This window comes from Lynx rufus, unplaced genomic scaffold (assembly GCF_022079265.1).
Source record: "Lynx rufus isolate CCGP_SWC_20201006 ecotype Redwood Valley unplaced genomic scaffold, mLynRuf1.p SCAF_15, whole genome shotgun sequence".
Lineage (NCBI taxonomy): Eukaryota > Metazoa > Chordata > Mammalia > Carnivora > Felidae > Lynx > Lynx rufus.
This window is the reverse complement of record NW_025814829.1, coordinates 62,537,235-62,657,974: the sequence shown is the minus strand read 5'-3', so window position 1 is coordinate 62,657,974 and position 120,740 is coordinate 62,537,235. Positions and strand designations below refer to the sequence as shown.

General features: G+C 49.0%; 2 protein-coding genes and 3 long non-coding RNA genes across 8 annotated transcripts; 4 read left to right on the top strand and 1 right to left on the bottom strand.

The window, feature by feature from the left end:
- The first annotated feature begins 10,000 nt into the window (after window positions 1–10,000).
- On the top strand, window positions 10,001–25,314 carry CNIH4 (cornichon family AMPA receptor auxiliary protein 4). Of its 2 annotated transcripts, none has more exons than XM_047077169.1 (5): window positions 10,001–10,103; window positions 13,585–13,653; window positions 16,794–16,906; window positions 22,342–22,482; window positions 24,687–25,314. In XM_047077169.1, exons 1-5 carry the CDS (start codon window positions 10,035–10,037, stop codon window positions 24,712–24,714), a joined length of 420 nt encoding a protein of 139 aa, XP_046933125.1. In that variant the 5' UTR covers window positions 10,001–10,034; the 3' UTR covers window positions 24,715–25,314. The 2 variants fall into 2 exon arrangements, with proteins under 2 accessions (XP_046933125.1, XP_046933126.1); XM_047077170.1 differs by lacking the exons at window positions 10,001–10,103; window positions 13,585–13,653 and adding exons at window positions 14,695–15,748; window positions 16,100–16,189.
- A 91-nt stretch (window positions 25,315–25,405) lies between these two features.
- LOC124510314 (uncharacterized) lies at window positions 25,406–28,767 on the top strand. The gene is made up of 2 exons (XR_006961671.1): window positions 25,406–28,302; window positions 28,438–28,767. It is a non-coding gene; the product is annotated as an uncharacterized LOC124510314 (long non-coding RNA).
- A 1,910-nt stretch (window positions 28,768–30,677) lies between these two features.
- WDR26 (WD repeat domain 26) lies at window positions 30,678–70,852 on the bottom strand. Of its 2 annotated transcripts, none has more exons than XM_047077168.1 (14): window positions 70,056–70,852; window positions 68,353–68,452; window positions 68,147–68,251; window positions 61,754–61,890; window positions 58,373–58,470; window positions 56,868–57,024; window positions 51,063–51,201; window positions 46,509–46,649; window positions 43,563–43,682; window positions 41,448–41,593; window positions 41,072–41,150; window positions 40,619–40,748; window positions 37,224–37,409; window positions 30,678–34,944 (listed from the first exon to the last, which is right to left on the bottom strand). In XM_047077168.1, the coding sequence occupies exons 1-14, from the start codon at window positions 70,454–70,456 to the stop codon at window positions 34,919–34,921; spliced, it is 1,965 nt and encodes a 654-aa protein (XP_046933124.1). In that variant the 5' UTR covers window positions 70,457–70,852; the 3' UTR covers window positions 30,678–34,918. The 2 variants fall into 2 exon arrangements, with proteins under 2 accessions (XP_046933124.1, XP_046933122.1); XM_047077166.1 differs by having other exon boundaries at window positions 68,195–68,251; window positions 70,056–70,550.
- Window positions 70,853–81,909: 11,057 nt separating this feature from the next.
- LOC124510490 (uncharacterized) lies at window positions 81,910–99,318 on the top strand. The gene is made up of 3 exons (XR_006961708.1): window positions 81,910–82,078; window positions 87,392–87,574; window positions 99,284–99,318. It is a non-coding gene; the product is annotated as an uncharacterized LOC124510490 (long non-coding RNA).
- Window positions 99,319–99,421: 103 nt separating this feature from the next.
- LOC124510489 (uncharacterized) lies at window positions 99,422–112,217 on the top strand. Of its 2 annotated transcripts, none has more exons than XR_006961707.1 (3): window positions 99,422–99,460; window positions 102,214–102,407; window positions 111,335–112,217. It is a non-coding gene; the product is annotated as an uncharacterized LOC124510489 (long non-coding RNA). The 2 variants fall into 2 exon arrangements; XR_006961706.1 differs by lacking the exon at window positions 111,335–112,217 and adding an exon at window positions 107,596–107,636.
- Window positions 112,218–120,740: the final 8,523 nt, after the last annotated feature.

The window sequence follows — 120,740 nt, the reverse complement described above, 5'->3', positions numbered from 1 at the left end:
TAAAATTAATTTTTTTAACACTTATTTATTTTTGAGAGACAGAGCATGAGAGGGAGACACAGAATCCGAAGCAGGCTCCAGGCTCTGAGCTGTCAGCACAGAGCCCGATGTGGGGCTTGAACCCATGAACTGAGAGATCATGCCTTGAGCTAAAGTTGGGCACTCAACCGACTGAACCACCCACGCACCTTTCATGTCCCTAATTTTAAGTAAAATGAAAATAATACTTTGAGCTGACATTTTGTGTATTAAATCCACAAATGTTTGTCATCTACTCTCTGCTGGGTCTGTGCTATAGTGAGGATACAGTGACTGTCAAACAGATTATGGTCCTGAAGCTTAATGTTCCAGGGAGAGGGGCAGGCCCCAGACTGGCAAACGGTAAATGTATAGTTAGAATGATAAGAAATAGGGGCGCCTGGGTGGCTCAGCCAGTTAAGCGTCTAATTCTTGATTTCGGCTCAGGTCATGATCTCACGGTTCGTGGGCTCGAGCCCCACATCAGGCTCTGTGCTGACAGCGTGGAGCCTGCTTGGGATTCTCTCTCTGTCTCTCTCTCTGCCCTTTCCCTCTGCCCTTTGCGTGCTCACGCTCACGCAAAAGCTTGCTCTCTCTCAAGAAATAAACATTAAAAAAAATAATAATAATGGGAACTAGCAAGGCTTTCACAGCCCCTGGAATGGTCCCTTTGGAAGAAGCTGTTGGATGGATGATTGTCGGGAAAGTGAATGAACAGGCTGAAGTAATCAACAGTGTACTCGGGTGTCCACAGTAAGAGGGCACCTGCTTCTGTCCAAGCGGCCAGGGGAAAACTGTGAGAACGTTACAGTTAAGGACCTTTGGGAGGGCAGAGACTGGTTGTGTTGGAAGTTTCTGGTCGAGAGAGTGAGCATAGGTCCTAACACCTCTGCCTGTTCCAGGAACGGAGAGAAAAAGTACACTGACTTATTGCTTAAAGCACCGTTACTTGAAGTTTCTGTCAGTCAGAATCAACATGAATTTGAGACAATGTAGGTTATTCGGAGGAGTTTCCGAAGTTGAGTCCAAGATGAATATGGAGGGACAAATGGCCAGGAAGAGGCCATTTCCTGAAGGAGAACTCAGCACCTGCTCTCTCTTTTTTTTTTTAATTTTCAAAAAAATGTTTATTCATTTTTGAGAGAGAGACAGAGAGCATGAGCGGGGGAGGGGCACAGAGAGGGGGAGACACAGAAACCGAAGCAGGCTCCGGGCTCCGAGCTGTCAGCACCGAGCCCCACGCGGGGCTCAAACCCACAAACCGTGAGATCATGACCTGAGCCGAAGTCGGGCACTCAACCGACTGAGCCCCCCAGGCGCCCCCGCCTGCTCTTTTTTAAAAAACTCTATTGAGGGGTCACGTATGATGAATGCATCTGTTTTAAGTGCATAATTCCGTTATTTTCAAAACGGAGGTAAAATTTATATAACCTAAAATTCTCCATTGTAACTATCTTACGCTGTGAGATTCAGTGGCTTTAGGGCGTTTGCAGTGTTGTGCAACATCACCACTATGTAGCTCAAGAACGGTTTCCTCGGCCCAAAAAGAAGCCCCGGGCCGTGTCCCTCCCAATGGCTCCCTTTCCCCTCCCTGGAAAGCACCGAGCTTCTCTCTGTCTCTATGGATTTCCCTGTCCTGGACGTTCATTTCAATGGAGCCGCACGATACGTGACCTTTTGTGTCTGGCTTCTTCCTCTTAGCACAGTGTTTCCAAGGCTTATCCGGGTTGTAGCGAATGTTCGTCCTTCGCTCCTTATGGTTGAATAATATCCCACCGAGTGGACAGATCACATTTGATTTATCAGTTCATCAGTTGATTGACATTAGGATTAGTTCCTCTCTTTAGCTCTTAAGAATAATATGCTGGAACGTTTCTGTACAGGTTTTTCTGTGAATACCTCGTTTTAGTGCTTTCGGGTACATATCTAATGGGGATTGGTGGGTCATTGGTGATTGAATGTGTACCTTTTTGAACAGCGACCCAACCGTTCTCCACGGTAGCTGCACTGTTTTACATTCCCACCAGCACTGCATGAGGTTCTGGTTTCTCTGAATCCTCCCCAAAACTTGTTTTCTGTCTTTTTTGTTTTTTAGTGAGAGCCATTTATGAAATGATATTTCATTGTGATTAAAAAAATAATTTTTTAATGTTTATTTATTTTTGAGAGAGACAGAGCACGAGCAGGGGAGGGGCAGAGAGAGAGGGAGACACAGAATCCGAAGCAGGCTCCAGGCTCCGAGGTGTCAGCACAGAGCCCGACGCGGGGCTTGAACTACGAACCGTGAGATCATGACCGGAGCCAAAGTCAGATGCCTAACCAACTGAGCCACCCAGACGCCCCATACCGCATTGTAAATCCATTAATCCACTAGTGGACATTTGGATTGTTTCCTCTTCTGCTATCGTGAACAACACTGCAGTGAACATGGGTGTGCAAATATTTCTTTAAGATCTTGCTTTCAGTTCTTTTGAATATATTCCCAGAAGTGGGATTTCTGGATCACATGGTAATTCTACTTTTAAGTTTTTGAGGAACCTCCATACTGTTTTTCATAGAGGCTGCACCAATTTAAATTCCTATCAACAGCACACAAGGGTTCCAATTTCTTCACATCGTCACCAGCAGTTGTTATTTTCTGGGTTTTGGTGGGGTGTTTTTTTTTTTGTTTTTGTTTCTGTTTTTTTGATAGTGGCCAACCTTAGGGGTATGAGGTGATATCTCATTATGGTTTTGATTTCCTGAGTCTGATAATTAATGATGTTGAGCACACTTTTCATCTGTTTGTTAGCTGTTTGTATATATTCGGAAAAAAATGTTTGAATCCCTGCCAATTTTGTAATGGGGTTATTTTTGTTGTTGTTGAGTTGTAGGAATTCTTTATTCTTGTTAACTCCTTATCAGATACATGATTTCAAATAATCTCCTACTCTGTAGATTGCCTTTTTGCTCTCTCAGCAGTTTCCATGGATGCACAGTTTTTGTGTGTGTTTTTTTTTTTAATTTATGATGCACAGAAGTATTTTAAGTTTGATGTAGTTCTGTCCATTTTTGCTTTTGTTGTCTGTGCTTTTGGTGTTATATACAAGAAGTCATTGTCAGATCCAATGTCATGAAGTCTTTCTCTTAGACTATGTAATTTCAGTTAATGTATCTTCAAGTTTGCTGATTATTTTTCTGCCTGATCACACCTTCTAGTGAATTTTTCATTCTAACTCCTTACTTAAATTCTATTGGGTTCCTTCTGTTGAAATCAGTGTGTGTCCTTCAACTTTGATTTTTTTTTTTTCAGAATTGCCGTAGCTATTATAAGTTCTTTGTCTTACCATATAATTTTTATAATAAGCTTGACATTTCCTTTGAAGAAATCCTGCTGTGATCTTGATTGGTTTTGTGTCGAATCTGTAGATCCATTTTGGAAGAATTGACATTTTAACAACTTCGACTCTTCTAAGCCATGAACATGGTATATCTATTTTAGGTCTTCTTTGATATATTTCATTAGTGTTTAATAGTTATCACGTACAGATACTGGAGATATTTGATCAGATTTATCCCTAAATATTTCATGCCTTTTGGTGATACTGTAAGTATTACTATTTTAAAATTTTGATTTCTGTTAGTGGGTAATAGAAAAATGCAGTTGATTTTTGTGTATTGATTTTGTGTCCTCCAACCTGGTTATAAAGACAATCTATATGGACTGAATTGATTTCCTCTTTTCTAGTCCATATGTATTTTTTTCTTCTTTTGTGCTAAGCAGACAGCAGAGATGTACAACTGAACACAGCAAGATTAAGCGAGTGTCCTCACATGAAACCCCAGCTCCATTTCCTCATTTTTCCTTCTCAGAAATCTGGCAAGTTTGGCTTGTACTCTTCTAAGCAAGAGTTTGGATTCTTTTCTGGACTAACCAAAGGGCTCTAGGGAACAGACACACATTTGAGGAGGTGAGGGTCAACCACTGACCGAGTAGCTGACCACTGATCAACACACAGTGAAACCTTCTAGTCAACCAGCCCTGCCCATCCACACTGAGCTCCCAACCACCTTTTTTGCATTTTTATTTTTTATCTTATTTTTAATTTTTTTTTAATGTTTATTTATTTTTGGGAGAGAGAGCACAAGTTGGGGAGGGACAGAGAGAGAGGAAGACACAGAATCTGAAACAGGCTCCGGGCTCCGAGCTGTCCACACAGAGCCCAACGTGGGGCTCGAACTCACAAACCGTGAGATCATGACCTGAGCCTAAGTCAGAGGCTTAACCTACTGAGCCGCCCAGGTGCCCCTTGTTTGCATCGTTAAATTTAACATATGAACAGACAGACCATCAGGGATTAAAGTTAATCTCCAACATTGAAACTCAGACCAAAACAAATTAGTGGAAACAGAAATTAGAGGTGACAGAGGTAATGCTCAGAGCAGAATATGTCCGATACACCAAAATTTATATCCTCATGGAAATGAGAAGATACTGTATCACTGAAACAAGAAGAGGATAGTATAAAAAAAAAAACAAGACAAAAAGGATCTCTTATAAATTAAAGAGAAAACAGTAAATAAGCTTCATCAGAAGGTTTGTCAGGTAGAGTTGAGGAATTCCCACAGAAAGTAAAACAAAATACACAGGGATGGAAATAGAGGAACCATCCTGTGTCTAGGAAGTCCCAGTGTATTAATAAAAGTTGTTTTATGAAGCAACAAGGTACAAAACAGAAGTTTTACAAAACCTTAGCCACCCTGCAAACGTATGAGAACTGGAAGGCATGTGTTTCACATCCACAAGTCCACTGAGTGCCTAACACAGTGAAGAAGACGTGTCGTCATGGCACTTCAGAACGTCAGGGAAAAGGGAAGGTCCTAAGTCTTCCCGGAAGAACGGACAGAATACATCCGTAGGATCAGGAACTTTAGAACGCACAAAAATTTCAACTTAGGCACTAATACAAGCTAGAAGACAAGGGAGCAATGCTGCAAAAATTATTCCAGAAAATTTCCAACCTGTAATTCTACACTAATTCAAACTATCGATCAAGATGGGACTAGAACAAAGCTAACCCCAGACATGCTAGGTGTCAAAGATTTATATCCATGTATCTTTTATCTGGAATCCTCACCCAGCAAGTGAGGAATCCATTCAGTTTGAGAAGAGTATGTATTCTGTTGGGTGGAGTCATCCATTGATTCATCCATAGATGTGAATTACATCCTGTTGATTGATGTGATGCTGCACTTGATCTCAGCCAAAAGGCCGAGAAGCGATGATTGATGGTGTTGTTGAGTTCAGCTGTGTCCTTACTGATTTTCCGTCTGCTGTGTGTGTCCATTTCTGTCACAGAGTTGTTGAGGTCGCCAAGTCTAATGGCGGATTCATTTATTTCTCCTTGTAGTTCTGCCAATTACTGCCTCACATATTTTGACGCTCTGTTAGGCGCATACACATTAAGGATCGTTGTGTCTTCTCGGAGGCTTGGCCTTTTATCATTATGCAGTGCTCCTCCTATCCCTGATAATCTCTCTCACTTTGAAGTGTGCTTGGTCTGAAATTAATATAACTTCTCCTACTTTCTATTTTTAATGTTTATTATTTTGAGAGAGAGTGTGCCAGCAGGGGAAGGGCAGAGAGTGAAGAAGAGACCGAGAATCCCGAGCAGACGCTGCACTGTCAGCATGGAGCCCTGTGCTGAGCTCGAACTCAAAAACGGTGAGATCATGACCTGAGCTGAAATTGAGAGTCACATGCCTAGCCGACTGAGCCCCCCAGGTGCCCCTATGCCACCTTCTTTTGATTAGTGTTAGCATGGGATATCTTTCTGCATCCCTTTACTTTTTTTTCCCTCCGGCTTTATTGAGATCTAATTGCGTATAACAGTGCCTAAGTTGAAGGTGTACGGCATAATTATTCGCTGCATGTAAGTAAGATTAATGAATACTTCCTTTGCCTCACGTAATTACCATTTTGTTGTTGTTCTGGCGAGAATATTAAAGTTTTACTCTCATAGCAACCATCCCTTTACATTTAATTTATATGTGTCTTTATATTTAAAGTTTCTTCTAGACAGCATGTAGTTGGGTCTTGTTTTTTGATTCACTACGATAATCTCTGTCACATAATTTGTACGTTTAGACCATTAACATTTAGAGTGATTATTGGTACAGTTGTATTCACATCTACCATTATTTGTTACTGTTTTCTATTCATTGCCTTGGCGTTCTTGTCTTCTATTCCTTTTCTGCCGTTTGGGATTTTAATAGAGCATTTTATATGATTCCTTTTTCTCTTCTTTCTTAGCATATCAATATCACTTTTTTGGGTGTGCGTGTGGTTGCCCTAGAGTTTGCAATACATATTTATGATGACTCCATGTCTGCGTTTAAATAATATGATCCCGCTCTGGCATTTACAAATGGCCACTTTTGCCTTCCCCTGTTGGAAGATTTTTCTTCAGTCTTCACTAGGAAAACCTGAGAGAACTCCAGGATGTAAGATTCACACTAGTGTGGCTGCTCGAGTTTTCTATTCAGCCTCGTCCCACTGAGCCTCCGACTTTGTGTCACTGTTGAGGGTTTCCTGTCCCAGTGGAGATTTCTGCCCCGACAAGTCATGATTGCGACAGCCTGTCTCTCTCTCGTGTATTTGAAGCAGTGACCTCACTCCTCTGATAGATGTAAGAAATGTTGATTTTTCAGTTTATTTGGCTTTTTATTTGTTAGGACCTAGGGGTAATTTGCTAGCTCCTTACAAGCCAGACTGGAAACTTTAACAGTTCAGTTTATCCTTTTAACTTTTTTTAAGGTTACTTATTTATTTTGTAAGAGACAGAGCATGAGTGCTCAAGCAGGAGAGGGACAGAGAGAGAGAGAGAGAGAGAGAGAGAGAGAATCCCAAGCAGGCTGATGGTGTGGACCCCGACACAGGGCTCGAACTAACTGTGTTATCGTGACCTGAGCCGAAATCAAGGGTCAGATGCTTAATCGATTAAGCCACCCAGAGACCCCTCAATTTGTACTTTTAAAAGCATAATCCATATTTTATTTAAAAAAGTTTTTTTAAGTTTATTTTGAGTGAGAGAGAGAGCAGGAGCAGGGGAGGGACAGAGAGAGAGGTTGAGAGAGAGAATCCCAAGCAGGCTTGGCACTATCCGTGCAGAACCCAATGTGAGGCTTGGACCCATGAACCCTGAAATCACGACCTGAGATCGACTGAGCCACCCAGGTGCCCCAAGCTATATTTTAAACCCAAAGTCTTGATCTCTCTGTTTCTCTCTCTATTTCTCTCTATGTCGCACACAGATACACACTGTTTTTGAATCCTGATCAACATTGTTCTCTCAAATTTTGCCATTGCAACCATGTTTTGAATTTTCAAGTAGAATGAGGCAGAGACTGTCTTGATTGGAACTTGCAACTCTCGGGGCGCCTGGGTGGCGCAGTCGGTTAAGCGTCCGGCTTCAGCCAGGTCACGATCTCGCGGTCCGTGAGTTCGAGCCCCGCGTCTGGCTCTGGGCTGATGGCTCAGAGCCTGGAGCCTGTTTCCCATTCTGTGTCTCCCTCTCTCTCTGCCCCTCCCCCGTTCATGCTCTGTCTCTCTCTGTCCCAAAAATAAATAAACGTTGAAAAAAAAAAATTCAAAAAAAAAAAAAAAAGAACTTGCAACTCTCACTCTTGATTCTGGTCCCAGATTTTTTTTTTTTTTTTTTTACTCAGAATTAAACAGCACATAAAGAATATGGGATAGCCTGTTGTTTTCTGCTCCAACTTGAGAGGAACGTGAGATTAGGTTTATGTTTTTAATAAAATCTGGAATAATTTTATTTTATTTTTTATTTATTTTTTTTTATTTTATTTTTTTTTTCAACGTTTATTTATTTTTGGGACAGAGAGAGACAGAGCATGAACGGGGGAGGGGCAGAGAGAGAGGGAGACACAGAATCGGAAACAGGCTCCAGGCTCCGAGCCATCAGCCCAGAGCCCGACGCGGGGCTCGAACTCCCGGACCACGAGATCGTGACCTGGCTGAAGTCGGACGCTTAACCGACTGTGCCACCCAGGCGCCCCTGGAATAATTTTAATGAAATTTCTCCTTAGAGTCCGTATAGGTCATTCATTTAGCAAACATTTATTAAACACCAGCTATTTACAGGATGGAAGCTACGGGGGTGTACAAAAACTAATAACATCTGTTACTTTCAGTGTAATCTAGGGCACGGCTGGCTGGGCATGTGGAGCAGTTGATGTGATGAAGGCTCTGACAGTGGTGTGTGCAAGGGGTGGGGGGGTATAGTCCTAGCTGGTCTATCATCTGTTCCCTGTCTGGCATTAGCCTATGAACCATTGGTGATCTTGTGGATTTATGCCCTGTCCAGGAAATCCTGTTGGTTTGCGGTCACATGGGTTCCCTTATTCATCCTCTCCTACGTGGTTTCCTTGCAGACAAACCTGACCCCTTCCATACCTATAGTGCACCACACAGAAGGATGTTTTTATTAATTTTCTTAATTTTTTATTAAAAAAAAATTTTTTTTTGATGTTTCTTTATTTTTGAGAGAGACAGAGACAGAATGTGAGTGGGTTGGGGCAGAGAGAGAGGGAGGCACAGAATCTGAAGCAGGCTGCAGGCTCCGAGCTGTCAGCACAGAGCCCGACGCAGGATTTGAACCCACAGACGGTGAGATCATGACCTGAGCTGAAGTCGGACGCTCAACCGACTGAGCCACCCAGGCACCCGTGGAAGGATGTTTTTAGAATGTAAATCAGACCAAGGTACTTTTATACTTAAAACTGTCCTGTGGTTTATCATCATATGAGAATAAAGGTGAAACTTGTGTGTGGGGGGAGGGGGGGTGGGTCCACAAGGCCTGTGTGGCCTTTCCATGCCACCTCTGATGGCAGGTCAAAATTCTACCCCCTTGTTCATTGTAGTACGGCCACATGGTCCTTTTTTCCTGTTCCTTAAAGACGTCAAGTTTCTATGAGCAGTGGGGCCTTTGCAATCCTGATTCCCATCTTCTGAAACACGCTTTTGTTCAGAGTTTAAATTAGATGTTAGCTGGTCAGCCTGGCTTTGTTCAGTCTGCAACGTTTCACCTCCCTGTCTTCTTCCAGTTACTTACAACTGCCTGTCAGTAATAGATTTTTGTTGTTGCCCTCGGTCTCCCCCATTGTAATGGAAGCTACCGGAACTTAAGGACCTTCCCCGTCATTCTTCGTGTATCTGTAGGGCCCAGGAACTGGCACATATTAGCTGGCACCAGAAAATACTGGTGGGGGGATACCTGGCTGGGAGTTGCTTGGGCTTGTGACTCTTGATCCCAAGATCGTGAGTTTAAGCCCCAGGTTGCGTGTGCAGCCTACTTAAAAATAAAAATGAAATAAAAATAAAGTATTGGTTGAACAGATGTGTGAGTTTGATGGACTTTGCCTTCGAAATAAATGGCCTCTTCCCTGTGACTCCCGGCCTGCCTGGCTGGTTTTTGTGCCTGGGGTCAGAGCAGGTCTCAGCCTGCAGTGGGGGCAGGTGCGAGAATACTTGCTTAAGTGAACAAGACGACACACTGCGTCTTCAAAAATCCTAACGTCTGCAGCGGAGCGAGTGGGCGCTGCAACAGCTGAGGCAGGGAACGCTGAGGCCCGCCGACAACGCGGCATCAGGAGGGCGAGTCTCCAGCGGGGTTGTCGCTGTCGGACTTGGGCTTTGCGAGGAGAACCCCTTCCCGTGGCCAAGTCGGGTGCCCGGGGGACGCAAGCGTTCTGTGAATGCTCGCTGATTACTTCTGATCACCGTTTCCGGACCGGTCAGGATGAAGGTGGAACCCCGCCCTCGCCTCGCGTCCGCGTCGGGGCTCGCGAACTACACTTCCCAGCCTGCGTCGGGACGGCGGCGGCGGACTACAAGTCCCGGCATGCCGCGGCGCCGGGACTACGCGCCCCAGCGGCCCCGGCGAGGGCCTATCAGGGGCGGGCGGGCGCGCCGGGCGCCGGGGCCGGTTTGACGGAAGGAGCGGCGGCGGAGGAGGATGGAGGCGGTGGTGTTCGTCTTCTCTCTCCTCGACTGTTGCGCGCTCATCTTCCTCTCGGTGTACTTCGTATCCTTGGCTGAGGCGGGCGGAGGCCGGCCGGGCCCGGCGCCCGAGGGACGGGGCTGAGGCGGGGCCGGGCAGGTGCGGGGGAGTGGGGGGCCCGGGCCCCGAGCGCGGAGCCGGGCGGGAGGCCGGCCCCGCTGCCGCTCGCGCCCCCCCCCGCCCCGCCGTCCCCCTCGCCGTCCCCCTCGCCGCTGCCGCTGAGCCCTTCCCCTCCCCACCCACCCTTGCCGGGGGCGCGCGGGCCGGCGGGCGTCCCCTCGGGTCGCCGCGGAGCCCTGCGGGGGCCGTGGCGGCAAGCGGGCGTCGTGCGGACCGGGCTTGCGGGGCCCCTGCGGCGGCCGCCTTGGCGTCGGTGCCCGGCCGCGCCCGCACTTTGTGGTCGTGTGCTGTCGTCACGCGGTTTTCGGGGCTCCTGCGTGGATGTGGGACCCGCACCCGCCCGCAGGGAGCGTCCAGCCCCGGGCCAGTCAGAGGTCCTCAAACAGCGGGGAAGAATCCGCGCCAGGGTGCCCCTTGTCCTTCCTCGAGGATCACGGGGGCTGCTTCCTTTGTCATGTCTTCCTTTTGCTTTTTGTTTTAATGTTTATTTCTTGAGAGAGCGAGCGGGGAGAGGGGCAGAGAGGGAGAGAGAGGACCCCAAGCGGGCTCCTTGCTGTCAGCGCAGAGCCCTACGGGGCCTCCACCCCACACAGCCCGTGAGATCGTGGCCTGAGCCACCATGGAGAGTCGGAAGCCCCCTCGGGTTGCTTTCTGAGCGAATCAAACTTTCTTTTCTCCAGAGCACCCTGGCTTGGGGATAGGCGTGGCGTGGGTTTTCGGTGTGACCTCGAACTTTGTTAGGGACAGGCAGCCTGATCTGCAGGGAATGGACACGGTTTGCAGTGAGGACCCCAGTGCTCAGCCAGAGGCTCGCTGTGCGCAGTGTTGCACTTGCCTCAGTCTGTTCTGGGTGAAGTGGGAAGTGTTTACTTCCCAGGAAGGGGCGTGCGTGTGTGTGTGTGTGTGTGTGTGTGTGTGTGTGTGTAGTGAGAACACACGTTCGGCACCCAGCACGGTGCCCGCCCCGTGGCCACTGGGCTCTGCCCCACCCCAGCCCAGTTCAGCTGCAGTTTTTTCTTTAACAGATGAATTCTAACGAGAACTTCAGGTTGTTTTGTTTTTGCTTTAAAGATTTTTATTTTTTAATTAAAAAAAATTTTTTTTAATGTTTATTCAGACAGCATAAGTGGGGCGGGGTGGGGGGCAGGGAGAGGGAGACACAGAATCCAAAACAGGTTCCAGTCTCAAGCTGTCAGCACAGAGCCCGACGCGGGGCTCGAACACACAAACTGAGCCGAAGTCAGGTGCTTAACGGACTGAGCCACCCCAGCACCCCTCAAGATTTTATTTTTAAGTAATCTCTACACCCAACAGGGGGCTCAAATTCATGACCCCGGGCTCGAGAGTCGCAGGCTCCACCGACTGAGCCAGCCAGGCACCCAAGAACCTTCAGTTTTATTAGGCTTGGTGAAATGACTGAAAAAGCAGAATTACTGGCCTAAATTTTGGTGACCTATGTCCCTCTTGTGACATAAAGAACTGGGACTTAACAGAGAAATAAAACCTGGGTTTCTGGTTTTGATGTTTGGAAAGCTAGGCTCGATTTAAAATAGCCTTGGCTTCTAGCAAATTGTGTACAAAGGAAAGTGTTAGGTAGACATTAAGGTGCGTGTAGGGTGTGTTTCGCTGGGGTTCAGCACGTTACTGGCATTTTGGATAGTTGCCTGAGCTTCCTTCTGGAGGTAGAAATGGTCAGGATAGAAGTTCTGTAGGGATGGGAGTTTCCTGGACTTCGAACCCCGAAGAAAGCCTGTGCCGAAGGGGAGGGGTGGGTGTTCAGAATCAGACAAGAGCAAAGGTGCAGAGACAGGCATGTTTATGGCATTCCTGGGTGATGGGGTCAAGGCATAGAGCATCTGGAGCACCCGGTTGATTTTGGCCGGAGAAGGTCAAGGTTGGAAAGGCTGGATTAGATCAGACTTTGAAAGGTTTGCCTGTGAAGGTGGGGACAACTTGAGCCTTCACTTCTATCCTCGAGGCAGTAGGGAGCCATGGAATGTTCTTGACATTAACAAATGGTGTGTTAGGAAGATGAGTCTGTAGAGTGGGTTGGAAAGAGGAAAGACTGGAAGGTAAGAAACCATTGGGGAATGGGCCTGTGTGGGTTTGAAATAGGGTTCGAACCGTGGGCCGGTGGAAGGCAGGATTCTTGGGCACAGCAGGCTGGTGAAGGCTGCTTGTGGGGTGTGAACACGAAGGCAGCGATGACCCCCCGGGGTTTGAGCCTGGACAAGTGATGCTTGTGTCGGCGACAGAAACGAAACCCGCGTGGACGTGGAACAATTTGTGGAGACGGTGATGAGTTTGACTTTCGTTGTGTTGAGGTGATAGGGGAATATCCGTACAGAAATGTTTAGAATTTGGGTGAGAACACTTACTTTCACTTGTGTTATTGGACATTTCCAAACATTACAGTAGAGAGTGTAGCGTAATAAACCCCATGTTTCTGTCGCCTGCCGACAGTGATCTTCAGCATTTTGCTGTTTTCCTTTCTGCTTTGTCCCAGCTATCGGGGGGCAGGGGGTGGGGGTGGAGAATTTATTTGACAGTAGTTTTCAGGCCTTGTATCATTCAGTTGAGGCCGTTTCCTTCTGTGTCTGTCCTCACATTTTTGTGGGTTTATATTTTATGCTAAAACTCGTTTTTTGCTTAATTCTGCTAGAATGTGTGCTTACTGTGCAAAGTTTGGGAAAGAGAGAAAAATACTAGGAAAACAAATCCTCTATGAGGAGCCATAACCACTGCTCACCTGTGACCCCACTGTATCGATAGTTTGTGTCCTGTTTCCTTTTCGCACATCTTGAGTCTTCGAAGACATTTTGTGGGTCTGTCATGAATAAACACTATTTTTCTATTCAGGTTTTTCACATTTAAGTTGTTTTTATAGGTCTTATTTTCCAATTCTTATGGTCATTTTCACTTTTGAGGAACTCAGATTGGATGTTCTGGTATGGGTCACTTGAGAATTGAGCATACTAAGATTCTTTTGTGAAAATAATTTGTTGAAGGAACATAAATGAGAAAATTGAGTTGTCTAATGAGTGAACTTTAAGGAAATAACTAAAATTTTTTCAAGGCAAATCCAATTCTGCACTACAGTTGGTTTTTTTTCCAAAACTTAAAAACACTTAGCTAGAACAAAGAAAAAAGTCTTGTAGGGGCACCGGGGTGGCCCAGGTCATGATCTCACGGTTCACGAGTTCGAGCCCCACATCAGGCTCTGTGCTGACAGCTTGGAGCCTGGAGCCTGCTTCGGAGTCTGTGTCTCCCTCTCTGTCTCTGCCCTTCCCCTGCTGACGCTCTCACGTGCGCGCTCTCAAAAACAATAAATAAAACAAAAAGTTAAAAAAAAAAAAGTCTTGTAATTCCTTATCTTGATCCTCAGATAATTACATTGTCCGATTTAGAATGTGATTACATTAATGCTAGATCATGTTGCTCCAAATTAAACAAGGTAAGACATTTCCTTACTCGTTTTTTGTGTTTGAGGTTATTATAGATAACCAACATATGTATATTTGGTTTTGAAGTGCATGTTGTTTCCTACTCGTTGGAATGTTTGCAGAGCTACTGTGTTTCTGCAATATTTTAGATCGTGAAACTGTACTGGGAGACCCCACTTGAAATTTGTTGCTTTGCTCGGCTTCTACCTTGTCCCTGTGTCCGTAGGTACTTTAGGACGAAAAGGCTTGTTATGAGGATAATCGTTTTTGTCTTCTGTGTCGAAACCCGTCCTCCCTGCTCGTGACTAAAAAGCCCAGTCTGTTTTGTTGCATAAAAGATGACCTTCTTTTCGTGGTTTGCTGAGAAATGGAATAAATTAGTTGATTTGTCTCGAGACCATTTTACCTTTAGTGCATGGTCAGAACTCTGTGTTGGCAAGGATGCCCTGAACCGCAGGGTTTGTCTGGATGTAGGGAAACCAGTTAGTCCTGATTCATTTCACGAGCTGAGCAGACAGAAGACTTTCTGGATAAAAGTTCACGTCACAGCTCAGTAAATCCTGCGAGGTGCTCTCGGCTTCACCCGGAAGTCATTCCCGTGTGTTTTTTTCTCCTCTGCATCTGCTTCTATTTCTCTGGTCCATGAGGGAAAAATGTGACATTCAGACAACTAAAATTTCTGGCAAACTATATTCCTCCTCTTCTTTTTTTCTTTTGAATTTTCCAGAATGTGGTTTCATACAGGGATAGACCTAGTCTTCGAAATAAAAGATTTTGTGTGTATTTATCTGCCAAACTGCAAGACTTTTTAAAAAAATCGAGGCGTAATCAGCATCATATTACTTTCAGCCTTCTCATCTTTAGGAGAATGGTTATTTATTTTACCAGCTGGGTTGTATTTTTTTTTAAATGATTATTTATTTTGAGGGAAAGAGCCTGTGCATGTGCACATGGGGGAGGGGCAGGGAGAGAGAGAATCCCAGGCAGGTCCATGCTCAGCACAGAGCCCGACACGGGGTTCCAATCTCACAAGCTGTGAGATCATGACCTGAGCCGAAATCAAGAGTCCGGCGCCCAACGGACTGAGCCACCCGGGCGCCCCTCCCCTCTTTTTCTCTCTTCTCTTTCACCAGCTTTCACGCACTGGATAATTCATCTGCTGGCTTCTCTGCCCGTTCTTTTTTAAAATTTTTGTCCCTTTGGGTTTCTTTTCTGCGTTTTTGTCTTAAGATTCCTTCTGCTTCATCTTCTGATTTCCTACGGACACGCCATTTACGGCAAGGTTTGCATTTCTGAGACCTTGTTCCCTTGCTCAGGTGTGAGTGTCCTGGCTCTCTGAGAATCTCGATTAGAGTAGTTTTGAAATTGCCTTCTGCTTCCTACATTATATCTGCTTCCTCCAAGCTCCTTTCCCTTTGTTTTCCCCTCGGGGGGCTTCCTCGATTTCTGGTACACGGCCGTCTATCCGTGCTTAGGGCAAGGCACTCACAGACTCACGGAGGCGCCAGGCCGTGGGCCAGGCTGTGGGCCGACCTGTAGACAGGCCGCCTCACCGCGGGGTCATCGGCGTCCCCCTGGACTCTTGCTGGGGCACCCGAAAGGGCAGCTGTTCGCACGTGTTCTGTCGCGTGCCGTTCAGTTACTCCACGGGAGGACTTTCCGGGCCCCTGCCCAGTGCAGGTATTCAGAGAGCAAGTTAGGGGGAGGACACCTCGCTGAGGAGGGACGACCACGAAAACACAGGCCTTGGCTGAAAGGAAGGAAAGCAAGCAGAGGAAAGCGAAGTGTCGCTTCCTAAGACTCTTGCCTCTCGTGTGTGGCTGTAAAACAAAGTGACTGCCGCCCAAGGTAAGAAATCCCGTTTGGAAGCTACGCCGGGGGCCGGGGGCCGAGGGTGCGGCCGGTGGTGGCAGTAAAAGCGTTTCCAGCCCTGCGGGGGCCACGCCTGGTCTCCTTCCGGGCAGCGGCGTCCTGAGGTGCGAGGTGCAGGTGCGGGCCTCCTCAGCCACGGTTTACAGGTGCGAAAATCGTGGCTCCGAGAGGGAGAGCGACCTTTCCCGAGCCTGCAGAGCCAGTCAGTCGGGGAGAGCAGGGACCCAGCTCCAGGTTTGTTTGACTTCTGCCGCTTACCCTTGTAAGCGTTGTGCTCAATTGGTTACACTTCAGAAGCTCTATTTTGTGTCTTTAAAAGTTTGTTGATTGCCAGTTAGGTTTAAGGCCTAGCAAATCCCTTCTTTGTTTCCAAAAATAAGGTATCTAAAATGGAAATGCGAGAGACCTGGGCCCAGAGTGTTTGGACTTAGACTATTTTATTCTGCCAACTAAGTAGCTTTGTGACCTTGGGCAAATTACTTAACCTCTCTGAGTTTCGCCTTTCTCCTTTCTGCAAGAGGCAGTTTGTGTCTGCCTGTTACTGTTACTGTTAACTTCCACGGAAAGGAAAGTCTCTATTCGCAGGGGAGGAGGATTACTGGTGGAAGGAGGGCCTGCTGCCACAGCTGTTGGCGCATGAGCAGTAGAGTACTCCGTGGTTGGCAGCACGCGTAGGTAAGGGCCCGGGTGCCGTGGGGCCGCTAGGCTGGGATTCCCGGATCCGGGTCCGTTGTCATATTTGGTCAGCTCTTCGCTGTTACTGTGAGCTGTTAAAGTACGTGTGTGTGTGTGTGTGTGTGTGTGTGTGTGTGTGAGAGAGAGAGAGAGAGAGAGAGAGAGAGGGAGAAAGGATTTCCCTCATGGTTCGGGAGATTGGAGAATGTTTAAGATTGATATTCTGATTTGCAAGGCAGTGTATATTTGGATATAAACCACCCCGGTTAGAGTGAGGGGCTTTGGCACAGACCTCGGAATAGCAGGTGAATGATGCTCCGTTTTTTCCCCAGTTGTCATTCATACCCGCTTAGTGAATGAATCTGAACCTTTGCTGAGGAAAAAACTTAATTGCAATTTAAGTGCATTATGTTTAAGCTGTGTGTGACGTGTTTGCACGGCGTGAGCATTGGCAGCGTATGCACATCTGGGTCATCCGAGTCTAAAAATAAATCTTGGAACACTAGCTTGTAAACGCTGCGTATCCACTGACTTAGCTTCAGATAACACGGACGTCCAGGAAGAACACAGCAGGGCGATGTAACGCCGTGTTCTTCCCTTGCAGTGGGTCATTCCCGAACTGATCGGCCACACCGTCGTCACCGTGTTAATGCTCATCTCATTGCACTGGTTCATCTTCCTTCTCAACCTGCCCGTTGCCACTTGGAATATATATCGGTGAGTATAGTTTAGTTTGTTTACTGATGCTTCGTGTCCTGGCATTTAAAGGAAAATTTAAAAAAATGTTTTAATGCTTTTTTTCTGCAATAAAATACGTGCCAGTCACGAAATAACTGACAGCCGAATGCCATGTGAAGTCAGCATAAATTCCTGTTTACTTTGGCAATAGCAGTTTGCATCGTCCAGTCTTAGAGTCAGAACACGAATTTACACGCATAAATTTTAACAGTTTGTAATGTTCAGTTGCGATGTCTAAGGACGTGTGTGTTTTCCATAAGAATGGTCAATAGTCTAAGAATATAAGATTCTTGTTACTTATATTATAGATTTTTTTTTTTTTAATTTTTTTTTTCAACGTTTATTTATTTTTGGGACAGAGAGAGACAGAGCATGAACGGGGGAGGGGCAGAGAGAGAGGGAGACACAGAATTGGAAACAGGCTCCAGGCTCCGAGCCATCAGCCCAGAGCCCGACGCGGGGCTCGAACTCCCAGACCGCGAGATCGTGACCTGGCTGAAGTCGGACGCTTAACCGACTGCGCCACCCAGGCGCCCCTATAGATTTTAATTAGAATATACTGGGAATGCTTCAGAGAGAATTTCACTTTAGTTTTTAATTTATCTTTGTACTCTAATTTTGTTTTAAGTTTATTTATTTTGAGAGAGAGAGGGAGAGAGGGGGAGAGAGGTGGGGGGGGAGAGAATCCCAAGCAGGCTCCACGCTGTCAGCTCAGAGCCCCACATGGGGCTCGATCTCACCAACTGTGAGATCAGGACCTGAGCTGAAATCAAGAGTCAGACGCGCTCAGCTGAGCTGCTCAGGCGCCCCGAGGATTTCACTGTAAAGCCTGCAGAGTAGATCACATCAGAACTCTAACTTAACGCATTCGGGAAGTGTTTCAGGCCCCGCTCAGTGACACACTGGATGTGCTGTTACTGTAGTGGGGCAGTTATACGGGATGCATTTTCTGGTGAAGGTCTGTGGGGGGATGGGTTTGCTTTTATTGTGCCTTGCCGCTCTGCTAAGTTTTTAGGTTTTGGTTTTATTTTTATCTAGTTTTTTGAGGTGTAATCATTCATCATATTTTTACCTGTGAGTTTTTATTTTTATTTTTTAAAGCTGATCAATTTTTTTAAAGTTTATTTAAAAACTTTTAAAACTTTTAAAACTTTTAAAAACTACCCAATGTGAGGCTCGAACTCAGGACCTCGAGATCACGAGTCACGTGCTTTTCTGATAGAGGCAGCCAGGAGTCCCATAAATGTGATTTTAAAGTGCAGTTAGAGGGGCGCTTGGGTGGCTCAGTGGGTTGGGCGTCTGACTTCAGCTCAGGTCATGATCTCGAGGTTTATGGGTTCGAGCCCCACACTGGGCGCTGTCCTGACAGCTCGGAGCCTGGAGCCTGCTTCGGATTCTGTGTCTCCCTCTCTCTCTCTCTGCCCCTCCCCCGCTCATACTCTGCCTCTCTCTCTCTCAAAAATAAACATTAAAAAACAGTAAATAAATAAATATGAAAAATAAAGTGTAGTTAGAATCAGAAGGATGGGGTACCGCCAGCTCAGAAGCGCATGTGACTCTTAAGGTCCTTAGTTCGAGTCCTGTGTTGGGTATAGAGATTACTTAAATAAATAAGACCTAAAAAAAAGAAGGATAAAGAAAAGAATAAGGGAGGGGGGGAGGAGGTGATAGCACACAGAAGGCTGTGAGGAGGAGGAAGTGAGCAGATTTGGGGGATGAATTTAAAAAGATCGTGAGACTAGGACCTGAGCCACGGAAGGGATTTTAAATCTCTGGACCCCTTTTCCAGAAGGAAAGCAATACTTTTTAAGTTTCTCAGTGTCCTTGCATGGTCATCCCAGAGTCCAGCACCCTGACCTGAGCTCAGCCAGAGCACGGGCCCCTGCCCCAGTTGGCAAGGTGCCGTCCCACGCAGACTTTGAGCACGGCTCAGTATCCCTGTGACCAGGAACAGGAATTTGGGAGGGAGAGCGGGAATCCTGAGACTGTAGCTCAGTGACTCCCCGAGCCCGCACCGTCATTCGTCTGTGACAGCAGAGAGTGCCAGAGGAAGGGAGGCTGGCTCCATGCGGCTTCTTCGTGCGTGGTACCAAGTATGGTGGAAGGTTCTAGCGGGTTTACTGGGGGGGGGGGGGCCGAAAAGTTCCGTAGATTCTGTTTCCCGTCATCACAAAGATCACGTGGGTTTATCGCCCTGATAATTTATTCCCCCAGTGAAGGATTGGCTGGCTGTTCCCAAATTTACCTGCTACTTAAAAAGGTTTAAAAAAAAAAGTCAACAGACGGACCCTTTCCTCTTTGCAGACATCTGCACTTCCTGCTTTTGGGGGCGCAGACCCGTGTGAGACGGGCTCTGCCCGCAGGCCAAGAGGCAAACGCCGAGTGACAAAATAGGCAGCTGGCTGGGGCACCCGACGGGTGGCGGGGAGGCCTCGCGCTGGGACCTTCGCAGGAGGGGTGTCTGCGCAGAGCCTACACTCGGGAAGGTCTGACAGACGGGAGGGGGAAGGACTTCTCCAGGGTGTGCGGACAAGGGAGCGCTGGGGGGCTGGAGGCAGACGCACCAGGCGTAAGGGCCGGCAGGCTGCAGGCGCGGACGAGGGAGCCGGAACAGCTGCTGATGCGGTCAGGACACGCCACCCAGAACCGCGCGCACCGGCCCGCGGAGCCCGTGTATCAGCACGCGCGCTGGTGGCAGGACGTTCACCCACTGCGGGTTCTCTGTTCAGGATCTTTCTAGTATGTTCATACGTGTAAGCAGCCGGCACCAGTCTGTTCTAGAACATGCTCCTCACCCCAGAAGGAAGCCCTATACCCATTAGCAGTCTCTCCTCCCCTCCCCTCCACTACCCTTCCCGTCCCCTCCCGCTCCCCTCTTCTCCTCTCCTCTCCCCTCCACTTTCCTCCCCCTTGCCTCTCCTTTCCCTTCCCTCTTCTCCCCTCTCCTCCCCTCCCCCCCCCTTCCCCACTCCTCCCCTCCCCTCCCCCGCCCCTCCCCTCCCCTCCCCTGGCCCCCGAGCAATCAGTTTACCTTCTGTCTCTCATAAGATAACCTATTCTGTGCAGACCTGTCAGACAGGAGAGATCAATATGTGCTCTTTTGTGACTGGTTTTGTCACTCGGCATGTTTTCCAGGCTCATCCGTGTGGCGGGTACCGTGTTCATTCCCTTTAGTTGCCGAATCCTGTTCCACTGTGTGGACAGCCTGCATTTTGTTTATGCAGCAGATGGGCATTTCCGTTGCTTGTACTTTCCGGCTGTTACGAACAATTGCCCTGTGAACATTCATGTGCGTGTTTTTGTGCGGACACACGTTTTCTTTTCCTAGGAGTGGATTTGCTGGCTCATGTGGTAACTTTACATTGAACTTTTTGAGGAGCTGCCTGGGGTTCAAAAGCAGCCGCACCATTTTGCGTTCCCATCAGCTGTGTGTGCGGGTTCCTGTTTCTCCACATCCTCGCCAACACCTCTTGTTGTGTGTCTTTCTTTTTTTTAATTTAAGTAGCGTTACCCCCGCGGTCGTGACCACCAGATCATGAATCGCACGCCCTTCCGACTGAGCCCGCCCGGCGCCCCTGTGACTTTTCGTTTGAGCCATCCCATTGGGCGTGGTGTTTCGCTGTGGTTCTGACCCCATTTCTCTGGTGACTAACGACCTGGGTACCTTCGAATGTGCTTCGTAGCCATTTGTGCATCTTGTTCGCTCTGTATGCTTTTGACAGCTAAGCTGATGAAGGAAGTGGTCTTTGGGAAGATTTCCTGGGAACATCGGGTGGTAAGGACCGGCTGGTGGGGAAGAGCCAGGAGGCAGGGGTGGGACCGGAGGGCCGGGGCAGGGCTGTGACGCGGACGTGCAGAGGACACCCCCGTGTGAGCGGGACTCGGAGGGGAGGGCGGACGGAGAAGGAGTCTGACCGCCTGTCGGTGACAGATCAGGGCCGGGGCAGTCAGGACCTGCGGGAGAGGGCTCTGAGACGGAGCGGAGTCGCTCAGCTCTCGGTTACTCAGGGGCGGCAGGATTGGGGGAGTGGGGGGGGGTGGTTAAGTTTGTGGAACTCGGGGGCATTTGCATCTCACGGACGTCCATGTGAGAACTGCGCGTGGTAGGAAGGGACCGGCACGTGCGAGGTTAGGGCACGTCCTTGCACATGTAGTCCCGAGGGGTGTTGAAGCGGGTGGACGCTCCCCGAGTAAGCCGGCTCCTTGGCCGTAAAGGGGGTCGTGTGGGGGAGCACCTGGTGCACGCGCAGTGATGGGAAGGAAGTGGGAAAGCCTGAGGGCTTCCCCGGCGTGTTAAAGCAGGGCCTTCAGACCTTTTTAAAAGGTTGGGAGTCCCTCCCGAGTCTGGGAACATTGGGTTGAACTGGTCTGGCGTCGGAACGCAGCGCGGGCTCGCGGTGCCCTCCCTTGCGTTGGCTTGTGGCCCTTGCTCCCGTCCCCACAACCGCCGCGCCTCCACCGCTCCGCAGAGGGCATTTCTGACTTGGCGGGATATGATCGCTTAATAATACCGTGCACTCAGCCTGCATTTTTAACAGTTCCGTAAAGTTAGACGTTACGTGCCGTGTCTGAACTATTTACTGTCTGAACTGAAGAGGGGTTTTGTTTTATCGGGGTAGCACTTGCTCTAGATCATTTCTCTTCTGTCTCCTCTAAATTGGGTCTGTAAACCGGCACCATTCACAGACCGTGCGGATGGAGGCGTGTCATCCTCGGATCAGGAGCCTCCCTCCTTTGTGACATGGGAATAACTGAGACTACTCCTCCCCGTAAAGGTGTTGTGGGACGAATTGTGTTAATTATTTCAGAACTTTCTAGATAAACAAGTTTCTAAGAACCTGATAAAATTGGTTTGGTTTTGGAGTCCCCTTCGCTGTGTCTGCTGGAAAACGGCTGTAGGTATGACCGGTTTAGAAGTTTCCTACAGGTGGGTAAAAGGGTCTCAAAGCATAAAATACCCTTCTCTAGAGTGTTACCAGATTTGTTTAGAGGGCAGAAAATTAACAAGCGTTGTATCTTTCAGAGGAAAACCACATGGTGGCCAATGACATCATCATACTCAGTCCGTCCGTGCCTGGTCTGAATTTTAGGTTGCTGTGATTGGTCACTTTTATTTTTTTATGTTTTTGAGAGAGAGCGAGAGAGAGAGCGAGCGCGCACGAGCAGGGGAGAGGCAGGGAGAGAGAGGGAGACACAGAATCCAAAGCAGGCTCCGGGCTCTGAGCTGTCAGCACAGGCCCTGACGTGGGGCTTGAACTCATGAACTGCGAGATCATGGCCTGAGCTGAAGCTTAACCAAGTGAGCCACCCAGGCGCCCCTGTGATTGGTCACTTTTAAAGGCTGGTTGTTGTTGGCTACTTACTTTGAATATTTGTGCTGATGATTGGATTTCCTTTATTCGCGTGTGCATCAGGTTCATCATGGTGCCGAGTGGTAACATGGGAGTGTTCGACCCGACAGAGATCCACAATCGGGGTCAGCTGAAGTCGCACATGAAGGAAGCCATGATCAAGCTTGGTTTCCACTTGCTCTGTTTCTTCATGTATCTTTACAGGTGAGTTCACGGCCCCCTGGCGTTGCCCTGCACGGACGCCTGCTCGCGGTGGGGGGCTGTGGGTTCTGCGGCAACGCTGTGGAGCCTTGGGGGACCCTGTGGAATTCTCCCGGCCTAGACTTGTGTGTCATCGGATCAGCGATCTGTGTGACCTGCCGTAGGTACTCGGGATGTTAGTTGCTCCGTGGCTGCGGAGGCTGTCCCCGGCTCCCAGGGACCGGCCGCCTCGGGTCTCCGGGGGATGTGGTGAGGATGTAGGTGTGCGCTGCCTCGCCACATGCCAGGCAGCCCGTCCCCGTAAAACCGCGTCTGCCTTCCAGTCGTAGCGGATGGGGAGTGACGGTACCAGCAAGGACTGGCCCCCAGACGCGGGAAGCCTCGTGCGGTCCTGTCTGAACCTTAAATTGTGTTTTAGGGAGAAACGTGCCACCTTTTCCCTTATCTGTCGCCAGGCCAAGGAGTCGAGCAAAGAAGAGAAAGAAATTGTGTGTATGATTCGATTAAACTTTAGGAGACTAGAAGTCAGGCTTAACCTTTTTTATGCAGGCTTAACGAGATCATTCCTATTTTTCTTCCCAGGTAAATTTTAATTTTTCACACAGGCATGAGGACTGTTAGAAAGAAGTTATGTTGGCCTAAATTTTTGTCACTCAGAGGTTCCGATATTTAGAAACTGCATAGAGATGGCAGGTTTTTTCTTTAAGTTCATTTTGAGAGACTGAGTGTGAGCAGGGGAGGGGTAGAGAGAATCCCCAGCAGGGTCCGTGCTGCCGGCACAGAGCCCGACGTGGGGCGCGAACCCGTGAACCAGGAGATCATGACATGAGCCAAAATTAAGACTCAGATGCTGAATAGACTGAGCCACCCAGGCGCCCCTTTAATAATTTATTTTTAACGTTTACTTATTTTTGAGAGAGAGAGCCAGCGTGTGAGCAAGGGAGGGGCAGAGAGGGGGGACGGAGGCCGACAGCACAGAGCCCGACGTGGGGCTCGAGCTCATCAACCATGAAATCGTGACCTGAGCCGAAGTCAGACGCTCAACCGACTGAGTCCCCCAGGTGCCCCTTGTCAGGTTTCTAGCGCGGGGATTTCACGCGGGTTCTGTCTGGAATCGCCTGCCGCGTGGCGGACACTCACATCCGTCCGTGTTTCTTACACAGAATGAAAGGGAGAAATGCCTGTATTCTTCAGATAGTGATGGGGTCGATGCTGTTGGTGTTCCGCTTGGGTGCTGGGCTCGTGCGGTCTGGGGGCGACCGCTTACCGTGTGACCCAGGGCTGCTTCTTAACCTCTGTATGCCTCAGTTTCTTTGTCTGAAAATGGGACGGTACCTAATGCCTGCCTCGTTGGATTATGATCCGGACTAAATGAGATAATGCATGTAAAGCATGTAGGTTTGTGCTGACTGGCGGTAAACTCTCAGAATCTTTCGCGGGGATTAGCCGCTCCCGTGAATCTGTGCTGCACGTGGGCTGCACTTGGTTTGGTTAAATTTGGGCAACGAATCACTGCATTAGTAACGTGTAAGGGGGTTTCTGTGAAGTCTGGTCATCTAAGCAGGGAAAGAAAATGATGGTAGTTTCGTTGCTGCTGTTAACTGTGGTGGTTTTAGCAGAGTGTTTACTGAGCGACCGCTGAGTGTCAGACGCCGTCAGGCTGCGCGGGCGGCGCCCAGGAACGGCCCGGAATCCCGCGCGGAAGCGAGGGTCCTGCCCGGTGCACTGGCGGGCTGCAGTTTGCATGCGCAGAGAATTAAAGTCTTGTTTGGTTGTCTGTGTTTGCTCCAAACTGTAGCCCAACGTTGGTTTCAGGTTGTACTCCCACCCCCACCCCAGTTATTTATTTTTTTCTAAGTGAAAAAAATTAAGGCTTTGAGAGGCCCCAATTACACATTCTTTTAAAGTTTATTTAGAGAGAGAGCAAGCACGGGCAGGGGAGGGGAAGAGAGGGAGAGAGAGAATCCTAAGCAGGCTCGCACTGTCGGCACAGAGCCCCACTCGGGGCTCGATCTCGCGACCTGAGCTGAAATCAAGAGTAAGAAGCTCAGCTGACTGAGCTCCCCGGGCGCCCCTGGACGTTCTTTCTTTCACGTGCGAACGATGGTCTGTTCCTTGCTGAGCCCCAGAAGGCAGCGTGGCCGGACCGGGCTGTGCAGGAACGCCGCTGAGACGACGTCGGTAACACCGGTCTCTCCTCCCCGCAGCATGATCTTGGCTCTGATAAACGACTGAGGCTGCGGGCGCCGCGTCCGGAGCCGGCCCACGCCACCGCGCGTCGTCGGGGAGCCAGAGACCACGTGGGTCATCCTGAGAACCGTGACCATAGCAGTATATTTTTTCCTCTTTGAACAAAATAAAATATTTTTGCTGTATTTTTACCATATAAAGTATTTAAAAAACACGAGTTGAGTTCTTGTAGATTTCTGGTTCTCCACGTCAGCCTGAACCCCAGCGCGTGGTTTTCATCGTCTGTATGTCGAGGACTGGCATTTGTACGTGGTGACGGCACGGCCGCCCCAGCCTTGCCCGCCGCAGAAACACAGGGAAGCCTGTGGACAGCAGAAAAGGCCGAGTGCAGAGCGCCGCCGGCCACCCAGGCAGAGGAGGAAAGTGTTGCCCTTTGGCCTCTGTCGAGGCAGCTTCGCTACGTTCAGTATGGTTTAAGGGTTTATGGGACTGTTGGCTGAGTTTTCTCACAAGAACGTTAACAGAAAGTGACATTTCAAAAAGTACGTATTTCTTTGCAGAATCTGTGAAACCTTATAAGCCATTTGCCCAGGTACAGTGTAATTCCCGCTTCTAGAAAGGAAAATAAATCAAAAAAGCAAAATATCATCAAGCATTTTCATTTAAAGCCATGGCCTCCAAACTCCGCCTCAAACCCATTCGACCGCACTGGCTCCAGCCGGGTCTTGCTTTCGTGTTCTAGCCGATCCCGCTGCATTTGGTTCCCGGGGTTAATGGGTTTGGGGCAGTGATTTGGTACAAGATGCTCATCAGATTAGAGCAGGAACGGCGGGTCATCGAGGGACCCTGGAGCCCGTCACTGCTCTGCCTGGGGCCCCGCTCCCGCTCCGATGACCAATGCGTGATGTGGGAGACCTGGACGAGCCGCCCCTGCGGTTGGTGGGAGCCCCGGGGAGCACTCCCCTCTCCGGCTCCGCTGGGTGAAGTGAGCCAGGCCATTTCTGTCATTCCTGTCTGGCACCCTAACGCCACTCTCTGAAGCTCTGGCCGTGGCAGAGCCCGAGGGGTAAACCCTCTCCGTGGCGTCCGCAGTTGACGGGTGAGGGGAGGTGCTCTGCCGGTCTCCCGGGCCCCGACAGGCTCTCCCTGCGAGTGTTTGGGTCTGTGCCGGCAAAGAGCCGAGAACCTGTGACCGAAAAGGTACTTTTCTTACCTTTTCCTCTGGAGGCACCTGGCTGTTTGAGAAGAAACCTGGTTCTCTGCCTTCCTCTCTCATCTCCCGTGGCTCTTGGTGTCCCCTCGAGCTCTGAAAGCGGTGAAGCTGCGGGAGAGCACGGGCCCTCAGAGCCCAGAGACGACGGGACACCCTGGGAAGCTGGCAGGTGCTGGGGGCTGTGGCCAGAGTGGCTTCCTCTCTCCCACAAGCCCTCGGAGCCAGGCAGGAGCCCGTGCGCCCTTCCTCCTGACACGCTCGCCGTGGTTACAACTGCACAGCCGCCCGTCTCGTGTGGCTTGCGTGCGGCAGGGCCGGCGGTGACCAGTGTGGGCGTGTATTTTTAGGGGGGTCTTCCCCAGGTGACGGCGAGGGGCAAGCACCGGCTCTCAAAGCTGGGCGACGTGCTCAGGTCCGTCACCTGTGTTCCCTGGAGGGGACCCACGTCGCTGCTGCTAGAGGTGACCTCGGAGCCCCGAGGTTGGCCGAGGCCACTCCTTCCCCGTCCGTTGGCGAAGGCAAGACCCGGGGCCCCCGCCGATTGCCGAGGAAGCCAGACCGGATGTAGCTGGGGCCCCTGGGGAGAGAACACACGTGCACCCCTGTGCGTCCTCGCTCTCCAGGTGCTCTTCCAGCAGGAAGGCCCGATGGAGCAGTGCCACCCAGCCCCACTGGGTTCGAGGCCGGATTGGAGGCCGTGAAACCCGAAGCCGGGGTGGCGGAGTGTGCCGGGCCGGGCGTGACCGTCCCCAAACGTGAGTAACGCCGTCCTGGTTGTGCAGGAACTGGCAACAAGCTGGAGGCGGGGTCTGAAGCCCTGTGGGTACCGCCTAGGCACCCACCACCGGCCACGTGTACTTTGGACCAAGAGTTTGCTGCGTGGCTGACAGACGGACACATTCTGGCGAGGTGATGCTCATTCAGCTAGGCCGTTCTGGCTTCTGGGGCAAAGCCTTGTGGTTTTTGGCTATAATTTCTGTGAAAATTCTGTGAAGGTGGCAAGCAATCAACTTGTTTTTAATTAAATCTGTATTCTCTTTGGTTGGCCCTGACTGATCTGAATTCCCAGATGAGGGTCACCCAAAGCTGAAGGGCAGTGGGAACTGCGGCTGTCCCGTCCAGACTGCAGGGGTCTCAGAGGTAACTCGGTTCTGAGTCAGCTGCTCTTTCAATTCCTTGACAAAGGCTGCTTCCCCGGCACCTTTCCCAGGAGGGTCACTTTGACAACTACTCCAGGTCCCACTCCCCGAGGGCCCTGGCGGGACCTGACCTTGGCTCCCCGGTGAGCCCCTCCACGTTCAGTGAAATCGATAATCTGTCAGTGACAGTGTGACAGAGTTGAGGCGGAGGAGGAACGGATCTCCTTTGACAGCTGATCCCACGTTTATTTCGCAGACTGGATGCATGTGAGGGGAGCGCCGTGCTCGGCGGGCCCATTAAAAGGGACGTGTCCGGCTGTCCATCCATCCTCCCCGTCAGGATTCGTGTGGCCGCACGGGAACATACTGACTTTTGAAGACAGAGAAGGGACTGGTTAATGGTATTTGGTAATTTTGTATCAGCTACAGTGATTGGTCACGGGTATTCTTGTTTTATGCGTAATCTGCTCCCTCCCCCTACTGTTCTGAAGTCAGATGATTTTGAATATGAGACATCATTACATCTGTGCTATCTTGGCCACATCTCTGTAGGATAAGGGTCCTGAAAACACACGGCCACGGTACCGATATCCTACATAAATGCGATCTCTTGGTCCGAAGTATCTGGTTGGTGCTCACATGTCCCCCGTTGGCTCACAAGCGTTTCCGTTGGTTTGTTCTGGATCCAAACCAGATTTACACATCTCCTCCAGTTAATGTCTCCTCCTCCGCTAGGTTCCCTCCGGTCTTCCGGCAATCTGTTGGAAGAAGCTGGGTCGTCTGACCCGGGTCAGGTCAGCTCGGGTCGTGTGTCGTGCAGAAGCTCCATCTTCCGGATTTTGCCGACTGCATCGTCTGTGCTGACTTTTCAGCCCGTCTTCAAGCACAGTTTGCCGAGCGACTCCGCACACGCCCTGTGTTACTGAGCCGAGCGCCCAACACCGTTAGCTGCGCCTGCAGGTCAGGGGGCACGAAGTAACTTGTGTCAATCACCACACGTCCAGTGATCGGATTTAGAGTCAGGTCTGAAGATTCCAGAACCTGTGATTTTAACCACTACGCTATAAATTTATGCACTCTGAAGATGCGCAAACTTACTGTGGGGGCTCTCCTCTATGAAACTTCCCGCGTCTGTTTTATGGGCCACTTATGTGGAGAGAAGTCTCTTGATAGACTTTCGAGACTGCCATTTTCTTCTCTGAGCTGCGCAGTCGGCCAGAACCAGCGGGCCCTTCCAATCTTCGCCGACCTTTGCCAAGTTTGAATGGTTTTGAGTCCAAGGTAAGTGGCTACCTACGGACCAAGGGAGTTTGTTCTTGGTGGTGCTTAAGCACGTGCGCTCGGAGGCACCCAGCTCAGAGGCCCCGCGCCTGCAGACCGGTTCGTTTGAGCCCATTTGTCTCGTCTGTAAACCAGGCGCTGGAGTCCGTGCCCCGTGAAGCCACCGGAGAACGAAAGAAAAGCACGGGAAGCGGCTGGACGGCGGCCTGAGTGCCCACCGCGTGGGGACCTCCCTCCTCGGCCAGACAGATGCGTGGTGCCGCGGCTGGTCCCTGTCCATCCCCTCCCCGCTCGGGCTCCTGCTTCCTGGCCTCGCTGCCGAGGTCACAAGCGCGGGCTCTGCACCAGCATGGAGCGCCAGCTGAAATGTGTTCCCAAATGGGACTCGCAGTCTGGAAGCTGAACCGCTTACATGGTCCCGGGTTTAGAAGAGCAAGACTGTGGAATCACAGGGGGATTTGAACCCCAGACCCGCCACCCCTTAGTCACGTTCGCCTCGTGAGGCCGGGCTAGATCACCGGCACAAAGGGACCCTCTCGCTCACAGGGACTACGTAACACGCACACTGGGCACGCCTGGCACCTGACAGACGTCCCGAGGCCCCGCACGTGTGCCAGGAAGGAGAGCAGGGACAGAAGTGAAAGCAGGCATACTTGCTCGGGGCGGGGGGGAGGTCTCTGTGGATAAGGAGACTGAGGCTTGCTGGAACGTTCTTTGCGTGCAAGCCCACGAATGGGGACAAAGCTCACCGAAACACACCTGCCTGCCTGAGAAAGGCTCGGGCACGTTCACTTAAAGCCTGTTTTCCTTTGCAAACTGTAGCTTTAAGAGCCAGAAGACAGGGTGCCTGGGGGGCTCGGTCGGGACTCTTGATTTAGGCTCAGGTCATGATCTCACGGTTTGTGGGTTCGAGCCCCGTGTCAGGCTCTGTGGTGATGGTGCGGAGTCTGCTTGGGATTCTCTCTCCCCCTCTCTCGCTGCCGCTCCTCCACTCATGCGTGCTCTCTTTCAAAATAAATACGCTTAACAAAAAAAATACAACTTGCACACTTAGATTCGTGAAGGCTGGAAAATTCTCCGTGCCGGACACCGGGCTCTGACACAAGAGCTGACGTGCAGATGAACAGTTGGAGTTTCCAAATCCGCGAAGGAGCGCCTTACTTAAAACACATAGATCCCCCTAGCCCGGCTCTGGTGGCCGCCAGCCCCCCATTACCTGCCTGCCTGGTGCTGGCCTGTCACAGGTGAACGTCCTTCTGTGCAGGCTGCTGCCGCTGGCCAGAAGCACCTTACAGCTCTTTCCCTTTCTCTGTAAGCACAGCTGTGCGGTGGGTTTGCACACACTGAATGCTTTCTCCATGGAAATGTTTAAATTCTCCAAGTAAGAACTACAGAATTATTCATGAGGAAATACATTTTTCAATTTTTAACAAAATGTTTATTTTTGAAAAAGAGACACAGCAGGAGCGGGGGAGGGTGAGAGAGAGAGGGAGACACAGAAGCCGAAGCAGCTCCAGGCTCCGAGCTGTCGGCACAGAGCCCGACGTGAGGCTCGAACCCGCGAACCACGAGATCGTGGCCTGGGCCGAAGTCATACTCTCAACCGACTGAGCCACCCAGGTGCCCCAGGAAATAAATTTTAATCTCAAACTGGAAGCATATTTTCTCCGCTGATCAACGTATCCAACTCCTAATGCAGAAATTCAGGTGCAGTGACATTTTTTAACAAAATGGAGCAGGCATGTGGTTCCTTTAAAATGCAAGTATCCCTTAATTTTTTCCTAAAGTAATCCATCCATGATTGCACAACTGCGCTTTACAAAAGACGTCCCAGGGACGCCTGCGTGGCTCGGTCGGTCGAGTGTCCAACTTCAGCAACTTCAGTCCAGGTCACGGTCTCGTCCGCGGTTCGTGAGGTCAACCCCACGTCAGCGCAGAGCTCGCTTGGGATTCGGTCTCCCCACTCCCTGCCCCTCCCCAGCTTGCGCTCTCTCAAAAGTAAACATTAAAAACAACCTCCAGGGAAACAGAGGAAAGTCAAATTCAGCAAATCCATTGTTTTAGGTTAAAAGTCATACTATGTAAGCATTCAGATGAGTGGATATTAGAGGAGATTTAACACGGCAACAATTTCTTATTCATTCTGTTTATTGGATTGAGAGGGAATACAAACAATTGGGTAAGTGCTATGCACTGACACGGAAAAGGTGTATTAAAAAAAAAAAAAATCCCAGTAAAGCAAATCAAAGTTAATGTAGTTTCAATTGAACAAAATTTTAAAGACGCTTAATATACTACACATTTATAAAATAAAAGTTAACAAAGAATGTTTTGTAAATAATTAGTAGAACAGGTGAAAATAAATACCGGAGACCTGAAGTTTTTTATGCTTTAATGAAATAATAAAGCCAAGAAATTTAAACTACTAAATATAATCTGAGAGGCAGTTAAAAAAAAAAAAAAAACAGAAACAAAAAACCAGAACTCCCCCAAATTTAAGAACACAATCCTTTGAAACACTGAATCAGTCCATAGCAATAGTTATTACATACCGAAAGCTCTAAGCGTTAACTAGTTCCACCACAATGCCATGTAAATCTTGACAATTTAGGTATCTTGAGATCAACACTTAAGTTCTTTCCCTGATCTCTACAGCTTGGTTTGTTAAAGTACATACATGCTTTTGTGGATCTATTCCCCTCGCCACACACACACGTTTTTCAAGGAGCCAATGACATTTTTTCCATCCGTGCCTAAAAATGTTACGACTCCGTTTTAGCACATTGACCCCGGTAACGCAAACGTTTAAGCGTGGGGGACACATCTGAGTCTTATAAAAATATACCAGTATTAACCAGACCTTGAGTTCAGAGAGGGCACTTCACATGTGCACGAGACTTCCTAAAATTGACACGAAGAGCCCAGAAAGCTGTTTCTAGGGCTTTTTATGAGTTCGGTACGCTCTCTTGCACACAGACACACAACACGCACGCGTTTTTACACTAGTAGTTTCATTCAGTCCAGCCTACCCGGACTAAGTAGACAGGGGGCGGGCTTTTATGGATTTCGTTTCTGCAACTAGAGGGCAGCTACTGTGACAACAGCTCAACAACACTGAGGATTGCAACGAAGTTCACCCTGTTTTTAGAAAGTGTCTAAGCGTAAAGAAACGCAAATTCACCTCTTCTCTTAAAGTGAGCAGTTTCGATGGAATCGGGGATGGTTTTGAAAACCCAAGGACTCTTTTGGAGAGGAACGCCGAAAGACAGTTGCGGAAGTCTAAACGGGAAGTTAAAAATTAAAGCGAGGTACGTGTACGTCTTAGAGACGGGACCAAAAGGATATTAAGAAAAACGTCTTCTTTCCTCCCCATTCAAAAGCTGCCATTCTTCTGCTGTGAAAGAACCTGACAGATATCTCCCTTTCAAGAGATGTACGATATATTTACCACCGTGAGCAGAGTGCTAGGTCAGTTCTTGTGTGCAGGAAACAACATCCTAAAAAAGAAAATTTCAAGGTGGGGAGGGGTGGGGAAGAAGGGTTTTCTATTAATGTCACGGAACGCCACTCTAGAGGGAGAACACGCTTAAGAACGAAAAAATCGTATTTCTACGAGCGGGATTTCAGACTAAAATACTGACGAGGAGTTAGGATTTTTTTTCCCCCCTTACAACTAGGCAGGTGACTCGAATCACTTAGTTTGTATTTAAAGTTAAGTAATCCCTTTTGCTCTCCCACCCACGAACACCGGCCAATCCGTGGGGACGCTCGCCGGCACAATCTCCTGTTTAAGCGACTTACCTGGTTTAAACACAACATGTCTGCCTGACCTAGAGGAGCAGCGGGAACGCGGAGGGTAGGGACGCTAGCGGTCACCCCTCCCCGCCCCCCCTCCCCCAACTTCTCCGTCGCCACCCCCACCCGCCTCACATCCGACACTGTACTGTCGACAACCGATTGTTTGGAGGCAAAAGGCATTCCATTTTAGACTTGCCCTAGCCCTTAATCAACCAACAAGAACAAAAACATTTTTAAGCACATGGAAATGAGCCTACTAACCTGATTTTTGGAGCCCAAATTCTCCACTCTAGTTTTGATCTATGTGCAAAAAGTATTGGTACTTTTCAGTTTCTACGTTAGTACGTTGTACCGGCTTGGCCGTCCCCTTGCTCTCGAGCCTACGCAGAGACTAGAGCCCTGGCGGAGCTGGTCACTTCATAGCTACGGGCCACCCCCGGCCTGCCCTACGGGCCCCCGCGCGGCAGGTGCAGGAGCGGGCACGGTGAGGCACCCCCGTGTGCGGGACACCGCGGGGTCCTCGGCATCATCGTTACTCCGCCTTAGTGGAGTTCTGTTCCCTGGCCAGCGTGTCTCCCTTTTATTCCGCTTTTTTAGAGGTCCTCAACTACCCGCGGAGCACTGGGCTCCTGCGTGGGGGCGGCCGGGTGCAGTGGGAGGAGCGGAGGCCGAAGCCCACGGACGGGCGCGGACCTCAGGGAGCGCGCTGGACCTAACCTGTCAGCAGCCGTGGCGTTTCTGGGCCCACAGTTCGTCAGAGATGCTACTGTGGAGACGGGGTGCATTGCCTAACGGCTTCGGGGCGGAAAACTGTACTGCGGGAAAGAGAAGTTGCCACTGAATTATATACAGTTACCAATGAAGACTTTTATTCAAGCTTAAAGTAAGAAGTAATTTTAGTTAAGAAAAATGAAGTACCAGATAAACTGTAACAGATCGTTATTGTAACTTAGAAGTATCAAAACAGGAATTCTTGATTCTCTAAGTGGGGGTCTCTGCAAAATGGAGCTTAAAGAAATCTTTTACATACCAATTTGATAAAATCATCTGCTGACACGGTCTGTAGCTTCCTCTTACTATGAGCTTTTGGGAGAATCCGTGCTATTTTAAGGCCAATTGTGTTTTTCTTTCGTCTCCCCTCCCTGACGTCCCCGCCCCCACAGGAGAGTCCCTGACACCCGAGCCCTTCTCGCTCTGCTCTGAGGGTCCCGGGCCCCAGAGGGGACTTGGCACAGGCCCTTTTCCTCGCCAGAACCTCATCTCGGGGGCACCCCCGCTCCTCTCCCCACCGTAACAGCCGCGGTCCCCTCGGACCCTCTGCCGGAACGGGGAGGTGGTTCCCAAGGAGACGAAGTACGCACGCCGCGTCCAGCTGTTACGGGGTTTAAAAGCACAATGTGAACGGGAGGCTTTTGGCTTCTTTCAGACGTGAACTTCTCAGGATTGAAAGTGCTTTCCCACGGAGGACACCTTTCCTTGAACTACCAGGGGAGGGGGAGGCAAAGACTACCCACAGCACCAGTTTGGAATGAGGTTCAGTCTGGCAAGATCTGAAAAACTGAGGAGGAGCGTTCTGTACGTGTACGTCCCTCGACAGGTCAAAACGTTACGGGCAGTTCAGACACAGGACTAGGAGGTGTGAAACCCAGTTTCGGTCTGTGCCCTGTGGAGTCTTCTAACACGCTGGGTCATGCTATGAACTTCCCCGGTGGTCACACCTGCTTTCCACTCGTGCCGGACCCCACCAGAGCAGACCTCCAAGCCGGGAACAGCTCGGAACATGCTTTGCGGAAAGCCTACACTGACTCACTACCGAGCTCTCCTGTTGGTATAGGCTTAAAATTCTCTTTTGGAATCTTGAATTTCTTCGACATCAGGTACTGATGTTCCTTCGGGGAAAAAAAAAAAAAACCAAAAAAAAAAAAAAACAAAAGGGGGGGAAACCTCCAAGGGGTTACTCTGGATTTCCTGTGTAATGTCCTTCCAAGCTCTGTTTCTGACCAAGTCTCATGTGGGATTCCGGAAGAGCGTCAGTTTTACTGCGTATCTTAAGTCATAGAGGAAACTTTTTTTTTAAGCTGGTTTAGATTCCAAATGTATACAAATGAAGTCACTTTAATCCTATAAATACTTCTTAATTTATTTTTAAAAAATTGTGCTGTTAACCCTTTTACGGGGCAACAAGCTATGTGAAAAGTACAAAACTTTTTGTCAAATGTAATATTGAGAGTGCTTTTGACATAGTTCACTGGTTTGTCATCTGGATCAGTATCTACTGCGCAACGGGCAAAGGCTAGAATCCATGAACCAAGCTGCAAAGATCTCAAGCTAAATAAGGCGGAAAGATTTGGAGAAACAAAAGAAGGAAATTCTTTCCTATCCAATGTGTACTCTTCAGACTAATGCACTCCTTCTATCAAGCCTTCTAAACTGTTAAATAAAGTTTTCCAAACAAGCATTTAAACTTCATTACACAGAAGAGCAACAAGAATGGTGTCCCACCAGACAAAAGGCGGGAGGGAAAACAATATATATACGGAGTTCGGTGGGTAAGCCTGAATGTAGCACAGTCCTTCACAACCGATGGGGGCGATTCAACATGGCGTCCAACAACGTTCTAACGACGTGCTTCATCTCAACTGGTTACTATGAAGCAAGGTGTAAATGTTTGGCCCCAATCGGGCTTCAGAAATGGTTCTTTTTTTCATGACGAGCATGTCTGTCCAGCTATCAATCATGTTTGTTTGCACCAAATCCCAAGCCATTAAAATACGACTAATTTTAAGTTAAACAGAAGCCGTCTGCTCCACACTCGCCATCAACTATCCATGCTACTGCATTCCTCTGAATGAAGACAAGACGAAGAAATGTGTTTGGAGGGCGGGGAGGAGGTGGGGGGGGGAGGGGGAGGGGAGAGGGGAGGGGAAGAAAAAAGTTACCAGTTAGTAAGTTTTAATATCAGCATCGTGACATTACAACCCGTACTCCCACTGAAAAATAATCACGCCAAGGCACACGCTTGACATTTCCACCATAATCATTAAAACCAAGTGTTTGTATCAGGTCTTAACTTGGGACAGTCTACATTCATTACTCTGTTCCCCAAGTGAACGATCACACTAGACTCTCACGGCCCTGCGACCATGGCCTTGCTTCGCCCGTCTCAAGGTCTGCAGTCATCAGCCTCCCCTCTCTGGCTGTGGGTCGGCCACACACGACACACACAACACACCCACTTAAGCGCACAACTCAACAGTTACTACCGGTACGTCCACAGGACTGTACAACCGTCACCTCCATCAACTGCGGAATGTTTTCGTCACCTGTTGGCACTCGTCCGCAAACACCGGCCCCCAGCCCGTCTACTTTCAGTGTCTGGGGGTATGCCTGCTCAGGACGTTTCATACAAACGGAATCACACTCAGCGGTCTTTCGTGCCATCCAGGCCGTAGCAGCGTCACCGCCTGTGAACTCTACCGTTATCATAAAAGGATCTTACTTAGGGTGTCATGGTTTTTGGAGGTTGTTTTCTTCAGCCTCACCTATACTTTTCAAAATTTCTATTCCAAACAGGTGTTCATTTAAAAAAAAAAAAAAAAAGTTTCTTCGAGTGGGGGATAAAGAACCAGAAGCGTGCTACCCAGAAGGCGTAAGAGCCACATATCCGGTTACACAGAAGCATTTTTCCTGTTTTAGGGCTATGTGTCTCTGGCTCTATCGACATTGCCAAAACCCAAGGCAGAGCCGTTGACCCGGACCAGAGCTCAGAGCCGCACCACATCCGGTGCATCCACATCAACTAAGCACCCCCCCCCCCGCCCCCCGAGCAGCACAGCGGCTCTTCACTGCCACAGAGAGAGAAGCTCAAGGGTGTGTCTAAGATAAATCCACTCAGAAGGTCAATCTGTTACCACAGACCGAAGATTCTTCTTTGCCTTCAAATCTTATTTGAAGAGACAACTTCCAAATGACTGATAAGGTTAGAAACGCACGTACGACCAGTGACGGACGTATGCAACGTAGAGCCCCGGCCCAGAAACTGAAACAGGACAACGAACGGAGCGGAGGCTGAGTCCTCATGGCTTTCCCTGAGGAAGCGGGTCTGCCGTGCGGTGACGCACAGGCCAACGGCCCTTCGGGCCCTGAACCACCGAGCAGTGGGTTCACAAACTTCACCCCTGTCGTCCTTCAGGCTCCCGCTCTCATCTGACAGCAGCCGGTTGCCTTTCTGGCTCATTTATGTGGGACAAAATGAACGCAAATCTCCTCTCGGTTTTCTAGGTCAGGGACTTCCTTCTAAGCAAACAAAACACTTCACCTGCTCTGTGTGAAAGCGGAGTTAAGTCCTTTCCATAAACCTTCTCATCACGTCTTCCCTCCAGCCACAATGTCTTGCTCAACGGAGCCTTGTCCTCCACTGTTCACTTCCTCGCTCTGGGCCTGCTTCGTTACCAAGCATTCCAAGGTCGTGAGAAAACCCTCTTGGATTCGGGACTCGAAGGCCGGCAGCGCTCGAGTGAGGCCTGGCCCAACTCCGTCTGGAACCCTCCAGAACTGAGGGTAAACGTGTCTCTCGGAGGGCCAGGAGGATTTGTGCAAGACCGCACACGAACGACCAGGCCGGCATGCTGCCTGGCCCCAAGGTACGGGGGATGTTCAGTTTCCTTCCCTCTCCTCTGCACAGGGGCTGGGGTGCCACATGGTGCCATACAGGTTTATTTTTAAGAGTAAAATCCATAATCAAGATCGTTCTAAAGTGGTTCACATTTTGGACAATGGCTAGTTCTCGTGGGTATAAAAATATAAAATGCTTCCTGCATCATGAAGCAAGATGATTTTCCATACGCTGTTGAACTGACCACAGCCAGAGGATATGAAGGAGGTGGCACATTCCAGTTTATTCTCCCCACTGTCACCACGCACACACACGCACACACGTGCACACCCCCCACCCCACCCCCCCGCCTCTCACATTGCTTACACTCCTGTGAAGGGAGAGCGTATACAGCCTCTAAATGAGGGAGAACATAAATTCTGTCCCACGCTTAAAAGTCCTGAAACTTTACAACGAGTGGGGCCCTGTTCCGTCAGGAGGGAGCCTGGCTGCCGTGCAGTGGGGTTACCTTCAATATTCTGGTGGTCTATAAAAGGTGCTGGTCCCCATATTCTAACAGTGCCGTCATCGGAGGCGCTGGCCATCAGGGATGGGATCTGTGGGTTCCAGCTCACGCAGTTGACTGTGCGCGTGTGCCCTGTCAGCTCTGCGATGGGCAGTTCACTACGTTTGTGCCAGATGTAAACCTTGTGATCTGAACAAACGGCAATTCAAAGAAAAGTTAGGGAGTTGTCCTAGTGACCTTCAATTTTTTATTCGCTACACACAGAACATGTGACGTGATCAAGATGTGCCACGAGCAGCTCGATAAATTACCTTCCGAAAAAAGCCATTTTAACAAAATACACATTTCCCTGTTAAAGGTGATTGATCAGCCCTCAAGTCATCACAGAATCTGCAATGTTCTGTAAGACCTGAGCAACAGTCTACATCTTCTGACGTGAACAAACCTAGGACAGAGACAATAAATGCTAGGGAAACTGGACGTGACAGAAAAGCTATGTGTCCAAATTCAGCAACAGCAATGACACAGGTGACAGCGGACCCCTCGCGGGGTGTGTAGCGCACACTAGGTCCCGGACACCGTGTCCTGGGCCTACACGGTGCTGCCCACGCCCTTTCCGGGCTCGGGGACAGCGGAGGCTCTGAAGCCGCGGCTACTCAATGCCCGGCCACCCTCCACCACCGACCAGCCCCGTTGCTGTGGACACATAACCCGCTCCTGGCGACACTGCAGCCGTAAAGGAGGGACTGGACTTACCTTATCATGCACGAGGGTAAAATGAGTTTGTGTAAGGAACAGAGTTTTGAAAAGAGCCTGGCACAGAGGAGACACCACGTGTTACCATGAAGTGATGGTCCTTAAACAGAGGGCAGAATCCTGGCTGAGTCAGAAAAGCATTCAACCTCAAGACGTGCCACTAGTGGCCAGCGTGGGAACTCCTGGTGGGGGGGTGGGAAAGGACGACGTCCTGGCTTCAGAACGTCTAACGTGACGATGTGAGGCTGGGCTGCCTCTGAGCATCCCGCGTGCGTGTGTGAAGCAAAAGTGGAGACTCCCGCAGGAGAACTAGCGGAGCTCGCCAGAAGGCGTATGCTGCTCGATCATTTCTCCTTGCAGAAGAAGAAAAAACACGGAGAAAGACCGGCAGATTAGCCCCGCTGCCCCCCGAACTGGAGGAGCTCCAAAGAAGGACACCACAGGTCTGAAGAGCGTGAAGGTGCCTGCCTACTGTGGGGAGCACTTTGTGAGCACACACCCACGGAGTGTGCGGCTGAGGCATGGCTCAGGGTCAGAGCCACCGGCTTGCTGACCGAGCCCTGCCGGCTGCCACCGTCCAGGGCACCCACAGCTCACGCAAGGGCAAAAAAATAAAGCAAGTTTTTTTATATCACCAGCACAATGAACACGCTTGAGTAACAGCAGAACTCTTCTGGGAAAAGGTTTCCTCATTGCTCTATTTTATACTGCTGTTCACGTGTTTGGGGATTTGGAAGGTTCTTGAAATATTTTCCTTGCAAACGAACGACAGGTGGATTAATGTGACCGTCTCGGGACAGGAGACATTCACTACATCCGCTTGGCGCTCAGGACGTTTTCAGAACCGCTCTACCACCCGGACTTGAGAACGCGCGTCTCACTATTCCAGGTATGTGTCACTTGCAGCCCCGAAGAGAACATACTGTGCTGTGCTCACAGTATTCATCGTTAGTTCAAAGTCTGTTCGGGGCCTAGAATGAAGGACTGTGTCACTGGCGACAGAGGCGGCCAGAAGGCTCTCCGGGCATTTCTAGGGCACGTGTGCCATTCGGAAGGGCCGTGAGGCTGAAGAGGGGGAGCAGGGCTGCGAGAGACCCGGGGGGGGAAGTGGGCAGGCAGGCAGAAGGCTTCCCAAGTGTGGACCGTGTCAAAGTAGGAGCCAAGGCGGAATCCGGGTGAAAATAAATGATTACACTACCAGGAAAAAAAAAGGATTTCTAACTGCAAAGACATAAACTTTTCAAAAGTGTCACCTACAAACCACTCTTCTCAATCTTATCTGTTTTTTTTTTTTTTTTTTTAGTGAAAGAAACAACAGATAAATTCGTATGCTTCATATGAATCCCTAAAGGTCTTTGTCCTGATTCTTTTTTTTTTTAAAGTTTACTTTTGAGAGAGTGAGTGAAAGTGGGGGAAGGGTAGAGAGAGAGGGAGAGAGAATCCCAAGCAGGCTCCATGCTGTCAGTGCAGAGCCTAACGCGCGGCTCGAACTCATGAACCGTGAGATCACGACCTGAGCGGAAATCAAGAGTCCGACGCTTGGCCGACAGAGCCACCTGGGGCGGCCCTGTTCTAGTTCTTAAGTACATCTCATACTCAGAGGAAAAACTCCTGTGTTACTCTGTGATCCTCTGTGTACTGACAAGACAGTACCCGGGTAGCAAACATGGAACATTAGCAACATAATGCAGTACCTTGGTCTAGGTTGTAAAACTAGATTCAGTACTTTTTTTTTTATTAAAATTTTTTTTTTTTAATTTTTTTTTTTTTCAACGTTTATTTATTTTTGGGACAGAGAGAGACAGAGCATGAACGGGGGAGGGGCAGAGAGAGAGGGAGACACAGAATCGGAAGCAAGCTCCAGGCTCTGAGCCATCAGCCCAGAGCCCGACGCAGGGCTCGAACTCCCGGACCGCGAGATCGTGACCTGGCTGAAGTCGGACGCTTAACCGACTGCGCCACCCAGGCGCCCCGATTCAGTACTTTTAAAAGTGACTTAAATAACTTGCTGCCCTAGTACTCAGAACAGTACAGTGGGTACTCAACGTGGCCAATGAAAATTTTCAGTAATTTCCCATGACTTGTATTTCTTTCACCTTAAAAGGTACACTAACTCTCAGTACTTACTCACCTACCTATGTTGCGTATTTTAAACAATTTCTCTCTTAAACCGGACTACTTTGGGAACAAGCCTGCCTGAAACACTGATGTTAGCCAACTGGAGAGCACATTTACTCTGCAAGGCAGTAGAGACTCTTCTAGAACTTCAGCTTTTCTGAGACTGTAAGAATTATCAAACTCTATTATTCTCTTTGGCCATCACAAAACCACTAAAGATCTAGCGATCGTCAATTTTGTCTAAGTTCAGCTAAATCATCATAATCAACCTGACTTTTTATAGATCCTACTAACCTCTGAACGCCACCAGCCTCATGAAAAGAGCAGGCCGGCATTTGAAAGAGTTTGGATTTAAGTGAACCTTGATGTGACGCACGCGCCAAGCGTGACCAGTGCTCTCTTACAATTTTTACCCGTGTTAACACCCTGAGTCTGCCCGGCAACATGGCCACCTTCACACACGGAGACGGTCACAGAGCTCCCACCCCATCCGTACACACGGTCCCGCAGTGCACACGACTTACCTTCACTGCCACTAGCGATGAAGTCCTCGTTATGGCCTCCAAAACATGAATGAATCGTATAAAACCCTTGCGTGACACCTTGATACTTTCTTACTAAAACTCTGTCTTGCAAGTCCCATAAATGAACTCCCTGTAGGCAAAAGAAAATGGACATATTTATTGTCCCTCAATTCAAAAGATTTTTAAAAAGTCATCTGTGAATTTCCCTTTGCTTGATGGAACAGTTTTAGTGTCTCGTTACACAAAATGCCAATGTTCTGATAAATTTATGGTTGACTCTACACCTTTAAAGGTCAAACACGTGTGGTAAAATTTAAGAATCTGTAAAAACAGCAGTCTTGAAGAAAAAGTATTTGTAGAAATATTCGTTTATACACACACGCACACACACACCCCAAAAATCGCAATTAAAATCTGAACCACACTAACTCTTTGAGAGAACGAGAAGCTTACCTGAGTTGCTACATTTAACAAAGCTAACCGGCCGTTCTTGGAAATAGTAAAAGACATAATGGGGTGATCTTCTTGTACTCTGTAACCAGAAAATAATCTGTCAGAAGCAACATACTGAAAATCAAGACATTCAAATGATCAAAATGTAACCTGTTCTACTAGCTTAAAGACCACGGTTCTGTCTGTAGTCACCGCTACGCACTATTTTAATCAAGGAAGAAAATCTGAGTTTCTGGTTACTCGGCACCACCAGACCCGCCAATCCAAACAGGCAAACCAAATCCACAACATAAAAACTCTTCTTCTACAATAGCAAGTTCCACCACACGTTTTAACATGAATCAACGAATATTTAACGGGTACAAAAAATAGTTACATGTTCCTATCTGTAAGGTCCTCGAAGTTGTACCCCCGGATTCGCTGGTGTGTATCCGATGCCAGAACCGTCTTGCCGTCGCTCAAGCACCAGAGGCATTGCACTCTGACCCCTTCCCAGGAGTCAAGGAGGTTACCATCTAAGTCCTGAGGAGAAAAGCACCATTTAGCCCCAAAGCTGACCAGCACGTGGAAAGCAAACAAAGAATCTCTTGGCAACGTCTTTCTGCAGCAACGTTTGTTTTTTCCTGATCTCAACTTAATTGTTCCACGACTGGTTTTAGTCACAAAAATTTGAATACAGGGCAAATTGCATTACAACAATAAAACTGTTGGGGGGGGGGGACCTCTGTAAAATCCATCTTTCCTTCAATAACCAGCCAGGCACAGGCAAATACAATAAATAGAAAGAATCCCTAAATTCCAAGTAAGGGCCTCGCTACTATTGGAAAAGAATTCAAACGCTCCTTTAAGATGCATTATACTGAGGTTTATCCTAACCACTCAGAAGCTGTGATCTGGAAAAGGTTGCTGACACGGTAACTGCAGCTTTACGGAAGCCAGAACATGCTACAGCACTTTAAAAACTTGTAACGTGCTCCAGTGTGTCATGTGTTCTACAGATCACAGCTCCCAGGATTATCATCTTGTTGAATGTTCCAAGGTCGGAGAGGCACCCTGTTCCCGTTCCCCAGGGGGCCGGGCTGCCAAGTCCTCGTCCCGAAGGGGTCAATACCGTAGGGGACGGCGGGGTCGGCAGAGACGTCGTGGTCATCTCGCAGCCAGGGACTTAAGAACAAACGGCTTAAATGCTGCCACGTACAGCGTGGTGACTAACTTGCAGATTGAGAGTTGCTAAGAGGGTATATCTTAACAGTCCTCACGACAACTTTGGATGGTAGTGGACAATTACCGTGGTCGTAATTTTCAACGCACACGAACATCAAGTCATTATGCTGTACCCCTGAAACTAACATAATGTTACGTGTCAGTTGTCCCTCCGTTAAAGCAAAACGGAGGGAGTAAGAAATAAAAGTAGGACAGTGCATTAGCCCACAAACAGAAACTCCACTTAAAAAATGGGAGGATCACACGTAGATCAATACACTGTGCTGAGACGACTGGGAACAAAAAAAGCACTGGGGGCTTGTAAGCAAGCACGTGTCCCACGGCCAGCTTAACGGAAGGCCCCCCAGTCTGTAAGGACCACGTTAAGTCTTCACGGTACGCATCTCCAGCGACATTTAGCGATTTACGGGATTCAGGATCTTGTTTGATTCTGGTCTTCAAAACATGTCTCGAAGTGCCCCTGGCACTGAGCCTCGAGAAGACGGGGCCTGATGACATCACACCCCTGGCAGAGCTGGCCTCGTGACAGGACTCGTCACAGGATCGTCACCTAGTACTTCTGCTCGTCAGACAGCCAATCCAAGATCAGCAGGGCAGATGCTAATCAAAAGACATTTCAAAAAACGACTGGAAGGCTCTCTGGTAGCTGTCCTCACCACTTTTAGTCCTCAAATACTTAAGACCACCTGCTCATGAAACTCCGCGTATTTTTGATACAAAAAACCTAAAACCTCAAAAGAATAGTAAAATATTTTTCAATCCTATACATTAGAAACTTGTTTATGAGAACAAAATGCCCAGTAGAATAATTTTTTACGTCTTACTAAACTCAAAGTCCATAGTTTGTATAAAAAGGAGAACAGACAGTTCTGCACACTCTGCTCATTCAGAACGAGCGCAAAGCAGGTCTTCGTGGGACGTATCTTATTCGAGATACCAAGGCAAGCGACTATTTTAAACTTTTTTTTTTTTAACGTTTATTCATTTTTGAGAGAGAGAGAGACAGACAGACAGACAGACAGACAGACAGACAGAGCATGAGTATAGGAGGGGCAGAGAGAGAGGGAGACACAGAATCGGAAGCAGGCTCCAGGCTCCGAGCTGTCAGCACAGAGCCTGACGTGGGGCTCGAACCCACGAACTGTGAGATCACGACCTGAGCCGAAGTCGGACGCTTACCCAACTGGGCCCCCCAGGCACCCCGGCAAACGAACTATTTAAACACAACGGAAGAGCAGAGGCGTGGAGAGGCGCACGACATACTCACACACTGATAGAACTGGCCGCGCTGGCCTCCGGTCACAAAGCGTTTCCCGTCTGGATTCCAAGCCACACTTGTTAAACTGTCCTCGTGAGACTGGCTCATTTTTGTCCTTAGCTCTCCCGTCTACAGAGGAATAAAACTGTGGATAAGACCTTCAGATATTCTTCTAAAGGGAATGTATAAAGAAGAGCCAACAGTGACCGGGCTATCTGGTTAGTTTAGTCCTCCTAACTGGAGAAATGAACTATTTTCACCAGCCTCATAAAAAGCAAACGAACAAACAAAAACACCGCAGCCTCAAAGAGAAATTAAGAATGTGGTGAAAAGCTCAGCCTGCAGGCCTGTTCCTTCTGAGTTCCCACTTCTCCTCACCCCATAGTCCTTTACAGATTTATTCTAAAATTGCAGTTAATGCCATTAGCAATTCCTCAAGAACATGAGTAATAGATTGAAAAACTGTGCCCTTGAACTAGGGCAGGGGTGTTCTAAATTATGTCAAATTTTATACTCAAGATGCTCAAAATGTAGTAGGGAAGATGGGAAGAGAGAAAGGAAAATTATTTCTCTGATATCTAATTTTTTTAAGTTTATTTATTTAGAGAGAGAGCACGTGTGCGTGAATCCCAAGCAGGCTCTACGCTGTCAGCGCAGAGCCCGACACGGGGCTCAAACCCACAAACCGTGAGATCATGACCTGAGCCAAAATCAAGAGTCAAACGCTTAACTGACTGAGCCACGCAGGCACTCCGATATCTAATTTTATCTCAACTAAAAGTCTCAGAAAAGAAGAACTTTTGTACTGTTTGGCGTAGCCACTTTAAAGTATTCCCAACTACGAAAGACTGTTTAGTGGTTACAAAACTGAAACACCCTCCTCTTATTTTTTTTAGGTTATTCAACTTAGAAGGTAGACACATACCATTTAATCTAGTCTCGATTCCATTTTGTTCATGGATTAGAAAGGCTCTGAGAGAGATTAGCTGCCCTTGATGTAATAAAAAGTACATGGGCATAATTTTCCTGTGAGAAATGGGTAATCAAAAGTAAAAAGAAAACAGTGAAAACAAAGTGTAGGATCAGGAAACGGGGCCAAGTAATAAAAGCAAAGAGGACACTAAACTAGAAAACCAGAAGTCTCCCTGATTTTCCCTGGTCCAGCAACGTTAAAACCTTCCCCCGTATTGTTAATTGCTCTCACCTACTTATCTTTTTGGGTTGCTAGAGAGAAACAGTTTAGAACCACAAGTACACACGCAACAGCTAAATCCTCCACACTTCCTGTCACAAACACGTTAGTACACATTTCTGTAGGCAGAAATGGTCTTTTCTTCTGTTACGCTCAGGACAGCACGTATATGAGTATGTAATTACGAAACAACCTAAAAATATAAAGGAATAAGGTGAAAATGGACTACGTAACAGGCCCATTGAGTAACACACAAGCAAACAGGCGAGCTAGAACATCGTGTAACTGTCTAGAAACTCAAAACTGACCCACAGGAAGACCGTGGCCACCATAAATCCTGAGTCTACCACTGTAGAGTTATGACGACACGTCTTCCTTTGAATGGGGGAGAACAGCTTTGACGGAAAAAACCCCTTTGGTCTTATAGGGGAGATTCACTTCAGGCCTGTTTTGCTGAGAAAGCCACGGACTCTCCTGTGCCTTGCCGCTCCCTGAACGGGGTCCCGAACACACGCCGCGTGCACACTGGTTTGATAAAAATGGCACGAAGACACTAGCAGGGCACTGGGCGTGTCTGATCATGAAACGAATGTTAGACATTAGAGGATTAATTATAGCTAACGTCAGGTTAAGACGGGAGCGCGTGTTACATGGGAGAACGTTATTTTGTAGCAGGTACGTGCTTAAATATTTGGGATAAAACATCCTACGTGTTATTTCCTCCCAAACGTTTTGGATGTGGAGGTCTATGTGAGTGTGTATGCACGTCCTCATGCGTGAGCACACACATGTCCACACAGAATGTACGGAATGTTAACTGCCGAATCCAGGGTGCTGGGCCCAGGTCACCGCTGTATTCCTCCACTTTTGAACGTTTTCCTTAAGAAAGTGGGGTCTCACACATGAATAGCAAGTGAGCAGTGAGAGAACTGCCTGGGGCAGCAGCAGAGCGAGAGTGTGGCCCGTCACCTTCAGGGGTACCCCCTGTGCACACTTCTGCAGAGTTTGAGCTCCACTCTCTCATTAAAAACCAACTCACTTCTAGGCCCCCGGACTCCCAGGCCTAGCTCATCAACTCGCATTTTTACATTCAAACCACAGCCCGGACCACGTTCTGGCCTCGCGTCGGGAAAGTGAAAAGAACAGCATCGAACCAGCCATCTTGCAGAAGGAAGTTAAAAAAACCAAAACAACCCTCAAATTGTAACTATGAGGTTTCCCAAACATAGTACAAAATTAATGGCAGGAACTTAATGCTAATTTTTAAAAAACGGGACCCTAGATAAAGGCCAAGTTTTCATTTAGAGACAGTAACAGAGCGCTTAGTACTAAGAGCTGAGACTTCCTTTGTTTCCCAGTTTAGATGAGAACCCCAAACACAGGCCAGGGGACAATGGTGTGGCCGCCAGGTGAGAAGTCTGACCCCGCAGGGAGGCTGTCACATGGCAGTTCCGTGTACCTCAAACTATGAAACCACAGGGCATCCTCTGGGGAGGGCGGGGTTGGGGTGGGTGGGGAGAGTCCCACAGTCAACAGCGTCAAGTCCACCATTCCTGAAGATACTCATTCCTCTTTCTTTTCAAAACTCTATGATGCTCAGCATGGTATTAGCTTTATACATTCGGACACCTGGGCTCCATCCGATGGATTCTCTTTGCCAAGGGGGCCGAATGGCTCTGCTCTACGGGAGAGTCAAGTTTCGAGTGTGTGGATGTGCGGAACGGCTTCCCTTAAGGGCCGAAGCAGGGACGGAACGCGCTCACCTGTACGTTCCAGAGCCAGAGTTCAGAGCAGTCGTCTGGGCCACACGCAACAAGATAGTTGTCATCCGGACTCCACGCAATGTAAGAAACGCCGTACGCGTGTCCTTCTAACGTCTTAAGCAGTTTTAGCAGGTGTGTGTCCTAAGGGGGAAAGAGGCCACTTGGTTAGAGTCTCCAGAGTCCATGTCCTACTTCAGTGAGCTGCGAGGGTGTACTCTGAGAACGTAATTCGCTCTGAGGAAGTTTTCCCAGGTTTCACCAATCTCCCAGCTGAACCCCAAACAGCTCGCTTCATAAAGACACGTCCACACGGCAACATCCAGTAAGCATCCACCACGCACCAGGCCCCGTGTGCCAGAGGCCAACATAAGGACACATGCCGTTACCTGGTGACGCTCTCAGGGACACCGAAAGCAGGTGTCGTCACAGCTACGTTTTCATTTTTGAAAACTGTTTTCTTGAGACACGACTTAGGTACCACCCTCTCAAAGTATATGACCTAGTGAATCTAGAACATTCTGTGGCCTCACAAAGAAGCCCCGTACTCATCGGCCGTTACCGCCCCCACCCGCCTCCCCTGGCAGCCACTCCTGTCTCTCTGGATCTGCCTATTCTGGACGTTTCGTACAAGTGGAGCCGTCCAATATGGCGTCCTCTGCGATCGGCCTCTTTCACTCTGTGCGTCTGCGTGGTGTTTCCAGAGCCCATCTGTGTTGCAGCTGGGGTCAGCATTCTGTTCCTTCTCCCTGATAAATCCTCCATTTGTGGACACGTCAGACCCCGTGTGCCCACTTGTCAGCTGACCAACACGGGACTGTTTCCATGTTTCTGGCTACTATATCTAATGCCGTCATGACCGTGGACAAGTCTCCTCCGAGTCCACGCGCATGAGCGGAGCCGCCACCTCTCTGTGTGACAACCGAAGAGTGGCCACGGTCTTCTGAGCTTCTGGCTGTGGCTGGGCAGGACGAGCACCGTTTGGCAACAGCGCCTCTGTAACCCTCCTCAGTCTCCAAGGTTACCACCCCCCCTCGCCCCCACGGTACAGGGAAGGGCGCAAAGTCTGTGAATGTGCAAGGCCTGCCCCTGCCCGGGCCCTAGCGTGAGCCGTGTGGAAGGGACTGCGCCGTGAGAGGGGAGGTGGCGAGTGACAGGGCTGAAGAGTGGGCACCTTCACTTCGGGCTAAGGGTGAGAGGAGAGCCGCCGACAAGTTTTAAACCGGGGGCTATGGGACTGACATCTGGCTTAGGATGGGGACTACGGGATGTAACATCTGGCTCTAGGAGGACGTGGAAGGTGAATCTGAACGAACGGACAGAGGAAACATACACTCATAAAGAGCTGACACCACAGCCATTAACAGTTAAGACAGGCCATCCAAACAAAAGTCTGGACCGAAAGAGGTCACACACAACAGAATGGGACGACCTGTACATTTTTGTTGTGGGAACAGGAAACGGGGGCAGGAAGCAAGGAGTTCAGTTTTAGGTTTGGTCAAAGATAGAGACCAGTATCAAGCCTGCAGGATTCCAACGGCGAGGACCCAAAAGTAGTTAGGGATGGGTCTGATAAACTACTCCGATAAAAATAGGTTGGGAGATTTTTCCAGAAATGTAGCTGACAAATGGATGTGTTTAATGTACTTTGTTTCTTCACTGGACCTTAAGTCTAGCATTTATTCAATCGCCTTGTCCAAACCGCCGTTGTCTGACAAAACTAACTAGGTAACACTACGACTGCCTGTGATTCCTCTCTGGGAGAAGGCTAACAGGCGTGGGGATCTGCACAAAAACAGAGAGTCTCCGGCATAATTTAACAGGGAAGTCTAGGCTTTTGGACCGGCTCAGGATCTTCCAGCAAGAAACTCTCTCTCATTCATGGCGGTCCTTCGTATCTACCCAAAGATTCACTTCTAAACTGATGACAAACTACTTTAGAAGTATGTAACTAAAAAACGAATTGTTTCATGCACATTAATTAATCCTGAAAAAAAAAAAAAGCGCAAAACATCAATGGGGATATTAATACTAGGTCATTACGAGCACAGCGTCTCTATACTAACCTGTTTCAAGTGGAAATATCATGTTCTTGGAATCCACTGAACTCTGCTTTAGATTTTGGGTGGGGAAATGAGTAAAATGTTTTTTGGGGGGCAAAGGTAAGAAAACCTGTCAAAAGAAATTAGGCACTGGAATCACACCAACTCAAACCTCAAAGGTCCCTACGTATTCTTTTTTCTATCTATCAAAACACACACACACACTCAAGAAGATCACCAACCTTCTTACAAGTTTTTCAGACAGTACTTGACATAGAATACCATCGTGCTAAACTCTGAAATCCACTGCATTTCAAATTGGAACAAAAGCATGAATTCTGCATGTCCCAAGCTACTCTGGCTACAAAAGCCCTTCACGTGGAACTCCTGTCCTGGCAACAGCACCCTGGGTGATACCAGCATGAAGGCCCGAAGTCCCCAGCAAAGTGCACAAGATCCTCCTCGACTGGCTGCTCCGTACATCATGAGCCTCGTCTCCTAGTCCGCAGCGTAGCCTCTTCCCGGAACTGCCCGGATGCCAGCCATGTCCTCCTGTACCTGGGGGCCAGTAGTAACTAGCTTGTCCAAGTAACCGTTTACTCCGTCTTCTCCGAAGACTTACTCGTCTTACTCTGCCCTTGCTCTCCAGCTCCAGGGGGGTTTCTTCTTTGAGGCCCTGTAGCACCCAGTATAGAACAATCACACTGTAGGACCACGACCTGCAAGAAGGCCTCACGTACAGCACGTGCTCAGAAAACAGGTGCCAAACGGTGGGAGCTGCCACACGTCGTTGCCAAAAGAAAACGTAACAAAGCACAGCCTGATGTGCTTCCTTTCCAGACCATGTTGCAAACAACTGCTGAAATGCGACTCCCTGGAGTGGCACTCAAAGGCCGAGACTAGACCCCACGCTATTTTCCTAGTCTGATTTCCCACTCTTTGCCTGACTCACCCTATTCTCTTATTTGAAGGTGGGGGAGGGCAAGGTAAGGTCCCTCTCGCCCCAAAATGCCCCTTCCTGTCTCCCTCGATGTTGTGCACATCAAGGTCAGACTAGGTGCGCTCACCTGAGCGGCAGGCCTGCGCTTCTGTGACCCTCTGTACATATTGCATGAAACTTCCCTCAGCTGTGGTCTGCGAGGAGTCATTCAGGAACAGAAACGGGGGTCTCTGAACTTGAATGGGACAAGTGCACATCTTTATTTTCACTAACCGCAGGCCAAAATTCAGTATTTCCTTCAATCTTGAATGAAGGCAATTAACAAGGCGGCATCAGGTGATACACGAGGGACATTCACATACCGAGTATTAGGAAGGATAAGGTGACGGTTAACAGAAATCTCAAATATTTTCACAGCACGTTACTTGTTGCAGGTATCCTGAAACACTGACGCCCATCACTACTTCAAATCTGATACTTGTTACCTCTCTTGCTAGAACTTGTTTAACGTGTTAATAAAAAAGCACCACGTTATTATACTGTATCTGTTTCTATACTATCTTGACAACTCTATTTCAGCATACTTGGGCTTCCTATATGTTCTGGTTCATGCATTTAAAAATGTTATGGGGGGGGGGGTCCCTCCAGAGTAGTACATGGTACAAAACGAGAACGCCTGCTTTATCGCAAAGGGTAGGCCTTGTTTACCTTTCATCATTCACAGCACATAGTAGGTACACAAATCTCGAGGTGTGTTCTCCAATTTGATTTTGTTTTAAAGTAATAAACTCCAAGCCCAACGCAGGGCTTGAACTCACAACCCTGAGATCAAGAGTTGCACGTGCTACGGACTGAGCCAGTCAGGCACCCCTGCTTCTTTTTTTTTAAAATATTTCCTTCTAGAGGCACCCGGGTGGCCCCGTCAGTTAAGCATCCAACTCTGGATTTCGGCTCAAGTCCTGATCTCACGGTTTATGAGTTCGAGTCCCGTGTCAGACTGCACTGACAGCGCAGAGCCTGCCTGGGATTCTCTCTCCCTCTCTCTCTGCCCCTCCCTGACTTGTGCTCTTTCTCTCTCAAAAATAATTAAATTAAAAAAAGAGATTCGGAAGGCAAAATGGTAACAAGTCTTCTCCTAACTTGTGACACAGTGGATGCCGTACCAATCCGGAAATCAAATATTAACACACAAACCGGCAGGGGGCATTGAGAGCAGTGGGTCTGGAGTGAAACTCTTCCTGGATCTGAGCCTAACTCCGCCACTTACGAGCTCTGAGAGCCTGGGCACTTAACTTCCACCTCAGTTTCCTCACACGGAAGCAAGAGGTGTGGGCAGAGGATGAAGCCAGATCTCGCGTGCACGGACTCAGTGCCGGCACGTAACGCGCACGAAGTGTTGGTGTACGCGCATCATCTAGACAGCACAGCAAGAGGGAAGCCGCGACAAGAACGGCAGGAGAATGCTTAGAACTCATTTACGTGTGTACACTTCACTGACAATCAGTCGATTCGATCACTGATTACCTTTTTGTCATCTAACCCCCCCCCCCCCCCCGCCCGCAGCAAAGTACATACCAGATCAACGTGCCATATGATAACGGTCGTATCTTTTGATCCTGTTGCTAGTTTAGTGCCATCGTTCGAGAATTTACAGAACCACACTTCATTACAATGCTCCGTAAGGATCTGCTGAGTGTAACACGGGAACTGTCTCCTAAAACAGAGAGGTCCACAAGTAATTCTTCGTTCAAAGCAGAGTAGAATAAGAACAACGAAAAAGTGATAGAACCGCGTGGAGATCAGAAACTTTACAAACGAGTTATCAATGTCCTTATAAATCTGGAGAGTCAAGTTTCCATAGTACGTAGAAAAAGATTATAATGACATCAGCCAAGGCCATCTCAGGGGAAATCAGTAATCCAGAGTCTCCTTCAACGCACAAGTTTTTCTTTTTACCCCCGTTCTCAAGATTGAAAAAAGAGTAAAAGTACGTATCCATCAGAGAATTTTTTGGTCTGATTAAGTCAACTCCTCTGAATAAAAATTAACAATCAGGTGTTCAAGTTTGTGTGAGCGGGCCGGCATCGGGAAGGATGTATGCTGACAAAAGGAAGGACGACAGGCATCGGAGAGTCTGGGTCACAAGCTGTCGTGTCTGGCAGGTCACTGACCTCCTCTAGGCCTCCATTCCCTCATCTATAAAATGGGATTCATCTATACTTAACAGGGGTCTGCCGAAGATGAGGAAAACATCTCAGGATCCTGGAACACAACAGATACTCACGAGTGACCACTAATACTAATACCCCGCTGGGGGGAGCAGGAAGTGCGGTGTCCAGGAAGGGCTGCAGCGGCTGGCCACGTATCGGGTAGTTTCCCAGAAAGCGGGCAACCCCTTTAATGCGAGTCTCAATTCTTCCAACCATAAACTTAGAGGGAAGGGGACATGCCTCCTGAAACTCCGTACGCAAGGGTGGAGTCCAAGAACGAGGCCGTGAAGGCAGGGTGGGGAGATGGCGCCTGACGCTCTGGCGGGCACCTCAGGGGCGGCAGTGATTGTTCTAGACTAAGGGCAGAGACTTCTACAATCACCAACCTAAAGAGGAGGAAGTTACCACAAGAATGACTGTTCTAAGCACCTTCTGAACCATTTTTAAACTCTCTTGACGTTTTCCAACCTCCGCAGCAGCACCTCGGACAGCTTCCTGAGCTAACCCGGCAAGGCTCTGGACCCAGCCCACCAGTCGCGGAGCCTGGCCACTTGGGGCTCCCGGCCACGTGACATGCGGCTGGCATAGCTGAGGAACTTGAGTTTTAATTTTAGTTTCTTTACGTTTAAGCGGTCACATATAAGTTAGTGACTACTTTGGGGGCAGTACGGCCCTGTAACGGTCTCTGTAAGATTATAAAAAAGTTACACATTAGTGGAGAAACTTTTCTTAACTCAAGTACACCTGACATTATGATAGTAAATGTCTTTCAGGCGTGTGGCGGTGCCTCAACCATTGTTATCACCGCAACAGGTGTGTTATACACGGACTGTGTTACCTGTGCTGTACTGTTCATCCCTGTGACTTGATGACCTTCTAAGTCTGTCTGGAAAAATGGTTTTCCCTATTTTTTTACCCAACGAATCTATAATCTAAAAATATATTTTTATCAGTTCGCCAGCCTGAAAAGTAATCTAGATTTAAAACCAAGTTAACATTCTTTATCTGCACACAATGACCATCTACCGTAGCACTTGACTATCGGCAGGCTGCTTTAAACTTTCGGGTTGTCTATAAGTTGCTTTCATATTAAACTGTTATTCTATATCTAAAACATAATCGATACCAGCTGACATTTAGTAGGCACTTTCTAGATGCCCTGCACTGTTGCGTACTTTATATATAGTACTGCTAATTCTCAAGACCAGCTTGCAAGGCAAGTAAACATCTCCGTCTTCGTAAGGCTCAGAGGACAAATACCGAGTCTCACAGACCGATAACTGAATTAGGATTTAAACCTATGGCTCACTCTCCAAGACCAGTTTTCTTTCAATTATCATTTTTTAAGTTGCATTTTTCAAGACACTGTTGGATAAAATTCCAGTCAAGTAGGTAGTTTCAATGTCAACAGTGCTTCCCCCCCTTTATGGGTAGTAATTGAGAGTGATGTCTTTTACTCAGTGAGAAACACTTTATATTTAGGCATAAAATACACAATAATTCAAATGGGTAAGATTGATCCCATGATCAGTGAAATGACAGATCTAAAATCAGAGCAATAAAATGTTCTTGAGAAAGGACCAATTCATAGTGAGAATTTAGGGCACAAATCATCAGTCTACTACCGACAGTCATTATAGTAGTATTTAAATTGTCATTATTTTTATCGTTAAATAATTTCTGAAAAACAGCCCTCAGTTTATTAACAGCCTAATTTTAGATGTACACAAGTGAAAGTTGAGGACTTAGTTTTCAAGTAGATTTAAAATTTAAGATGGTGTTGGGGCACCTGGGTGGCTCAGTGGGTTGAGCGTACAACTTCAGCTCAGGTCATAATCTCACAGTTCGTGGGTTCGACCCCCAGATAGGGCTCTGTGCTGACAGCTCGGAGCCTGGAGCCTGCTTGGGATTCTGTGTCGCTCTCTCTCTGCCCCCACCCTGCTCACTCTGTCTCTCAAAAAATAAATAAATGTTCAAAAAATTTAAAAAAGAAATTTAAGACGGTGTTAAAAATAGCACCTTCCCAAGTAAAAGTGAGTAGTATAGCATTTTAATCAAACTGAATCTTCACATTTTAAGTTTCTATAAGTATTTCATAATAATCTTTTACTAAAAACTCAATACTTACAAAGTTATCTATGGAAACATCCTTCCACTGGATGCTGGTGAAAAACCCCACCAATTTAACCAAAAATATGCATTCACTGTCACAGATACAAATAATACGTGATCTAAAGAAAACTCTTCAGTGCTGATGAAGATTTCTACAAGTTCCCGTTCATTTATTCATAATCAATTCTCTGTCCTCCAGAGAGAAGAAAGAAAAGCTGGTATTTAGATTTCAATGCTAAGATTTAATTTATGAGAATACAGTTTTCTAGTTCCAATGCTAATCTTATTTCCCCAAGGGAGTAGAGTAGGTAATAAAAGACAGCAAAATTTCATTTGAAGACCTCTAGATGAGAGGGGAATAGTAGGAATTAAATCAAATCCAGGTTTTCCTCTCCTAGTTCAGCAACAAAGGAACAGCTCACCGTAAAGACGTGTATCCCAACGTTATGCCTGACGCATCCCTCCCCGGTGCCGTTCAAACGCACCCCTGAATGTCCCTCTAGGCTGACTCCCAGTGTTCTGGCTGGGAGAATCTGGGCAGACGGGAGCCCTTCACTGAGACAGGGAAGTTAAGAGGAAGAGCAGACTCTTCAGGGACAGGAAGAGGAGAGGGAAGTCCACTTTGGACGTGCTGCATTTAAGATACTCGAGCAACAAGCACAACTGTATTAAGGTCCAAGGCTTAGGAGATGAATTCTGCAGCCCTTGCCTGGACCCGGGCACCGTTAGGACCCAGAGGAGGAAGGCGGGATGACAAAAGAAACTGTCTGGAACACAGTTAACGAAGCACAGGTAACGAGCGGCAGCCAGCAGTGAACCCAAAGAGTCCGCAAAGCAGTCACTGGGTTTAAAAAAGAAACCGCTCGTCACCAACGTCTGCGACAGTTACGGGGCTGTGCTGGCTGCAGAACTCTGAAGAGCGAAGGACACAGACAGTGTGACTGCACAGCAGGGGATTATCTTCAGCAGCAGACTCTGAGGCAGGTGTGTGTGCGTGTGGCGTGCACAATGGTAAGTAGTAGAAGCAGGGAGTCAAAGTTTTATTTTGATTTTAAAGACTACAGGGGAGACCTTCCAATCGACGGTGAGTTCTGAAGAGCATGAACTTTCACTCCCACGTAAAACTTCAGGAGTGCTTTCTACGCAGGTTCTAAGAGCCTGACCCCCGATCTGAGGGCAAGACAAAGTCAGACTAAACATTTTCCACCATTTACTTTCACAGGTCCTACTACAGACATTAAGAAAAACGCAGGTCCCGTGCTCATAGATTTGAGTTTCCGCACAGGAAGGCAAGCCCTTCACCCACCGACACCTCTTAAACCATAAAGGCCACCGCAAATAGCATTCTGCCAGCAACAAATTCATGCAATATTCAGCAATAAATTAAATCTTAGAAAGGCCTGGCTTCACAACTGCCTTAGTTTTAACACTGGTCTCACATTCCCCACAGGAGCTGCGAAGGATGAAACCATGTCGCTTTTTAACTATAATCTCCTACCTCTTTTCAATTGAAAGATTTAGAAATTCGAAGTTAAAGAACAACATTAAACAGTAAAACAGGAAAAAAGAAAAGGACTCTAATCCATCACTTTCAGCAAGTTTAAGACACACACCAAGTCATTATCCGCTAGGTGAAGGCCAACCGTCAGCCTCCTGTTTCTACTGCATCTGGGGAGGGGAGGCAACACCGAGCCACACACAAAGCGCTCCGTGCGTGCCTGGACCACGCGCACCAACGTTCGGGTTCCTGGACCCAAAGCCCGTCGCCATCCGCACTCTGGCCCCACCTGCCCGCACCGGGGCTTCTGCAGGGGCCTTTGGCAAAACAAACTGGGCACGCACAGCACAGCTGTTCGTGTTTGGTTCACCAGACCCAGATCGTCTCCCTCCTGAAGCCTGAAATATTTCCAGATTCGTTCTTTAGCACCTTATTTACTGAGAGAGAGAAAGAGAGAGAGAATACACGTGTGCGAGTGGGGGAGGGGCAGAGAGGGAGAGAGAGTCCCAAGCAGGATCTGCATGGTCAGCAACAGAGCCCAATGCAGGGCTTAAACCCACGAACCGGGAGATCATGACCTGAGCTGAGATCAGGAGGTGGATACCTTACACAACTGAGCCCCCAGACGCCCCTGTTCTTCAGTGTCTTAAAAATTAGAGCTCAGCTTTTTAAAAAAAAAAAAAAAAAAAAAAAAAAATTTTTTTTTTTTTTAACGTTTATTTATTATTGAGAGACAGAGAGAGACAGAGCATGAGCACGGGAAGGGCAGAGAGAGGGGGAGACACAGAATCTGAAGCAGGCTCCAGGCTCTGAGCTGTCAGCACAGAGCCCGATGCAGGGCTCAAACTCACAAACCGTGAGATCATGACCTGAGCCGAAGTTGGACGCTTAACCGACCTAGCCACCCACGCGCCCTGAGCTCTGCTTTAATTTGGAGATCGTCATTAAAATAGCAGGGACAGTTTCAGTCAAAATACTCCTAATATCAAAAGTGGAGGCTCAATCCCTACAGGTTAAACTACGTATTTGGAAAGACACAGCAACAAACCCAAACCAGAAAGTTAACACCTGTTACTCCAACCATGTTTAGTTCAGGGGCCAGGTTCTACTAAAAAGCAGACCTACCGTTAGGAACAAAGTATTTCCATGATCTTTATGGGCAGGAAATAATTGGGGCCACTGTTAAAATAGCGACAGCATCCAGAAAGAGAGTCCTGGCCTCCAAGGATGGCCAACACTAGGGTCAGTGGCCTCCCCACCCGACACCACTCACAAGCCTTCACCGGGAGGGCTGGACACCGAAGATCAGCGACCCGCCCACAGACAAGAGGAGGAAAGCACGCTCTCCAGCTGAGAGTCACTACATAAACACCTGCACGTTTCTCTGGAAACGTCAGCCTCGGTAATCCCAGCTCCACTCTTGAACATGAACACGGTACCAGAGACAAATGGTTTCACCGCGACAGGACGAAACTCCAAAAAAGAAAACATTTTAACAAAGTTCGTACTGAGTCTGTAAGATGTTAGCCTACTCCAGAACATAAGAAGTTGTTCTCTTACCTACTGCAAACATGATCTATGAGCAGAGACACAGAATCTAGGTTATTATCAAGTTTGGTATTGTGATATAGGCACCGATCCCTTTGTAGCTCCACCGCCTGCCGCAGGAGAGTCTGTAAACGCCGAGGGGGAAGCATCACCGATGGCGGTAAGTAGGCTTCAGGAGAAGATATTTTTAAAACAAGAAATAAAAGTAAATGTTAAAACACCAAGGCAGTATAACCTTTTATCGAAGACATTTGCTCGCTCTCTGCTGCACTGGCCCTGACCCGATAATTCAGGCCCCCTAAACAGAGCAGTGGCGGGCGGTGCGACAGAATGAGGGCTTCATCAGTATTTGTCAGCGGCTACGGGGGCGCTGCCGCAAAACAGGACAGACGGGAAGGCTTTAACTTGTATTTTTTTTTTAAACAATTTTTAAAAACTTTATTCATTTATTAAGTTAGGCTCCACGCCCAAAGGAGGGCTCAAACCCTTGATCCCGAGGTCGAGGTCACATGCTCCCTGACTGAGCCGGCCAGGTGCCCCAGGAGGGCTTTCACTTGTATGTGAATTTCCAAAACTAAACAAAAGCAAAAGCAAAACAACAACAAAAAACAAACCCACCACCAACAACCCCCCTCCCCCTAAAAGGCAGTGATGGAAAGAAAATGTACAGACGACCACGCGCCCGAGGGAACTAAGTGTCACCGCACGTACAGGGAAATCTAGAAATCTAGAGACGGAGGGGGACTGGTGTTCTGATGCAGACACCAATCTATTCCAATCCTTCCGTGCCTCACACCTCCCGGACCACACGGTTTCCCGATTCCTAGGATGTTTACTCCTGCACCTCAACGTGCAACACACAGAGTAAAGTGATTTAAAATCCAAGAGGGCAAAAAGGTCGTTTATGTATAAAACTGTGGCAAAAATAAAACCCTTCTGCTAATTTGGAAGTTACCTATAACATTGAGGAAAACAATTAAATATGGGCCTTCCTATTGAAATCAACAAAATATTTAAAACACTTGTAGTTTGGTGGCTCCTGGCTGGCTTAGTCGGTGGAGCGCGTGACCCTTGATCTTGGGGTCGTGAGTTCAAGCCCTACGCTGGGTGTAGAACTTACTTAAAAAAAAAAAAAAGTACAATAAAGTCTTTAAAAAGGAAAAACAGTTATTTAAAGGTCTGGTTTATGTCCGTTCTCTCGAACCACAGCACTTCCCCCACAAAGAAAATCTTAACGGGAACGTGACCGCGCAACACAGGTGCGAGGAGAGCTGCTCTGGGACCCGCACCGCACACCCCCCACGGCTCCTGAGGATGTGAGCTGCCTCCCAGACTCCAGGGCCCCGTCTGGAAACCTCTGGTTTAAAGGGCTTCGTGATGGATTTTCCCTTCTTCCCTACATTACCGCTCACTGCTCACTAACAGTATGTCTAGACACAAGGCTACCTAATCAATTCTCAGTATCTATTTCTAACATAAGCGAAAACACAGAAACCAAAAACGAAGACTCTTCTTACTCTGAAGTTTGTCCAACAGTTTGGATCGGGAAGCCGTTCCTTTGCCCTCCCATTCTGCTTTTGCCCGGAGGTCTTCCGCATGGCTGCACATCAGATAGCTAAAAATGCGACAGAGGGAAAGCAGTGAGTACCAAACCCTTTGCTTCGGATTAAACATAATTGGGAAATATTGATTATATTTTCACTAAGAAAAACTCATCAAGAAGAAATCTCTTCAGTGGACCCAATTCACTAATGCAACTTGGCACCTGGACAGAATTACTACAACGTAATACAGTACGACAGCAGCATGTGCGGTAACTGTTACGATGGTGTCATCCACTGGCAGATTATTACGATCCACCAGGGCACACGGGCAGCTCTCCCTGTGCGCCCGGCTCTGCTCCAGGCGCTCCACGCACTACTTGATTTAACGCCCGCCGCGACCCCGCCGCGACCCCGCCGCAGTCCGCACGAAGCAAGCGCTAGCGTTCTTTGTACAGACGAAGCACGGAAGGCACAGAAAAGCTTCAGGAACTGGCTTAGGTAAGAGGCAAAAACGAAGGGGATGTGAACCCAGGCATTTTTAGCTGCAAATGTTGCTCTTAAATACTACGCTAACTCAGCTGCTCCTCAGTTGTAAAACAAAACTCCAAAAAACCCCTTCAGTTTACACGACGTTAATTCAACAACAACACACTTTCAAGAGCTGATCACAGACGTCACTCAAGAAACGGAACGACTGGATAATCACCCTTGTGTCATCCCGTGAAAGGTATCGTGATCCCCCAAAGCAGGAAACCTGGGAACCGTTTCCTGGCTCACTATGTGTGCCAAAGGAGGTGTGAACGCTCAAGTCACGGATTCTGGAGAACACAGGAGGGCCCCGCGGAAGTGGGACCCTGACCTGCCTCTGGCTCCTCTCACGAGAACGGGCTTCGAAAGTCAGGGAAGCGAAGGCACGGTTCGGACACAGTGACCAGACCTAGCGAAGGACCCTCCTCCTGCTTTTACTCTGGGACGATGCTCTCAGACCTGTTCCTCTCACTTGGAAAAAGGGCACTCAATAGGGAAGTAAGGATTAAATAAGAGGGAGTACTTGAAGTACTCAGTCCACTACTTGGTATGGCGGTAGAGCTTCCTGAATGATGAGAGAAACACCCGAGACCTCCCAGTTAACAGGAGTGCCGCCCCCTCTCCTTCTGAACTGTACTTAGCAGCCAGTAACTTAGGCCCTTCATCCTCAGGAGCAGACCTACTCGCTCTCTTGCCATTTAGCATACAGTGTCTTAGCTACTTTAATAGCATGAGTAGTTTGACTCAAAATACCCTATAAAAAAAAGCCGGATATCATAAAAATTTTGGTTTCTAAAATAAATTTTGGGGAGTAAAATTTATCATCGATAATTTTATGGAAAAATTGTTTACTTTGCTGGGAGGCTCAGTCGGTTAAGTGTCCGACTTGATTTTGACTCAGGTCATGATCTGACAGTTCCTGAGTTCGAGCCTTGCATCGGGCTCTGCGCTGACAGTGTGGAGCCCCCTCGGGAGTCTCTCTCTGCCCCTCCCCGACTTGCTCTCTAAAATAAAAAAATTAAAAGAAAATACACATTATACTTTAAGGTTTCAAATGAACCTGTTTATGGGAAACCAGAGTGTTAACTGAAAGGAAGGAGAGGGTGAGAGGAAGAAACCATGGGTCTGAACGCCAAGTCCACACCTGGCCATCTCTGGGCCATTTCCTTATGTGAAACACTCAAGGGACACACTGGATGAAGACCATTCTGGAATAAAGGCTATGTGATAAAGTTACGTGTTCTGTGACCAGACAAGACAAACCTCGTCATGGGAATGTTCTTTAGCTGACACAGAAACCAGACCCCCTATCGGAGAGGTAAACAGAAGGAAGGAAGCGGTCAGCTACTGTAGGACATCCAGCAGCAGCACCATTTCAAGAGGCAGCGGGTGTGGACCGGCGACTCTAGAATCAGTCAAGCCGGAGTCTGGGTCTCGGCTCTTGGTGGTGTGTTAGCTGTATCCTGGACTGGCTACGTCGCCTCTCTGACGTTGTTTCCTTTTTCCTCAAAAACCCTAAAATGAACCCTATACCTCTCTGGGTCCATCGTTTTTACCCATCATTTTGTATCTGGAAACTCATCATCTGTCAATGCTGTCCTGGATGCTGGGGCCCTGTCCTATAATAAAAACTGCTATGAAGAAAAACACGAAGCACAGCGATGTGACAGAGAACGCCTGGGGGGTGGTTTTAGGAGAGGGTATTTGGGCTGGGACCCTAGCAACTAGTAGCTCCTCTGAAAAGATCAGGGGAAGAGCATCTAAGATAAAGGGAACAGGCAGTGTGAGTGGCCTGGCAAGTTAAGGAACAGAAAAAACATTCGTGTCACTGGAGCGAATGGATCAAGGGAAAGACGGCAGGGAAGGACCAGCAAGCATGTGGGCTTAAGCAGAGATTCTGGATTTTAAGACAGGGAGAGAAATGACTTAATGTACGGTTTTACTTCTGTATCTAGCCAGCTGCTGCGTGAACCGTGTGCCGTTAGAGGAGCAAGAACACATACAGCGGGACTCATGAGGAGGGTACGGGAATGTTCTAGGAGAGCTGGTTTGGACTAACTAGGGTAGAAATGGTGGAGACGGAGAGAACTGGACAGATCTGGTACGTTTTAGAGTTAGGCCGACACACAGCGGAGTGAAAGGGTTAAACGCCTGCAAGGATGAACCTTGGGCTTTGTTCGGACGAGTGGGTAGACGGTCTTACCGTTTACAGAGGCAAGAAAGTGAGAGCGGGGGTGGGGGGAGGGGGCAAGCGGATTGGAGAACTCCGCTGTGAGCATTCACCGGACACACCCTGGAGACACCCCGAAGACGTCAGGCAGGCCAGAGACACGCGCGGGGAAGCGGGAGCCTCGTGCACAGAAGGCACCTGAAGGTGCGGCCCGGAGCGTGTGCGCGAACAGAAGGGGGGCCAGATCCGAGCCCCACGGCCCCCCGACACGTACACGACTGACGCGAGGCTCAAGTGGGGCGCCTGGCGAGGGCCCGGGACGCGACGGGTACACGGTAACAGAAACGTCTGAGGCTTCGCACCGGAAGCCTCGCTGCCTACTGTCTTCACAGACAGTCGTGCCACAGGGCTTTCCTGCAAGACCACGAGATGGCAACACGCGCTTCTTTTTTCACCCTCTTGCGCGGCTGATCCCAGAGCCTCCCGTGAGGACAACAACAGCTCGGACACGTGAGTGAGTTTATCCAGACGAACACGGTCCAAGAGTTCAGCCACCTTCAGACGCGGGCACGCCGTTAAGAAGAGGGACTCGGGAGCGGCCCCCTGCTGGCCCTAGCGGCCCCTTCATCGGCCTGGCTCGGGCCGGGCCTCCTTACCCGCTGAGAACATGGATGCGCTCCGTGTTGTATTTCAGTGGCGTCAACTCGCAGCGCAGAACTTGAAGTGCCTCCAGGACCTTGCCGTCCTCCAGGTACTCCAGGTACTTCTGCTGCAGCAGCAAAAACTTCATCCTCTGACATGACAGAAAGCAGCAGTCAGGGGAAAAAAGTTGATGGAAGTTTCAGAAAATGTTTGTGCCTAAACAGAACAGTAGAAACCATTCTACTATGCCCTTTGAAAATAACTTTTCATAAAGCTTTACGATGACTCAAACATTTCGGGTTAACAGAGTCACAGCAGATGAAATGTGACTGCGCAATTCCACATCTTAATAAAACTCTGCTTTCAACGCACCATCGCAGGTCAGGTAAGGCCATTAGTGACCATCGCATCAACACAGGGAAACACGAACTCTGCCCTTAAAACATTCACCTAGAGTTTTATTTCTTTTGTGAAAATTCAGAACTATTCCAAGTATTCTAAATTTGTTTTAAACACCTGACTTTTGTAATTGCATTAGGGGGGTTTATGCAACAAGTTTGGAAAAGACAGAAAAACTGGTTCTCAGAGGAATCATTTAAAAAGTACAATGCAGGGGCGCCCGGCTGGCTCAGTCGGTTAAGCACACGACTCTTGCTTTCAGCTCAGGTCATGAGCTCGGAATTCGTGAGTTCGAACCCTGAGTTGGGCTCTGCACTGAATGCGGAGCCTGCTTGGGATTCCTTCTCCCTCTCTTTCTGCCCCTCACGTGTTCTCTTTCTCTCAAAGTAAATAAACTTAAAAAAAAAAAAAGAAAAAAAGCTAACCTGAAAAGTCTGCAGAAGGATTCCAGTTTTCTATTTGGGGACTGGTAACAACCAGAGCTCTTGAAGCCCTGAACTGGGAGGCAGACAATTATCAGCTCTTTGCCCCCAAAATGACAAACCACTTCCAGCTTTATGAAGCACTTTCACATTTAGTTTTTTCTGGAATGAGTTTGGTTCTAATTCTTTTTAACGTCCCTTTACTCTACTATTAGCTGGAAAAGAGATACTTATGAGCAGCTAGGTGAGAATCTTTTACAATCGAAGACCCCTGCTTACAGGGGCTCTCTTGTCACCTCTGCCTGTGGCGCCTGAGCATGCCACAGGCGCAGAAAACGTCAGTCATATTCGAGACCCCAAGGAACTCGGTGGCAAAGATTTTAAGTCTACTTAAAAGAAAAAACCAAACGATAGTTTCTTCTTCTTCAGTAAGAGGCTTACTGTGAAAACATTATTTATATACTGCTACCCAAAAATGGTGTGGCGAAATTATTTCTTCACAGAGTTAAGGGTACCATGAGCCTCCCTACATTAAAAAAAAAATTTTTTTTTTAACGTTTATTTATTTTTTTGAGACACAAAGCAGGGGAGGGGCAGAAAGAGAGGGAGACACAGAATCCAAGCAGGTTCCAGGCTCCAAGCTGTCAGCACAGAGCCCGACACGGGGCTCTAACCCACGAACCGTGAGATCATGACCTGAGCCGAAGTCGGACGCTTAACCGACTGACCCATAGGCGCCCCTACACGGTTTTCTGTTAGGCAGTATTCAGAAAAAAGGCATACGTACAAGCTTAGAAAAATGGTTTCTAGCAAAAGTAAACGAAACAAACCCTGTCACTTAGGCCTACATTTAGACACATTGTTTATAAGACATACTGCATATATTTGGTGATCATCTAAAACTTCAACCTGTAACTGAAGAACGATGAAAAAAATTTCAAACTGTAACATGAGCTCCTACAACTCTAGAATTTACCCTTACCCAATTTTACACTTAAAAGTCAGACTGCCTAGTGAATGCTTCAGAGACAGACCAGGACCAAGACGCCCTGCAAAGCGTGTTGTTCATGGAGCCAAAAGCTAACCTCTGTGTGTCAAATAAAAAAATACTTTGAACTCCATCAGGTGACAAAAACCAAAAGAACAACTTAAAAACAAAAGAATTTTATATTTGAAGTTATCCTGGATATTCTCACCATTTTATCTTCTGGAAAGAAAAAAAAAAAAACCTCTATGAAATGTAGATTTCCATTTATCGATCTGCTGTTACAAGTTTCATTTCACGTAGTGTTTCTAATTAAACTTGAGACTCCTGTTTAGTGGCAAAATTTTTCATTTAAATGCCACATGGAACTGGCCAATAGTATGTGTACTTGATTTCTTCAATAAATTTTCTCAGCAATTGGAAACTTGGAGAAAATTACTTTTTAGCACTCAGGGCGAATCTTTATTTGCTGGGTATCCATCATTAGGTTCCAGGCACACCCCCGCTCAGTGTAGGTAGGGACAGTGCCCCAAGTGGGGTTTCCCCTTTATCTTGCCACCAAGAGCCTGCGATACGATGTTACTCTCTTCCTAAGGGGCAGAGGCAGCACAGGACACAGGCAGAGGACGTGGTCGGAGAAGCCGGTGTGAACACGCATTCCCTGTACATACGGGGCACGCCAGACAGGCAGTGCACAGACTACCCGAGGAGGCCTTCTATCCGGATTGAGACAAAGAATACCCTCGCAGGGGCACCAAACCCTGGTGGCGGGCATGGCGAGTGACACACCGCTGGCCAAGCACAGCGAGCGATTTGGTTGGAAGAGAAAATATTTATTCTCCTAAAAATCAGTTCGATTTGTATTTGACATGTATGAGAAGGAATGAAGAGTACAACTGTAATTTACTTCCCAAAAAACTTCCCAGTTTTACTTCCCAAAACTGTAAACACAAGTTCAAGAAAATTAACATCATTCATAAATGATGTTAATTATTTACCAAAAAAGTTTTAAAAAATTCGGCAAAAGTAAAGTTTGCTGAGCTGGAGACAGAGCGTTATTAACTTTTTTTTGCTTTAAGAGCACAAGCTTCTCAAATGAAGAAAGAGACTAAGAAAACAGGCTCCCCTTTCTGTCTTTTCCCAGCTCCTAGGGGGACCTCTGTGAGAGATTATTTCTGTCCTCTGATCATCTCTCAGAGCCCTTCCGCCCAGGGAGTCTCTGTCCCTTCTACCATCTAACCAAGAAATGGATAAGGGACAGCTCCACGTGGTAAACCCTGTCCCCCACCCCCCCCCCCCCGGCCCACCCAGTATCGGGGCTGCTTCACTCTTTCCTCTCACCATTCAACGGGAAGGAAAACCCCGAAGTTGCACAGGAAGTCTGGTTATCCCGGGCAGCCTCCTAGCTAACTCAGGAGTGCCTCTCACTAACTCTGGAATAAGGTTATAACCAAGTCGTAGCAATTAAACCATGACTCAGAGGAAAGGGGAAATGAATTCTATTTAAACCATGGCTTTCAAAACCCCTCCCTATTTAACTTTAAAATACACTAGTTAATCTCTGTCCCTCCAATTAGCATTTGAACACTATTCTTAAGCACATTTCTATACACTAAAAAATACATAAAACTTTTAGGGGCGCCTGGGTGGCTTGGTCGGTTGAGCGTCCGACTTCGGCTCAGGTCATGATCTCGCGGTCCGTGAGTTCGAGCCCCGCGTCGGGCTCTGTGCTAACGGCTCAGAGCCTGGAGCCTGTTTCAGATTCTGTGTCTCCCTCTCTCTGTGACCCTGCCCCGTTCATGCTCTGTCTCTCTCTGTCTCAAAAATAAATAAAAACGTTTAAAAAAAAATTAAAAAAAAATACATAAAACTTTTAGACCGAGTTTCCTATTCTACTGGCCTCTACTACCAACCCAAACTCCCCAAACATGTCAAACCATATTTGAACCCAAAATGAAAAATGTTGATTCACGAGCTCACTCTCCAGAAAGTCCAGAGCAAATTCTGCTATTTCTGGTATCATCTGACTGGAAAGCATTTAAAAATATGGTATTGGGGGGTGCAGGCGGGCAGGGAGTAGATTGGGTGAATAAAAGTATTTGAGTTTAAAAAATAAAATATAGGGGCGCCTGGGTGGCTCAGTTGGGTTAAGCGCCGGACTCTTGATTTCGGCTCAGGTCATGATCTCATGGTTTTGTGGGTTTGAGCCCCAAGTCGGGCTCTGCACAGAGCCTGCTTGGGATTCTCTCTCCCCCTCCCACATGCTCTTACTCTCTCTCTCTCTCTCTCTCTCTCTCTCTCGCAAAATAAATAAACTTGAAAGAAAAGTTTAAAAAGTAAAATACAATTTTAGCCTAGACTAAGTCATCAAACGTGTCTGGGCATACAGTAAGAATAATGACGCTAAAAGAAAGCTCCATGTTGTGTTCCATGGCATTATTACAACTACGCTTGGATTAGATGATCTTTCTGGAGATTGAGTGGGGAGAGGAGGAAATCTGAACACAGACTCGAAGGGTGATAAAATGCTGAACTGGATCTTAAACCTGGAACCTTTCTCTTCGTATAAATACCTAAAAAGTTTGATGGCGTGAGGCTCAGCCAGAGATTTAAGCTTCATCTTTTATTAGAGCCTAGAACGTTCTACAGACTGAACAGGCTGTAAAAAGAAAGGATTCCTCCTCATTATCTACAACTACCTTTCCTGAGTTTACATGTTGCTTCTAATGAAGATTTCAAATGAGACAGTCATACCCTAAATCCAAGACACAAGCCCCACATTTCTATAAGAAAAAAATAGAAAGTGAGCCTATTAAAATTTCACTACTAAATTACAAATGTAATTTGAAGCAAAGCTTACAAAAGGCAAACAATCTCCCCAAAACTCACACACTTATGTTTTTTGTCTTTATTTCAGGGTTATCTTCCATTCTGCCAGAGCTAATCGCTTATGAGAAACTGCTCCATTAAAATATACTTGGTTGTTTTGTTTGTTTGTTTGTTTGTTTTTAATTTCTTTTCAACGTTTATTTATTTTTGGGACAGAGAGAGACAGAGCATGAACAGGGGAGGGGCAGAGAGAGAGGGAGACACAGAATCGGAAACAGGCTCCAGGCTCTGAGCCATCAGCCCAGAGCCCGACGCGGGGCTCGAACTCCCGGACCGCGAGATCGTGACCTGGCTGAAGTCGGACGCTTAACCGACTGCGCCACCCAGGCGCCCCTGTTTGTTTGTTTTTTTGATAAAACCCAAACATGACTGGGGAAAACTTGTAACTGCTGGAAAATTTATAACCCTCTTAAATATAGATGTTTAACTTCTGTTTTCATTTTTAATATTTGACAGGGAACTGATTATTTCACGAGTAATTTTATTATCAATCATCTGATTCAAAAGTAAAAATTTTAATATTTAAGTATTTACTGAAAGCAAAAACATGTATACTAGATCATCAATTTAAACTAATCCACATTTGTTCATACTTTGTACCTTTAATTCGCCTTAAGTCTATTCACTAGGAATATATATTATCGTATAAAATCATATCATGAATTTGAAAACTCTTTTGTAATTAAGATTCACACACACACGCCAAAAACAAAAATAAGAGACCCTGTTAGGTTTACAGACAAAAGCAGAAAGATTAATGTTTGGCCTAATTAAAAAAAAAACAACAACAAAAAACAACAACCAAAAGTAACAGTAGTCACTTACTAATATTTAACAAACAGCTGGTTTCCCTACTTCACTTCCTATTGGTGCTCCTTCCCTCCCCCACCAGACAGGAAACTGCTTTTGACAACAAATGAATCAGCTAGAAGTTAAAAGGCCAGGAGCCTGCAGCTGATTCTCCATGGTTTCCAATCACAGGCACTCAGAACATCTTATCCCCTCCTCTCCCTCACCGACATCTACAGAAGAATTAAGGTCCTCTCAGTATAAAAGATTCCTGAAGACTGAGCAGAGAGGCTAACCAGTTTAACTACTAAGTTGACCTCGTCAGGGAAAGAAGGCCTGTGAGCCGAGCTCCGTGGTCAGATCTGCTCACAAACCCCCTACCAGACCAATATACACTGACCAACTCAGACACTGTCAGTTCACACGACTGCAAGAATGGAAAATGGTGAGCACACCGAAGGAGTTGGCTTGAATGGACTGTTATTCCCAAAGATTAAAGAAAAAAAAGACAATGTACCAGCTACTTAGGATAGATCTCCTTTGCATCCTTAGGATACATCCCCTTTGCTGGTACGTTCAGTATAGATAATAAAAAAGTAGAACTTATGTTTGATTCCACATAAAACTGTTCTTAATGGCACCGAGAGCACAAACACCTCTCGATCAATTCTGTAGAAGCTTAATTTATAAACTAGGTTCAAACGACACATCTATTAAACATGACTTTAAAGACATTTAACACGATTTTCAAGACATAAAACTCAAAACTTTAAATCATTAACACTCATCGCAGTTTACAAACTTAACTACGCAAAATTTAACAATTTTTAGGCTTTATCTTTTATAGGTAACAGAAGCCTACAATTATCAATAACCTACTAAAATAAGCATGAATGTGAAACTAAGAACAAAAGTGTATTTACCACAATTATTCCCAACAACGTTTGAGAGATTTCAAGTGCGCCTCTTACCACAATAGCATGAGGAGAATGCACTAAGGGCTTTAGTTCATTCAGGTCATTTTCTGCCTGCAAAAATTGGTATAAAAGAAAAACAGAAATGTCACCGGATGCACATTCAAATATATAATTTTAGCAGCAGTCACACAGCTCTATATGCCCTACTTTACCTTATCCCAGTCTCCTTCCATGACATGATTTCGGAATTTGGTGGCAGAAGGATGTTCTAAACGACATCCTGACTCTTGCATGAGGAGATCAACAGTCTGGCTGCAGGAGAGATACAGTGTAAACAGACCTGGCCAACTTTAGGGTTTACCCTTCTAAATACACTAACGTCCATAACAACAGTTGCGGAAGTTTTCAAGCTAAGTTCACGATGAAGAGAAAGAAAGAAAGAAAGAGCTTTTCAATGTGCTTGGCTCACCAAACTTGCATTTTTAAACTGCCACCTTCCTGTGCTTATGTCAAGTTAAAGGCCTTCTTGAAACCAGAATTAGAGTTAAGTTCTTCCGATTTTTACCACGTAATTCCTCAGCAGTTTAGCAAAGTATGAAATCTCCAAGGACGTGCCGTAACAGACGGGTCAAATAAACGAAGACCCAAGAGGGACGGACTAACCTAACCACCTTACAACGTTTCAGAAGACAGAAACTGTCAGCTCCAGATAAGGCGATTGGGACGACCTGGGTTAGGGAAGGAAGGGCCTTACATCCAGATATTACGTTCGCACGGAAATTCTACTAGGTCGCTCTTTAAAATTAAAATAAATCCAGCATCAAAAATCACTCTCTTTCTCGCTCTACTAAAAATAGCAAATTTACTATGGTGTAGGTTCCAAACAGTCACGAGTTATTTCCTCCTGCTGCTGTCAGCTTGCTTCTGGTCTCAGTAACACGCTCTGTTCACATTTACAAAATCTGTTTTCATACTAATCCTTTTCCTCAGGGAACAAAGTGAAATCTTTCGAAGACGTGTTTGTCTTTGTGAGCTGAAAAGACTGATCAAATGTAGTTTCTTTCATCAGATGGTTCGATACCTGAGACTCTCTCCTTTACATGTTTGTGTTTACGATTTGATGCTTTCTTGCTCAGCTCCGTGCGTTTTGCCAGAGAATCAGAACACTGAAGTCACTTCTAGAAAGTGCCCCCCCACCCCCCAACAAATCTATGAATCCAGAACCACAGCTGGGCTGGCCCAGAGCTCACTGGGGCCCCTGCTTCCAAGCGGAACTGGCCGGCCGTCCAGGGCACCCCCACCCACCCCACCTTCCACCCGGGCAGGGTTTCTTTGTGCGCACGGCCCGGTGGGTTGTGGCCCAGGTCGCTGTCCACCTTCACCCAGCTTTAGGCACTGCAAGGCCACCCGCATCGAATCCGCACATCAGCTGTCCCTTTTTCACAGGCAATGGCTTTCTGGGCCCGAAACCGGGGCCTGGGGCAGTTGGTGGCAGGCCTCCTGCTCGTACACAAGGGCCTTCAAATGACAACAGGGTTCCACTCGTCCACTCCCACCAGGCTTCCTGCGCGGCCTCCCTCCCAAGCGTCCCGGCCCCTCCGCCACGGCGAACACTTGTAGGTGACTGTCCTCCCGGGCTGGTGCTCTGCCCGGGGGTGTCCGTCAGGGCGGGGGGGGGGGACCGGGGGGCTGTCCCACAAAGACGCCTCTCACATACACTCGAAAAACAAACCCTCCGAGGTCCATTATTTCCGTCCGCCCCTCCCCCCGCACCCGGACACACTCCCGCATCTGTCTGGACCGACAGACGAGTCCCCGGCCCCCCTCCCGTTCGCGCAGCCCCCCTGCCCTTCCCTCCCCCCACGCCCCCCCCCCACCGGCCCGTCCGCACCGGCCGCCCGGAGAGGACACTTACTTGAGCCCCAGGCCGTTCAGGTGCTGTCCTATTAGCCGAATGACATCCTCGTCCGACTGCGAGAGCCGCTTCTTCTTCTTGAGGCTGCTGCCCAGCTCCGGGGTGGCCGAGGACGCGGCGGCGGCCGAGGCGGCGGCGGTGGCGGCGGCCGCCCCGCCGGGGACCCCGTTATTGACGTTGAGGCTGTTGCTATTGTTGCTGGCGGCGGAGGGGGCGGAAGGCAGCAGCCCGTTGGCGTGGGCCAGGTCCCCCGCGGACGACGACGACGACGGGGACGACTCCCCGTTCTGGGCCGACAGGCAGGCCAGCTCCTGGGTCTGTCCCTGGCCCCCGCCGCCCCCTCCGCCGCCGCCGCCGCCGCCGCCGCCGCCTCCTCCTCCTCCTGCCCCGTTGGCCTGCATGATGCCGCCGCTGACCAGGCTGTGGCCGCTACTTCGGTGGGGGGCGGCGGCGGGGGCCGCGGCCGGGGGCAGGCCCACCACCACCACCACGGAGGAGGAGGAGGAGGAGGACGACGACGACGACGAGGACGAGGACGAGGACGACGAGGACGGAGGGGAGAGGCCTGCTCTGCCTGCCGAAGCCCCGGGCTCTCCTGCTCCCTCCGCCGCCGAGGCTCGGGGTTTCTTCCGCGGGGGCGGGGAGGCTCCGCCGGCGTCCGAGTCGGAGGAGGAGGAAGCGGAGGCCAGAGTTTCCTCGCCGAGAGAGGCCGTGGTGGGAAGCCGGCGGGGCGAGGCGGGGGCCGGGGGAGGGTCGGGGCGAGGGGGCCGGGGGCGGGGAGGGGGGGGGTCGGGGCCGGGGCGGGAGGAGGGGCGGGAGGAGGGAGAGGAGGAGGAGGAGGAGGAGGAGGAGGGGGAGCAGGAGGGTCCGGGCCTTCCCCCCCTCCCCCCCGGCGGCTCGGAGCGCGGCGGGGGCGCGCCGGGGGTCGGCGGGCGGCGGCGGGGGGCGCGGGGCCCGCCGCGGGGCTGAGCCCCGGCGCTGGCGGGCGGCGGCGGCGGGCGGCGGCGGAGGCAGCGGCCGCCTCGGCGCTCGGTGGCTGCGCTCCGCTCCCTGGTGTGTTGATTCTTCCCCCAGCTGCTGCCTAATGGAGTCCAGGCGCTCGCGTCACAGGAAATGCCTATACTGCCCTCCTCACTCACTTCCGGTGGCAGGTATGGAGCCTATGGGGGGCCTGTCAGGCGGCACGTGCGCGGGGTGGCGGGGCGGGCGGACCGCGGACGCGACCCCGACCCCGGCCCCGCCGCCCCCGACCCGGGCCCGGGCCCCGCGCGGACGCGACCCCGACACCGGTCTCGCCGTCCCCGACCCCGGCCCCGCGCGGACGCGGCCCCGCCCCCGACCCCGGCCCCGACCCCGCGCGGACGCGGCCTCGACCCGGACCTCGGCCCCGCTGCCCCCAACCCCGGCCCCGCGCGGACGCGTCCTCGATCCCGGCCCCGACACCCCCGACCCCGGCCCTGCCCGGACGTGACCCCGACCCCAGCTCCGGCCCCGGTCCGCGCCGACCCCGACCCCAGCCCTGCCCGGACGCGACACCGGCCCCGACCCCGGCCCCGCGCGGACGCGGGCCCGACCCCGACCCCGACGGCCGCCTTAGCAGCAGTAAGTGCGGCAGCCCCAGGTCTGGCGCGGCCCGGGGTCAGGAGGGTCGAGGTCGGCGCGGGTAGGCATCGGGGCTGGGGTTAGGGGGTGAAACAGGGCCGGCGCGGGCCGGGGTCTGGTGGGGGTTGGTGTCGGCGCACGCCGGGTCGAGTTCGGGGTCAAGGGGGGTCGGGGTCTCGGCGGGCTTCGGACGGGGCGGCGGGATCTGGACGAGGAGGCGCAGGGTGGGAGGCCCCGGCGGCTCAGCCAGCGGTAACCCCGGGCGAACAACCTCCCGGTCCTAGTGTGGAGCAGCTGGAATTTGCGCGTGCCGCCCGAGGGTCTGGGGCGGCGGGCGGACGAGAGCCCTGCACCCCCTGGGGAGGTGGGCTGCTGCGGGGAAACCGGCGGTGCTCGGGCACCTGCCTAGGGGCGGCCCCTCTGCCTTCCGCCCGCCTCCTCCAAAAGTGCATCTCTTCCCAGCGGGATTTGAACTCCGCTTGGGATCCAGGCATGACATTTTTTGGTGAAACGTAAGGCTTCCGTGTCACTGTGATGTACGTGTTTGTGTTGCTGCAGAAATGCAGCAGCAAAGACTGGGTTGAACCTTGACCACTGGTGAGTGGTCTACCCTACCCCAAACGAGTTTTATTTACGTGTGGGGGTGATCGCTCACACACCTAGTGTGTGCATTTTCTCAGAAATTAAAAAAAAAAAAAAATCTATCTCCTAAGTCGTTTCCTCTGGAAAAAACACGGGATTTAACTAAGCATTTTCTGTCTCTGAAATTTACCGTAATAAGTCATGGTAGCTTTAACCAGGCCTTGGGACACTGTCCTTTTCCACTTTGGAAAAATGGTAAAGAATGATGCCGAGGAGAAATTGGTAAAGGAATCCTGAGCTCTGTTGATCCTCAGACTGGAAGAAGGGAGAGGAAGTCTCATGCAGGGTCCTACAGAGACCTAGCTTTGTAGTTGTCATCACTTAAATATGCTTCCAGGTGGCGGTGTAATCGCAAGGTGACTCACGTTGGATGTTTTTATTCTCCTGAGACAGACCCGAGTGCCAGCTAAGGATCGTAGGGCACCGTCCCTGTAGCCAGCAGAGCCTGAATTACTGGATGGTTAACACCTTCAGAGAGCCCTGTTTGTATGTTCACTTTAGACAACCTTATTATTATTAAGAGTTGTTCATAATAATTTGTCAGGCTCCTAACAGTATTGAGGATAGGTTCTCGGTGAAATGTATAGCTTTCCTAAGGAAATGGTTACTTAGTGCAGATAAGGCTCACACTTCATTAACAAAAGTAAACAGGATGAAAAGACACAGAAACTGGGCTCAGTTGCTGTGTAAACTTAATACGTATATCCTAGCTTTTCTATTTTTTTTTTATGTGATCCCGACTGCTCTCACTAGAATTCTGAATTTATGAAGTCTACGTGCACACATATTTTTCTCTGTGCTACAATATAGCTGGAGAACCTGGTGTCTGAACTCTGAGTGGCTTTAGAGCTGGGTTTGCAGTCCGTGTGCGGAAGAACAATCCTGGAATAGCTCTGTGTACCCTCACCTTCAGTAATGCCATTATCACCTCCAGGATGAAACCCACCGTCCGTCTTGCTCTCTGCAGACTGACCGCAGGCTTTCTTTTCGACCTTATCCCTTACCACTCCCTTTATGAACCCTTCGTGACTGCCCCCTAGACGTGCTGGGCTCATTTCATCTTTTGAAGTTCTACCCTTCTGATTCCAGTTCGTCTTTCGAGATTCAGTTCATTTTGGGCCCCGTCAGGGAGGCTTTCCTGACTTCCAGCATCCTAGAGTAGCACCTATGTGGGCCTTCGGTTTTGAAGGCTGTTTGTAATGTTTTCTAATTTACTAAGACCCCTTCTTCGAGTCCACAGAGAGGAGCCTTTCTAGACCTGTGTCCCCAAGAGAATGAAAACATAGATAATATCCAAGGAAAACACTCATAGGAAGGGCAATTAGGATTTTGTGAAAGTTTTGTTTCAATGACAGATATGTATCTAGGCTTTACAAAGTAAAATATGTTTTTTCTGTAGGACATTCTCAAAAAAAGACTTAGAAAAAAAGACAACTCAAGAAATAGGCATTGGCTATTGAAATGACAACTTCTTAGTACCATCCAGGGCAGTGTCTAACCGTAAAAATTAAGAGCTACTGGATTTTTTAAAAAGCTGAGATACTATGTGTGTTTATAATAAGATATAAAAGCACATTTCCACAATTTTTTTACTTTGTAATATTTAATAATGTTAATTATTAATAATTATTTTTTTAAATGTTTATTTTTGAGGGAGCCTAAGTGGGGGAGGGACAGAAAAGAAGAGGGAGGAAGACACAGATACTGAAGCAGGCTCCAGGCTCTGAGCTGTCAGCACAGAGCCCGACGCGGGGCTTGAACCCACGAACGGTGAGATCATGACCTGAACTGAAGTTGGATGCTTAACCGACTGAGCCACCCAGGTGCCCCTAAGTTTTTATTATTTTTAAGTAATCTCTGCACCCATTGGGGCTCAGACTTAATAAGCCAGACATCAGGAGTCCCACGCTCCACCGACTGAGCCAGCCCTATCATAGAAGTCTTTGTAAAATGAGTCAAGATTATTATTCTGTCACGATGTGGCTTTGGTATTTCAACCTGGTACTTAGCAACATCAATATTATTCAATTCATTAAATTTTTGTTAGGAAGAGGTAGTTTTCATGATCTCAGGTATCCTTGGGGAGGGTGTGTTTCTATCCCTGGCTCCTTTCCTAGCTCTTCTTCAGCGTTCTGACATTCGCAGGCTGGCCTGGGACTTGGGTGGGTGAGGGAGAGATCAGGAAAGAGCACAGTGCTTGGAGTCAGAACACTTAGCTGATCAACCTCGGGTGAGTTGTGTAACTTTGCTGCCCTGTAGTCATTCCGTCTTGTAAGTACATACAGAAAATGACCTCAGCCTACCTGTTGAGTTGTTGTGGTAGTCAAACAAGGTAACAAATATAGCAAACGTTTGGGAAAATGCTGTCAAAAGATTTCAAAATGGATTTAAAAAATTTTTATTTGTCTTTCTTTATTTTTGAGAGAGACAAAGCATGAGTGGGGGAGGGGTAGAGAGAGAGGGAGACACAGAATCCGAAGCAGGCTCCGGGCTCTGAGCTGTCAGCACAGAGCCGACCGGGGACTCAAACCCGCAAACCACGAGATCGTGACCTGAGCCAAAGTCAGATGCTTAACTGATGAGCCACCCATGCACCCCTCAAAATAGATCTTAAGCCCGCCATCATTTCAAAAAGGATTTGAGGCAACTAAGTGCCAAGATGTAAGATGGTTTTCCTGTTCTTACCAGTCCTGAGCCGTAGACCCTGTGGTCACTCTCCCATGCGACTGTGTTCCCGTGCCCTCGGCCCCCAGGCAGGCAGCTCCTTATCGTCGGTCCTCAGTGAGGGGGAGTTTCTGACACCTGCTCGCTAGCGAAGGCAAGCTAACCTGGCAGTCCTACCCGCTGTTCGCTCCGGTTCCGCGCTCCCCTGTTTCCTCTGCAAACATCTCCTCCTGCCGTGAGCCTGCAGGGCGCACCTGTAAGCGGCAGGGGGTGGGCGCGTTGAGCGGCCCTGAGTGCAAAGGACCTAAGAGCAAAGACAGGCTCCTGCATTGCCACGGGAACCCTCACGCTCAAAAGCGAACAGGCGGAAGCGTTCATGTCCCTCAGCCGGAAACAGGCCTTTCCCGTGCTGTTCCCGAGACCCATGGGGTGTAAATCAGGGCGTCCCAGGAAAGTTTCCGAAGCACCCAAATCCACCCAGGAAACTAGACGCGTTCTTTTCCAACCACACAAGTGGGATAGACCGCTTGGAGCCGCCTGCATGGACTTTGGCAGCAGGTCGCGTTGAAAAACCACTTACAACACCAAGCCTTGTGTGCAAAGCTATTCCCTGAAGCGCCGTGTGCAAAAGCAAAAAGAATGTGGTAATAGCTGTGCTGATCTGAAAGTATCAGGATACGTACGCTATTAAGGAAAAAATGCATGTAGCAAAACTGCGTAATCTGCTTCCTTTTAGGGCGCCTGGGGGGCTCCATCGGTTGAGCATCCGACTCAGGTCTTGAGATTGAGCCCTGCAACAGGCCCCGCACCGAGCGTGAGTCTGCTTGAGATTCTCTCTCGCTCTCTCTCTGCCCCTCCCCCACGCACACTTGCAATCTCTCTCTCTCTCACAAAAAAAGAAAAAAAATGTTCTTTTAGTAAACAAGTCAACATACGTGCATACATCATTTTTCCAGTAGGATAGAAAAGCCTAACCTTTTGTTCTGTTTTTTAAATTTATTTGTTAGCAATATGCATTTATTATATTAATAATATATTTATTTACCAATAAATTAATAACACTTATTAATAAATATAATAATACTCATCAATAAATATTGCCAGCGCGGAGCCCAGTGTGGGGCTCGAACTCACAAATGGCGAGATCATAACCAAGAGTCGGACGCTTTACTGACTGAGCCACACAGGCTCCCCAAGAAAAGCCTAAACCTTTGGGTGGAAGGACTCCAGCGGTGGGAAGGCACTATTTTTCCCATCTGATCCTTCGGTGTTTGCATTTTCTAACTATGAGTATTTTTTTAAGTGTCATTTGGATTTTGCTTTCTTTTGTGTGTGTGTGTTAATGTATGCTTTTAAGGTACTCATGTGTTTTAAAATACCCTCAAAAACCATCAAAATATTCACGACAATTTAGTCATAATGAAAACATGCCGGATAAAGCAGTGTTGTGCATATTTAATTGACATGAAATCTATACATTCCTTACTCCTCCTTTTCTTTTTTTTTTTTATTAAATTTTTTTTTCAACGTTTTTTTATTTATTTTTGGGACAGAGAGAGACAGAGCATGAACGGGGGAGGGGCAGAGAGAGAGGGAGACACAGAATCGGAACCAGGCTCCAGGCTCCGAGCCATCAGCCCAGAGCCCGACGCGGGGCTCGAACTCACGGACCATGAGATCGTGACCTGGCTGAAGTCGGATGCTTAACCGACTGCGCCACCCAGGCGCCCCCTTACTCCTCCTTTTCATCACCTTGTCTTCTGTGTGCCCAGACTGCTAACTGAATGTACACACCCCTTTCTCTCATTTGGTTAAATTCATCTGGGGAATAAAGGGCAAAAAGACACTCCTATTTATTAACTTTGAAAAGTAGCTAAATAATTCACGGCCCCTGGAGTCTGCATGGTAGACAGCAAGCCCTTTGGGCAGCATTCCTCATTCTCAGTGTCATATGTGCTGTTTGTTCACTTCTCTGGCATTATGATCATTAAAGAACAGTCCATGGTAAAACACAATTAATGATTGTTAACAAGAAACAAGTTCGAATTAAGAGACAATATGTTTTCACAATGTACACACAGTGTCTAATGGCTAGACTTTTAACATTTTTTAACGTTTATGTATTGTTGAGAGAGACAGAGACGGCAGGAGCAGGGCAGGGGCAGAGAGAGAGGGAGAGAGGGAATCCTAAGCAGGCTCCATATGGCCAGCCAGCGCAGAGCCCAATGCAGGACTTGAACTCACAAAGCCGTGAGATCATGACCCGGCTGAAACCAGGAGTCAGACACTTAATCGACTGAGCCCCCCAGGCGCCCCTAACGGCTACACTTTTAAAAATTAAAAATTTTAATGTTTTAATTCCCAGGACCTCTCCGGTTAATTATTCTTATTTTGAAATTATTCTCTCTACTAATACTAAGCGTGTAGACAGATGTGAAACATTAAAATAGCGTCAATAATTTTAGAAAGTTGTTTGAAGGAGCCCAGGGATGCCGGTCATTAACGACGAGAGAGTGCAAGCAGCTCTCAGCTCCGATTTGGGGTGAGTGGAGTGGCAGTGTCTGAGTCCAGACTGGCAGTGCACGGACTTGCAGCCTCCTTATTTAGCGCGAGTCGGGTTTGCATTGTCGCCCGAAGGAGCAGCCTTTCTGTATACGTTTCTGAAACCTAAGGCTGTCCACTTTCCTGGTAGACCTCTGACCTCTTACCTCGGAATATCTTTCTCTCTCCCCAAATTATTGACAACTGTTGTTTGGTGACAGATGGAAATAGCTGGAAATAGATGGGTTCGTAAAGTTTAGCCACAGAGTTTCAACAACACTGTTTTATTTATTTATTTGTTTGTTTGTTTATTTATTTATTTATTTATTGTTTATTTTTGAGAGACACGGAGAGACAGAGCATGAGCAGGGGAGGGACAGAGAGAGAGACACACACAGAATCGGAAGCAGGCTCCAGGCTCTGAGCTGTCAGCACAGATTCCGATACGGGACTCGAACCCATGAACCGTAAATAATAACCTGAGCCAAAGTTGGACAGTCAACCAACAGAGCCCGCCCAGGTGCCCCTTAACAACACTGTTCTTTTCCTTCGGTTTCCAAGGAGCCTCACTTCTCGTTCTCTCTGTCCATGGCTTCTGTAGTGATAGGATAACACGAGGAGCCAACACCAAGCATTGTTTTGAGCGCTCTACACAAACTGTACTATTTTAATCTCATCGGCCTTGGGAGGCATGTACATTACCTGCATTTTACAGGTGATAGACCAAAGCACTGGCAATTTGGGGCCATGTAGCTGGTGTTGGGGAGAGCTGGGCGTACAGGCTTCAGAGCTGTGTGCTCCCCCCCTACGCTCTTCAGAGATGCCTGGTATTAGTCAGAAAAGCATCCACTGTTGAGGTCTCTGGGGGTCAAGAGAAAAATGGAACAGTCCCATAAATTCATTTTTTAACCTTGCCCTTTTTGTGTATATGAAACCTTGGCCTCTTCCCTTTGAAGCCGTCACTGTTTCATTAGCCTGATTAATAGATAAGTGAGCCTCTTGGGGCGGGCGGTAAAAGGTGGTCCTTCCTCCAGGAGCCACCACAGGGAGAGCTCATTTCTCCGAGAAGGCCTTGTCGACATGGCCTGTTGCCCAGAAGGGGAGCAAACTAAGCTAGGTGCAACCTGGAGATTTGCTTATCAAGTCAGTGGCCTTCACTGCCAAGTGGTGAGTGAGGGCCAGAAGGAAGGACTAGACCTGGAGGGCTTCCTGGGAGACACGCTGGGTCAGGAGGCCTCAGTCATGTTATTTTTGTAACCACCTGAGTCTTTTCTCGTGAAGCGTTTGTTTCCCGACTGTGAAAGCCCACACCAGTCCAGGATCCCAGACTTGTTTTATACAAGAATTCCTAGTTGATGACTTTACACCGGGAGAGGCTGGACAGCACAGGCTTACTGTCTGGGCATAAGACAGAAAGAGTTAGCTCAGGAAGGCTGTGGGAGCCTCCGTTAAGAGTCTTCCGTTCCAGGGAGGGCACCCGGGCTGCTAAGAGACCTTCCGACGACGGCATATCCCTCAGAGCGTACAGATCAATGACTACTCTTCTGTAAATATTTTCTATTTAACTGCTTCTCTGAGAGTAGACGTTTCCTGTGCTGCTCAGTGTGCAGATGTGGCGTGGGCCCCTCTGTTTCAGATACCCCGCTCGATAAGGAGGGAATGGCCAAGTTGACTTCCTGCGGTCCCTGTAGCCTGAGGGTTCAGTGTTCATGGTTTCCATTGTCACTGCACGATATGATTTGATTATGTCGGGGCCGGGTGGAAGAGAGGAGTCATGGATAGCCCCAAAGCATAACACCTTGGCTGTGCAATAGCTTTAAAAAGCTATTTTTACAAATACAATAAGCTATTGTATTAAAAAAAATACAATCTTGTTATTATACAAGATTGTAAACGTACACAAAAGTGCAACAGTACAGGTGACCCTTGAACGACACAGCTTTCAACTGCGCAAGTCCGCTGAGATACGGATTTTCTTCGATACGCTGAGCCCAGTCCTGTGAACGTATTTTCTCTTTCTTACGATTTTCTTAACGCTTTCTTTTCTCCAGCTTGCTTTTTTGTAAGAATACAGTATATAATGCATATAAAAATGTGTTAATTGCCTATTGACATTATTGGCAAGGCTTCCAGCCAATGGTAGGCTATTAACAGCTAAGTTTTCAGGGAGTCAGAAGTTACACGTGGATTTTTGGCTGCGGAGGGGAGTCAGTGCTCCTGCCCTCCACGTTCAAGGGCCACCTGTGCAGCAATCCCCAGGTGCTTACTGTCCAGCAATACTGGCCAGTAACTCATCTATTCTTGTTTTACTGTCCTCCCTCGTCGGTTATTACTGAAGCATATCTAAGGTATTATTTTATTTATAATGTACATATTTATACTTCAGTAGGTAGCTCTAAACGATAAGAACTCTCCTTTTTCTTTAAATGTTTATTGATTTTGAGAGAGCGAGTTCATACTTACGTGTACACGAGCGGGAGTGGGGGGCCCAAGGGAGAGGGAGGGAGGGAGAGAGAGAGAGAGAGAGAGAGAGAGAGAGAATCCCGAGCAGGCTCCGCACTGTCAGCACAGAGCCCAACGCAGGGCTCAGTCCCACAAACCACGAGATCATGACCTGAGCCGAAATCAAGAGCTGGACGCTGAACCGACTGCACCCCCCCCCCCCCCCGGCGCCCCAAGACCTCGCTGCAACATCATCACGTCACCCAAACACCGGAACAACGTCTTCATTATCATCAAATATGCAGTTGATGGCCGAATTCTCACAAACACTTTCTCAACAGTTGCCTTGTGTGAAACAGAATCCAGTCAGGTCTCCACATTAAATTTGCTTGATAGATTTCTCAAGTCTCTTGCTTTTTTAGGAAACATGTTTATGAAAGCGTCCTAAATAGAGAAGAGCACATAAATCCTTAAGTGTGCAGCTCACTGGATTCTTTCCTGGGAGGCCCCTACCCCTGCCACGAAAGCAAACATTGCCCGGCCTGAGCAGCGTCTTACCGTCGTTTTAATTTGCATTTTTCTGATGACTAATCATGTTGAGCCCTTTTAAAATAGTTGTTCTTTTTTTGGGGGGGGGGTGTGCCATGGGATATTCTCTTTTATGAAGCGCCTTTTCAAGTCTTCTGCGTCTCCCTCCTTTTAACATTGTGTTTCCTCTTTCTCATTGATCTGTGGAATTCTTTATGGATTGTGAGTGTGAGTGTTTTGTTGGACCCACGTCCTGCAAATTCCTTCTCCCGCTGTGTGGTTTGCTTTCAGTCTCTTAATGGTGTCTCGACGAGCAGAAGTTCTTAATGAAATCCGATTCATCAATTGCTCCCCTTATGGTTCGTGCTTGTTGTGTCCTACTTCAGAAGTCATTCCCCGTCCTCAAGGGCACGGAGATACTCTTCTCAGATGGACTCTGCAAGCTTCAGAGGTATCCTTTACCTGCCCTGGATACGTCCACACTCCTCGACTTTTTGTTTTAAAGTTCATTTACTTATGTAACCTCTCCACCCAACGTGGGGCTGGAAGTCGTGACCCTGAGACCAACAGTCACACGCTCTCACATCTGAGCCAGCCAGACGCCCCTAGAGTTTAGCTTTGTGACTGGTGTGAGGTAGGATCAAGGCTCATTAGTTTTTCCGTGTTTACATCCGGAGGGTCCAAAGACCATGCCTTCCTCTCTGCCCCGCAGTATGGTGTCATCACCATGAATTAGAGACTGGCACACGTGTGCGTCTGTTTCTAAACCCTCTTGGTTCTGTTGGTCGGTTCACGTATCTTTGCGCCTTTGCTGGCCAAAGTTTGTGCTAATACAGTACTGACTTAGCTGCTGTAATCGTATGATAAGTCTTGCCATCTGACAGAGTAAATCTTTCAACTGTGTTTTTCTTCTTCAAGATTTCCTTGGTTCTCTTGGTCCTGTGCATTTCAGAGAAAAAAAAAATGGAGTCATCCTGTCAGTTTCCACCAAAAATCGCCAAGATTTTGACTGGAATCGAATACGATCCGTAGATCAATTTGGGAAAAGCGAATATGTTCGCGGCATTGAACCTTTGTGCCCAGGAACACGGCATGCTGTCCCATTTATATAGGTCTTCTTTCGTTTTTCTTGGTAATGTCTCTGGATTCCCTGGGCAGGTTTTGCACCTCTTTTATCAGTAAGATTGATTCCTGTGCGCCGGACGGGTGTTTTTGATGTTAATGTGAATGGGTATCATGTTTAAAATTTCATTTTCCTCTCCCTGTCCTAATGTTAAGATTGCTGACAGGTAGCTCATCGTCCAAGATAAGTTAAAAGTCCATATCAGAACTATTGTTTTAGTCTTGAACTTAGCATGTTTTTACAGCTTATCCTCGTTTTCCACTTACACATAATGTAACAATGCAACCGGGCTTTCATTCTTCCAAAGGACCGGACTCAACCCTCCCTTTGGAAGACTCCAGAAACCTGTTTAGGTGAGGAGCGAGGGATTCTCCTGGGAAGAGCCCATCCAGGCTGGCCCCACTTGACCCTGTCCCCGAGGGAGGGAGACCGTGTGTGTCTGTCACTCACTTGTCTCCTGGCCCGGAAGACTCTGACTGCGGTGAGTCCTGGGAGGACGGCGTGAGAAGGGAGGGCTGTGGGGATAAACCGTCAAGAACATTCTAATGATAATTTCAGAAAACAGTGGACGCCATCTCTCCTGCTCTGTCGGCCCCGTTGGTGGCGTGTTGCAAAAGGAGGGCACTGCCCCTGAGCTGGCAGCAGGATGCCCGCAGCTTGGGCTCCCTGTCTCAGGACTTAGCGAGGCTTCCCCAGGGCTGGGAGGGGCGGCCGTGGGAACAACAGCGAACATTTGCTGGGCCCTCACCGTGGGCTTCGTTCATTTAATCACCGCATTATTTTACCGCATTGTTTTCGAGACGGAGGCACAGAGAGGCTAGGCAACTTGCCCGGGTCACACAGCTCCCACATGGCAAAGCCAGGATTCAACCAAGCAGCCAGGTACCAGAGCCCACGCTTTCCGAATTGTGCATTTGTTCTCGTGGTGGCAGCTCGTGGTGGGGGGGGGTGGGGGGGGAGAGGGCGGGGCAGGGGGGCAGGACAGAAGGAATAAAGTGGGGTCCTTGCAGAGCACTGGGCCAGCCAGCCGGCTGTACCCGCTCTTCAGCCCCTGTGAGGTATCCCTTGGGGCCTGTGAGAACTGTCTTGGGGAGGGGGCTGCTCTCGAGGATTCTGGGGCCTGAGTTAGCCAGGAGGGCAGGAGAAGGGCAGCAGGTGAGGCAGTCGTGGTTTGCTGCTTAGATTCACAGCCGTGAGAGACAGGGCAAGGTTTGTTCTTTAATTTTCTCCCCTTAAAACTTCCTCGGAGTGAGTGGAGCCATGGCTTCTGGTCTGTTCTTTCTCGGAGGTGACAGGCGCGTCTATATTTAGACCAATAGTCATGCTTCTGTGGCGGTGGCCCAGCGTGTGCCTCCAAGAACGGCCGCGCTGAAATCCTAACACGCGGATCTTCACGAGCAGATAAATCAGCCATGTCGTGGGCTGGACGTGCACCCATCAGAGGGACCTGTCACCGACGGTGGCCGAGGGCCGAAGATAACTGGCTGGGCAGGCGGCCCTGAGGCGGCCTCACATGAGCCGGCCACTCTGGCCTGGCCGCCTCTCGACCCCCACGCGCGAGGCCACACAGACCACAGCCCCGTCCTGTCCGTCACCTCCCGCACGTTGAGTGTCACTGAGTCCCACTGATCGCACCCTTTTAACAGCTTCCAGTCTGTGACCACTCCTCCTTCTCTGTTGCTGCTGGGGGCTGACATCCAGGCGTTTTCAGGCCCAGAGGGGACAGTGACCCACGTGCTCTGCTCTGTTCTCTTCTCGTGGCCTTCACTGCCACCCAAACTATCTTTGTAAGTCAAAACCCATCATGTCACCTCCCTACTTAAAAATACCTCAATGGGGCGCCTGGGTGGCGCAGTCGGTTAAGCGTCCGACTTCAGCTCAGGTCACGATCTCGCGGTCCGTGGGTTCGAGCCCCGCGTCAGGCTCTGGGCTGATGGCTCGGAGCCTGGAGCCTGCTTCAGATTCTGTGTCTCCCTCTCTCTCTGACCCTTCCCCGTTCATGCTCTGTCTCTCTCTGTCCCAAAAATAAATAAAAAACGTTGAAAAAAAAATTAAAAAAAAAAAATACCTCAATGGCTCCTGCCTCTCAGAGGATTGAAATCCAGCACACGGGGACTGGTGTGCAAGGCTCTCTTAAGACCTGGCACGTGCCCCCCCTTCCAGGCTGCACTGGCCTGTGCCCCCACCCCATCCAGGCCTCACACCCCTCACGGCTTCACGCGGGGCTCCTCTGGAACCTGCGGTCTGTTCCCAGACGTGCTGCTTGGCCGTGATGCTCCCCGACAAGGTGCCTTCCCCGTCACCCCTCTGTCTCCTTTGCCCATTTGGCCACTTCTGACCTTTCCTGACACTGTCCTCACATTCCCATCGAGCAGACAGCTGCACACACTTCCATGAGCTTCTCTTGCACCACACTGGTTTGGGTAAATGTCCGTCTTCCCTGGAGGACTCTGGAGTCCTCGTTGCCTTATTCCCAGCGCACCATCGGCCCTTCGCAGGGATGGCCTCCTCTGCCCTCCTCCCTCATCCAACTGTCCGTCCGCTCGTTCAGCTGGCGCTCTCCAGCACTGGCCGTGTGCAAGGCCCTGTTGTAGCGGCTAGAAACAGTCCGTGAACAAGACACAGAATGCCCACGTCCACGGAGCTTGCATGCTAGTGAGAGAAGACAGGCAAGAAAGAAACACACAGGAAGTAAATGAGGGGGTGTGAAGTGCCAGGCAGGGAATCAGGGTAGGGTCACGTGACAGAATGCAGGGTGGGGGGATGCTTGGAGTTGGAGGGCCGGGGAGGGCCCCTCTGAGGGGCTCCCCGGAGGCCGAGACCTCTGTGAGCCACCTTCGTGAAGATCAGGGTTGGGAGCATTCCAGGCCGAGGCAACAGATAACACAAAGCCTCGGGGTGACAACAAGGTGACTTAGAATGAGCCCTGGTTACCTGAAGCCAGGCCGGTCATAGGGTGCGGTGAAGAAAATGCGTCTGAGAGATAGAAGTGGAGAGAGAGAGAGAGAGAGCAGGGGTGGGGGGGGGGTGGGGGGATGGGAGAGCAGAGGTGGGGAGAGAGAGAGTTGGGTGGTGAGAGAGAGCGGGGGGGGGGGTGTGGAGAGAGTGGAGGGGAGAGAGAGAGAGATCGCAGGGGGGCGGGGAGCGGGTAAAGCTGGTTTTGGAGTCAAAGGTGGCTCATTCTTTGGAGCAGGAGCAACCTGGACACTGACCAGCAGTGGCCGAACGGCGTTCACAGCTGACACAGGAGCACTAGGTGCCGAGTCTCCCCCGCCCGACCCCACGTCCCCCGCGTCATGAGGGCCTGTGGGTAGGAGCTGCTCACTGAGGACTCGCTTGGCTTTCTACTCTTCTTGGAGCCTTTGTTTCGCCCGAGGCACACGGTTCATACAACCACAGGAATGTGAAATGCTGCTGTTGTTAACCTGTGCGGCAGGAGGCCCTGAGCTCACCCCTGTCACTGTCCTGCAGCCTCGTGTGTTCTAACCCCCTGCCCCTGCACGCAGCATGTGCGATCCCATGTGTGCCCGCTCATGCACGTGCGGGGCCGTGGCCGAGGGTTATGTAACGAGAGCCTCTCTGAGCACACTTGGCCCCTGCGGACGGCCCCGGTGTGGCAACCACAGGCCTCACCACAGGTAGGCTGAGCGTGAACTTGAAAAGCAGGAGTCGCGGCTCCAAACAGCCTGTCGGCCCGCTTTATTTTCTGACTCAAAATGTTCCCTTGAGACACTGGGTTTAGGTTCAAAAAAGACCCACGCTCGTTCCGTCCCCCAGAGAGGTGCTCCCCACCGCAGTCGCGATCTGGAGATCGCAGGCCGTCCTCCCCTGTGGGTGGGTGGCTCTCTTACCCGAAAAAGTGTTCACATCCCTGTGTCTGATTAACCAAGCAGCCTGGCCACACCAAGGCCACGTCTACACAGTGTGATAGACCCTGCTACAGCACAGTGATCTATTTTGGGGGGTTTTCTCCTATTAATTATGTTCCCCGTTGTTCTTGTGGGAAGTGACCATCTAGAAAATGTATTGAACTCTGCAGTGTGGTCATTTAGTATTGAAAGGAATCTGGGCCTCTAAACTTTTCAGACAAGGTGACCGTGACTGACATGCGTGATGGCAAGGCGTCTTGCCCAGGTGTCCTGGCGAGGCCTGATAGTCATACATTCCTGACTTTGAGGGCAGTTCTGTTCCCAGTGACTTCCTTTAGTCATCGAAGGTGGGGCTGGCAAAGTGGTGACCTGAGTTTGTTCTTTTTTTTTTTTTTTAACTTTCTGTATTCATTTTGAGAGAGAGAGAGAGGGGAGGAGCCAGCACAAGTGGGGGAGGGGCAGAGAGAGAGAGAGAGAGAGAGAGAGAGAGAGAGGAAGAGAATCCCAAGCAGGCTCTGTGCTGTCAGCACAGAGCCCAACATGGGGCTCGAACTCATGAACCATGAGGTCATGACCTGAGCCAAAACCAAGAGTTGGACGCTCAACCGGCTGAGCCACCCAGGCACCCCCTGTTTTTTTTTTTTAAAGCTAATAGTCCTTATTTATTTATTTATTTATTAATTTTTTTTTTTTCAACGTTTATTTATTTTTGGGACAGAGAGAGACAGAGCATGAACGGGGGAGGGGCAGAGAGAGAGGGAGACACAGAATCGGAAACAGGCTCCAGGCTCTGAGCAGTCAGCACAGAGCCCGACGCGGGGCTCGAACTCACGGACCGCGAGATCGTGACCTGGCTGAAGTCGGACGCTTAACCGACTGCGCCACCCAGGCGCCCCTATTTATTTATTTTTAAACACACTTTTTTAATGTTTATTTATTTTTGAGAGAGAGAGAGACAGAGCTCAAGCAGGGGAGGGACAGAGAGAGACAGAACATGAACACTACATTATTCAGAGAAATAAATTGCAAGTAAGCACCTCCCAAAACACACCACCCTCACAGCTTCCTGAACAAAAGTCGCCATGCTTTACGTATCCAGGACGCAAACGGCCCCTTGGACGGGCTCATTTCTACTTGTGAACTTTTCTCTGGTCTCTGCTTCTAGCTTCCTTCAACCCCACCGACTAAGATTTCTTCTGTGAAGCCAGGAGGCTCCATACAGGTTATAAATAATTTGGCTATATTGTGCTGAGCATAATTGAAATGTCATGAGCCATCTAGAGAGCAGGGGAACCAGTTCTCGCTTGCTTCTATTGGCTTAGTCTGTTTACTCCTCTGGTGCCTGTCACGGAAGCTTGGGCTGGGAGACCTGGTGAGGAATGTTTCCTCCTCCGGGGTTTCGACGGGCCCAGCTCTTTGTCATGGCCTCAGAAGCTGCGTGGCTACGGGTAAGGAAGGCTGCCCTTCTGGAGGGATAATTATGGTCCGTGACCTCTGAGCTTTTAGCTTGACCTTACCCTGCACCCAAACTCTGCGCCCAAACTCAGGTGTGACTCAGGAAGTCATCTGTTTTTGTGCGTTCACATTGATGATTTCCTTCCCCCTTTTATGGAAGGGGATCAGCCTCGGGTACCGGTGAGGAGACGAGATTCTGAATCAGGCCTTTTGCCTGGCCGGGTGCAGGGCTTGGAGGAGTGTCTGTGCAGGGAGGTTTAAGTGGAGGGAGGAGTCATGGTCATTAGGGTACCATATGCCTGGAAAACCAAGCACGGCCGCCCACCTCCTCTCTGACTCACCCTCCCAAAACGTGATTAAACTGGAGGGGCGTGTGGCAAGCAGGTATTTGATTCAGCGAGGTGGGCGGGGCCTGAATTCCATCCTTTCCCACCCTCGACACCCCATGGTTTTGTTTTGTTTTTTTTCAGAGACCTAGAAGCTTGGGGATCTCGTGAGACACTGACCTGTGGCATCTGTCTGGGCCTTAGTGTAACCCTGTCACATGAGTGGCCTCATGAAGGAGACTAGACTATTCATGGGCTTGGGAGGCTCGTTGACTTACCAGGAATCCAGTGGGTCGAGGATGATCCAGGAGGGGAGGCTTCCTTGAGGTAGGCAAACCCAGAGCAAATTAGGGTGGTGCTCGATGGCCCCTTCCCTTGGCTCTGTCTGTCCCTCCTCAGGGACAGTGTTCCCTCTGAAATGATCACGGGAGTAGTCTGGTTAGCATTATGAGAGATTTTTTCAATTCCGTACCTCTGATATCATGTGTAATAGGAGAATGGAGAACAAAACACCTCCACGGCCAGACCAGTGTTGGCCACATCAAAGCAACGATGATTGTACCAGTCGTGGCACATTAACGTGGATCCCACTCTAAACGTTGCTCTGTCCTTTCTTATTTTTAAATGAATCATTTGGCTTGAATATGACGCTTGAGACATCGAGCATAAAATGCATGGTCGCATTTGAATATGAACACTACCTATGTTTTAACGATAATTGCCGCTTTTATTACGTGTATGGCAACAGGTGTATTATTTTAAATTACACACATGACATGTAAGGTGTAGAGTGACTTAAATAGTTACTGTTGCTTCACGTGGCCTGTGTGGGACGGACCAGTTTAGACGATGAGGCCATTCCAATCACAGAAAAAGGTCACCTTCATCTGCCTGTCAGAATGCGTGGAGATCACGAATCTGGAGTCATATTTAGACGTCAGTGATGTGGTACAGGGAGTGTCGAGCTCTCCCCTTACCCCCACCCCCTCCCACAAGCTTGGCATCCTTATAGGTGGTAAAGTTTCACCCGTGAGAAGCCCCAGTGTGCAGTGGGTCTGGACCCGAGGCCAGAAGTGGGGTGTGGTCCAGGGACCTCTTCCTTTTGGAGACTCTACAGATGTGCTGTTTGCCTGGAGCCACGGTCGTTGTGCCCCCCACCCCCACCCCGACCTCCTTGTTGTAATGGGCTGGCTCTGGTCACCCCGGAATCGCCCTGGGCGCTGCCCGTGAGCTGAGCCCCCCAAGCCTGCTGGACAGTGCCAGGCCCGGCTGGACGCGACTCTGTGTGCAGAACTTTACCCGTGCAGGAGGGGTGGCCGAGCCCGCCTCTGTGTGCCCTGCGGTGCTCACCTCTCCGCTGGCCTCTGGCTGGGGAAGGGAGACGGCCCAGGCCATCCTCACGCTTCCCCAGAGAACCCGGCCGCGCTCGCATGGCTTCTCCAAGGATCAGAGGCTACCCAGTGAAGGGGAATCTGTGGCCTGAGAATTTAAGGGGTTTGCAGCTCCCCTTACTCCCCCCACCCAACGCCGTAGTAGACAAAATTCGCACCAAAGGGCCGAGCACTGCCAGGGGGGTCTTGCCACCCTTCCTGGTGCTCCCCTGCCCCGGGCTCTGGGAGCATTGTTGGTGGCTCTGACACCTGGTGGCCATCCCAGGAACTGCTCCTGGGGAAGGGCCCACCCTCCTCCCCCCACCCGCCCAACCCCGGCCCTTGCTAGTAATTTTAATGTAGGATGTACTTTATAAGTGAGTTATTGTTAATCAAATTGCTTATAAGTTACATTCTTGCAAATACATTCAACAGAAGGTATCTGGACAGAATACGTACGTACTGAGGCACCAGCCCCGTATAGGGCCTGCCGGCAGGTGCGGGGGTGGGAAGGGGAAAGAGAGGCTTTTTTAATCTTATAGCTTTAGTTCCCTCTGAGATCTGTTGTGCACAGAAGGGGTGAATTACGTGACATTGTAGCTGAAGTACCAGCTAAGGCAGGATGCCCAGAGCGCAGGATGTTCCCTCCGGGGCTCCTGCCCCCCTCGTTCCGCATTCAGGCACCTTTAGTCCCTTCATGCGTTTTGAGGGAGCACCGTGCGCCTGGCACTCGCTCACCGGCCCGCTGCTGAGGGGAGGCTGGTCCTGGAGCTTGTGGTAGCTCCTCGGGGCACAGGAGGGAAGGCAGCAGCCCCTGCCAGGCTGCCCCCCTCCGAGGGGCTCCAGGTGGAGAGCCAAGCCCGCGCTCAGGTCCCTGCCGCCTCGCAGGTGTGAGGCCCCAGGAGCACCTTTCACCGGGCGAGCGAGGCAGATTCTCCCAGGTTCCAACTCGGAGCAGGGCTCGGGTGGGGGTGGCCTGCCTCCGGCAGGAGAGCCGGGTCTGATGAAAGCGGCCACCTTCTCTGTGCTTCTCGCCGTCCGATACCCGTGTTTCCTGCCCCTGCTTGACCGTGCCCTTCACTCAGCTCACCATGAACCTGTCACCTGTCTCTCCGCTTTGCATTCTCATGCCCCTCTTCCCTCTTACCACCCCCCCCCCCCGCCGTCAGCCTCGGTAAACAGAAGATATTTCTGGGGCGCCTGGGTGGTTTAGTCGGCTGCACGTCCGACTTCGGCTCCGGTCGTGATCTCGCTGTTCGTGAGTTCAAGAACCCTGGGCAGCTAAGCAGGCTTGGGGAACGTGCAAGATGTTCAGAGTCCCCGGTGCCGAGTTCGGTCCTCGTGGGGAGAGGTCCCTGGAGGGTGGGACCTGAACACAGCAGTGAACTCCTTTGCAGCCGTTGGTCTTTAAGAAAGGCTGTTGGTCTTTAAACCCAGGCGTTTCAGCTCCGGACATCAGCCCTTTTGTGCCCCCGAGGGTCAGGACAGCACGCGTGTTATCCCGGGATCGGTTCCTGCATCCACCGACTTTCTGGCTCCAAACAGCCGGGCGCCTGACCTGCCGGCCATCGCCCTCTCCCTGCTCGGGGCAGCTCCGTCCTTACCTCCCGGAACAGTCAGAGCACCTCCCTTTGCCCTTTCCCCTTCCCGTGGCTGCTGACCACATTCCAGGTCTGTAGCAGCCACCATGTCAGCCCGAGGACGGGGGCCACACGCCGAGGACCACGGCAGAAGGCTGACCCTGGATGACCTCACAGACCTGCCAACACAGCCCGCGACTACGAACTTCTGGTCTCCAGGAAGTGAAGGTCAGGCTCGTGGGCCCGTGTTACCCGAAGCCAGACTTACAGATGGGGACCCTCAGTGGCACCCACCCGTTTTCCTGTTCTCACCCAGACCACGGCACGGGGCCACTGCTCTCATAAAGAACAGAAATCACACAACTCAGATCTCTGGTAAGACTCTGTGCGCACAGCAAAATGGATCTGTTGGTGCCGTCGTTCTTGGAATTACTGAATTTTGAGTGTTGTTGCCGTGGAGGTGGGGTGGGTGGGGTGGAGCTGGGCTTCCATAAATGCACAGAAGGATCTTTGTTTAAATGTTCAATTTATTTTTGAGAGGGCATGCACGGGGGAAAGGCAGAGAGAGAGGGAGACACAGAATCCGAAGCAGCACAGAGCCCGACGTGGGGCTTGAACTCACGAACAACAAGATCATGACCTGAACTGAAGTCGGATGTTTCACCGACTGAGCCACCCAGGGGCACCCATCACTGTACGTTTTAAACAAAAGATGTGTAATACAGACTTACCTCTGAGTCATTATACGTTTTGGAGGGTAGATGTTTTCATAGCCAGTACGACTCTTACCCCTTTCCTTCCGTGGGGAGATCATCGTGCCAGTGTTCCATGGAACAATATCTGCACAGAAGGGGCTCCTGCTGTCCTGGTCCCATGTGCAACTCGAGACCACAAGTAAAAGAGATGTCACGAATTCACATATATGTCTGTTTTTGACCGTATACTTTTCCTCGCACGTATGTGCCTTCCAGAATAACCGTATAAATCATTTCTTCTTTCGGTTTTCATAGTTTTTAATTTTTAAAACATTTCTCAAGATTTTAGTGAACATACCATAAAATTCACCCACTTACGTGTACAGTTCAGTGGTTTTTAGTACATTCACGGAGCTGTGCACCAGCACTGCTCTCTTAAATTTAGAACATTCAACCCAGAAGAAACTGTGTTTTGCCAGTTAATAGTCATTCCCTGTTTTCCTCCTCCCCTGGTGGCTCTTACCCACTAATAATCCATGTTTGGTCTCTCTTATTTACTTACTGTGGACATCCCATGTCAATGAAATCATATCGTATGTGGTCCTTTGGGACTGGCTTCTTTTACTCCGTGTGGTGTTTTCAAGGTTCATCGTGTTGTAGCGTGGATCCATACTTCGCCCCCTTTGTCTTTTCAAACAGTCTTTATTTTGTAGAGCAGTTTTAGGTTCACAGCAAAATTGAGTGGTGAGTACAGAGAGTTCTGGTGCAGCCCTTACCCCACACAGGCACAGCCTCCCCCACCGCCAGCACCCCACACCAGATGGTGCATTCGTTCCGATCTGTCCACCCGTGTTGACACGTTGTTATCACCCATCGACAGCGTCCCTAAGGATTTGCTCCTGGTGCTCGACGTTCTATGTTGGTTTTTCCTTTTTCTGTTTTTTACTGGAGTGTAGTTGACACACAATGTTCCTTCTATGGGTTTTAACAGATTATAATGACATGTACCCACCGTTACAGTATCATTCAGAATAGTTCCATGTCACAGACTTTGAGTCTGGAGTTCTCTCTTGTCCAGCAAGGGAGAAGACGCAGAATTGAATATGAGAGAGGCTAATGACCGGGAGGAGACAAGAGCTCCGAGTAAGGGTCCTTGCTCCGTATTTAGTAGGATCAGAAGACTTACGAACAATGGTGATGGACGTGCAGAAAGAGACAATAAAACGGTGAACATTAACTCGCGTGTGAGAGAAAGGGGGTTTCGAAGATATGTGGTGTTAGGGGTTTGGGTCAATACAAAACAAAATCCCGACGCAGGGCAGATGGCTGTTTATGGCAGGCACGAGGCACGTCTGTTTATCTTAACTTGTCTAGGGGATAAGACGGACTGAGCATGCTACCTCAGGGTCTACAAGGCACCTTTATTTTGCTAACTAGCTCAGATCTGGGCAATTTCACCCTGCTGTGCAGTCTGTAGCCCTGTTTACCTGTTCACCTATTGCGGACCTTGCATTCTGTGGAAGCAGCTTTCTGATCTTGTACTATGCTGGGGGCACTTTTGCTCTGTTTACCTAATCCTAGGTGCTTTAGTCCTAAACCCTGTTAACCCATTGGTGCAAACTCAGGGAATTGCTAAACTTATTCCCCACAGTTCCACGGCCCTAAAAATCCCCTGTGCTCTGCTTATCTTTGTAAAGAGCTGCCCAACTGTTTTACAAGGTGGTCGGACCATCTTATGTTTCCACCAACGTGTGGGACTTCCAGTTTCTCTCTCTGTCACCTTCCCAGCACTCGGGATGGTCAGTCTTTTCAGTTTTAGCCATTTCGATAGGTGCGAGGTGGGCTCTTGCCGTGGCTTTGGTGTGCATCCCCCGATGAGTCCTTCTGTTTGCTTGTTTTCCATCTGTGTGTTTTCTTTGAGGAAGTACCTGTTCAAATGCTTTGCCCGTTTAAAAGATTGTGTTGTTGGGGCGCCTGGGTGGCCAGTTGGTTAAGTGTCTGACTCTTGGTTTCGGTTCAAGTCATGATCTCACTGTTTGTGAGTTTGAGCCCTGAGTCGGGCTCAGAGCTTGCTTGGGATTCTCTCTCTCTCCCTCTCTCTCTCTGCCCTTCCTCTCGCTCTCATTCTCTCTCTGTCTCTCAAACTAAATACACTTTAAAAATGTGTTGTTTTCTCGTTATTAGTATTTCAGAGTTTTTTTATGTAGTGCGAATACAAATCCTTTATCCGATACACGTTTTAAAGGTTTTCTCTCAGTTTACAAGTCATCTTCATTCTCTTAGGAGCTAAATTTAAGATTTTGACTAAGTGCACTTTATCAATTTTTCTTTTGTGGGGTCACGTTTTTTGGTGTTCTAAGTAATCTTTGCCTGCCTCCAAATCACATGATTTTTCTCCAACATTTTTTTCTAGAAGTTGTACCATTTTTGGTTGTGCATTTAGACCTATCACTCCATGTTGCATATGGCGCCAGGTATGAACTGGAGGCCATTGTGTTTGTGTGTGGGTATCCAGTCATCCCAGCCCTGCCCTTTCTCCACTGACTACTTGGGCAGCTTTGTCAAAAAGTAGTTGTCCATATATGTGAGGTCTATTTCCGGGTTCCCTGTTGTGTCCCCTTCCTCTGTGTGCTTATTTACACCAAATCACACTTTTCAATTCTTGTAGCCTTTATACAAATCTTGAAGTCAGGTAGTTTGAGTTCTCCAACTGTATTTTGTTTCGTAGCGATTTTGGCTATTCTAAGCTCTTCACGTGTTCGTTTAAATGTTAAAATCACCTTGCTAATTTCTGCAAGATCCACCTGGGATCTTCGCTGGCATTGCACCGAATCTATAGAACGATTTGGGGAGAGTCAACGTCTTAGCAATATTGAGTTCTCAGATTCGAGGAAGATGTATATTTCTCCACCCTTTAAAAAGCTCTTCTTTAATTTTCTTTAGCAATGTTTTGTAGTTTTCAGTGTAGCTGTTTGCATACCTTTTGCCATATTTATCCTAATTTTCTTTTTTTGTTTGTTTTGATGCTGTTATAAATAGTATTATTTTGAAAAATTTCAGTTTCTGATTTTGTGTTGTGAGTATACAGAAATACAATTGACCTGTTATATTGATCTTATGTTCTTATTAAACTTACTAAACTCACTAGTTCTGGTAGCTTTTTTGTAGATTCCATCACATTTTCTACTTGGATGATGATATTGTTTGGGGCTAAGGGCAACTTTATGTTTTCCTTTCCAACCTCGATGCCTTTTATTTCTTTTTCTTGCTTGATTGCACTGGCTAGAGCCTCTAGTACACTGTGGAACAGAAGTAATGAGAATGGATGTCCTCATGTTGTTCCTGATCTTGGGGGGAATTATTCAGTTCTTCCCCACTAACTATGATGTTAGCTATAGACTTTTCAAAAAAATTTGTTTCAATGTTTATTAATTTTTGAGAGACAGAGACAGAGTGTGAGTAGGAAAGGGGCAGAGGGAGGGAGACACAGAATCTGAAGCAGGCTCTAGGCTCTGAGCTGTCAGCGTGGGACTTGAACTCACGAACCATGAGATCATGACCTGAGCCAAAGTCGGATGCTTAACTCACTGAGCCACCCAGGTGCCCCAGCTACAGGCTTTTCATAATGCTCTTTATCAGGTTGAAGAAGTTTCCTTCTATTCCTAGTTTGTTGAGTCTTTTTGTCACGAAAAAGTGTTGCATTTTATCAAATGCTTTTTCTGCATTAGAGATGATCACATGGTGTTTCTTATGAATTTGTTAATAGAATGACTGACATTGTTTTTCAAATGTTAAACTGAGGCTGCATTCTTGGGATAAACCATGCTTAGTCATAATGTATTACTCTTTTAAAATTTTTATGTTTTTTGTTTTTTGTTTTTTGTTTTTTTAGAGACAGAGTGAGTACAAGTAGGGGAGGGGCAGAGGGAGAGGAAGAGAGAGAGAATCCCAAGCAGGCTCCATGCCCAGCACAGAGCCCAATGTGGGGCTTGATCTCAAGACTGTGAGATCATGACCTGAGCCAATATCAAGAGTTGGGCGCTTAACCAACTGTATTACCCCTGTATTACCCTTTTAATAATTGTTGGATTCCATTTACTGAAATTTATTTAAGAATTTTGTATCCATGTTCATGAGGATATTGGTCTGTGGTTTTTTCTCTTATAATGTTTTTTGGCCTTGGTATCAGAGCAGTGCTAGCTCATAGAGTGAAGTGGGAATTATTTACTCTTCTTCAATTTTCTGGAAGACTCTGTAGAGTTGGTGTTACTTTTTCCTTAAATACTTGGTAGAATTCACTATCTGGGCTAGGAGCTTTCTTTGTGGAAGGATTTAAACCTTAATTAATTTAATTTAATGCCTTTAACAGAAATAGTTCTATTCAAGGGGCACCTGGGTGGCTCAGTCGGTTAGGCGTCCAACTTCGGCTCAGGTCATGATCTCGCAATTTATGACTTTGAGCCCTGCCTTGGGCTTTGTGCTGACAGCTCTGAGCCTGGAACCTGCTTCAGATTTTGTGTCTCCTTCTCTCTCTGCCCCTCCCCCACTTGTGCTCTCTATCAAAAATAAATAAAATATTAAAAAAAATTAAAGAAAGTCTATTCAAGTTATTTATTTCTTCTTGAGTGAGCTTTCGTAGTTTGCATCTTTCAAACAATGTTTTATCTAAGTTGTCAAATTTATAAGCATAAAGTTGTTTATAATATTCTCTTGTTATCCTGTTAGTATCTGTAAAGTCTGTAGTGATGTCACTTACTTCTGTCATTCCTGATATTGGTAATTTGTCTCTTCTCTCTTTTTTCCTAATCAGTCTGTCTAGAAGTGTATTAATTTTATTGATCTTTTCAAAGAACCACCTTTAGATTTCATTTATTCTGTATGTTGTTTTTCTGTTTTCTATTTCATCGATTTTCTCTTTGATCTTTGTTATTTCCTATGTTCTGCTTACTTTGGTTTCATTTATTCTTCTTTTTCTAGTTTCATATCATAGGTCCTGAGGTCATTGATTTGAGACCTTTCTTTTATTCTAATAGGCAATTAGTGCTGTAAATTTCCCTATAAGAATTGCTTTAGTAGAATCCCACAAACTCTGATAGGTTGTATTTTCATTTTCATGTCATGAAAAGTACTTTCTAATTTTCCTTTTGATTTATCCTTTGACCCATGGGTTATTTAGAGATGTGTTATTTAATTTCCAAATATTTTGAGATTTTTCCAGATATCTTTCTGTTATTCCTAATTTAATTCCATGTGATTACAGAACATACTTTGTATGAGTTAAGCCCTTTTACATTTATTGAGATAAGTTTTATGGCCCAGAATATGATCCATCTTGATAAATGTTCCATGTGTACTTGAAGAGTGTGCATTTTGCTTTTGTTGGACACAGTTATTATTTATCTGATTACATTTTTAAAAGTTTATTTTATTTAGTTTGAGAGAGACCGTGTGAGTGAGTGACCAGGAGATGGGCAGAGAGAGAGGGAGGGAAAGAGTCTCAGTAGGCTCCCACTATCAGCACAGACTGATGCGGGGCTTGATCTCACAAACAGTGAGATCATGACCTGAGCCAAAATCAAGAGTTGGACGCTTAACCGACTGACCGAACCACTCAGGTGCCCCTCATATGATTACATTTAAATTTATCATCAGAGCACCTGGGTGGCTCAATTGGTTGAGCGTCCGACTTCGGCTCAAGTCATGATCTTGTGGTTCGTGGGTTTGAGCCCCGCATCGGGCTCTGTGCTGACAGCTCAGAGCCTGGAGCCAGCTTCACATTCCATGTCTCCCTCTCTGTCTGCCCCTCCCCTGCTTGTGTGCATTCTCTTTCTCTCTCGAAAATAAATAAAAAACATTAAAAAATTTGGTTATGTGAAATATTAAAAAAATAAATTTATCATTTATATTTGTTTTCTATTAGTTTCATCTGTTCTTTATTCCCTTTTTCCTCTCTTGCTGCCTTCTTTTGGATTTGAATATTTTTTGTGTTTCCATCTTATCTTTTTTATTTGTTTGTTTATTTATTTTTGAGAGAGAGAGAGCATGAGCAGGGGAGGGGCAGAGAGAGGGAGACAAAGAATCCAAAGCAGGCTCCAGGCTCTGAACTGTCAGCACAGACCCCGACGTGGGTCTTGAACCCACAAGCCATGAGATCATGACCTGAGCTGAAGTTGGATGCTTAACCGACTGAGTCACCCAGGTGCCCCTCCATTTTATCTTCTTTGTTGGCTTGTTAGTTGTATCTCTTCACCTTGATGTTTTAGTGGTTACGTTGGGGTTTTAGGGTCACGGTATTGTCTTTAACTCGTCAGTCTGCCGTCAGGTTACATTCTGCCACTGGAGGTGTAGTGTGAGAGCCCGTGGAGTCTACCTTTGTTTCTCTCCTCCTGGTTTCTATGCCATTGCTGTCATATCTTTTACTTATATATTTGCTATAGTACGTAAGAAACCCTAGGCTATATTGTTGTTTTGTAAATAGTAAGTTTCTCATTCTCTTTAACTTTTTCTTTTGAAATGATTATAGATCCACAGGAAGTGGCAGAGAAATGTATAGGAAGGTCCGGTGTCCCCTTCAGCCGCCTCCTTCAATGTTGATCTCTTGTGTAACCATAGGACTGCATTAAAACTAGGAAATTGGCACTGATACAACCCAGAGTTTATGCAGATTTCCTCAGCTCTACATGTATTCATTTGCGTGTGCACGGATGTGTGTATGTATGTATCTGTGCAGTTTTACTTTATGCGTGGCTTCCTGTAATTGCCACCGCAAGTGAGATACAGTGTCTCTCATCACCACAAGGCTCCCCTGTACCTTCGTAGCCACTCTGCCCCCCTTCCTCCAATCCATGACCTCCGGCAACCACTAATCTGTTGTCCATTTCGTATTCTAGTCATCTCAGGAATGTTATGTAAATGGAATCGTTTACATGGTATCGTGCAATATATAGCCTTTTGCTTTCCCTGGAGGCCAGCCCAAGATCTCATTGTACCAAGAATTTGTGCCTTTTGATCTCTCAGTAGTACTCCTTGGTGTGGATGTCCCACAATGTATTTAATTATTTATACATTGAAGGACATTTGTGTTGAGTCTAGTTTTTGGCTATTGCAAATAAAGTTGCTATGGACATTCACGTATAGGTTTTTGAGTGTATGCAGGTTTTGATTTGCCTGGGATAAATACCCAACAGTGCTAAGGCTGGGTTGCACGGTAAGTGCATTTTTAGTTTGAGAAGAAAATGCCAAATTATTTTCCAGAGTGGCTGTAGCCTTTTATATTCCTCCCAGCAATCTCTGGGTGATCTAGTCTTTCCACATTCTTGCCAGCACTGAGATTTTTTGTTTTGTGGCTTTAACGTGCATTTCCCTGGTTGTTGATTTTTGACATTGGGTCATTTGGTTATTTTCCACCTGTATATTCACTTCATTGACATGTCCTTAACCAACTTTCTAACCGTATTGTGTGCTTTTCTGCTATTGAGTTTTGAGAGTTCTTTATATATTCTAGACACCGAGTCCTTTGGTAGATGGGTGGTTTGCAAAGATTTTGTTCCAGTCTGTAATCTGTCTTTTTGTTTTCTCAACAGGTTCTCTCACAGAGCAAACATTTTTAATTTTTAAGAGGTCTAATTTGTCAAGTTTTCCTTTTTACGGATATTATTAACGTCAGATCTAAGCACTCTTCCTAGTTGAACATCTTCAAGATTTTCTCCTGTGTTGTTTTTTCTTCATAATTTCATAGTTTTACATTTTACATTTGAATCGATGCATTTTGAGTTAATTTTTGTAAACGGTGGAAGGCTGCGGTTGGGGTTCATTTTTTTTTTTTTTTTTTTGCCAATTTTTTATCAGCAGTTTTCAGCATAGATATGATGTGCCTTGAAATGGCTTTCTTCATGTTGCAAGTGCTGGGGTTTATGGGACTTCTCATATCTGTGGCTTTACAGTTTCCATGCAATTTGGAAAAATTTCAACTACTGTTTCTTCAAATATTGTTTTATGTCCCTATGCCTCGTACCCTTGGGGGATTCCCATTACATGTATATGAGGCTGCTTGACATTGGCCCACAGCTCACCGAGGATTTTATTTCTTTAAATTCTTTTTTTTTTCTCTTTCTGTTTACTTTTGAGTAGCTTCTATTGCTATGTCTCAAATTCACTAACCTTTTCTTTTGCAATATCTACTTTGCCATTGATTCTATCTGACCTAATTTTTGTTTCAGATAATGTAGTTTTTGTTTCTAGAAGTTTTTTTTTTTTTTTTAAGGAGTTGTTTAGGTGTTGGCTGGTATTTTATTTTATTTTACTTTATTTTTTCAGCTTTATTAAAGTATGATTGACAAAAAAAATGGTAAGATATTTATTTTTAAAAATTTTTTCTTTGTTTAATTTTAGAGAGAGCGGGAGCAAGGTAGAGGGGAAGAGGGAGAAACAAAGAGAATTCCAAGCAGTCTCCACACTGTCAGCGCAGAGCCCCGTTCGGAACTCGAACCCACAACCTTGGGATCACGAGCTGAGCCGAAACCGAGAGTCAACGCTCAACTAACTGAGCCATCCAGGCGCCCTAAAATGGTAAGACGTTTAAAGGATACACTGTGATGATTTGATACATGTGTACATTGTGAAAGAGTTTCTCCCATCCAGTTAATTAACACACCCATCACCTCCCATATTTATCTTGTGTGTGTTTGTGCGTATGTGTGTGAGAACATTTGAGTTCTCTCTCTCTTAGCAAATTTCAGTTATGTGACACAGTATTATCAGCTGTAGTCCCCATGTTGTGCATTAGATCCTGAGTCCTTATTCATCTTCTAGCTGAAAGTTTGTGCCCTTTTAACAACCTCTCTATTGTCCCCTCCCCCGCTGTGGCAACCACTTGTCTCTTTTCTGTTTCTTTTTTCTTTTTTTTAATTTTTTAAATGTTTATTTATTTTTGAGAGAGAGACCGAGAGACAGAGTGTAAGCAGGGGAGGGGCAGAGAGAGAGGAAGACAGAATCCGAAGCAGGCTCCAGGCTCCGAGCCGTCAGCACAGAGCCCGGCGCAGGGCTCGAACTCAGGAGCTGGGAGATCATGACCTGAGCCGAAGTCGACCGCTTCACCGCCTGGGCCCCCCAGGTGCCCGTCCGTTCTCTGTTTCTGTGAGCTTGACTTGTATTGTTTGGTTGCACACGGAAGTGACACCATGTAGTTTTTCCCCTTGGCTTAGTTCAGTTCGTGTGATGCCATCAGGGTCCATCCACGATGTCACGAGTGTCAGGGTTTCCTTTCTCGTGGCAGAATGATATCCCAGTGTATGTACGCGTATGTGCGTGTGCACGTTGTTGTCCATTCCTTCGCTGATGGACACTTAGGTTGTTTCCATATCTCGACCCTTGTGAAGAATGCTGTAAGAGGGGCGCCTGGGTGGCTCAGTCGGTTGAGCGTCCGACTTCAGCTCAGGTCACGATCTCACGGTCCGCGAGTTCGAGCCCCGCGTCGGGCTCTGTGTTGACAGCTCAGAGCCTGGAGCCTGTTTCGGATTCTGTGTCTCCCTCTCTCTCTGCCCCTCCCCTGTTCATGCTCTGTCTCTCTCTGTCTCAAAAATAAATAAACGTTAAAAAAAAAAAAAAAAGAATGCTGTAAGATCACAGGGCTGCAGACGCCTCTTTGATGGCCTGCCTTCCTTCCCCTGGATGTATACCCAGAAGTGAAATTACTGGCCCATAAGGGAGCTCTATTTTTAATGTTTTGAGGCACCTCTGTACTGTTTCCCACAGTGGTGGCACCAAATTAGGTCCCGCCAACAGCACAGGAGCTTCTTCGTTTGATGTGGTCCCACTTGTTTATTTTTGCCTTTGTTGCTTTTGCTTTTTGGTGTCAAATCCAAAAACTCATCGCGAGAGCGGTGTCAGGGAGCTCACCACCTACGTTTTCTTCTAGGATTTTTTTGCTTTCAGGTCTGAAATTTAAGTCTTCAGTCGATTTTGAGTTGATTTTTGTATATAGTGTGAGACTGGGGTTTGATTTTATTCCTGTGCACGTGACTGTTCAGTTTTCCCAGTGCTATTTACTGAAGAGACTGTATTTTCTCCATTGTACGTCCTTGCGTCCTTTGTCATAAATTGGTAGACCAAAAATGCATGGGTTTAGTTTTGTGCTCTTTGTTCTGTTCCATTGCTATATTGTCTAGAAATTTGATAAGAGTCTTTAAGAAATAGCTTTCAGGTCGTCCACTGAAATTTTGAACACGTATGATACAACTGTGATGGCTGTTTTTATGCCCTTGTCTGTTAATGCTCACATCTGGGGCTATCAGTTGTGGGTCGGTTTATCCTCATTGATCATTCTCCTTGTTAAGGGTAAGGTTTTCCTATTCCTTTGTGTGGCTCGTAGTCTTTCATTGGATGTTTAACCTTATTGAATGCTAGATATTTTTGTGCTCCTATTAATATGAAAAACAGTTTTGGGGGGGTGCCTGGGTGGCTCAGTCGGTTAAACATTCGACTTTGGCTCAGGTCACGATCTTGCCTTTTGTGGGTTCGAGCCCCGCGTCGGGCTCTGTGCCGACAGCTCGGATCCTGGAGCCTGTTTCGGATTCTGTGTCTCCCTCTCTCTCTGCCCCTCTCCTGCTTGCGCTCTGTCTCTCTCAAAAATAAATAAACATTGAAAAAAGAGAAAAACAATTTTTAAAAATGTTTATTTATTTTGAGAGAAAGAGAAAGAGAGCACCTGGGGGAGGGACAGAGAGAGAGAGAGAGAAGGAGAGAGAGAATCCTAAGCAGACTCCGTGCTATCAGTACAGAGCCCCATACACAGCTCGATCCCATGAACCACGAGATCATGACCAAAATCAAGACTCAGATGTTTAACTCACTGAGCCACCCAGGCATCCCATGAAAAACAATTTTTTAAGGATCTTCTTTTTTTAAAAATGTTTATTTATTTATTTTGAGAGAGAAAGAGAGAGCTGTGCATGAGAGTGGGGGAACAGAGAGAGAGGGAGAGAGAGAATCCCAAGTAGGCTCTGTGGTGTCAGCACAGAGACCAGTGTGGGGCTCAATCTCACAAACCGTGAAATCATGACCTGAGCCAAAATCAAGAGTCAGACGCTTAACTGACTGACCCACCCAGGCGCCCCTAAAGATTTTAGTTTTAAGTAATCTCTACTTGGGGCCCGAACTCACAACCCCAAGATCAAGGATTGCAGCTCCACTGGCTGAGCTAGCCACGGACCCCGAAAGACAGTTTTTTGAAGAGAATTACCAGGACTTTTAGTTTTGTTTAGTTTCATAAAAAAAAAAAAAACAAAAAAACCAAATATGTCATAAAGCTTTTTTTCCTTTAGGGAGAAAAAAAAAAAAGGAACAATTTTCATAAAATCAAGTAAGCCATGGTAACTTGAAAAACGTCGGGAATCACCAGTTTACAAGTTATGCGTGAACGGAAGAATAACCATCACAGCCCCAGCTGGCCGCTTCATGCCAATGGCAGCAAATAAGGTCAACTCGAGAAAGATCAATTAAGTGTTTGGAAGTCCTGGTGAGTGCTTAAGCAGACCGATTCACGGGGACATCAGTGTAGATCTGTCTTTGGTATGCGTATGTCAATATCCTAGGCATGTTTTTGAGTTCTGCTGTGGGATGCTGTTACGTTCATTGTCAGCAGTCGTCTGGTGTCGCCTGCCCTTGTTCACGAGGTCCCTGTGCAGGTGCTCGGGCTCCGCCATATCGGGCCCCTCTGGCGTCTCTTCCAAGATGCTGGCTTTTCTTGGTCATTTGGAGTCCCTCACGTCTCGTGAGAACACACTCGGGTTTTCACAGGAGGACCTTTCTCTCTCCTCCCTGCATTTTCTCCTCTTGAAGTCTTAGAACGGTTGTCCAGCCGGGGGAAAGAGGCCCCTTCACGAGTCACTTACTGTATCAGGATTTCTTCTTTGTTTTCAGGCCTTGCTTGTTTTCCATCCCAGGCGGACTGCCGTTTTTCTTTTGCTTTCTCTTTCCCCCTTTCTCGCTTTTAAAACTTAGGTTATGGGAAATCTTAGTCCTGCCCAGATACAGAGACGGTACAGTGGGCTCCCGTGTGCTCGTCAACGACCATTTTTCCAGTGCTGCGGATCGTCTTCGAGTACAGACGTCATGTGGGGGGACGCACAGCCCTGGTCTCATGTGGTGTGGGTGTAAGACTCCTGGTTTGTTTTCCAGGTCCAGATGGATACAACGCGAAAACTAAGAGTCTTCAGTGATTTTCAGGGGACGCACCAGGCATCTAAATACTCTCTGACTTTTTGTTTTATGTGTGGTCCTCGCAGCTTGTAGCTTTTTCTATGCTTTGTTTACAGTCTCTGGTTGATTTAGGCCGTATCTCATCTTTGATCTGGATTTACACTCCATGCATGTAGTTCCTAAGCTTCCTTCGTCTTCCTTCTCCTCCCCTTCTCCTCCCCCATATATATATGTGTATATATATATGTATATACATGTATGTATGTATATATATGTATATACATGTATGTATGTATATATGTATATATACATATACGTATACATATACACACGTAGAGTGTTTTTATATATATATACACACGTAGAGTGTTTTTATATATCAAGTAATGGATAAAACCACACTAAGATAAAATCACAAGAGGCGTCTGGTAGAATCCTGTCACTACTACGTACTAGTTAGCGTGACTTTTCCAAATCTGAACCTCTCTGAGGTTCAGCATCATCATCTATAAGTTGAATAGTGCCCACCTTCAGGAGGGTTGGTAGGATCAGAAATAACACAAGTAGGGGCGCCCGGGTGGCTCAGCCGGTTGAGCGTCCGACTTCGGCTCAGGTCATGATCTCGCGGTTCGTGGGTTCGAGCCCCGCGTCGGGCTCCGTGCTGACAGCTCGGAGCCTGGAGCCTGTTTCAGATTCTGCGTCTCTCCGTCTCTCGGCCCCTCCCCTGCTCATGCTCTGTGTCTCTCTGTCTCTCAATAATAAATAAATGTTAAAAAAAAAAAAAAAAGAATGCAAGTAGAGTGCATCACAGTGCCGGGAGCACAGGAGTAACTCAGGATGACAACCGCCATGATATGACACATGTGGCATGGCTGAGAAACGGGTGGCAGAGAATATTATCCCCGACCGGTGGCTACGCAGGCACCAGTGACTAAAACACCGGCTGAAGTCACTTATGGAGCCAGTGACAGATCCAGAACCAAACTCATAAATGCCACTTCCTGGACGCAGAGGCTCCTGCAAACCTAGCCAAATCTAATTTCCGCTCGTATCTTTGTGGGTGAATTCTTTTTTGCAACAGAAATGAGACATTTCCAGCGGCTCTTTTCAGGGGGTTTACTAAATTCATGGTTCCAGGCGTCTCGTTTTGGGCATTGTGCCCCAAACCGTGCCCTTGTATCCACGGTGAGACCTTGAAGGAGCCTCTCAGCGCGGCACCCGTCTGCCGGGGCGTGTTGTTGAGTTCACTTGTGGACCGGCTGCCTCTCAGAAGCACGGGCTGCAAGTGGACAGGCCGCGACGCGACGTTTCACGGAGAGGAGGGAATGCTGAGAGTCCCGCTCACCCTGCGTCTGCCTCTGCGACTCTCTCTGCCTTGCCGTCTCTCTGACATACACGCAAACGGAGTCCTGTCGAGCTTCTAGTCTTTACGCCCTGGAGGGGCGTTCACACCTCTGCAACTGTGTACGCTTTCCAGGTGGAGAGACGGTCCTGTTCAGCCGTTTCTCCTCACATGTGACACAAGCGTCGCCGTGTGTCGCGGTTAATCACCTGGAGATGTCCCCAGGATATAAATTCTGCCTAAAAGCGAAAGGCGCCTTCAAGCAGAATTCGTGAAAATTGTGTGGATGAGGCTCCCGCTTTTGTCCTAAACGGACAAAGTTTGGGGAGAAAAGGACTGTTTGAAGGGGATCTGGAGAGAGGCCCCTGGAACTGTCGCCTGCTGATAGGAGACCTCTTCTCACTCGGGACTCACAGGGTTATGTTCTCCCTTCAGTAGGGACGACCGTAAGCAAACCGAGCAAATCAGGATGCAAGGCCTGGGAGAGAATGAAACCCTCTCCTTCCTCAACAAGAAGCAGCTGGGTTCCTCCCTCTTGTCTTTTTTTTTTTTTTTTTAATTTTTTTTTTTTTCAACGTTTATTTATTTTTGGGACAGAGAGAGACAGAGCATGAACGGGGGAGGGGCAGAGAGAGAGGGAGACACAGAATCGGAAACAGGCTCCAGGCTCCGAGCCATCAGCCCAGAGCCTGACGCGGGGCTCGAACTCCCGGACCGCGAGATCGTGACCTGGCTGAAGTCGGACGCTTAACCGACTGCGCCACCCAGGCGCCCCTTCCCTCTTGTCTTTTTCAAAGCCCTATTCCCCCTGCACTGAGCACAGCGGCTGTCCCTGAGGCATCTTTGTGCCCCTAGCGCCTTTCATCGTGCTTTACATACAGTAAGCACTCAACAAAGAATTAGGTTGGGTGCTGAACGCATAAATGTGTAGAAGGGGCAAATCTGCCCTTTTGCCAGGCGCTGAGTGGACCACTAAGGATGTGTAGCCTGGAGTTCCTGAGTTTCACTGAGCTTGCTGTCTAGATGGGGTAGCGATTTGGGGAAAAGCTTGGCCATTATGTCTTCAAGTGTCTTGTCTGTTTCTCTTCTCCTCTGTGACTCTAATTGCACGTATGTTTACTCTTCTCATAATGTCCCGCAGCTTCCTGAAGCTGTTATGTTTTCATCGTTTTTTTTTTCCCCTTTGGCTCTTCAGAGTAGAAAACAAATCTACTGAGGCGCCTGGGGGGCTCAGTCGGTTAAGCGTCCGACTTCAGCTCAGGTCACGATCTCGAGGTCCGTGAGTTCAAGCCTCGCATCGGGCTCTGTGCTGATGGCTCAGAGCCTGGAGCCTGTTTCAGATTATGTGTCTCCCTCTCTCTCTCTGCCCCTCCCCTGCTCAAGCTCTGTCTCTCACTGTCTCTCTCAAAATAAATAAATAAACTTTAAAAAAAAAAAAGAAGAAATCTATTCATCTGTCTTTAAGTTCGTCTTCATTCTGCTGTTAAGCCCATCCAGTAGTTTTTAACATTTCAGATATATACTTTTCAGTTCCAGAATTTCTATTTAGTTCTTTTTATAGTTTCTAGTTACCTGCTGGTATTTTTCATTTATTATAAACATACTTTCCTTTATGTCCTTGAGCTTAGTTATGATAATTGTTTTATAGCCCTTATCTGCTAATAGTATGTGAATCATTTCAGGGTTGATCTTCATTGATTTTATTTCTTTCTGGAGTGTAGATAATGTCTTCCTGTTTCTTTGTAATTATTCTAAGTACTTTTTTAAGTTTATTTTTTTATTTTTTAAGTTTATTATTTTCCAGAGAGAGAGAGAGAGAGAGAGAGAGAGAGAGAGTGTGTGCGTGCATGTGGGTGGGGGGAAGGGCAGAGAGAGAAGGAGGGAGAAAATCCCAAGCAGGCTTCTCGCTGTCAGAACAGAACAGAGCCTGACATGGGGCTCAGACTTGTGAACCGTGAGATCTTGACCTGAGCCAAGGTCAAGAGTCAGACGCTTAACCAACTGAGCCACCCAGGCGCCCCAATTGTTAATTAAGTAGGTTAGAACCGTGTCCTGAACATTGTGAATGATGTGTTGTCGAGATTCTCAATTCTGGTACGTTCTCGTGAAGAGTTGTGTTCTGTGTCTGTAAGAGTTGTGTTCTGTGTTTGTTTGTTTGTTTGTTTGTTTGTTTCTGGTGGTAGGCAGTTAACTTGGTTGCATTCAGACTGCTAGCTTTGTCTTCTGTGCTGTGAACTGTAGGTCAAATTTCTGCTCACTTCATGTAGTCTTGGCTGGATGGCTTGAGCGCTGCTTCCTCCAGTGTGGTTCTGGCACGAGCCAGGGACTCCCGCAAAATTTATGCACGCAGTCTGGGGCTCTCCCTTTCTGGCTGTCCACTTTCCAGGGTTTCCCCTTTGCTTTACAGGAGCTGTGTCTCTCTCAACTCTATGTTCTGGTGCTTCACGGGAGTAAGACTTTGGGTTTTCTTTCTGACTTTTAGCTGCCTCGTATACTGTAATCCAAGCACGTCCCCCTGGATAAAAGCCATAAAAACCAGGAAATGCACCCACTTCTTTTCCCTCCATCCAGTTGCTCACTTCCTTCCGGTATCTGCCTGTTCTGGTTACTCTCCAGTGTCTTTGGTTAGTTGTTTTTATGTTTTGCCCAGAGTTTACAGTTGTTATTTGTGAGAAGGTTGGTTTGACAGGAGCCACACGGCCATGACTAGAAGCAGGTATGGAGAGAGGTATGTAGGACCACAAGATGGGGACAGATAAGCAAGTCACTGTCACAGAAGGACTCAGAGATGAAAATACCTTAAGAAAACAACTTGGCTTATAAAGAAGTTTGTAAGGGAGTCCAGGCTTGAGAAAGACAGGCTGAGCAAGGAAAAAAGGCAACAGGTGTTTAAAGGGAGAAATTACCGAATCACTGAGTTTACAGTCAGTCTGTTTAGGGTAGAAAAATTAGTTTTCTTGCATGATTTTAGTATTTACACAGGCTGAGACGGATCTTCAGACATCAACTTTGTAAAAGTTAGGGAGAGACATGTTTTTTTGTAGGGGGTCAGTAACCTGCAGGAAGGGTTCGAGGTTTCATATTTTGCGGGCTGGGAGCACACAGAGCGATCCTGGTTTTTGTGATTTGGTTCTGTTTGTCTGTTTGTTTGTTTTGTCTCCAGGTGCAAAGTGGACAGGTGTGCAAAGTGGACGGGTGCAAAGGTGAGGGTGAGCCAGCCAGTTCTCCTTACAGTCCAGCCCCAACCTGACACTCAGATTTGACCTCTTAGGTTGTTTTGAAGTTTTCTGGTTCGGTGTAACTCGACTGATATCTTGTTATGTTCACTGGTTCGCCGTTTATGTTCATTGGTTGTTTACACAACTTTCTTGACTTACGACGGAGTCAAGTCCGATAAACCCCTTGTCGGTTGAAAATACCGTTAACCCGGAAATACAGTTAATACACCTGCCGACCTCGAAACTTCTCAGAAACCCCCATTAGCCTGCAGTTGGGCAAAATCATCTAACACAAAGCCCATTTTGTAGTGAAGCGTTGAATATCTCGTGTCATTTATTGACGACTGTACTGAAGAGTGTAACGGTCTTGTGGGCAGAAAATGGCCGTGGGCGTGCGGTGCTAACCCCTTGACCGCCGGCTGGCAGGGAGCGGGGACCTCTGCCCAGCCTCGCCGGAGAATGTCACAGATCGCTAGCCCAGGAAAGGGTCAAAATTTACCACTCGAAGTGTGGTTTCTACCGGGCGTGTAGTGCCTGGCTTCCATCTCAAGAGTCGGAAACTAGGAAGCGGAGCCGTTCCAGTCAGGGGCTGTCTGTACAGAGGCATCCTTGTTGCACGCTCATAAAACCAGGGCGGATCTGCTCTCAGAGTTAACTTGTAAATCCTCTGTCGCGGTCATTTGCTTTTTTTTTTTTTTTTTTAAGAAAGAATTTTTCCTTTTGTTTTTGATGCTTATTTATTTATTTATTTATTTTTTATTTTTTTTCAACGTTTATTTATTTTTGGGACAGAGAGAGACAGAGCATGAACGGGGGAGGGGCAGAGAGAGAGGGAGACACAGAATCGGAAACAGGCTCCAGGCTCTGAGCCATCAGCCCAGAGCCTGACGCGGGGCTCGAACTCACGGACCGTGAGATCGTGACCTGGCTGAAGTCGGATGCTTAACCGACTGCACCACCCAGGCGCCCCAATGCTTATTTATTTTTGAGAGAGAGATAGAGTAGGGGAGAGGCGGAGAGAGAGAGAGAGAGAGAGAGGGAGACACAGAATCGGAAGCAGGCTCCAGGCTCTGAGCTGACAGCACAGAGCCCGACGTGGGGCTCAAACTCACAAACTGCAAGATCATGACCTGAGCCGAAGTCGGACGCTTAACCGACTGAGCCACCCAGGCGCCCCTCGCTGTCATTTACTTTTATGTGTCAGAATTATTTCATCACCTTGATCAGCTCGTCTCCTGAGCTAAGGAACAAGGACCCTTCCATGTGGTCCCCTGTGGTTTGACTGTAGAGGCGTCCTCTGTCTGAGACGCTGCAGGTTGTCAAGTTCCTGACCTGCAGGGAAATTCTCTATTACCTGTAAAGCGGATGTTCTATAAGCGTGGGTTCCAGGAGACTTTCCCCAGAGCTGACTGCCATTGGCTCACAAGCGAGGATCGTTAAATCTGCAGGAATTTTGTAAACTGCTCGTTAAACAAGGCCATTACTGGAAATTAAGCTTTGTAACTTTCGTTCAACTTTGTCATTTTCATCACAGGTTTTCTTCCTGCTGGATTCTAAGGTGGGATGTGGGCCTAGTGGATCGCTTACGGAACGTTCCATTGCTGTTTATGAAAGCAGGTTAAGCTGATGGTTAGAGACGAGGGTGGAAGGAGCGTTTTTCCTCACATACCTGCTTAAGACAGAACCTTCACCTCAGTTCAGTCCGCTCCCTCAGTCCCAGGAAGTCGATGTCTGTTTTGCCAATCTCAGGTTGATCATCGACCTTCACCGAGTCACCCGTTTCCATGCTGGAAGGTCCTGGAAGTCCTGACCAAGCCTGGTGGCCCGGACCGGACGGACGTCCGTGGCCGCACTGGCGGGGAGCACTCGTGAGTGGGCTCATTGTGGTGTCGCTGGTCGGGAGCCCCTGCTCCGGGGTTATTGCATCTCATTTTGAGGTTATTTCCAGAAGTTTCAATTTCATGCCTGAGTTTATAGCAGAGGCTGTTAGGTGCGTGGAAGATAAAAGCAGACGCCATCCGTTGATGGCAAGACTGAGTGACTTTGGCTCCTTTGTTGTAACGTCCAGCAGGGCCAGAATGGAACCTCGTCACTTTACAAGGGTGTGGTCAGCGACGTCCCCGGGTAGTGAGGGCTTTTGTCCCAGGGCACGTTGATTTCTCACCAGTGGACAAGGGCATTTCAGGATGAGAAAGAAGAGACTTTTCCTTTCTATTTATTTATTTATTTTTAAAAGTTTATTTATTTTGAGAGAGAGCATGTGATCACGTGGATGGGGCAGGGGGCAGAGGGAGGGAGAGAGAGAGACTCCCAAGCGGGCTCTGTACCGCCGCCACAGAGCCCGACGTGGGGCTCGAACTCACGAACTGTGAGATCATGACCTGAGCCGAAGTCAAGAGTCAGTTGCTTCACCGACGAAGCCACCCAGACGCCCCTATGTGCGGCAATTTTGTATTTGCAGAGCATGGCGATGCTTACCGTTTTGTTTTGTTTTGTTTTGGCCTTTAGAGTTGTGCTTAGCAAACCAAAAGGCCAGGGAAACCTCCCTGAGGCTCTGAAGGGTTTGACACCGAGTGTGTGTGAGTGTGGCTGTGAACATGTATGTGAGAGTGTGCGTGTGTGGTGTGTGTGTGTGTGTGCGTGTGTGGGTGGGGGTGTGTGTGAGTGTGTAGATCCAGGGTGCGTCTCTGAGGTAGTTTCCGCCCGCCCCAGGGGCTCAAGGAAGGGGTGTGTGTGCTGTTGGCCAAAATACCAACGCTTTCCCATTTGGACAGAGGCGCAGGGGAGGTTGCACGGGTCCTGGGACAGAACCTGCACAGAGGTGGGCCAGAGCCCGTCCTGCGCACGTGAACTGCCTGGGGAGTTGCTTACAGAGAAATCTTCTGTTTTTCTCCTTCACCTGTTAATTTTGAGTGACTTCAGGGTTATTCTATTTGTTACATTTAAATATTATTGTAATGAGAAATATTGTTTTTAAACCCTTTGCAATACAGATTTGCCTCAACTTAAAAGAAGTTCATTGTGGAAAGATTCAGAATAACAGCACAGTGGAATAAATGTTCAACTTTTAACATAAGATTTATTGCAGAATTCTCTTTCTTTCTCTCTTTCTGTCTGTTTATTTATTCAAGTAATCTCTATACCCAACGCGGGGTTCAAACTCATGACCCCGAGATCAAGAATCGCATGTTCTAACAACTGAGCCAGCCACGCACTCAGAATTCTTTTAATTCATATTTTTAGTTTTAAAAACATCAATCCAGAAAGTTTGGGAAGTAGAATGAGAAATAGATTACCCAGGGCGCCTGGGTGACTCAGTTAGTTGAACGTCCGACTTGAGCTCAGGTCACGATCTCCTGGTTCGTGAGTTCGAGCCCCACGTCAGGCTCTGTGATGACAGCGCAGAGCCAGGAACCTGCTTCGGATTCTGTCTCTCCTTCTCTCTCTGTCCTTCCCCCACTCACACTTGGTCTCTTTCTCAAAAATAAAATAAACATTAAAAAAATAAAAAAATTACCCATATTCCATCACCCTAATGTATTATCAATTTTGGGAAATTCTATTCCAGAATTTTATCAAGTGTACATCTATGTTATTTGAAACCTTTATCCATAGTGCGCACACAGGTTTGATTGTGACTCTTTCCTCCTAACACCGACTCTAAGCATTTTCCCATCTTTGTAGCCGTCGTTTCGGTATTTGAAGCTCCCTCGGTGCCTTTCCAACGTGGGACTGTTTACAAAGACCTAACTGCGCACAGGTTTTCGGCAACACGGCCGTGGTGTTAGAAGCACAGACAGGCTGAACCGAAGCCAGGTCGGGGTTGGTGACGGGGAGGCACACGCTGGGAAACCAGTGCACCTTCTCATCCAGGAAAGTGATCCAGTAATTTCTGAGTTTCTCAACCAGGTGTCCAGGCGACCTAGAAAGGTGTGTCCCACATGACTTGTTTCGGTCATGGTAAAAAAAAAATGGTGTCATTTGCGGATAACGGGTTCGTCTCGAGTATCGGAGATACAGCTCGGGTCCTTCTCTTTGCCTGGTGGCCCTGAGTGCCTGGGGGCCCAGCAGTGGCGCAGGGGAGGCACCCTCTGTCCCCAGCCCCGAGACCCCATGCCCTCCCCCCAGTCTGCTCACGGGCCCAGGCGCCTCTGTCTACACCACTCTGCCCCGGAGCCATCGCTGCGCAAGTCGTCTGTGACCGACTGCAGGGTTTTCACAGGCGGTGCACTTGAACACGTCGATCTGATCTGATGTGGCTCTTCAAAGTAACAGCAAGGCCCGGAATCAAGTCTCCAGACTCTCCGTCTTAGAAGCCACCGGGGCCCGTGTCTGAACCGGTCTCATCCCCTGTGCTGGGCCAAAAACTGTGATAATGTAATTTCTGAGTATTGTACCTGCAGTGTTGGTATTTCACGCCCTCTGGATAGAATGGACCACAAGGACTTGGAAAAATTAAATCTCACATCATTTTCATACAGAATCTCAAAAATCACCAAGTCCTTTCGTTAGAAAAATTGTTTTTAACGTTTATTTATTTTTGAGAGAGAGAGAGAGAGACACAGAGTGTGACCAGGGGAGGGGCAGAGAGAGTGGGAGACACAGAATCCGAAGCGGGCTCCAGGCTCCGAGCTGTCAGCACAGAGCCTGATGCGGGGCTCGAACCCACTACCCACGACCTCATGACCTGAGCTGAAGTCGGACGCTCAACCGACTGAGCCACCCGGATGCCCCAAAAATCACCACGCCCTTGAAACGCCGCGTAGTCCCAGGGATGAGAAGGAACGGAATGTGCACATCTCCCCGGCGCCCAGCTGTCCCTGTGTGTCCCGGTGTTCTCCCCTCGCCCGGCAGCATGGGGCCTCCTCCAGCCTGCCTTCTGGAAGCAGGAAGGCGGGCAGGGAGAGTAGACCAAAGGTAGGAACCGGTTTATCAAGTCCTCTGCCTGCCGGCCCTGTGCCTGAAGCCACATTTCTCGCAAACCTTGTCCCTCGGTCACAGTAAGGCGGAAGCGGGCCCAGGAATGAACGCAGGACCGACAGCCTCCTGCTGCCGCAGTTTTCAGGTTCTTCTTGCCACCGCTCCGTCCCCGCGAGCTCTTGGGGCTTCTTCCTCATCATCACGGGAAGAAGTGTTTTCAGTGACTGCACGGTGGTGGTTGTTAGCCAGACTTTCTTGTGCTGATCGTTTCACAATATACACAAATATTGAGTCACCGTGTCTGCAGGTTAGACCTCAATAAATAAGTGCGTCGGTGAAAACAAAGAGACAAAACCGAGCTCCTTGGCTGGTCAGGTCGGTGCCAGGTTGTGTCGCCGCTGAGGGTCCCAGGAGACACGGGGGGGGGGGGTCTGCAGACACTGATGAGGGGGTCACCCTGCGCGTGCACGGCCACGACAGCAGCAAGTGTGCCCCAGAAGCTGGGTCCACACGGCCAGGAGGGCACAGTGGAGAGGCGGCGTGGCCAGCGGCTGAGGGGTCCTCCCTGGGGTGGGGCCCTGAGCCCCCAGGAGCGGTGGGGCTCCCAGTGCGGGAGGAGAGGGCTTGGGAAGTCGCTGAGCGCACGGAGGGCGGGATGCGGCATGCGGCACGTGCCAAGTCCCTGGGGCGAGAGGAGCAGAGATAAAGGAGGTGAAGAGGGGCCAGTGAGTTTGGGGGACGGAGGGGATGGGGGAGAAGGGGAACTGTAGTTCGAAATTACAAGTTTAAGATGTCTATGAGATGCCCGAGGCGGGAGGCCTACCCACAGGGCTGAGCTCCTGTCTCCTGGAGCATAACCCGGGGAGTGGGAGAGTCCCCGAGGCTTCTGGGACAGGGGTCGGGGGCTCTCTGAGCTCCTGCGACACAGCCGGCCCCCAGGCAGCTGCCTTCCCTTCTCGGTACATCGGTACATCGGAGTTTGTGCTTTCGCCTCCTCTGGGGTCAGGCCCGTCGCAGAGACTGCGAGGAGGCCGTCTGTGTGCCGCCCGGACGCGGAATCGGGGACCCCTGGTGGCTGGGCCACACAGTGAACCCGCTGCCACCTGCTGACCGTGGATTTTTGTGTTACGTGATGATGTCTGGAGTTTTGCTAAGTCTAGGAATTAATCAATTTGCCGTGGCGTATCCTGGTACTTTGGGTCAGAGACCTGGGTCGGATGTACGTGTGGGGTCCCATCCCCCTGGTCTCTTAGTTTGGGTCAGAAGACCTGGGTCAGAGGTACGTGTGGGGTCCCGTCCCCCTCGTCTCTGGCATCAGGAGGGGCTGCATTTCCCGGGATGCGGTGCAGGTGACCATGCAGGTGACAGGCCCACCTGTGAACTTTCGTGTCCGGGTCTGGGCGTGGCTTGGAGCCCCTGAGTTTTGTCCCTGCAGAAGCCGCGGGGCTTGCTGTGTGCAGAGGCCCCTCGGGAGGCTCTTGGAATCAGGAGAAACCCCGAACTGCCTCACAGCAGACGGTGAGGGACTTCCCCAGGGTGGGCCCTGCAGCCAGGCCCGGTCCTGGGCCGGACTGAGAAGCGCTGGACGCCGTGCCTGTCCCCTGCCCGCCTCTCCCCGCCTGGTCGTGTTTGGCCGCGTGCCTTCCATCCGCCGCCCCCGTGAGGAGTGTTTTCCACAGTGAGCTCATCACGTTACACACTGGGGTGTGAGCGGCCCGTTTAAGCTGCATTTGTGCCTTCAAGGAAGACCGAGAAAACTCGGAGGGAGGACTCTTCAGCCGTGTGGAGGGCGGGGGGGGGGGGCCTGTTTGGAAGCAGGGGTGCCTTCCTGGGCATCCCTGGAACCGTCCCGATTCAGGCCCCGTCTGGTCCCCGGATCTCAAGGCCAGCCTGTTTTTGCTGCTGCCGGGCCTGTGCCTCCGGGACAGAGACTCGGGAACGCGGCCCGCCCGCCGTGCTCCCGGGAGCCCGCTAAGCTGGGGCCGCGGCCGCCCCGGCGGGGGCAGCGCCCACAGTGGCCGGTGCTGGTGGCAGGGGCGTCGCTAGCCACACTCGTGAATCACTGCCGGGCTGGGCTCTCTGCTGTGACTCAGCCTGAAACTTTGTTCTGCTAACAGGAAGCCAGCGGGCAGTGCAGTCAAAGCTTGTGGGAAACTCTCTGGATTGGAAACCCCGGGGTGTTTTCAAGCTTCTGTTTCTACAACAAGAAGGGAAATGATCAGATAGCGGCTCCCCGTCTCCTTCGATGCAGAGGGACTACACTGGCAGGGGGCTGTCGTGAGCCGGGCTCCTGGGTCTCTTGACGCGCAAAAGCTGTATAAGGAGTTTCCACAAACGGGAAGCCGGCAAGGAGCGCGATGGGAATCGTGTAGGTTAAACAGCGGGTCTGGAACGCGGGTGGCAGTCTGCCCGTGGGAAGCTCTGGGGACTGAGGATGGGCGCGGCCAGGTCGGGGAGCACTGCGCGGCCAGGAAGAGGCTGCGAGGCAGGGGGGCGGGGTGTGGAGCCCCGGGCCGTGCCGGAGCAGTGGGCCAGCCGGGGCTGTCTGTGGACGCAGGGACAGGAGATGCGGGTGTTCATATTCCTCGTGGACGTGGGGACAGAGCCACGTGAGCCCTGGAGGCCTCTGGCCGTCCCCAGGGGCCGGGAGGCTGGAGCTCACTGGCAGGTGCTCCCGGCGGACATCTGGGAGCACCATGACTTAGATCAGTGGCTCGCAAACTTTTGGGAGTGGGGACACCTTGTTATATAGCTTGTTTTGGGGTGTATTCTTGTCCCCACTGTTTCTTTTTAATCTTAAAAAAAAATGTGTATTTATTTTGAGAGAGGGAAAGCAAGCAGGGGGAGGGGCAGAGAGAGAGGGACAGACAGAGAGAATCCGAAGCAGGCTCCAGGCTCCGTGCTATCAGTGCAGAGCCCGACGCAGGGCTCGAACTCACCATCCGTGAGATCATGACCTGAGCCGCAATCCAGAGTAGGATGCTTAGCCGACTGAGCCCCCCCAGGCGTCCCTCCTTTCCACTCTTTAAAGTATTGTTAGTTGGGAGCGCCTGGGGGGCCCAGTCGATTAAGTGTCCGACTTGGGTTCAGGGCATGATCTCGCGGTTCGTGAGTTCGAGCCCCACGTCAGACTCTGTGCTGACAGCTCGGAGCCTGGAGCCTGCTTCGGATTCCGTGTCTCCCTCTCTCTTTATGTCCCTCCCCCACTTGTACACTCACTCTCTCTCCCCTCTCTAAAATAAATACTAAAAGAAGTTTTTTGAAGTATTGTTAGTTAAAAAAAATAGATTAAAATTAACTTTGTTTTAGATTTCCAAATAAAAAGCTTCTGTCTTTTCGAAACTTCTGAGACAGCTGGACAGCCTTCAGAGTTATTGCGATATTAGGATTTGGAGCCTCTCAGCTGTGGGCTGTTTGCTCTTAGGGGGTGAAGGAAAGGCCTTCAGCGCTGATAACAGGAGACGCTGTGCAGAAGTGACTGCCTGCTCGCCAACGCCCCCTCGCCCCACGACGTCGACATCTGGGGATGTTTGATAAAATGTCCTTTCCCATACCCGTTACTAATCACATTTTTTATTTATTTATTTTTTTTTGCTTCTAATCTCCCTTCCCTCCAGTCGGCCACTCATCCTGCCATGAGAGCTAATTTCCGAAAAACAGATTCCATTACGCCACCTCCTTCCTCAACAATTTTCAGCGAGTCTCCCCGCTGCCTATATGAAGTCTGGCACCCTAGCATGGAACAAGGAAAGCCTCTCGTGGCTTAATCCTCAAACCTTTCTAGTTTCAATGTCTTTTACATCCCTCTCTGCACCCGCAATCCTGCTATACATGAGCATCAAGCAACTGGAAAGCTTAGCTCAAACTGCTTATCTGAGACAGGGATTTATTTGCTCCTGGGGCTTAAAAAAAAAAAAAAAGTCCATTATGGCATGAGCTTCAGGCAAGGCTTGATCTAGCAGCTGAGCAATTTCCCCAAGGACTCCATTTCTCTCTGTCTGATTTTCACAGTCCCAAGATGGTTGCCAGCAACCTTTGGCCTTTTGTTTCTTTGTTCTCATCTCTAAAGAACAGGAGAATGCGTTGGCACCGCATTCCTAACCCACCTTCATTCCGCCTAGGTTTATTTACGTCCATGTTTACCCTGCAGCCATCCCTGTGGCCAGTGGGACGTGTTGACTGGTTACCTGCTGCAGGGGTTTCCGAGGCCAGCCGCGATCCCAGGCTGTCACTGTACTTCTGACTGACTGGCTACACGTCGGGGTTCCCACGACTCCCTCCTGGGTTGGATAATTTGCTAAAATGTTTCACAGAATTCAGGGAAGCGCTTACACCTACCAGCTTATTGCAAAAGATACAGATAAAGGATACAGATGAAGGGGCGCATAGGGCGAGGTCCAGAAGGGTCCACGGAGCCGGAGTGCAACAGCCGCCTGGCACGCGGACGTGTTCACCAGCCTGGAGGCTCTCATTTTCTTTCTTTTTCTTTTCTTTTTTTTTTTTAACGTTTATTTATTTTTGAGAGAGAGAGAGCGTGCGTGCACAAAAGTGGGGGAGGGGTGAAAGTTCCAAGCTTCTAAACATGGTCTAGACTCTTTGGTGCCCCCAGGACCCACCCCTCCACCCCACTGAGAGTCACCTCATTAGAACAAAAGGCACTATCACCCAGGAAATTCTGAGGAATTTAGGAGTTCTGTGTCAGGAACTGTGGTCAAAGACAAAATATTAGTAGGAATGGGGGGCAGAGACCAATAAACATATACATATATATATTCTTACAGTTTTGTAGCATTATATCCATAATTTCTCTGAGTCCTTAATTCAACAGAAAGAACCTTGAGTTAGAGAGTTGTTTTTTTTTAAACATTTATTTTTGAGAGACAGAGCGTGAGCAGGGGAGGGGCAGAGAGAGAGAGGGAGACACAGAATACGAAGCAGCCCCAGGCCTCCAGGCTCTGAGCTGTCAGCACAGAGCACCATGTGGGGCTCGAACTCACAAACCGCGAGATCGTGACCTGAGCTGAAACCGGGAGTCAGACGCTCAACCGACTGAGTCCCCAGGTGCCCTGAGCTAAGAGGGATTCTGACTGTGCTCAGTGTAGAGGCTTGAGTGTTGAATAAATGGTTGCCAGTGATAATAATATCTTTACCGAGAGCTTTCTGCGTGCATGGCTCTTTGTTAAGGTCTCTTCCCACAAAATCTAACTTAACCCCCTTCCTCTGGCCTTGTAGCCAGCAGGCAGTGTGGACTGGAACCCGGGCTCTCCTGCCCCTCAGCTCATGTTCTTCTGCACACTCGAGTTTCATACAGAGATTTATGTGCCCAGAGTCACTTCCTTGGATGCTGAGTCCGGCAGAGATGACAGGGAGGGTGGGGGGGCAGAGGAGCCTGACACTCCCCCCAAAACTGCACGGACGGTGTCGAGGAAGTGGGGTGGGCAGGTGAGCGGAGGACCCTCAGGTCCCCGTGCAGGGTGGTTTGCGGGACAAGGGTCTCCCTCCAGGACGCCGCTTGTGGGCAGGGTCCAGGCGCGGCGGAGTATGGCGGGCAGAGAGCGAGCCCCTTGTCTCCCTGGGGTCCTCAGAAACTGGGGGGGTTCAAGCCATTCTCTGGCCCCACAAAAGAGAGACACCTGCCAGGATGCGGTGGCTAGAGATTACGTGTGAGAAGGCGGTGGGTCAGTGGAGAGTGTCGCTCCTTGTAGCGGGTCCACATGGCCCACGGGGAGCAAGGGGAGAGGGGCCTCCTTTGGTCCCTGCAAACAGCCGCCCATCTGGAGGCTCTCAGCCCCACCCCACATCCCTGCTTCCTGGGACTCCCAGCTTCGGGAGAGCGGAGGGCGGATCCTCTCTCCTGGTCAAGGCACCCTTGGGGAGGGGGATGCTGTTCCAGCAGGAAGAGGAGGGGAGTGGAGGGGGCCAGGTGACTGGAGACCCCATCGCTGGGCATCCCCCCCCCCCATACTCCCTTCTGAGCTCTACTCTTGAGCAGTCGGTTGGGAGAGACCGTTCCCCTCTGATAGTCTTTTCTGGATGTTTTCCAAAGGCATTTAAACCCTGGCAAACAGAAAGGAAAGCTGTTCTCCGTTCTCTAACCACAGAAAGGAAGCCGTGGATTTAAGACCATGAGAATTGGGAGGAACAGAGGCAGGCCGGCAGGAGAAGGGGCAGGGGGCACGGTGGGCTGGGTGCTCTGGGCTGTGCGCAGGCGCCCGGCCACTCGCGAACGTGGAGCCAGCACCCTGGGGGGGAGGATGTGAAAGAGAACGGCCTTTATTTTGTGTGAGACGCCAGAACACCGTTTAGCCCACGCGCCCCGAATTCTGCCTACGACGTAACTCTGAAGAAAGTTGACATGTGTTGAGCGCGGTCTGAGACACGGGCCCCATACTTGCTCGCAAGCTCGTCTTGCTTCTTTCCTGTGCTGGTCCTCTGGCCCCCAGTCCCTCTCTGTCTTGTCTTTTGCTCCCCTGCTTCTTTCTTCCTGCCCCGGGTCTCTGTGTCCCCCGCCCTCATCCTGGACCGTCTCCGGGACTGAACTTCACAGGCCGAGGCACAGGGGCCAGCCCCCCCGCCTAATCTCATCCTCACACACCCTGCCGGCTGCACACAGAGCCTGAGATTCATAGGGCAGCGGGTGACTCTCCCTGTTCACAGCACAGCTGGGGCAGAGGAGATAGGACCGCGGGCCCAGCCCTGTGGCAGAGGCCACAGCGGGGACTCTGGCTACCGTGGAGACGCAGGCCTGGCCCAGCGGGGACACACACGGGCCCGGGGGATACGCACATGGGCCCAGCAGGACACACACAGGCAGGCCCAGTGGGGACCCACACGGCCCCAGTGGGGACCCACATGGGCCCAGCGGGGACACACACACGGCCCCAGCGGGGACACACACGGGCCCAATGGGGACACACAAGGGCCCAGCAGGGACACACACAAGGGCCCAGCGGGGACACACACATGGGCCCAGCAGGACACACACACGGGCCCAGCGGGGACACACACAAGGGCCCAGCGGGGACACACACACGGGCCCAGCGGGGACACACACACGGGCCCAGCGGGGACACACACGGGCCCAGCAGGACACACACGGGCCCAGCGGGGACACACACACGAGCCCAGCGGGGACACACACGGGCCCAGCGGGGACACACACGGGCCCAGCGGGGACCCACACACGGCCCCAGCGGGGACCCACACACGGGCCCAGCGGGGACACACACACGGGCCCAGCGGGGACACACACACGGGCCCAGCGGGGACACACACACGGGCCCAGCGGGGACACACACGGGCCCAGCGGGGACACACAAGGGCCCAGCGGGGACACACAAGGGCCCAGCGGGGACACACACAAGGGCCCAGCGGGGACACACACAAGGGCCCAGCGGGGACACACACACGGGCCCAGCGGGGACACACACACGGGCCCAGCGGGGACACACAAGGGCCCAGCGGGGACACACACACGGCCCCAGCGGGGACCCACACACGGGCCCAGCGGGGACACACACACGGGCCCAGCGGGGACACACACACGGGCCCAGCGGGGACACACACACGGGCCCAGCGGGGACACACACACGGGCCCAGCGGGGACACACACAAGGGCCCAGCGGGGACACACACACGGCCCCAGCGGGGACACACACAAGGGCCCAGCGGGGACACACACAAGGGCCCAGCGGGGACACACACAAGGGCCCAGCGGGGACACACACAAGGGCCCAGCGGGGACACACACACGGGCCCAGCGGGGACACACACACGGGCCCAGCGGGGACACACACAAGGGCCCAGCGGGGACACACAAGGGCCCAGCGGGGACACACACAAGGGCCCAGCGGGGACACACACACGGGCCCAGCGGGGACACACACGGGCCCAGCGGGGACACACACAAGGGCCCAGCGGGGACACACACGGGCCCAGCGGGGACACACACACGGGCCCAGCGGGGACACACACGGGCCCAGCAGGACACACACACGGCCCCAGTGGGGACACACACACAGTGGCCCTCGCTGGGGGCGGGTGGGCCTGAGGAGTGGGTGTCACAAAGCCCAGCTGGTTGTGAGTGGACCAAACTTCCACTCAAATTACTTGCTGTCCCTCGGACTCTGTCTTCATCTCAAGAATGCAAATAATACTGGTCCTGCTGAAT

Coding starts and splice junctions, on each gene's coding strand:
- CNIH4 (XM_047077169.1), top strand. CDS start 10,035: ATGGAGGCGGTGGTGTTCGTCTTCTCTCTCCTCGACTGTTGCGCGCTC. Junction 10,104..13,584: donor TCTTCCTCTCGGTGTACTTC/GTATCCTTGGCT, acceptor CTTGATCCTCAG/ATAATTACATTGTCCGATTT. Junction 22,483..24,686: donor TTCTTCATGTATCTTTACAG/GTGAGTTCACGG, acceptor TCCTCCCCGCAG/CATGATCTTGGCTCTGATAA.
- WDR26 (XM_047077168.1), bottom strand. CDS start 70,456: ATGCAGGCCAACGGGGCAGGAGGAGGAGGAGGCGGCGGCGGCGGCGGC. Junction 46,650..51,062: donor TCATATGGCACGTTGATCTG/GTATGTACTTTG, acceptor TTTCCCCCTTAG/GACACACACCTGCTAAAACT. Junction 41,594..43,562: donor GCGGCCAGTTCTATCAGTGT/GTGAGTATGTCG, acceptor TTTTCTCCTCAG/GACTTAGATGGTAACCTCCT.